Source organism: Cherax quadricarinatus, chromosome 100, assembly GCF_038502225.1.
Source record: "Cherax quadricarinatus isolate ZL_2023a chromosome 100, ASM3850222v1, whole genome shotgun sequence".
NCBI classification, from domain to species: domain Eukaryota; kingdom Metazoa; phylum Arthropoda; class Malacostraca; order Decapoda; family Parastacidae; genus Cherax; species Cherax quadricarinatus.
In genome coordinates this window covers 7085420-7205108 of record NC_091391.1, presented here as the reverse complement: position 1 = coordinate 7205108, position 119689 = coordinate 7085420, and the positions used below count along the sequence as shown (strand labels likewise).

The window sequence follows — 119689 nt, the reverse complement described above, 5'->3', positions numbered from 1 at the left end:
TGCGTTGAGGTATATGTGGAGTCAAAAAACGTTATCTATGGAGGCAAAGAAGGGAATGTATGAAAGTATAGTAGTACCAACACTCTTATATGGGTGTGAAGCTTGGGTGGTAAATGCAGCAGCGAGGAGACGGTTGGAGGCAGTGGAGATGTCCTGTTTAAGGGCAATGTGTGGTGTAAATATTATGCAGAAAATTCGGAGTGTGGAAATTAGGAGAAGGTGTGGAGTTAATAAAAGTATTAGTCAGAGGGCAGAAGAGGGGTTGTTGAGGTGGTTTGGTCATTTAGAGAGAATGGATCAAAGTAGAATGACATGGAAAGCATATAAATCTATAGGGGAAGGAAGGCGGGGTAGGGGTCGTCCTCGAAAGGGTTGGAGAGAGGGGGTAAAGGAGGTTTTGTGGGTAAGGGGCTTGGACTTCCAGCAAGCGTGCGTGAGCGTGTTAGATAGGAGTGAATGGAGACGAATGGTACTTGGGACCTGACGATCTGTTGGAGTGTGAGCAGGGTAATATTTAGTGAAGGGATTCAGGGAAACCGGTTATTTTCATATAGTCGGACTTGAGTCCTGGAAATGGGAAGTACAATGCCTGCACTTTAAAGGAGGGGTTTGGGATATTGGCAGTTTGGAGGGATATGTTGTGTATCTTTATATGTTTACGCTTCTAGACTGTTGTATTCTGAGCACCTCTGCAAAAACAGTGATAATGTGCGAGTGTGGTGAAAGTGTTGAATGATGATGAAAGTATTTTCTTTTTGGGGATTTTCTTTCTTTTTTGGGTCACCCTGCCTCGGTGGGAGACGGCCGACTTGTTGAAAAAAAAAAAAAAAAAAAAAAAAATTCAGGGAAACCGGTTATTTTCATATAGTCGGACTTGAGTCCTGGAAATGGGAAATACAATGCCTGCACTTTAAAGGAGGGGTTTGGGATATTGGCAGTTTGGAGGGATATGTTGTGTATCTTAATACGTATATGCTTCTAGACTGTTGTATTCTGAGCACCTCTGCAAAAACAGTGATAATGTGCGAGTGTGGTGAAAGTGTTGAATGATGATGAAAGTATTTTCTTTTTGGGGATTTTCTTTCTTTTTTAGGTCACTCTGCCTCGGTGGGAGACGGCCGACTTGTTGAAAAAAAAAAAAAAAAAAAAAAAAACCTACATTTTCTCCCACTTTAGCATTTAGGCCCCCCACAGCAATTTTCTCACTTGGTTCAAAACTCCCTAACACCTTCCAAAACCACACACTCTTTCCTGGGTGAATAAACACTTACTATTACCTATTTCTCACATCACACCCTTACTTTAATCCCCATTTTTCTTGAATTAATGTCCTTATTTGCCATCTTTTCTTTCCATAACTGGTCATTTAATATCACCACTGCCTCTTCTTAGCTCTAATTTTCTCAGATATACCTGACCTAATCCCATTTACACCTCCATTGAAACTTTTTACCGTCTTTACCTTCATTTCATTTAAGACATGTGTGAATGATGGTGAAATTTTCTTTATTGAGTCACCCTGCCTTGGTGGGAGACTGCCAGTGTGGTGAAAAAACTATCCAGCATCCTTTCAATCATGTCTTCCCTCACATCCGTACTACACCCATGTAAATTCAAACAATCCACTTTTCAAGACCTGGTCATCAACTGGGCCACAAAGGCACCGACCCCCAGAACACCCTCCAAGCATACACCAAGAATTTAAAATTTTCTTTGTCCTCTTATTAATTTATACAGAAGGAGATATTAGCTACTCATACCTGGCATTTTAGTTGCCTGTACAACACACGACTTACATAGGAAGGATTCTCGCCCACTTCCCCATGGAAAGGAAACAATAAGATATATCTAACCGTTATAATCATAACCATAATTTTTCAAGGTGGAGTGTTAAGCCAGTGGAAGGCCTCCATCAGATTACCAAAAGCTCCTGCTGAAGATCATATGACTAAGACCAACATCAGGAAACACTTGCCCAATAACACTAAGAACAAGAACTATTAAGAGACTTAAAAGCTCAAATGGGTATATACACAACGGCAACTGTAGTACACAATAATGAAAAATTAATTAATGTTTAATTGGTTTATTTTATTTCATCAGTATATAAAATATATAATACTGTATATGGCATATATTGAATACAAGTGTTAGGTATAAATTTAATAGGAGTATCACCTGGAATAATCTCTACAGATAAAAGAAATTTGCGAAAAAAGAGCCAAGTGCTGAAATCTGCTGTATCTGTAGTAAACTGAATACAAATTCTCCATTGCTAGGAACTATACGCCACTATGTTTTCAAAGACTTGTGAGTGACTTGATAGAAGCACCATTTCTCCTTGAAACTAGGCACATAGTGACTAGTTTGAGTGAAGGTCACAGGTATCTCAAGACTACTAAGTTGTTCCTCAAACATTGTCAGAGCTTTCTTGCACTGGATTCCAGTTGCCTGAAAAACAAATGATTTGGTATAAATATGCATATTCCAATTTAATAACTTAATAATATACATAAACGAAACAACCACTCTGAAAAAATTGTGAGCTTCGAAGCACTTGTGTGATTTCTCACATTACCAAGCTTATTGATATTGTGAGGCATTACAAAAACCTTTGGAATCCCACTATTTTTTTTCACAGTGGTTGTTTTGTATATTGTGATATCACCTCTTTATTTTGATCTTGCTGTGAGGCTTGGTCACAGACCAGGCTGTGGGGGCACTGACCTTCAGGTATACTTTTTTTTTTTTTCAACAAGTCGGCCGTCTCCCACCAAGGCAGGGTGACCCAAAAAGAAAGAAAATCCCCAAAAAGAAAATTCTTTCATCATTCAACACTTTCACTCATACATAATCACTGTACATGTACATATATTTATCTCCATGGGGAAGTGGAGAAGAATAGTTCCTCCATAAGTCATGCATGTCCTAAGAGGTGACTAAAATGCCAGGAACAATGGGCTAGTAACCACTTCTGTTTACGTTACTAAAGTTAGAAAGTGAAACTTTTTTCTTTATGGGTCGCTCGCCTTGGTAGGATACAGCAGGTTCAATGAGAAAGATAAATACATATATTTATGCTGTACCTACTATTTACCTAGAGTCTCAAGGAAACCCAAGGTAAGTTTGTAGAAATTAACAGTAATTCAAACTCCTATATCATAAATATTTTGTACATTTACCTCTACTTACTTACCCTCACACTTCCATTAACATCTTGTCATATAAACTGGTTACAGAACAACATTTACACTACATATTGTAAAGGCATTTCTTATTGTTCAAGGAAAGAGAGAGATCAGCTGGAAAATGTAGAGATGCTGTATTGTCAGCACAAAGCCAATAAAGTATTTAAGTTACCGAGAACACCGCAAAGAACTTGGAATGTACTCTCTGGAGCAAAGAAGAGAGTCGTCTGATGATATATATAGCACATAAAAGTGAGAGGTGTGGAAATAAGGGTAAAACAGACAGAGCAATAAGCAAGGGGAGGCAACTAAAATCCTGGGAGTAAGGAACTAGTAACCTCTTTTCCTGCATAAATTATTACGTACGTATACGTAAAAAGAAAAGCTTTTTTCAATTTTATTAAGGTAACCTTGCCTTGGTGGGAGACGGCCAGTGTGTAAATAAAAAATAAAAAAGCAGGAGTACCATGGGTACAATAAGAGAACACTCAGCATCTGTGGTTGAAGACAATTCAACATGATACCTGCAGGTCTTCCTGAGGAAGTGGAACATAATTCTTCCTCCATAAGCCATGTGTGTTGTAAGAGGCGACTAAAATGCCAGGAGTAAGGGTATAGTAACCCCTTCTCCTGTATACATTACTAAATTTAAAGAAAGAAACTTTTGTTTTCTTTTTGAGCCACCCTGCCTCGGTGGGATATGGTCAGTTTGTTGAAAGAAGACCTACAGATGTCAAAAATATTTCCCAAAAATGTGTAGAAGCTTCAATAAAAACTTGACAAAAGTAACTTACATGAGTCATGTATTTCCCAGTGTCAGGTTTCACAAGTTCAGTTCCAAGGTTCATAATTGCACGCATAAAATCCCACAGTTCCCCACGTGGCGATGGGGATATTGGCACATCAGTTAGGTCAGCAAATACATAATCAAAGGTTCGTTTCTCCTTGATCATATCTTTCATGTGAGATATAGCATCACCTACAATTATCTGAAATATTACATAACATTAACCAATCTGGTGTTGCAATTATGAGATTAATGGTTAGGCCTTATCTTACAGGTACATGTAATATATAGTACACACATACATGGTGCTCAATAATAACTCGCATGGAGACAAACTCTCCAAATTAATTGATCTGTATATTTTGACCCCCTGTTGGGGTCCTCTTCGGCTGAAGATGACCAGCAGGAGCGTTTTGGTATTTTTTTTTTTTAACACAACATTTGTTTCCCACCGAGGCAAGGTGACCCAAAAAGAAACACTTTCAGCATCATTCAACACTTTCACCATCATTCACACTATCACTGTCTTTGCAGAGGCACTCAGATTCGACAGTTTAGATGTCACTCCAAACAGCCAGTATCCCAAACTCCTCCTCTTAAGTGCAGGCACTGTACTTCCCATCTCCAGAACTCAAGTCTGGCTAACTGGTTTCCCTGAATCCCTTCAGAAAATATTACCCTGCTGTAAAAGAAGTAAATGTTATGGTGTTGGGGAGAAGGGTGGGAATAAATTACAGGGAATTAAATACAAAATGAGAGTTGACACAGTTACTCTTTGCTGATGATACTGTGCTTATGGGAGATTCTAAAGAAAAGTTCCGAAGGTTGGTGGATAAGTCTGGGAGGGTGTGTAAAGGAAGAAAGTTGAAAGTGAACATAGATAAAAGTAAGGTGGTGAGGGTATCAAATGAGTTTGGTAAAGAAAAATTGGATATCACATTGGAGGGAGGGAGTATGGAAGAAATGAATGTTTTTGGATATTTGGGAGTTGACTTGTCAGTGGATGAGTTTATGAAGGATGAGGTTAACCATAGAACTGATGAAGGAAAAAGAGGTGAATGGTGCATTGAGGTATATGCAGGAATAAAAAAATGTTATCCATGGAGGCAAAGGCGGCAATGTACGAGAGTATAGTGGTACGTACCAACAATCTTATGTGGGTGTGAAACATGGGTTGTAAATGTTGCAGCACAGAGCAGGCTGGAGGCAGTGGAGATGTCGTGTCTAAGGGCAAAGTGTGGTGTAAATATTATGCAGTGAATTTATAGTGTGGAAATTAGGAGGTGTGGAGTAACTAAAAGTATTAGTCAGAGGTTGAAGAGGAGTTACTGAGATGGTTTGGTCATTTAGAGAGAATGTAGCAATATAGGATGACTTGGAAGATATATAAATTTCTGAACATCAAAATGGTATACAATACCGACAGGTTGGTAGGTAAAACACACAGGCAACAGTTAGGCAACTTTATTCTGAAATGTTTCGCCTACACGGTAGGCTTCTTCAGTCAAATACAGAAAGTAGACAGGAACAGTAGAGATGTGAAGACGATGTAATCAGTCCATCACCCATGAAGTCGGAGAATTTGAGGTTGTCAGTCCCTCAGCCTGGAGAAGTTCAGTTCCATAGTGGAGGGGAGGAAGGGTAAGGGTCATCCTAGGGAAGGATGGAGGGAGGGGGTAAAAGAGGTTTTGTGTGCAAAGAGGCTTGGACATGCAGAAGAAATGTGTGTGTATGTCAGGAGCGAATGGAGACTAATGGTTTTTGGGACCTGACAAGCTGTTGGAATGTAAACAGGGTAATATTTTGTCAAGGGATTCAGGGAAACCAGTTACCCAGACTTGAGTCCTGGAAATGGGAAGTACAGTGCCTGCACTTCAGACGAGGGGTTTGGGATATTGCCTGTTCGGAGTGACATCTAAACTGTCGTATCTGAGTATCTCTGCCAAGATAAAGATTATGTGTGAATGATGGCGAAAGCATTGAATGATGGTGAAAGTGTTTCTTTTTTGGGTCACCCTGCCTCAGTGGGAGATGGCCGAAGTGTTGAAAAAAAATATTTACCATAATTATTATTTTTTTTTATTATTATCACACTGGCCGATTCCCACCAAGGCAGGGTGGCCCGAAAAAGAAAAACTTTCACCATCATTCACTCCATCACTGTCTTGCCAGAAGGGTGCTTTACACTACAGTTTTTAAACTGCAATATTAACACCCCTCCTTCAGAGTGCAGGCACTGTACTTCCCATCTCCAGGACTCAAGTCCGGCCTGCCGGTTTCCCTGAACCCCTTCACAAGTGTTACTTTGCTCACACTCCAACAGCACGTCAAGTATTAAAATCCATTTATCTCCATTCACTCCTATCAAACACGCTCACACATGCCTGCTGGAAGTCCAAGCCCCTTGCACACAAAACCTCCTTTACCCCCTCCCTCCAACCTTTCCTAGGCCGACCCCTACCCCGCCTTCCTTCCACTACAGACTGATACACTCTTGAAGTCATTCTGTTTCGCTCCATTCTCTCTACATGTCCGAACCACCTCACCAACCCTTCGTCAGCCATCTGGACAACAGTTTTGGTAATCCCGCACCTCCTCCTAACTTCCAAACTACGAATTCTCTGCATTATATTCACACCACACATTGCCCTCAGACATGACATTTCCACTGCCTCCAGCCTTCTCTTCGCTGCAACATTCATCACCCATGCTTCACACCCATATAAGAGCATTGGAAAAACTATACTCTCATACATTCCCCTCTTTGCCTCCAAGGACAAAGTTCTTTGTCTCCACAGACTCCTAAGTGCACCACTCACCCTTTTCCCCTCATCAATTCTATGATTCACCTCATCTTTCATAGACCCATCCGCTGACACGTCCACTCCCAAATATCTGAATACATTCACCTCCTCCATACTCTCTCCCTCCAATTTGATATCCAATCTTTCATCACCTAATCTTTTTGTTATCCTCATAACCTTACTCTTTCCTGTATTCACTTTTAATTTTCTTCTTTTGCATACCCTACCAAATTCATCCACCAATCTCTGCAACTTCTCTTCAGAATCTCCCAAGAGCACAGTGTCATCAGCAAAGAGCAACTGTGACAACTCCCACTTTATGTGTGATTCTTTATCTTTTAACTCCACGCCTCTTGCCAAGACCCTCGCATTTACTTCTCTTACAACCCCATCTATAAATATATTAAACAACCACGGTGACATCACACATCCTTGTCTAAGGCCTACTTTTACTGGGAAATAATTTCCCTCTTTCCTACATACTCTAACTTGAGCCTCACTATCCTCGTAAAAACTCTTCACTGCTTTCAGTAACCTACCTCCTACACCATACACCTGCAACATCTGCCACATTGCCCCCCTATCCACCCTGTCATACGCCTTTTCCAAATCCATAAATGCCACAAAGACCTCTTTAGCCTTATCTAAATACTGTTCACTTATATGTTTCACTGTAAACACCTGGTCCACACACCCCCTACCTTTCCTAAAGCCTCCTTGTTCATCTGCTATCCTATTTTCCATCTTACTCTTAATTCTTTCAATAATAACTCTACCATACACTTTACCAGGTATACTCAACAGACTTATCCCCCTATAATTTTTGCACTCTCTTTTGTCCCCTTTGCCTTTATACAAAGGAACTATGCATGCTCTCTGCCAATCCCTAGGTACCTTACCCTCTTCCATACATTTATTAAATAATTGCACCAACCACTCCAAAACTATATCCCCACCTGCTTTTAACATTTCTATCTTTATCCCATCAATCCCGGCTGCCTTACCCCCTTTCATTTTACCTACTGCCTCACGAACTTCTCCCACACTCACAACTGGCTCTTCCTCACTCCTACAAGATGTTATTCCTCCTTGCCCCATACACGAAATCACAGCTTCCCTAACTTCATCAACATTTAACAATTCCTCAAAATATTCCCTCCATCTTCCCAATACCTCTAACTCTCCATTTAATAACTCTCCTCTCCTATTTTTAACTGACAAATCCATTTGTTCTCTAGGCTTCCTTAACTTGTTAATCTCACTCCAAAACTTTTTCTTATTTTCAACAAAATTTGTTGATAACATCTCACCCACTCTCTCATTTGCTCTCTTTTTACATTGCTTCACCACTCTCTTAACCTCTCTCTTTTTCTCCATATACTCTTCCCTCCTTGCATCACTTCTACTTTGTAAAAACTTCTCATATGCTAACTTTTTCTCCCTTACTACTCTCTTTACATTATCATTCCACCAATCGCTCTTCTTCCCTCCCGCACCCACTTTCCTGTAACCACAAACTTCTGCTGAACACACTAACACTACATTTTTAAACCTACCCCATACCTCTTATACCCCATTGCTTATGCTCTCATTAGCCCATCTATCCTCCAATAGCTGTTTATATCTTACCCTAAGTGCCTCCTCTTTCAGTTTATAAACCTTCACCTCTCTCTTCCCTGATGCTTCCATTCTCCTTGTATCCCATCTACCTTTTACTCTCAGTGTAGCTACAACTAGAAAGTGATCTGATATATCTGTGGCCCCTCTATAAACATGTACATCCTGAAGTCTACTCAACAGTCTTTTATCTACCAATACATAATCCAACAAACTACTGTCATTTCGCCCTACATCATATCTTGTATACTTATTTATCCTCTTTTTCTTGAAATATGTATTACCTATAACTAAGCCCCTTTCTATACAAAGTTCAATCAAAGGGCTCCCATTATCATTTACACCTGGCACCCCAAACTTACCTACCACACCCTCTCTAAAAGTTTCTCCTACTTTAGCATTCAGGTCCCCTACCACAATTACTCTCTCACTTGGTTCAAAGGCTCCTATACATTCACTTAACATCTCCCAAAATCTCTCTCTCTCCTCTGCATTCCTCTCTTCTCCAGGTGCATACACGCTTATTATGACCCACTTCTCGCATCCAACCTTTACTTTAATCCACATAATTCTTGAATTTACACATTCATATTCTCTTTTCTCCTTCCATAACTGATCATTCAACATTACTGCTACCCCTTCCTTTGCTCTAACTCTCTCAGATACTCCAGATTTAATCCCATTTATTTCCCCTACCCCCTTCAGCTTTGTTTTGCTTAGGGCCAGGACATCCAACTTCTTTTCATTCATAACATCAGCAATCATCTGTTTCTTGTCATCCGCACTACATCCACGCACATTTAAGCATCCCAGTTTTATAAAGTTTTTCTTCTTCTCTTTTTTAGTAAATGTCTACAGGAGAAGGGGTTACTAGCCCATTGCTCCCGGCATTTTAGTCGCCTCATACGACACGCATGGCTTACGGAGGAAAGATTCTTTTCCACTTCCCCATGGACAATAGAAGAAATAAAGAAGAACAAGAGCTATTTAGAAAAAGGAGAAAAACCTAGATGTATGTGTATATTTACCATAATATTTACCATAATATTTCCCATAATTATAGGTAGTAGGTTGGTAGACAGCAACCGCCCAGGGAGGTACTACCGTCCTGCCAAGTGAGTGTAAAACGAAAGCCTGTAATTGTTTTACATGATGGTAGGATTGCTGGTGTCCTTTTTTCTGTCTCATGAACATGCAAGATTTCAGGTACGTCTTGCTACTTCTACTTACACTTAGGTCACACTACACATACATGTACAAGCACATATATACACACCCCTCTGGGTTTTCTTCTATTTTCTTTCTAGTTCTTATTCTTGTTTATTTCCTCTTATCTCCATGGGGAAGTGGAACAGAATTCTTCCTCCGTAAGCCATGCGTGTTGTAAGAGGCGACTAAAATGCCGGGAGCAAGGGGCTAGTAACCTCTTCTCCTGTATATATTACTAAATGTAAAAGGAGAAACTTTCGTTTTTCCTTTTGGGCCACCCCGCCTCGGTGGGATACGGCTGGTGTGTTGAAAGAAAGAAGAAAGATTTCCCATAATGGGAAGACTGTAGAGTTGGTGATGAACACCGTTCATTTTGTCAGTACGGCCTCTCCTCACTTAACAACGGAGTTATGTTCCTAAGACCACATTGGTAAACGAATTCGTGGCTAAGTGAGGAGCATGCTATAATGGTAGTAGGTTTTTGTCAACCATCTTTGATATTGTTTTAATGTTGCCTTTGCACCATTTATAACATTTCTGGTATATTTTTAAATGTTTATACAGTAGCGTACTGTATATTGAAATAAACAGAATAGAGGAAATCATTTCTAATATACATTATTTAGGTATGAATACTGGTCAGAGCCCGTCTTAAGTCCGAGGCATCAGTAAACGAGTACGTCACTAAGTCAGGAGAGGCTGTATTAGGTATCCGCTCTAGGAATGCCACAACTAATTTTAGTTATCCTCTGCACACACTGCTAACTCCTGCCCTTCACATCCTCATCACTTTCACACAATCCTCCTTTCACACATCCCTCCTTACAGTGCTGTATGACCCTTTGTGTTTAAAGCTTAATTTGACTATATTAATATTCTGCAGATCATAAAGGACCAAACAAGTGTTATTGTACCAGAGTCTGAAATAAAAGAAGCCAGGTTACTAGGATCCCATGGTAGAAAAAGTGTTATGCTTAGATTCCACTCACATGACAGGAAAAAAGACTTAATTATTGCATCTATTAAAGTAAAGAAAGAGGTATACATAAACGAGTGTCTTATCAAAAAACGTCAGAACCTCCTGTATAGAGTCAGAAAACTTAAGCGGGAGAATAACGACACAATACACCAATGCTTCACACGGGATGGGAAAATTCTTGTTAGGAAAACAAATGTAGGTCAACTGTACACAATCACGAACGAGAATGATCTATCACAATTTCTCAGGGATACTAATCTTACAGAGAATAACTAAACAATGTCCAACTTAAAAGCCTACGTAGTGTAGTGTATGTTTTGCTCCATTATTGTTCAAATTTCATTGTACAATCTCTTAGTAATTAAATAATCAACTACCTCATTTTGTGATTTTACTAGTAAGCATAAGTCACCTTATGTAATTTTCTTATTTACTATTGTTTGCTTAAACATTAGCTGAATTGATACTTTCTCTGTCCATATTACTACCTCATATTTTTTTAAATACTATCAATTGTTATTACTTACTAAAATTAATAATTATCATTCTTACTATAATTTCAATTTATTCTTAACATTTTTGACATTTAATAACCTTTACTTGTCTAATTACCTTTACCTGTTTTAATACCACATTTACTATCTTAGAGTACTCTTAATTACCTTGTACTGCCATATAACCTCTAGTATAACTACCAGTGCAATATTGAATGAAATAAACATTACTTTTTCACTTTTTTGTAATCATTATTACTTACTAAAATTTTATTAAACACCATATTTACTACCAGTCAATTTTACTTTTGTACATTAAACATTATTTTATACTTCCCATAACATTTTGTTGCCAAATTTTCAAGTTTGTATATTCAACTCCAACCTTTATATTATCCTTTGTACCTGTGTACCTGTGTACTTGTGTGCCTCTGTACCTGTGTACCTGTGTACCTGTCTACCATCTTACTATCATATTATAACCAAGACATTACCATTGTTATTTTTTACTATTATTCTTTTGGTACTTTAATTGTGAATTTTATTTTGTCAATTTAAATCTAGTTATACTCTTGATCTTGTCAACAACCTATACCAGACTCTAGTGCAATTGCAAGTACCATTTCAATTTGTATTTTTATATAAGTTTATATTATAATTCCTACTCTAAGATTGTTTTCATATCTTAGTGACTATATTGTGTATGCAATTAGTGTATATTTCAATTATATTATTGTTCAAGGCCCTTAACTATCTTTTGCTAACTAGTACCAACTACCTCATATATCTTTTTTTTTCTACTTTTTTTTATTCTTTTGCTACCTTAACTTGTATATTTTATCTTGTCAATTTAAATCTAGTTATACTCTAATTCTTGTAAACAACTTATATAACACCTTAGTGCAATTACAATTGAGAGTCTTGTGCCTTTTTTATATTATTAGATTAAACTCAGTTGTACTATAGTCAATACCAAATTCATTATATTAGACCATATTGCAATTACTAGTGAGAGACTGGTGCTATTTTTAATTTGTATTTTTATATTATTAGATTAAATCTAGTTGTACTATAGCTCATTGTAGCTCAAAACAGAGACTCCACAAAAGTCATTATATTAGACCTTAGTGCAATTACAAGTGAGAGTCTTGTTCTATTTTAAATTTGTATTTTTATATTACTAGTTTATACCTAGTTGTACTTTAGTTCATTCCAGCACAACACATAGACAACATCAACTTCATTATGTGTAGTAGTGACTATACTCTATATGACCAAAATACTCTAGCTATATACTTATCCAAGCTTCCCACCACTACAGATATCAGTACTAGAACTCAACACACAACTCAGGATATAAATAACCATAATTTAAACCTAGAAAATGAGTGATCACGTTGACCCTGATCTAAACCTACATAATCTGACACACAATCAAAACCTATTGGAAAGTAACTGCCTTTATTACACAGCATCACAAGCCACCACTATCCTAAACAATGCTAAAAGTCTATCAGTACTTAACTACAACATCAGGTCCTTAAGCAAACACTATGATGACCTCCTGGCACTCCTTGAATCACTAAAGACACCCTTCTCCTGCATTATTCTTACTGAGACCTGGCTTAAGCAGGACACAATAGATATCTACCCTCTACCAGGATACACAGCAATTCACAACTGCAGACCAAACCAAGTTGGGGGTGGTATTGCAATCTATTACTCTAACCAATTATCTTGTATTAGCACCACTTGCTTTAGTGATGAATATGGGGAATACATTTTTGCTAATTTTACTGTAAAAAACCTTAAGACACCTATAACAATCGGTGCCATTTACCGGATACCTCACACAAACATCCCAAATTTCAGTGAGAAATTAAAGTCACTAATAACAAACAGACAAATGAATAAGCGTCACCTTCTCTTAGCTGGAGACTTCAACATCAACCTTGGCTTACTAGATGATCAGCCTGTAACTGATTTCATCAACAATATGAACAACACACTTCTCATACCAACAATAACTAAACCAACCAGGCTCACTGAGACAAGTGCAACCATAATAGACCACATATGGACCAATATACTAGCCCCCCTTAAATCAGGGATAATCACAGATAGCACTACAGACCACTACCCTACCTTCCTCCTGACAAACATTAATAAACCACCACTTGAATACAACAAAGTCTCATTTAGACTCCATGACGAGGCCTCAATAAGGAAGTTCACAACTGACCTAGAGATTGTTGACTGGCCTACAGAATTCTCCAAGGCCAATGGTATTGATGACTGGACAGACATTTTTCTTAACAAATTACTTAGACTATACAACAAACATTGTCCTATAAAAACGAAACAGATCACAAACAAACGACTTGGTTGCCCACGGCTAACCAGCACCATTCTGAAATCCATTGACAAGAAACACCAATATGAAAAGCAATATAGACAGGGCTTAATACACAAAGATATTCTTAAACACTATTCATCAGTTCTCACCAAAGTAATAAAGAAAGCCAAACAACTATACTACTCCAGTAGATTCACAGACACTAGAGGAGATATAAAAATGACCTGGAAAACACTCTCTCAGATTCTAGGGACCCACAAACTGAAAAAACCCAAGAATATTGTCCTAACTAAACCTAATGAAACACCACTACATCCCACTGACACAGCTAACAAGATAAACGACTTCTTCTCAACCATAGGATCTAATCTCGCCAATAAAATCCCACATACTAATGCCCATGCCGGGGACTACCTAGATGGGAATTTCCCAAATTCCTTCTATCTTGCACCAACTGAGCCCTCGGAAGTCACCGAGATTATAAAGTCACTTAAAAACAACTCCGGGAATCTGTCTAATGTCCCACCATTACTGTACAAGCGAGCGGCCCATATCCTTTTGCATGCTATTTCATTACTTTTTAACAAGTCACTAGAAACTAGCACCTTCCTGAAACTACTCAAGATGGCAAGGGTTACACCAATACATAAAGGTGGTGACCCTACAGACTTAAACAACTATAGGCCAATATCAAACTTACCATTGCTATCCAAAATCTTTGAGAAACTCGTGCACAGGAGACTATATTCATTTATAACAGCACAAAACATACTCAACCCCTGCCAATTTGGATTTAGGAAAAATAAAAGCACTAATGATGCAATCATAAAAATGCTAGATCTGCTTTACACAGCATTGGAAAATAAGGAATATCCACTAGGAATTTTTATTGGCCTAAGAAAAGCTTTTGACACAGTAGACCACGACATCCTACTCCACAAACTTGACCATTACGGTATAAGAGGCCATGCGCTTGCTTATTTCAAATCTTACCTTACTAATAGGTATCAGTATGTTACCATTAAAGACACAGCATCAACAACATGGCCACTTGATACTGGAGTTCCACAGGGAAGTGTCCTTGGTCCCTTGCTCTTCCTCATATACATCAATGATCTTCCAAACGTATCCCAACACCTGAAACCCATTCTCTTTGCTGACGACACGACTTATGTCATCTCTCACCCTAATCTTGCCACCCTCAACACCATTGTTAACGAGGAGCTGATCAAAATATCGCCTTGGATGACAGCCAATAAACTTACGCTTAACACTGACAAAACCTACTATATTATGTTTGGTAGCAGAGCAGGAGATGCACAAATTAACATTAAGATCGACAACACTCTAATTACCAGACATAATGAGGGCAAATTCCTAGGCCTATACCTTGACAACAACCTGAATTTCAGCACCCATATCCGACACATAACCAAAAAAGTATCCAAAACAGTTGGGATCCTCTCCAAGATACGATACTACGTGCCGCAAAATGCCCTTCTCACACTATACCACTCACTTATTTATCCATACCTCACCTATGCTATTTGTGCTTGGGGATCAACTGCAGCAACACACCTAAAGCCAATAATAACCCAACAAAAAGCTGCAGTAAGAATAATCACTAAATCCCATCCCTGGCAACACACCCCCCCACTCTTCATAGATCTAAACTTACTCCCTGTTCAGTACATCCACACTTACTACTGTGCAATCTACATCTACAGGACCTTAAACTCCACTATCAACCTTGACCTAAAACGCTTTCTTGATAGTTGTGACAGAACCCACAGGCATAACACCAGACACAAACATCTCTACGACATTCCCCATGTCCGACTAAGCCTTCACAAAAATTCAATGTATGTCAAAGGCCCTAAAATCTGGAACACCCTACCTGAGAACTCTAGAACTGCAGACACATTCATCACCTTCAAAACTACCATTAGAAAACATCTTATCTCCCTGATACACCCCGTCAACTAACTACACAAATACCACCTGGTGGTTCACACTTACACTCACTCACTCATTTGACCATAAACAGAAATATTAATCTCAATCTTAAAATAATGAATCCTATGATACTCCAATACTGAAACTATGTACTGTGCCAAAACAAAAGCATTCACATTGCTAAACTCACAAACTAGTATTTAGTCACTTAGCCATAATACCAACTTACCTCATAATTTGTAATATTTTAAAATAAAGAATTAAACTAAGTCTGCCCGAAATGCCTAGCCATGCTAGGCGTTCTAGTGGTACACTCTGTAATCATTATTTAACTACATGTAAACCACACAACAACCAAATTCTGTAAATTCAACATTGTAATCTTTAAAGAGAATAAACTTTGAATTTGAATTTGAATTCTACAAATACCTAATTACTGATGAAGTTAAAATATCACTATACCTTGTAGTGTTCTCCATCATAGTTGTCCAAGCAGTCTCCACATACAGACTTCAAGTGCTTGGCACACGACCTCATTACGGCATCGTCAATCTACAAACAAACGGTTTATTTACTAGGTGACCAGAAAAAAACACTTTCACCATTATTCACACTGTCACTCACTTGCCATAGGCAATTATAATAAAGTGCTTTTGGTGATTTAAATATTACAGGTCACCAAGTTTAATGTTAATACATTAAGTTTGAATTTTTACCATTGACCCTTTTGGTTTAGCAGTTACAATGATAATAATAACTCTATAAAGAAATGTAACCAGCAAAGATCATTATAAACCTTTTAATCATTATCACTTAAAAAATAAAACTAATCATTATGATGCACAAAGAAATAAAAAATTACATGGGAAAGGCTATCAACCACAAGAAACTACAATTTATGCCTCAGTATTCACAAAAATAATACAATTTAAACAATATGATTGACAAAAAGCTACAATTTTAAATTTCCAGGAAGTTATTAACCCTTTTAGGGTCCCCAGGCTCTCTCCCAGAATTGTTCTCAGGGTCGCCCAAATTTCAAAAAAAAAAAAAATATTATTTTTCTTATGAAAAGATAATCTTTTCCCAATCATAATGACACCAAAAGTATGAAATTTGATGGAAAACTTACGGAATTATGCTCTCGCGAAGTTAGCAGTCTCGACGATGTTTACGCATCAGCAATTTTGCCCACTTTCAGCCCTATTTTCAGCCAATTCCAGTGTACTACTACGTGACAAAAATAATAACTTTCGCTAGAACTCCATTTTTTCTATCGATTGAGTACAAGAAACCACCCATTTACTGATTTCAACTATCCAATACAGTGGTCAGAATTTAGCAATTTTGCCCATTTCACACAAATTTCAAAAGATGCCAATTTCCAAACAGGGTCCAGAATAAACAAGACAGACATTCCTGACACTAAAATAACATTTCCTCTGTTCATTAGTCATGTCCCCAGGCCTCTGTTACATTCTTTTGCTTTCCACTTTGAATTTTTATTCTCACAAAAAATAGAAGATTTACTGTTATGCAGACTACTGCATTAGTGTAGAAATGGTATAAATAATATCAGCGCACTTGTGAAAGAATATTAGACTCACCAGCTGACGTGTATTGAACGCTTGGCATGATTTGCTTACTTTTGAACTTTGGTAAAAATTGAGCATTTCTGCTACTTTGAGCTCAATTTCAAGGTACTTTTCATTGTAAAACCAGTCAAAATCATCTCAATTTCTGTAATATGTCTTCCATTTTATAAAATGAGACCAGGAAAACTAGAATACAACAATACCATATGAAAATACAGTGCAAATTCGCTGTTTTAATCCAAAAACACGGGGAAAGTTTTTTTTTTCTCATTATGCACTGTGTGCTGCAGAATTTCTTTCATACTGCACACACTGCCCACATAGACCCATTCTTTCATATGTAGGCCTACCAGCTTTCTCTCACTAGATTTGAGGGCACTAGAATTTAGGCGTACTAGTACGTCAAAAACCCTGGTGCGTTAGCCGTACTAGTATGGCCGAAACCCTGAAAGGGTTAAAGAGTAAGAACTTACATCAATCATTGTGACATATTTAGGCTTCTCCTTCAGCAGTTCCCAGAGTAAAGCACCATCTCCTCCACCCAGGATAAGTATTTCTTTCTCCTTGAAGTTCTCAAGTCCTTTGTTCATCAGTCCATGAGTATATGCCAGGTCACTCTCGGCAAGATCTGTTTAAACAAACAAAAGTTTTTTTTTATTAACACATCAGCCGTTTCCCACCAAGGCAGGGGGACCCAAAAAAAGAAGAAACACTTTCGTCATCATTCACTCCATTACTATCTTGCCAGAGCTGCACCTACACCACAGTTACAAAACTGCAACATTAACACCCCTCCTTCAGAGTGCAGGCACTGTACTTCCCACCTCCAGGACTCAAGTCTGGCCAACTGGTTTCCCTGAATCCCTTCATAAATGTTACCTGGCTCACACAATTATAATCATAATCAAGCACTAAACCCATGAACAAAAGATTAATAGGCTAATTTTTTCAACTCAATGACTGCCTCCTGCCACCTTCATGTGTTAGTGTGGCTAGTTAATGGTTTAAGTTGGACCTAAATGTTGTCTTAAATTTCTTTCTCGTGAGTTAGAGAGTAACTGCTTCTTTAACACAGTTAAGGTACAAGCAGATGTCTTCTTGCAGGGGCCAGGCCGAGGTTTGGCAGACTGTAACTCAACACCGCCACCAGATGAAACGCTGCACCCAGTTCCTCAATGAACACTCACACACACTAACATTCTCCACTATTTATTTCGTCTTGTGCCCAGCTTTGTGAAGTCCTATGATTTGAGCTATAGTTTCAGATGTTAAAGATTTCCTTTTACCCATAATCAAACATGTATGGCCCCAGAACCAAAGGGAACACTGGACAAAAGATGGGGCAGATGAGAGACAAAAGTGCAACACTTCCTCTCACCACGACAGCCACATGAGCAATGAGAAGTCACTGTGAAGTGTGGCGGCAGGCCGTGACATCAAGTTAACGGCTGCTACCCAGCAGAATGCACTGATGAAAAAAGACCCCCCGTGTTGTAGGCCTTCGACTGTCATCACAGCATTATGCCGGGGCGCTCACCCGGCATAATGCCGTGACGAGCGCTGTAAGTAATGAGTGTACTGTACATACATTGTTTAGGTCTAGTTCTATTGCTCACTCAGTATCAGTCCATTAATCTTAGATTAAACACATGCTTCAGGACTGATTACCTCAAACTCTTCATCTTCTAACATTTCTCTGCACTGGACTGAAGAAGTCACTGTGTGGCAAAATGCTCCCTGAATAAAAATACCCAAATGCTGCACAGTGACTTATTTATCATCTTGTCGGTTTTTCTAAACCTTGATTAAAAATCATGCACATGTATTTAGTGACCCTTGGCCTGGTGGCAAACACTCATTTCACATGCTGAGGGTCTGGGTTCGATTCCCAGCGAGGGTGGAAACGTTGGGAGCGTTTTCTTACACCGGCTGTCCATGTTCACCTATCAGTAAAACGGGTACCTGGGTGTTAGTGGACTGGTGTGGGTCACATCCTGGGTGTTAGTGGACTGGTGTGGGTCACATCCTGGGTGTTAGTGGACTGGTATGGGTCACATCCTGGGTGTTAGTGGACTGGTGTGGGTCACATCCTGGGACAAAACTGACCTAATTTATGGGAAATGCTCAGCATAACAAGCGGCTTTCTATATAGTAGTATGTCATTGATGTCAGCTATGATCTGTATACCTTGTACATGTACTTGTAGAAATATATTATTATTATTATTATTATTATTATTATTATTATTATTATTATTATTATATAGATTTGATCCAAGAATGAGGATACCTCCAATTTCTTGGATATAGAGCGATTCATCAACAAGGCACTCCCACTGAAGAAATCAGTGGTGAACAGATACTCCCACTACATGAACAAACCACAAGAGTATTCCTGGTGTTACTCACTCTGAAGATCATCCAGAACCAACATGTTTCCAAAGCTCTTTGTGTGGTAGATCTGAACTTTCTGGAACTCTGTCTGCTCACTGAACAACAGCTCATCAACATCATATTCAAGGATCCGGTCATCTGAAAAAAATTATCATATAATTTTCCCATGACTGAACTTCTATTAATGAGCAGGAAAATACCAATAAAAATGGTGGATAAGCTTCAATTTTCTTTTTTCAATGCACCGGCCGTCTCCCAAGAAAGTTTTTCTTTTACAATACAATATAATTCTTATTATATTTTAACCCATTTTTATACTGTCACTGTAAAGCACAGGTAATACAATCAAGCCTTAATTTAATGGACTAATATAGGAGAGTGAGTGACTGGTAATGGTGGAGAGAGACTAAATTATATTGTTTTAATAGTAATGAGACAATTCTGTAACCAACAGACTTTTTCCACTGTTTCAGAATCAATCAGCCCAGCAGGTTTTGTCAGGTACAGTGGTACCTCGAGTTTCGAACAGCTCCCAACTCAAACAATTATGTAAGTGTATTTTTGTGGGTCTGAGACGACTAATCTAATTTACATTATTCCTTATGGGAACAAATTCGTTTGGTATCGGCAATTGAACAGCCTTCTGGAATGAATTAAGTTCATAACTCAAGGTACCACTGTATTTTCAAAGTTTGTTCAACTGAGTAAGATTTTTCAGGTATTGGTACAAAAATACAGTTAAATAAATGATCATACATAGCAGCATATGTGCATATTACTTTTTTTTTTTTATTATCACACTGGCCGATTCGCACCAAGGCAGGGTGGCCCGAAAAAGAAAAACTTTCACCATCATTCACTCCATCACTGTCTTGCCAGAAGGGTGCTTTACACTACAGTTTTTAAACTACAACATTAACACCCCTCCTTCAGAGTGCAGACACTGTACTTCCCATCTCCAGGACTCAAGTCTGGCCTGCCGGTTTCCCTGAACCCCTTCATAAATGTTACTTTGCTCACACTCCAACAGCACGTCAAGTATTAAAAACCATTTGTCTCCATTCACTTCTATCAAACACGCTCACGCATGCCTGCTGGAAGTCCAAGCCCCTCGTACACAAAACCTCCTTTACCCCCTCTCTCCAACCTTTCCTAGGCCGACCCCTACCCCGCCTTCCTTCCACTACAGACTGATACACTCTTGAAGTCATTCTGTTTCGCTCCATTCTCTCTACATGTCCGAGCCACCTCAACAACCCTTCCTCAGCCCTATGGACAACAGTTTTGGTAATCCCGCACCTCCTCCTAACTTCCAAACTACGAATTCTCTGCATTATATTCACACAACACATTGCCCTCAGACATGACATCTCCACTGCCTCCAGCCTTCTCTTCGCTGCAACATTCATCACCCATGCTTCACACCCATATAAGAGCGTTGGTAAAACTATACTCTCATACATTCCCCTCTTTGCCTCCAAGGACAAAGTTCTTTGTCTCCACAGACTCCTAACTGCACCACTCACCCTTTTCCCCTCATCAATTCTATGATTCACCTCATCTTTCATAGACCCATCCGCTGACACGTCCACTCCCAAATATCTGAATACATTCACCTCCTCCATACTCTCTCCCTCCAATCTGATATCCAATCTTTCATCACCTAATCTTTTTGTTATCCTCATAACCTTACTCTTTCCTGTATTCACTTTTAATTTTCTTCTTTTGCATACCCTACCAAATTCATCCACCAATCTCTGCAACTTCTCTTCAGAATCTCCCAAGAGCACAGTGTCATCAGCAAAGAGCAACTGTGACAACTCCCACTTTATGTGTGATTCTTTATCTTTTAACTCCACACCTCTTGCCAAGACCCTCGCATTTACTTCTCTTACAACCCCATCTATAAATATATTAAACAACCATGGTGACATCACACATCCTTGCCTAAGGCCTACTTTTACTGGGAAATAATTTCCCTCTTTCCTACATACTCTAACTTGAGCCTCACTATCCTCGTAAAAACTCTTCACTGCTTTCAGTAACCTACCTCCTACACCATACACCTGCAACGTCTGCCACATTGCCCCCCCTATCCACCCTGTCATACGCCTTTTCCAAATCCATAAATGCCACAAAGACCTCTTTAGCCTTATCTAAATACTGTTCACTTATATGTTTCACTGTAAACACCTGGTCCACACACCCCCTACCTTTCCTAAAGCCTCCTTGTTTATCTGCTATCCTATTTTCTGTCTTACTCTTAATTCTTTCAATAATAACTCTACCATACACTTTACCAGGTATACTCAACAGACTTATCCCCCTATAATTTTTGCACTCTCTTTTGTCCCCTTTGCCTTTATACAAAGGAACTATGCATGCTCTCTGCCAATCCCTAGGTACCTTACCCTCTTCCATACATTTATTAAATAATTGCACCAATCACTCCAAAACTGTATCCCCACCTGCTTTTAACATTTCTATCTTTATCCCATCAATCCCGGCTGCCTTACCCACTTTCATTTTACCTACTGCCTCACGAACTTCCCCCACACTCACAACCGCTTCTTCCTCACTCCTACAAGATGTTATTCCTCCTTGCCCTATACACGAAATCACAGCTTCCCTATCTTCATCAACATAATAAATAACTAAATAAATAAATAGGTTAATTTGGAGCTACAAATAATAACACACCTCTTTGATCATTTAACCGAGGTTAACACACACCTTGGGTAACTTACACCAGGCTAACACATTCTCTGATAACTTTCCCCAGGTTAATACACACACTAATAACTTATCCCAGGCTAACACACTATCTGATAGCTTACCCCAGGCTAACACACACAATGATAACTTATCCCAGGCTAACACACACAATGATAACTTATCCCAGGCTAACACACACAATGATAACTTACCCCAGGCTAACACACACAATGATAACTTACCCCAGGCTAACACACACAATGATAACTTATCCCAGGCTGACACACTATCTGATAACTTACCCCAGGCTAACACACTATCTGATAACTTACCCCAGGCTAACATACACAATGGTAATTTACCCCAGGCTAACACACACAATAACTTACCCCAGGCTAACACACACACACACACACACACATTGACAACTTACCCGAGGACGTAAAGTAAGGGTTGATGGATGGTGCCCTCTTCAATGCTGGTAACACCTTTGCTACAGAGCAATCAAACTTTTCTCGTATCTGGCGTTCCAGGCGTCTACCATCCTACATTTAAGAAAAATGGTAAAATCATTTTTTAATTACCCTCATTCAAGTTAGTAATGTTACACTGCAACTAAATTTAACACATTATTGAAATTGATGCCCTATCATTCACTAACAGGATTAGCCTACCTGTAATACACTGCATGAAAATGGCTTCTTTTATACCTAATAATACTGAATTACATGTAAACTACGTTAACTGTATACTGCAAAAAAAAAAAAAAGAAAACTTTTTAACACAATGGCTGTCTCCCATTGAGGTGGGATGATAAAAAGAAATTTCTTGTAATTTGTATTAATATGTGTGCTTTCTTCTTTAACTTGTTAAATACCGTACAGTATTAATATTATAAATGAAGAATATTATGAAATGTCTTGAATATTCAAAACAGCAACATAATGAGCGATCAGGTCATTACTCAAGAGGCCTGGTCTGAGACTGAGCTGTAGGTAGGGTCGGCCTTAAGCTGACTGGACTGATTGCTCCCAATTGGGCCCCGTGCTAGTGTAATCTACTCTCGGTTTGTCAAGTACACACAACAACACAAAGTAAAAAAAAGGGGCTTTGGATATACTGTAATATGTTGGCAAATTTTCCCGAAAGCAGTGGCAAAGTTGCCCAATGGGGTGGCAATTGTACCCGACATTTGATCATAGGCACCTAAAATGGAGGAATATAGCAAATAATATTGTTGCAGTAATAACACCAGGAGGCAGCTCTGATGAAAACTCACACTCACGCGAGCTTTTAAATCTCTGCACAAAATTCAATTTAAACCAGCAAATAATAGAGCCTACTAGACTGGAGAATACACTAGACCTCATCTTCACTAACAATGATGATCTGATAAGAAATATCACCATATCAAAAACAATATACTCAGATCACAACATAATTGAGGTTCAGTCATGTATGCGCGGAGCCCCAGACCGACATAATGAGATTAGTCACGAGGGAGCATTCACCAAATTCAACTTCAATAACAAAAACATAAAGTGGGACCAAGTAAACCAAGTCCTAACCGATATAAGCTGGGAAGATATACTAAGCAACACAGACCCCAACTTATGCCTAGAACAGATTAACTCGGTGGCACTCGATGTATGCACAAGGCTTATTCCTCTAAGAAAAAGGAGGAGTAGATGTAAAACAGAAAGAGACAGGCGCTCCCTTTACAGGCGACGGAAAAGAATAACAGAGCGGCTAAAAGAGGTCAATATATCTGAAATGCGTAGGGAGACACTGGTCAGAGAAATAGCAAGCATCGAACTTAAGCTAAAAGAATCCTTTAGGAGTCAGGAATCACGGGAAGAACTAAAAGCCATAAATGAAATCGAAAGAAACCCAAAGTATTTCTTCTCCTATGCCAAATCAAAATCGAGAACAACGTCCAGTATTGGGCCCCTACTTAAACAAGATGGGTCCTACACAGATGACAGCAAGGAAATGAGTGAGCTACTCAAGTCCCAATATGACTCAGTTTTTAGCAAGCCGCTAACCAGACTGAGAGTCGAAGATCAAAATGAATTTTTTATGAGAGAGCCACAAAATTTGATTAACACAAGCCTATCCGACGTTATCCTGACGCCAAATGACTTCGAACAGGCGATAAATGACATGCCCATGCACTCTGCCCCAGGGCCAGACTCATGGAACTCTGTGTTCATCAAGAACTGCAAGAAGCCCCTATCACGAGCCTTTTCCATCCTATGGAGAGGGAGCATGGACACGGGGGTCGTCCCACAGTTACTAAAAACAACAGACATTGCCCCACTCCACAAAGGAGGCAGTAAAGCAACAGCAAAGAACTACAGACCAATAGCACTAACATCCCATATCATAAAAATCTTTGAAAGGGTCCTAAGAAGCAAGATCACCACACATCTAGAAACCCATCAGTTACACAACCCAGGGCAACATGGGTTTAGAACAGGTCGCTCCTGTCTGTCTCAACTATTGGACCACTACGACAAGGTCCTAAATGCACTAGAAGACAAAAAGAATGCAGATGTAATATATACAGACTTTGCAAAAGCCTTCGACAAGTGTGACCATGGCGTAATAGCGCACAAAATGCGTGCTAAAGGAATAACAGGAAAAGTTGGTAGATGGATCTATAATTTCCTCACTAACAGAACACAGAGAGTAGTCGTCAACAGAGTAAAGTCCGAGGCAGCTACGGTGAAAAGTTCTGTTCCACAAGGCACAGTACTCGCTCCCATCTTGTTCCTCATCCTTATATCCGACATAGACAAGGATGTCAGCCACAGCACCGTGTCTTCCTTTGCAGATGACACCCGAATCTGCATGACAGTGTCTTCCATTGCAGACACTGCAAAGCTCCAGGCAGACATCAACCAAATCTTTCAGTGGGCTGCAGAAAACAATATGAAGTTCAACGATGAGAAATTTCAATTACTCAGATATGGTAAACATGAGGAAATTAAATCTTCATCAGAGTACAAAACAAATTCTGGCCACAAAATAGAGCGAAACACCAATGTCAAAGACCTGGGAGTGATCATGTCGGAGGATCTCACCTTCAAGGACCATAACATTGTATCAATCGCATCTGCTAGAAAAATGACAGGATGGATAATGAGAACCTTCAAAACTAGGGAGGCCAAGCCCATGATGACACTCTTCAGGTCACTTGTTCTATCTAGGCTGGAATATTGCTGCACACTAACAGCACCTTTCAAGGCAGGTGAAATTGCCGACCTAGAAAATGTACAGAGAACTTTCACGGCGCGCATAACGGAGATAAAACACCTCAATTATTGGGAGCGCTTGAGGTTCCTAAACCTGTATTCCCAGGAACGCAGGAGGGAGAGATACATGATTATATACACCTGGAAAATCCTAGAGGGACTAGTACCGAACTTGCACACGAAAATCACTCACTACGAAAGCAAAAGACTTGGCAGACGATGCACCATCCCCCCAATGAAAAGCAGGGGTGTCACTAGCACGTTAAGAGACCATACAATAAGTGTCAGGGGCCCGAGACTGTTCAACTGCCTCCCAGCACACATAAGGGGGATTACCAACAGACCCCTGGCAGTCTTCAAGCTGGCACTGGACAAGCACCTAAAGTCAGTTCCGGATCAGCCGGGCTGTGGCTCGTATGTTGGTTTGCGTGCAGCCAGCAGCAACAGCCTGGTTGATCAGGCTCTGATCCACCAGGAGGCCTGGTCTCAGACCGGGCCGCGGGGGCGTTGACCCCCGGAACTCTCTCCAGGTAAACTCCAGGTAAATAGGACAAAAGGAATTAAAACACAAACAAAACAAAATAAAACCACCCAATCACATGTTTCCTTGGCTATTTATAGATTTTTAAACCTACTTAGGCCTGACTAATAGATTGGCTGCACGTGGCCTTCTATCATGAAGGCCACAGGCTGCACTGGTGTAAAGGAAAACTTGCTAACACATTGTGATGGCTGAGATGTGGCAAAATTCCCTGACTCTACTCAGTAGGCCTGTATTCAGAATCAGTGGTATTGTGACTATGTACTTTTCAGAGGTGATATACAAATTTTATTACTTGTAGGCTTACATATATGCAGTTTTATATTAAAATGTAGTTTACATCAATCTGGTCTATTAACTCGCATGCATTTTTTAAGCACACAGTTCGATTGCTTTCCATACATGAGGCCTATCAAAACTGTTCCCAATTGGACCCTGCACGTAAGGCCAGCTCTGGCTATGGGGTACTCAACACCACAACCATCACCAGGTAGATGTTTTAGCACTGCCATACTACATTCTTCTCCACGAGAAAGTGGAATAGAATCCTCCCTCTATAAGTCATGTCGTGTGTCATAAGAGGCGGCTAACATTCCTGGAGCAAGGTGCTAGTAACCTCTCCTGTATACATTACTAAATTTAAAAAGAGAAACTTGAATTTTTCTTTTTAGGTCACCATTCCTTGGTGGAATACAGCCGGTTTGTTGAAAAAAAAAAATTCTTGCCATCTTTAACCCTTAAACGGTCCAAACGTATATATACGTTCACGCGCATAGCGCCCCAAACGTATATATACGTTTTCTTTGTCATTCATTCAACATTGCCACAATAAGCCTGAGTCAGCTAGACATGAGAGAATGGGTGTGTGCACTCACTGTGTTCCATATTAAAATAATTGGGGATGCCTGGGTACCATATGCTCTTTTTTCCTTTTAAAAGAAAAGATTTTTTTTTTCCTCAAAAAATTTGGGGCGCTACGCGAGTGAACGTATATATACGTTTGGACCGTTTAAGGGTTAAATGCCCTAGCAGCAAATTGAAAAAACTTTGACCATTCTAGTTTGTGAAGGTTTTAAATATTTTTCATGATCAAGTTTTTCTTGCATTTTAATTTTCCCATTTGCATTTCATTTTTCATAGAAAAGTCAATATGTGTCTGACTTTATTGGGTTATCCTAGATTACATCTACATTATGTAATTTGTGTGCCAATAACACACACACATGTTTAAGATCACTGTAAACAATTTATGTACCTTAAACCTAAATAAATGCAGCCTCTCCTCACCTAGCGACGTACTCGTTTACAGACGCCTCGGACTTACGATGGGCTCTCTGACCAGTATTTATACCTAAATAATGTATATTAGAGGTGATTTCCTCTATTCTGTTTATTTCAATATACAGCACACTACTGTATAAACATTTAAAAATATTCCAGAAATGATATAAATGGCACAAAGGTGACAAACTCTCTACCATTATAGTATGCTCCTAACTAAGCGATGAATTCGTTTAACGAAGTGGTCTTAGGAACAGAACTCCATCGTTAAGTGAGGAGAAGCTGTACTCTAAGTAATTTAACTAATTGGCAAGTATAGTCATGCCCCACTTTACGTCATTTTGGCCTAAGTCAAAATTGCCTTTACGCCACTTTTCAAGCATAAATTTCAGTTCAGTGAACAATATTACACCTGACTATGTCACTTGGCAACATCAAAAACTTGGGTATCTTTATTGAGGAAACATTTTGCTACACAGTGGTTTCATCAGTCCTATACAAAGAGTGGTGAAGATCAGGAGAAGCACGAGGGACTGATTACCTCAAAACACCTTCTGATCTTCACCATTCTTCTTTGTACAGAACTGATGAAGCCACTCTGTAGCGAAACATTTCCTCAATAAAGATACTTAAGTTGTTGCACACATCTAATTTATAATTATTACTCTGGTCTGAGGTGAAATCCCTGGCCAGCAAAGAAAAAAGAAACTCGTAGTCAAGTTTGTAGTACAGTATCTTCTGGCATATAAGGCGCATGAGCATACAAGATGATGTTTCTAAGCAGTTGTAACGTAATGTCAGTAAACAACTGCTGAAGCGTAACCCGAAGTTCACCTCTGATCCTCATCATACAAGGCACAGATTGATTTAACAAGACTATTAGTGGGAAAAAGAGCATGCTTTATGTGCTGGAAAATACAGTATGTATAAAGTTCATAAATGACACTAAGAGCAGAGTAAACATATATTTACAGACCATATGCCACTCTAGGTAGCAAGGGGCTAGTAACCCCTTCTCCCACATAAATTACTAAATTTAAAGAGAAACTTTCGTTTTTCTTTTTGGGCTACCCTGCCTCAGTGGGATACGGCCGGTTTGTTGAAAAAAAAAAAAAAGTCACTCTAGGTAGAGCTTTCCAGTGGAAGCTCCATCAATAAATAATAATTTTCTTAACAAAAAGCATATTTTGTTACTAAATTTATTTGTAAATTAAAACACAGGCAGGACTCAAACTCATGGCAAGCCAGTCCTAAAAATGATCTGTTTGCAATTGTATTATTACGATTTCTCGTTTCAATTGAAAATCTTGCCATCTATCACATTAGTGTTATGGAAAATATCAGTGATGTAACATCAGGAAAAATCCATTAAAACGACACAGCAAAAGGCACCTGGGTATCTGTCGAACATTGGTCAATTAAGCAAGCAGAAATACAGTGGTACCTAGAATTTCAATCATAATTTGTTCCAGAAGGCTGTTTGAGTGCCATTACTGAACGAATTTGTTCCCATAGGAAATAATGTAAATTAGATTAGTCCGTTTCAGACCGCAAAAAATACACTTACCAAAGCACTTACATAACTGTTCGAGTTGGGAGCTGTTCGAAATTTGAGGTACCACTGTGCAGTCAAGCTCTCTACGAAAACTCCTTTCTATACACAATAGGACTCCCCATATCCGCAGGGATACATTACAAGGACCTGCCACGGATACCAAAATCCATGGATAGTAGTGAACCCTATATTTAAGTCGTTTTCATTTACATACATACCTATTATAAAGTTGCATTGATAAATTACGTACAATAAGCAGAGAATTAACACTTTCACTGATGGGAAGCACTTCAGAGCTTCTCTTAGGCTTTGAAGAACTGCCACCATCACTACTTTTGCATTTTGAGGCCATTATTAAGCAAAACTAAGGCTTATTTTTGAGCCACAGTAAACCATGGATAACAAGTGAAACTGCGGATACCAGACCCGTGGATATGGGGTCTTACTGTACATAGCATAATTTTTTGTAAACACAATTATAACAACTAAACCAAAATTAAGTAATGCTACTCTGAAGACCTCTGCACATGCTATTTAATTTTTTATTTAAGTTTTCAATCACATTTACAAAAGATTGCACAATGTGTAGGAGTTTTTTTTTACAAGAACTTACCGTATGTACAAAGGTGAGTGAATATGAGAAAGGTAAAATGAACTTATAAAATGACTAATTCTTCACATTCTTGAAGACCATTAAAGGAGCCTTTTTAGGGATTTATTCAATGTCAGGGGAAGCAACGGGTAAGACAAGTAAAAACTACGATGGAACAAATGAAAGATAATAGAATACAACAAGAATTTTAAAGTGAATCAGTGATATTAGACTGACTCAGGAAAGAGAATTATAATGTATCCAAACAAACCCCATAAGACAACCTAAGAGATAATAACAACAAGAAGCAGGTGCAACACTTAGGTCTCTTTACTGCCTAAACGATTTGCTTGCATGAGAGGCCTCTTTAGTTGCATACCAGCAAATGTAACATGGGAGACAGAAGGATTTCTGTCTTTAGTGTTGTATTCACGTGTATTAAACTGAAGAAGCCAGGTGTGTGAGTAAAACATATCTATCTTTAGGGTTGTATTAATACTAATAATAATAATAATAATAATAATCTAGGTAGTAGGTTGGTAGACAGCAACCACCCAGGGAGGTACTACCGCCCTGCCAAGTGAGTGTAAAATGAAAGCCTGTAATTGTTTTACATGATGGTAGGATTGCTGGTGTCTTTTGTCTGTCTCATGAGCATGCAAGATTTCAGGTATGTCTTGCTACTTCTACTTACACTTAGGTCACACTACACATACATGTACAAGCATATATATACACACACCCCTCTGGGTTTTCTGCTATTTTCTTACTAGTTCTTGTTCTTGTTTATTTCCTCTTATCTCCATGAGGAAGTGGAACAGAATTCTTCCTCCGTAAGCCATGAGTGTTGTAAGAGGCGACTAAAATGCCGGGAGCAAGGGGCTAGTAACCCCTTCTCCTGTATAAATTACTAAATTTGAAAAGAGAAACTTTTGTTTTTCTTTTAGGGCCACCCTGCCTTGGTGGGATACAGCTAGTTTGTTGAAATAATAATAATAATAATAATAATAATAATAATAATAATAATAATATCTATTTACTACAAGTACATGTACAAGGTATACAGACCATAGCTGACATCAATGACATACTACTATATAGAAAGCTGCTTGTTATGCTGAGCATTTCTCACAAATTAGGTCAGTTTTGTTCCAGGATGTGACCCACACCAGTCCACTAACACCCAGGATGTGACCCACACCAGTCCACTAACACCCAGGATGTGACCCACACCAGTCCACTAACACCCAGGATGTGACCCACACAAGTCCACTAACACCCAGGTACCCATTTGACTGATGGGTGAACATAGACAACCGGTGTAAAGAAACATGCCCAATGTTTCTACCTTTTGATACATACCTTTGAAGAGTTTCGAGAGTTAATCTACCCTTGCTGGGAATCGAACCCAGACCCTCGCCGTGTGAAGTGAGTGCAAAACATTTCTAACTTTAGTGGGTTTTTTTTTTCTGACATGTCGGCTGTCTCCCGCCAAGGCAGGGCGACCCAAAAAAAGAGAAAAACACTTTCACCATCCTTCAGCACCCTTGGTGTACAGACAAAACATTTGTGTTTAGTGTTTATCAGTATCTGACTAAAGCAGCCTGGTGTGTGGGCAAAGTGTTTGAGCAGTAAATATACCTCAGTGTTGCATTTGTCATACATATATATATTCATAAACTTGTTTGTGTAATATATCATCAAAACTATACATGAGAAGAGTACTCTGTACCACAATATGTATATATTTTGGCCTCACACTGAGGTCCTCTTCAGCAGATTACTAGACCGCCTAGTGTAAGGCTGAAACACATAGGACATAATCATCTCTCTGTCTCTATGGGAATTCGTTTGTTACATTATTGTATACTGTATGTGTAATAATGATATTAATTTAACTAAAGTATTATTCAATATGCTAAAAACAGTACTACACAATACTGTATTTTAAAAACATACTTCCAATATTTTGAAAAAATTGCCTCAAATGAAATACAGTGGACCCCCGACTAACGATGAGCTCCCAACCGACCAATTATGTAAGAGTATTTTTGTAAGTGCTTTTGTAGGTGTATTTTTGGGGGTCTGAAACGGACTAATTTAATTCACAATATTCCTTATGGGAACAAATTCGGTCTATAACAGCACCCGGACAGACTTCTGGATTGAAATAATATCGTTAGTCGGGGGTCCACTCCACTGTACTTTAATCAATATATCATTTCAAATTTTGACTACACTACCGACGCAAATTGTGGCGCATCCATTTTGGTATTTAATGCATTTCATTTTATGTTAGTCCCATTATATACATACAATAATCTCTTTTATAAATTTCCTTAGCGTTATATTTGGTAAATGCAACTGAAAAAGTGCAGCCAAAACTCCGAACAACACACGAAAGGCCTCCACAGTACAAACTACTCAATTGTGTATGTCCCATTTCAGTTACATTTGACAAAATTACACTATACAGGATACAAGCATACGTCACTAATACAACAAGTTAGATTCCAGACTGCCATCGTAAAGCAAATAGTATTACCTTAAAAAGTGAATCGCAAATTTTTTCACTTGCCGGTGCATACAGAATCCTAAAAACATGTTTACGCTACCATTTATTAGTGCACAATAGCACTAGGCCTTAAAAAAGATGCAAAAGTAAAAATAATATACAAGTACTTTAAAACTGCCCAAAACCATCATAAGAGCATGACAAGCGCAGAAAATAAACAAATACATCAAGTCCTCGAGTTACAAAAACATTGAGAATCTTCTGTATTAAGTATAATACAGTGGTACCTCAGGATACAAATTTTTTTGTTCCAGAAGGCTGTTCGAGTGCCGATGCCAAATGAATTTGTTCCCATAAGGAATAATGTAAATCAGATTAATCCATTTCAGACCCCCAAAAATACACTTACAAAAGCACTTACATAAATGTTCGAGTTTTAAGCTGTTCGTATCCCGAGGTACCACTGTATTCAAAATACAAGAAGTCATACACTTAAGAATACACTGGGAACTTTTTGTATTGTGTATAATAATGATATTATACATAATAATGATATATTAATGATATTATACACACTACAGAAGATTCTTAATGTGTTTGTAAGAGAAGGACTTACTGTATAATTAAAAAGCGCTGTATTAATGAAGGACTGAAGTAAGCGCTGTATTAACAAGGTATGCAACTATCTTGAAAGAGAGAGTTTACTGTATTTAACAATAAATAAGATCATTCCACTAGAAACAACATGCAGAAAGACCGGCACTTACAGTCTGAAGGCAAGATGGAACAATGAGATAAACAAGTATTAGTAACAATATAATGAATCTTCATTACACAGTACTACAAAAATCACTCAAGTGACAATCTAATTAAGAAATGTCAAACATTTTTATTTCATTTCTTTCATCTTCTAATATCAATAATTACCAATAATCAGTAATGAATAATAATCATATTAAGTCCTTGACTTACCAACACATTGAGAATCTTCTTCTTTCTTTCGACAAACCGGCTGTATCGTTATATTATTATATAAGCGTGTATGCACTTGGAGAAGAGAGGAGCGTAGAGGAGAGAGATTTTGGGAGATGTTAAGCGAATGTATAGGAACCTTCGAACCAAGTGAGACAGTAATTGTGGTAGGGGACCTAAATGCTACAGTAGGAGAAACATTTAGAGAGGGTGTGGTAGGTAAGTTTGGGGTGCCAGGTGTAAATGATAATGGAGCCTTTTCATGGAACTTTGTATAGAAAGGGATTTAGTTACAGGTAATACAGTGGACCCCCGCTTAACGATCACCTCCAAATGCGACCAATTATGTAAGTGTATTTATGTAAGTGCGTTTGTACGTGTATGTTTGGGGGTCTGAAATGGACTAATCTACTTCACAATATTCCTTATGGGAAAAAATTCGGTCAGTACTGGCACCTGAACATACTACTGGAATGAAAAAAGTTCGTTAACCGGGGGTCCACTGTATATATTTTAAGAAAAAGAGGATAAATAAGTATACAAGATATGATGTAGGGCATAATGACAGTAGTTTGTTGGATTATGTATTAGTAGATAAAAGACTGTGGAAAAAGACACTTATTTACAGTTCAGGACATTTATTAAAGGAAACGTTTCGCCACTTGTGGCTTCTTCAGTCGTAATACAGAGACAACTAGTTTAGCCTCACTGAATTTAACTCATGAAATTCAGTGAGGCTAAACTAGTGATTAAAGACGATGATTTAAGACGGAGAAAATGCATAGAAGCTGCACTAATTACTGTCAGTAACACTATTAAGCAAAAGTCCGGTAGTTAAAGTATCTCAAAATTGCTAATCAGGATATTACCCCATTCTGGAAACTGCTGTTACATGATGACAACAGGTCCCTCTCTAGCCATCCATCTCGCCTCCTTAGTTCCACTACTATTACTACTACCACTACCACCTCTACCCACACTACACTTCACCTGACTCCTGCCACTATATATATGCGTTGTCTTAGTTGTCTCTGTATTACGACTGAAGAAGCCACTCGCGGCAAAATGTTTCCTTTAATAAATGTCCTAAACTGTACATAATTGTCTTTTTCCACATCTTGTCAGTATCACCATACCATTGCCCGAGATGAAAGACTGTTGGGTAGACTCCAGGATGTACATGTTTATACAGGAGCCACTGATATATCAGATAACTTTTAGTTGTAGCTACAGTGAAAGTGAAAGGTAGATGGAATACAAGGAAAATAGAAGCAGCAAGTAAGAGAGAGGTGAAGGTTTATAAACTAAAGGAGGAGGCAGTTAGGGTAAGATAACTAGAGTGGTTGGTGCAATTATTTAATAAATGTATGGAAGAGGGTAAGCTACCTAGGGATTGGCAGAGAGCATGCATAGTTCCTTTGTATAAAGGCAAAGGGGATAAAAGAGAGTGCAAAAATTATAGGGGGATAAGTCTGCTGAGTATACCTGGTAAAGTGTATGGTAGAGTTATTATTGAAAGAATTAAGAGTAAGACGGAGAATAGGATAGCAGATGAACAAGGAGGCTTTAGGAAAGGTAGGGGGTGTGTGGACCAGGTGTTTACAGTGAAACATATAAGTGAACAGTATTTAGATGAGGCTAAAGAGGTCTTTGTGGCATTTATGGATTTGGAAAAGGCGTATGACAGGGTGGATAGGGGGGCAATGTGGCAGATGTTGCAAGTGTATGGTGTAGGAGGTAGGTTACTGAAAGCAGTGAAGAGTTTTTACAAGGATAGTGAGGCTCAAGTTAGAGTATGTAGGAAAGAGGGAAATTATTACCCAGTAAAAGTAGGCCTTAGACAAGGATGTGTGATGTCACCGTGGTTGTTTAATATATTTATAGATGGGGTTGTAAGAGAAGTAAATGCGAGGGTCTTGGCAAGAGGCGTGGAGTTAAAAGATAAAGAATCACACACAAAGTGGGAGTTGTCACAGCTGCTCTTTGCTGATGACACTGTGCTCTTGGGAGATTCTGAAGAGAAGTTGCAGAGATTGGTGGATGAATTTGGTAGGGTGTGCAAAAGAAGAAAATTAAAGGTGAATACAAGAAAGAGTAAGGTTATGAGGATAACAAAAACATTAGGTGATGAAAGATTGAATATCAGATTGGAGGGAGAGAGTATGGAGGAGGTGAACGTATTCGAATAGATATTTGAGTGGACATGTCAGCAGATGGGTCTATGAAAGATGAGGTGAATCATAGACATGATGAGGAGAAAAAGGTGAGTGGTGCACTGAGAAGTCTATGGAGACAAGGAATTTAGTCCATGAAAGCAAAGAGGGAAATGTGTGAGAGTATAGTTATACAGTGGACCCCCGCATAACGATCACCTCCGAATGCGACCAATTATGTAAGTGTATTTATGTAAGTGTGTTTGTACGTGTATGTTTGGGGGTCTGAAATGGACTAATCTACTTCACGATATTCCTTATGGGAACAAATTCGGTCAGTACTGGCACCTGAACATACTTCTGGAGTGAAAAAATATCGTTAACCGGGGGTCCACTGTACCAACATTCTTATATGGGTGTAAAACATGGGTAGTGAATGTTGCAACAAGGAGAAGGCTGGAGGCAGTGGAGATGTCATGTCTGAGGGCAATGTGTGGTGTGAATATAATGCAGAGATTTCGTTGTTTGGAAATCAGGAGGAGGTGCAGGATTACTAAAACTATTATCCAGAGAGCCGAGGGGTTGTTGAGGTGGTTCGGACATGTAGAGAGGAAGGAACAAAACAGAATGACTGAGAGTGTACAAATCTGTAATGGAGGGAAGGCGGAGTAGAGGTCAGCCTAGGAAAGGTTGAAGGGAGGGGGTAAAGGAGGTTTTGTGTGAGAGGGGCTTGGACTTCCAGGAAGCATGTGTGAGCGTGTTAGATAGGTACGAATGGAGGCAAAGGATTTTTAGGACTTGACGTGCTGTTGGAGTGTGAGCAAGGTAATACTATTTATGAAGGGATTCAGGGAAACCACCACGCCAGACTTGAGTCCTGGAGATGGGAAGTACAGTGTCTGCACTCTGAAGGAGGGGTGTTAATGTTGCAGTTTTATAACTGGAGTGTAAGCATGCCTGTATTATGAATATATACACAATTCAGAAGGTCCATTATGTTTGTAAGTCAAGGACTTACTGTAATAATAACTACAATAATAATAACCACAATAATAATCACAATAATCACAAAAACAATAATCACAATATCTTCTACAATACAGTAAGTCAATAACAGCAATAGATAACTGCTATCTAATATGATATATGTACAAATCCAATTTACCAGCACCGTTGGTTCCTAGGCCTTTCTGGTATTGTATATCAATTTTGCCAAACTAACCAAGGTCACATAATTCAACAATACAATAAGCTGGTAAACAGCATTCACCCACGGAGGTAATACCCTCTTGCTAAATGAATGTGAAACAAACCTGTAATTGTTTTACACAAAAGTACAATTGCTGGTGTCTTTTCTTTATCTTAAACATACAAGATAACAGGTAAGTTTATGTAGGTATACACAAATGTCAGCCTGACGACACTGGAGGACAGGAGGGTCAGGGGAGACATGATAACGACATATAAAATACTGCGTGGAATAGACAAGGTGGACAAGGACAGGATGTTCCAGGGAGGGGACACAGAAACAAGAGGCCACAATTGGAAGTTGAAGACACAAATGAGTCAGAGAGATAGTAGGAAGTATTTCTTCAGTCATAGAGTTGTAAGGCAGTGGAATAGCCTAGAAAATGACGTAGTGGAGGCAGGAACCATACACAGTTTTAAGACGAGGTTTGATAAAGCTCATGGAGCGGGGAGAGAGAGGGCCTAGTAGCAACCGGTGAAGAGGCGGGGCCAGGAGCTAGGACTCGACCCCTGCAACCACAAATATGTGAGTACAAATAGGTGAGTACAAGGAATCTTTCAAGACACTGTACATTGTGTACGTCAAGCCCATACTAGAGTATGCAGCACCAGTTTGGAACCCGCACAGGGTCAAGCACATCAAGAAATTAGAGAAAGTGCAAAGGTTTGCGACAAGGTTAGTTCCAAAGCTAAGGGGAATGTCTTACGAAGAAAGGTTAAGGGAAATCGGCCTGACGACACTAGAGGACAGAAGGGTTAGGGGAGACTTGTTAACATACAAAATACTGCATGGAATAGACAAGGTGGACAGTGACAGGATGTTCCAGAGAGGGAACACAGAAACAAGGGATCACGCTTGGAAGTTGAAGACTCAGATGAGTTAAAGGGATGTTAGGGAGTTTTTCTTCAGCCATAGAGCAGTCAGGAAGTGGAACAGTCTGGCGAGTGATGTAGTGGAGGCAGGAACCATACACAGCTTTAAGATGAGGTATGATAAAGCTCGTGGAGCAGGGAGAGAGAGAACCTAGTAGCATTTGGTGAAGAGGCAGGGCCAGGAGCTGAGTATCGACCCCTGCAACCACAATTAGGCGAGTACAATTAGGTGAATACAAATTATCATATATAGCAGCATATGTGTAAAGAACCCAGGATAACCAAAAAAAAAGGTCAAACAAATTACTTATTTCCACTGGGGTCCTTTATATCCTGCTACTTCTACTTACACTTAGGTCTCGTTACACATGTAAGCATATGTAGACATACCCACCTGAGTTTTCTTCTATTTCTTAATAGTTCTTGTTCTTGCTTATTTCCTTTCATCTCCATGGGAAGTGGAGAAGAATTCCTCCTCTGTAAGCCATGCGTATCTTAAGAGGGGGCTAAAATGCCAGGAGCAAGGGGCTAGTAACTTCTTCTAATGTATAAACTACTAAATGTGAAAAGAAAATCTTTTTAAGGTCTTCTTTTTCGAATTGTCCTGCCATGGTGGGAGATGAATATGTAAAAATAAAAAACTGTCCCAATAAAAGCTTGTTCTATGCCTATTTTTCACTATTGTTAGCAGTACAGTGGAACCTCTACTTATGAGTTTAATCCGTTCCATAACCTCGCTCGCATATGGATTTGCTCATTTGCAGAGTCAATTTTCCTCCTTTAAATTAACTGAAATGGAATTACTTCATTCCAGTGGAATTCCAGGCATGAGAAAATGGTTCAATAATTTCCCTATTAATATGTTGTCTGCCACTGCTTCCTCATGTTGTCTGCCACTCCTGCTTCATGTTGTCTGCTACTGCTACCTCGTATTGTCTGCTCCCACTTTTGCTAGTGTGCTGAAGAGCTTTCCAATATGTGAAGGTTGAGGGGCAGTGCCAATCGGACAGGTATTGGACGGTGACATCATTTATTTGCATTGAATATTGCCAAAGAATCGAACATTTCTGCTACTTTGAGCTCAATTTCAAGGTACTTTTCATCATGAAACCAATCAAAATCATATCTATTTCTGTAGTATATCTTCCATTCTATTGAAAGAGATAAAAAAAACGAGAATACAAACATAAAAACCATACGAAAATATACCGCTAAGGGGAGGCTAATGACCGAGAAGTGTACTCCGCTATTTATGGTCCGATTTCTTTCATTTTTGGTGTATGCTAAGAAGCATCTTTCCATCATACATTGCCCAAGTTTCAATAAGATAGTCTAACAAACAATTCAAATTCAATTCCCTAGACCAAGAGCAAGAGCCCCTCACCAGCGTCAAGGAACCTCCCCTGAGGCCCGCTTGCATCTGGAAGCAAAAAATTGACCGAGCAACTGCTTGTACAGTGGAACCTCAAAAATCGAACGTATCACGTATCGAACGTTTCGAAAATAGGACCATTTTTTCGGACAAACTGTGTCCCTATTATCGAACGCGCCCCTATTTTCGGACCACCGGGTACAGGACCTGTCTCCCGGCCCGCTCTGCCCGTGTCCCCGCGCAGGCGCTGTGAGCAGTCTAGCTTTGTTTATGCTTGAGTGAACACTAACCTGCGCTCTCATTCACACATTTTATGATTATTTCATTGTGTTTAGTGCTTGTGGGACTGTGAAATAAGCTGCCATGGGCCCAAAGAAACTTGCTAGTGGTACCCCTGTGGTAAAGAAAGTGAGAAACACCATAGATGTGAAGAAGGAAATAATACAGAAGTATGAGAGTGGTGTGAGACTTGTTGAGCTTGCCAGGATGTATGGGAAAAACAAGTCGAGCATCGGTTCTATCCTGTCAAAGAAAGAACAAATCAAGGAAGCTGATGTTGTGCTAACCAAAAAAAGACCACAAATAGTTGAAGAGGTTGAGAAGTTGTTGCTGGTGTGGATCAAGGATAAAGAGATTGCAGGTGATAGTGTTTCAGAGACGATTATTTGCGAAAAGGCAAGGAAGTTGCATGCTGATCTGGTACAGAAAACTCCTGGAACCAGTGCTGATAGTGAATTTAAGGCCAGCAGAGGCTGGTTTGACAGATTTAAGAAGCATAGTGGCATACACAATGTTGTAAGACATGGTGAGGCAGCCAGTTCAGACAAACGGGCAGCTGAGAAGTTTATACAGGAGTTTAAGGGGTACATAGACAGTGAAGAATTCAAACCTGAACAAGTGTTTAATTGTGACGAAACAGGCCTGTTCTGGAAGAAAATGCCAAAAAAGACCTTCATCACATAGGAGGAAAAGGCACTGCCAGGATACAAACCTATGAAAGACAGGCTTACTCTTTTGTTCTGTGCTAATGCTAGTGGTGATTTTAAAGTGAAGCCTTTACTTGTGTATCATTCAGAAAATCCCAGTGTTTAAGAAAAACAATGTCTTTAAGAACAAGTTATGTGTCTTGTGGAAAGCTAATCATAAGGCATGGGTCACAAGGGGGGATTCTCCTTCCAAACACTAACCCCAACTCCCTCTCTCCTCCTCCCTATCTTCCAGATGCCATCACCAATTTTCAATAAAGGTAAGTAAAAATGTTATTTTATATGTATTACTATACATAATTAAAAACTATAGTATTTGTTGTATGTAAAACTGTAATTAATCTCTATAAAATGTATTTTTTGTGTGAATATTTCTGGGTTTCTGGAATGGATTAATTGTATTTCCAATATTTCTTATGGGAAATATTGCTTCGAATTTCAGACTTTTCGAATTTAGAACTAGCTCCTGGAACGGATTAAGTTCGATTTTTGAGGCTCCACTGTACCTGGAAAAACTTGCATGTGGATGCACTCGTAAGTAGAGGTTTCATTGTATAAGAATGAATGAAGAACAGAGCAAATAAATCCTTAAGTACCTTTGATATGTAGAAAAAGGTCAATAAAAAAAAGACCAAGCAATAATCAAACAAAAAAAAAAATTTGCAGTTGTAGGTGAAAAAGGCAAAAGGAAGAAGGTTGTGAAAACATTTAGAGAGCCTATTATTATAATTATAGTGCACTTTGCACTAAAATATATGCAAATTAGGGAGCTTATAATGAGGGAGAAAGCAAAGCTAACCACAATATAAAATTTAATTTGTTTAACTCATCAGCCATTTCTCACAATGGATGGAAGACACCCCCCTGCCCCCCACAAAAAATTATTTATTCAATCACCATCTTACCAGATATAACAATTCAAATGACCCTCTGCACTGCAACATCCTTCAGAGTGTAGGCACTGTACTCCCTACCTCCAGGATTCAAGTCCTGCTATCCAGTTTCCTTGAATCCATGCATAAATGCTACCTTGCTTACACTCCAACAGTATCTCAAATCAAAAAAATCTCTCATCTCCATTCACTCTAATATAACATGTTCACACATTGCATGGAAATAACATATTGCAATTAAGTCACAGTGATTATCATTACCCAGATTAAATAAAGATTTATAAAGGAAAGCTACGAACCGGAGGGCCCGGCTTTACAGCATCTCGCTAATACAGCAGCTTTCAATTATACCCATTCTACATTTATTCAGACTTCTTACAATAAATATATTCACCTCAGTAAGATGACCTAAAGCACCAGTGAGCGGGACATCACATGACTCAGACCCACATCAGGAAATACTTGCCCTGTTTCCTAACCAATCATACCTAACCTAACCAATCTTACCTAATCAAACCTAATCCCAATGGAAATAAGCCATTTGTCTGACTGAGTTATCCTAGGTAATTTACACAATGGATGATACTAGCCAAACTAACTGATGAGATTGAAAAACAAGAACATAAAGACAAAATTAAATATTGCCTCAGCAAATCTGGAAAACTGATTAAGCTGAACGTAGGAAAAATAAAGGCACGAGTAATGAAGACAAAAAAAAATATTAAGAAAAGAATAAAAACAGAAAATAGCAGAGATAATGAAGGGGAATTAACATGAAAATAAATGAATATAAGAATCCTCAATAAGGAAAATGTTATCTTCACTTTCCCATGGTAATACTACCATGGACAATAAATCTGTTCTGCTTATAAAATATGAAGTACAATGGTACCCCAAGTTTCGTACAGCTCCCAACTCAAACAATTATGTAAGTGTATTATTGTAAGTGCTTAAGTGTATTTTTAGGGGTCTGAAACACTCATCTAATTTATATTACTCATTATGGGAGCAAATTCCTTCAGTAACGGCACTCAAACAGCCTCTGGAATGAATTTTGTACGAAACTTGAGGTTCCAGTGCATTTTATTACTCTAATCTTACTATACAGGCTTCTACACAACAGTAAATATGTCATGTGCAAAAATAAAAAATAAATATTAGGTAAACGGACACAAATGCAATTAATGTGACATTTTATGAGGCAATGTTTTGCTTTCCAGAGCTTTGACAAGCAAAACAATGACACAAAAATGTCACACTGGTTGCATCTGTCATGGGCCACCATTAATACCTTCCACCTTGTGTTGGAGAATTTCCCCTCCTATCTCTTGCTGTCTTGCAACATGCATAGCTCCTGATGATGCAAAAGTGCGAGAGGTCTAAAGTGCAAGAGGTCTAAAGCTGAAGAATTCCATCCCCATGTGGCTTGTTCTCCATTACGTAACATTCTGCCAGTAATTTTACCATTATTACGAAAAACTAAAATACTTACATCATTAGATATCTTGTGTTCATTAACTTCATCTGTGTAATACTCCACAGTAGCAGAGATCAGTCCATTGAAATAGAGCTTAACTGCTAGTGTCATAGTGTCAGAGCAGTAGAGTGCCACATGAGAGCCGCCTGGCACCTCACACAATGATGTCTGCAATGTAGAGTTATAAATGTTATTTGTAAAGTTTTTCATTAAAACATCAGCCATTTCTCACCGAGGATGGGTGACCAGAAAAAGAAGAAACACTTTCATCATCATTCACTCCATCACTGTCTTGCCTGAGGCATGGTAACACTACCATTAAAAAAACAGCAATGTATCTACATCCCTCCTTCAGGGTGCAGGCACTGTACTTTCCACCTCCAGGACAAGTCCGGCTAACCGATTTTCCTGAATCCCTTTATAAACATTACTTTGCTCACACTCAAACACGTCAAATGTTATTATACATACAGTGGTACCCCAAGTTTCGAACAGCTCCCAACTCGAACAATTATGTAAGTGTATTATTGTAAGTGCTTTTGTAAGTATATTTTTGGGGTTCTGAAACGGACTAATCTGATTTACATTATTCCTTGTGGGAACAAATTTGTTCGGTAACATCACTCGAACAGCCTTCTGGAACGAATTATGGCTGAAACTCTGGGCACCACTGTATAAGTCACAATAATGACATTTCCTGTACATCACTTTCTTACAGGAAACAAAACCATCAAGATCAGTTTTGAATCTTGCTGTGAACTGATATAAATCTATAGATACATATATGCACTGATAAAAAAAAAATCGCTTGAGGCTTGTTGATATGCCCGGGCTGGGAAGAACCCAAAGAAAAATACTGTAAAACAATATTAAAATAAAAAAATGATTGTCTTTATCAGTAAACATGGAGGAAAAAAATCAATTTATGTAGTTACTAATAATCTATATACGTACAGTAGTTAATTTATATAGGTACTTGGGTTATTCATGTATGTATAGTTTATACACCCATTACTGTACTGTGTGTGCGTGAGTTTACATGTATGCATGTGCGTGCGTGACCACACTTCCGGAAAGACTGACTGAATGAAGGAGTTTTTTTCTTGGGTCATCCTGCCATTACAGGACGTGACTGATGAATTAAAAAAAAATATAAAATTATAACAACAGACTAAAAAATAAGATTATAGCAACAGGCTAAAAAATAAGATTATAGTAATGGGTTAAAAAATAAGATGATAATAAGTAGCTGTGAGACAACAGTCACTCAGGATGGTAGCACTAACAGTAGAGATAAAACAGAAGACTGTTTAACAGTTAAGAAATCTGCCTCTAAGTGTGAATATAGTAATCTCTGTGAAAGAATTCAGTGAAAACTGGTTAAGCAGACCTGAGTTTTGAAAGTGGCAAGTGCAGTGACTTTCTTTGTGCTTAACCCTTTCAGGGTCCAAGGCCAAAATCTGAAGTCACGCACCAGTGTCCAAGAAATTTTGAAAAAAAAAAAAATTATTTTTTCTTACAGAATTAAAGAGCATATTTTTGTGAAGGTAATAAAACAAAAAAAATTAGAATCTGATCAGTACTTACCGAGATACAGTGCCAAGAAGTTTGTAGAAAATGATGTGGTGGCGGCAACATCGACGAATTCCACATACGCGTATTATATTATTTTGTTGTTTTAGTTGTTTTTTCTTTTCTTTTCCAATTTTTTTCTATTCCTACTAACATTTGGGGCCTGAGAGACCAATACTGTATATAATTTATATATATAAACTCACTGTATTGAACACAATAACCGCACTAAAGTTATTATCATATTATTGTTTACCACTGTTGTTTATTACAATAAACATGCACAAATATTGTATAATACTAATGTTCTATCATATATTTACATATTTACAATCACTGGACATGGTTTTAGAACTGCTGGAGCTTGTGGAACTCCTTGAAACAAGGCACCATGCACAGAGGCACCTTACATTCCTCACACATAAACCGAGTGTCTTTGCGTCTTTGTTGCCGTCGTTTTGTTTGTGCACAGACAATGCATCTCTTCTGAGCAAATTTCTTTTGAGTTGAAGGAAGCTGTATTATGAAATGATCACCTTCTCTTCTCAAACGCTTGGGTATATTGTGATGAATTCGAGGACCATGTTGTATTGCAGGTGTTGTTACCTGGTACTTCATTATGAGTTGTCTGACAACAGACAAACAAAATTCACCATACGGTGGTCTGTTACCAGTCTTTATTTGGTACATATTATATGCATTCAGCATTGAAATGTCCATGAGATGGAAGAAAAGTTTCATGTACCACTTGTAACTCTTACGAACACAGTCAACAAAACCAATCTGCATGTCACACTTGTCAACCAAGCGCATGTTTTGTGTATAATCAATCACTGTCACTGGTTTTCGAATACGTTCATTAGTCACTCGATCAACTTTGCCACTGTCTTGCATTTCATTACGGTGAATGGTTGTCAACAATGTGACATCTCGTTTGTCATGCCACCGTAATGCCATGATGTCATTGGCAGTAAACACCTGCACGTCATCACCACGAACACCTGCGTTGAGCCTGGGCATATGTTTACGATTAGAACGCACTGTGCCACACACATCTGTCTTGTTCACTCGCATGAAATCACTGAGTAATGGGCTTGTGTACCAGTTATCGGTATATAATGTATGGCCCTTACCAAGATAAGGTGCCATCATGTTTCTCACTACGTCACCTGATATACCCAATAACATCTTGGTATCTTTCAATGTTTTACTACCCGTGTATACAACAATATCCAACACCAGGCCACTGTCACAATCACAGAGTACAAACAATTTTATACAAAAGCGGTTCCTCTTGCTCGGTATATACTGCTTGAATGACAGTCTACCTTTGAACAAAATCAAAGACTCGTCAATTACAAGATTCTTGAATGGATAAAAGTATATCCTGAACTTTTGTTTGAGATACATGAAAACATTTCTAATCTTGTATAACCTGTCACTTCTGTCAGGCCTGGTTTTGTCAGAGAAGTGCAACATACGTAAGAGTAAGATAAACCTGTTCACTGGTATTATTTCACTGAAGGATGGGGTACAAATTAGCCGATCTGTGGACCAGTATGCTTTTATATTATGCTTATAGACGTGAGGCATAAGCATTATTGTTGCAAAAAGCAAATACATTTCTGCAACAGTCGTCTCTTTCCACCTGTGTAGTCTTGACTGTGGTGATAAGATCGTATTTGCCATGGTGTACTGAAAATACTTATTACTTTCCCTGACAATAGTTTCCATCAATGGCTGGTCAAAGAATAATTCAAAGAATTCCAGTTCATTGGCCGTGGTTCCAAGGGGACAGGTAGGTAGAATTCCACTTTGCGAGTCATCAAAGTGGTGAGGGCTGGGAACAAAATTGGGATTTTGCTGCCAATCCCAGATACGGTTTGCTGGTGGATACTGGACATCATAGGCTGGTTGTACGGGTGGTTGTGGCGGGCTGGTGGGTGACGCTCCGCTTTGTCCTTGAACTGACGAGTCAGCAGCGTGGGTTCCCGCGTGGCACAGCGAGTCACGCATGGCGGTGCCACTACCACCACCAGCCCCACTAACACCATCCACTGATGTCTGTGGCCCATCCATGCCAAGTGTAGCCACATCATCCTCACTATCACTACCTAAAACGGGTGTAGGGCCACGGGATGTACTCCGGGATGTACTACGGGATGTACTCCGTCCCCTGGGCATAGCATAGGGTACACTACCCGAGCGCATGCGGCGGCGCACATACCGACGCTTCACTGGTGAATATGTTTCCTCACTATCACTACTCGAATGATCGTCGAGCGCAATAAAATCACAATCCACGTCAGAATCATCGTCATTACTGAAGTCAGAGGCCAGGCCACGGGAAAATATTAGTTTTCTCTTACGTTTAGGAACAACCGACCGTGAGTCACGAGTGCCCACACCAGAGGTAGAAGGTCGAGGATCGTCGGGGTTTTCTGCACTATTATCGATATCCTGGTCATTATTTTCGGTCACTAACTCATCAAAGCCGTAGAATTCGTCTTCATTTCCACTTCCATCAGTGTCAGAACTATCAGACAGGAAGAGGAGAGTCCCAATTTTCCGGGGAGTCAGAGCTGACTTGCGACGAGACATGGTGAACAAGGGTGACTGAGCCGGCGTTCCCACAATGCTATGCAGGCGCCTAGATTTTTTGTTTATGGCGCACACCCACCGCGCAGACCCATTCTCTCATATGTAGGCCTATGAGCGCTTTCGCGCTAAATTTGACGGCGCTAGAATTTTGGCGTAGATCTACGGTTTGGACACTCACCGACCAGCCGTAGATCTACGGGACGGACCCTGAAAGGGTTAACAATACAGGGTGACTCCAAAAAAAGAAGTCACGCTTTCACCATCACTCACTCCGTCACTGTTTGTACTCTATAACAGCAATAAGATCACAGTTAACAGGTGATATCACAGTATGCATATTTAAACAAAGAAGTATAACAACTGGGTGTACGTGCGAAAAGTTCCTTTATATGCACAGCATTTTGAGCAAACTTAAGATTAACTTAAGATTAATAAGGCAATAACAGTGTAGAAATTTTTCTATTCTTAAGTTAATCTTTAAGTTTGCCCAAAATGCTCAGCATACAGAGGGGCTTTTGGCATGTACACCCAACTATTATATTCCTCTGTACAACCATGTAATTTGTCAAAATAAAAAATGTAATTAATCTAACATGGTCATTAGACGAGTTACAACAAATACGTATAAGAAAACTGACTAATCTATCTGTTCATGCTACATAGCTTTAATAAGTTCGGTAGAGAAGAATTCCAGTTTTGATTATTAGTGAAATTCCATTATTTTTTTATAGTTGTTGTTCTGCACTTCATAATATGTAAATCACACACTGTATACTATGAAAAAAAAAAAACTGTATCTGTAATAAAAAGGCACAATACCACATCGGGAGCAATATACAAATAACGAGAATATAGAAGACAAACTTGTAACATTATCGCCCAATTTGTATCAAATTAAATTTTCCTTTCTTTGCAAAATATACAATGTGTGATATTTTTTATTTTATTAACACATTGGTCATTTTCCACCAAGGCAGGGTGGCCCGGAAAAGAAAAACTTTCACCATCATTCACTCCATCACTGTCTTGTCAGAGGCACGCTTACACTACAGTTATAAAACTGGAACATTAACACTTCCCACCTCCAGGACTCAAGTCCGGCCTGCTGGTTTCCCTGAATCCCTTCGTAAATATTACCCTAATTTACATATAAAGATAAAGCTAAAAATTTATTTCTCTGCAAAGGTTACAATGTATAATTACAATTTTGGTTTGCTAAGTACAAAGAAAGTCACTATCATGCCGGGGCATTTCGGGCAGACTAATCCTAGTACATAACTACTTAAATCTAGACAAGATAATAGTGGTTACTGTTATTAAAATCTTATTTAATGTTAATACTAATACGAGGTAGTCAAGGTGGAGGTTTATAAGAATAAAATAAAATATTATTAAAATACAAAGAAAGCCACTGAAATACTTAAGCATTTCAGACAGACTAATATTAATGCTTACACACTACTGAAAACTAGACATGGCATATTAACATAATGTGAACACATTCAATGTGATAATAGTTGTAACTAGTTATGTATATTAACACGTTACACAGACTAGCTAATGGTTCAAGTTGGACCAAAACATCATTATAAGTTTTGATCTCCTACATGTGGGTACTTCGTGCATAAATTTTTGTCGTCTGGGGATGTTGAAGTTCAGTGGGGGCACCACAGGCCTATAATTAGTTTATTTTCTTCATTATGCACCGAATACCCTTTCTGTCGGCAGTAGTCAAAAGATTACACAGGTACATAATGGATCCAGGGACTGGGCCCCAAAGGTTTGATAGCTGAACAAATTACAAAAGCAATAAACTTTCAAATGGCATATAATGCATTTGCATTTCTGCAAAGGCAGCTAGAGTGAAAGAGACTACTCATGTATTTTCTTTGGGTTATCCTACCTTGATAGGACACAGCTAGTAGGTGACTAAATAAGTTTATTCAGGTACAGTGGTACATCGAGTTTCGAACAGATCCCAACTCGAACAATTATTTAAGTGTATTTTTGTAAGTGCTTTTGGAAGTGTATTTTTGGTGGTCTGAAAAGGACTAATCAAATTTACATTATTCCCCATGGGAACGAATTTGTTCGGTATCAGCACTCAAACAGCCTTCTGGAACTAAGTTCGTAACTCGAGGTACCACTGTATACACAAATACAGTTACATAGATTATCATACATAGCAGCATATGTGTAGAGAACCTGGGATAACCCAAAAAAAGTCAGACTAAGTGACTTATTTCCATTGGGGTCCTGTATAAATAAGCAAAATAAATAATGGAAATAGTAAAATAGTGAAATATTGTAGTAAAATAAAAGTAAGTAGACACGAAGTACAGTGGACCCCGGTTAACGATATTTTTTCATTCCAGAAGTATGTTCAGGTGCCAGTACTGACCGAATTTGTTCCCATAAGGAATATTGTGAAGTAGATTAGTCCATTTCAGACCCCCAAACATACACGTACAAACGCACTCACAAATACACTTACATAATTGGTCGCATTGGGAGGTGATCGTTAAGCGGGGGTCCACTGTATACTGAACACAGAACTTACCTCAATTAAGGGTCCTGTGAAAGGTTCAATGAGCGGTAACAGATCCTGCAACAAAGTTTTCCTCTCCACTGAAAAAGAAAATATGGTATAGATATATAATGTGCTGCTGGCATACATGTAAGGTATATAACATTTATGGAGGAATTTACAGAAGCTGGTTAGGTAAACTTGTGTACTAGAGGTGGATAGTAGAGTGCCTGTACTCTGAAGGATAGGCGATGACGCAGCAGACTGAAGCACTGTCTGAACTGTAATGTCTGTGCACTGAAGTTTATTTAGGCAAACGTACACACAAGTACAATTATCATACATAATGTAAATTACCTAGGACAAACCCTCCCCCCCCCAAAAAAAAAAAAAAAAAAAACCCAAGATTTATTTCCATTGGGGTTCTTGTAATATCTTATTATTTAAACCTTAGAAGCTACAACAGCTAAGTAATGCAACTGTTCGAAAATCACTTACAATAAAGGGGATATACTTGGAATAAAGTAAACTGGCAAGATACCTATTGAATAATACAAGTGCTTTATTTTTTTCCCCCGGTCACCCTACCTTGGTAGAAGACAGCCAGGTTTGCCAATTTGATAATGTCCACCAATATAGGAGAGCACTACATCACAGTGCTTCACTTTACAGCATTCTGGTTGTATATACATTTTTTAGGCCTAGATATATTGCTTATTGAATATATGATAGTATAAACATGTTACCAGGCCTATTTACCTTTGAAAGAGGAAAAAGGCTACAACTCACTTTACAGCAATTTTTGCTTCACAGCAGCAGCCCTGCTGTATAAGTGGGGCCCGCCTGTACGTATTACTAAACTCCATATTATATATTAGCATTACATTCATGGGGGAATGATAAACCTGTATGGGTCATATAATGCCTGGAGGATGGGAGGCATTAAGTTCAATCCAAGGACATGGTGCACATGTCCAATTTCTTTGACCAAGATCCTGTGGCCAGCATCAAGGAACCTTTACTGAGGAGACTATTGTCCCTAAACGTTTCTTCTTCTCAGGATAGAAAAATACAGACACACATCTACCACCCGTATCCATGGATTCGGTATCCACCATTTCAGTTATCCATTGTTTACCGTGGCCCAAAAATAACTCTTAATTTTGCTTAATAATGACCCCAAAGTGCAAAAGCAGTGATGGTGGCAGTTCTTCAAAGCCTAAGAGAAGCTGTGAAGTGCTTCCCATCAGTGAAACAGTGATAATTCTAGACTTATTTTGCATAATTTAAATGAAAAATGACTTGTATACAGCCTCTCCTCACTTAGCGATATATACAGTGGTACCTTGAGTTTCGAACAGCTTCCAACTCGAACAATTATGTAAGTGTATTTTTGTTAATGCATTTGTATGTGTATTTCTGGGGGTCTGAAATGGACTAATCTAATTTACATTATTCCTTATGGGAACAGCTTTCTGGAACGAATTAAGTTCGTAACTCGAGGTACCACTGTACTTGTTTACTGACGACTCAGGCTTATGACGGGCTCTCTGACCAGTATGCTTACCTAAATAATATATATTAAAGATGATTTCCTCTATTCTGTTTAATGCATTATACTCATGTATAAACATTTAAAAATGTACCAGAAATGTTATAAATGGTGCAAAGGCAACATTAAAACAATATCAAAGATGGCTGCCACAAACCCACTACCATTATAGTATGCCCCTCACATAGTGACGAATTTGTTTACCAATGTGCTCTTAGGAACGGAACTCCATCATTAAGTTAGGAGAGGCTGTATAGGGTTCCCCACTATCCCCGGTTTCAGGTATCCACGGTAGGTCTTGGAAGGTATCCCCATGGAAATGGGGGGGACTACTGTATATCTTAAAAACCATGTACGTGTTCTTTTTCTCAATTGCAATCGTAATTTAGTTTTAATACTGCTCAAAATGTTATGCATATCTATGGACTTTCTGTAAGATGTTTGGATTTTTAACCTAGAGGAGGGTTAGCCCTCTAGTACAACCCAGGGAGGATTAGCCACCCAGGATAACCCAAGTAAGTCAGGATGCCACCCACACCAATCAACTAACACCCAAATACCTACTTACTGCTAGGTGAACAGCGACAGCACATGTAAGGAAACAGGCCCAATGTTTCCACCGGGCTTGGGATAGAACCACGAACACTCAGTGTGTGATCTTCAATCCCCGGCTGAATAGTAGTATACAGCATCTCCTCAGTTAACGATGGAGTTACGTTCCTAAGACCATGTTGGTAAACGAATTCATCGTTAAGTGAGGAGCATACTAGAATGGTGGAGAGTTTGTGTCAACTATCTTTGATATTGTTTTAATGTTACGTTTGCACCATTTATAACATTTCTGGTGTATTCTTAAGTACATGTATATACTGTATACTGAAATAAACAGAATAGACGAAATCAGCTCTATTATACATTATTTAGGTATGCATACTGGTCAGAGAGCCCGTCCTAAGTCCGAGTCATCAGTAAACGAGTACGTCGCTAAGTGAGGAGAGGCTGTATATCAATCACTCAAATTGTATAATAAACCGTATTCCACTTTAGAGCAATAAAGTTTGCATTTGCACGTGTTGATTAACATTAAAAATGATTATAAAAACAAAAGCCTTTCGTTATTACCTACCTGGGTTGGAAACTTTTGCAGGATTAACCCTGAAGTCAATCGGAACAGAATGCCCAGCCATGTTTAATCACTCTTGGATAGCTTTCTGAAAATAATATTTATTTCTACATGCTACAATTTATACAGACAATAAATGACATCAATGACAGACTACATAGAAACGTGGCCCGTGGCCTGGTAGGCAACGCTCTCGCCTCACACAATGAGTGTCCGTGGTTCGATCCCATGTAAGGTTGTTAACATTGCGCATGTTTCCTAACATCTGTTGTCCCATTCACCTAGCAAGTAGGTACCTGGGTGTAAGTTGACTGGTGTGGGTGGCATCCTGGGGTACAAAATCAAAGGACCACAATGGAAATAAGACAGACAGTCCCTCGATGACGCACTGCCTTTCTTGGGTTATCCTGGGTGGCTAACCCACCGGGGTTAAAAATCCAACAAAATCTTATCTTCAAGTCCCTGGTTATGCAGAGCATTTCCCACAACATAGGTTAATTTTGTCCTCAGGATGCAACCCACACCAGTCACCTAACACCCAAGTATGTGCCTACTTACTGCTAGCTGAATACTGACAGCAGGTGTAAGGTGACTATCATTCAGGTACCTAATTACTGCTAGGTGAAACACGCTCCAATATTTCCACCCGTACCGGGTATCGAACTACGGACCTCAATGTGTTAGCCAAGTATGTATGTATGTATGTATGCATGTATATAAATATGTATATCAGTATGTATGTCAGTAGGTTCAGGCACAGGTACACATAATAACAATCACAGCACATATTACCCACCAAAATAACCCCCCCACCACCAACCAAAAAAAAAAAGTCCCAAGACATTTCTGGTCAGAATTGAAAACCCACAATAAAATACTACAATAAAACCCAAAATAAAACCCACAATAAAAACAACAATAAAACCTAAAATAAAACCCACAATAAAACCCAAAATAAAACCCACAAAAAACAATAAAACCCACAAAAAAACCCACAATAAAGCAAAAACCACAATAAAAAGGGCCACAGTAAGGGACCCACAGTATGAGCCAGATAGAGTACAGTAGCCACATGATAGGACCCAAGTAGATGATAAGGCCACAGTAAGGACATAAGACAGATACCAGTAAGGCCACAGTAAAGGCCTGATAAGGCCACAGATAAGGCCGATGGACCGTGATAGGGGATAGTCCACAGTAAGCACAAACCAGTAAAGACCCACAGTAAAGGGCCCACAGTAGTAGGCCACCATAGCAGTAGCCCTGATAAGGCCACAGTGAGGCCCAGATAAGACCACAGTAAGCCACAGTAAGACCACAGAATAGAGGGCACAGTAAGGCCAGTAACCACAGTAAGACCACAGTAAGACCACAGTAAAGACCACCCTGAGTAAGAAAGCCACAGTAGAGCCACAGTAAGGCCAGATAAGGCCACAGTGGAGCCACGATAGGCCCATAAGAGCCTACAGTAAGGCCACCCAGAGCCACAGTAAGGCCGGGCAGTAAAGCCCACAATAAAACCCACAATAAAAACCCACAATAAAAACCCACAATAAAACCCACAATAAAAACCCACAATAAAAACCCACAATAAAACCCACAATAAAAACCAAATTGTTTTCCAGACCCACTCAACATTAAAAACCTGGTGCAAACCACCACTGTCAGCCAGAGTACTGACACTGCTGATTCTCTGCCACTGTCAGCCAGAGTACTGACACTGCTGATTCTCTGCCACTGTCAGCCAGAGTACTCACACTGCTGATTCTCTGCCACTGTCAGCCAGAGTACTCACACTGCTGATTCTCCACCACTGTCAGCCAGAGTACTCACACTGCTGATTCTCTGCCACTGTCAGCCAGAGTACTCACACTGCTGATTCTCTGCCACTGTCAGCCAGAGTACTGACACTGCTGATTCTCCACCACTGTCAGCCAGAGTACTCACACTGCTGATTCTCTGCCACTGTCAGCCAGAGTACTCACACTGCTGATTCTCTGCCACTGTCAGCCTGAGTACTCACACTGCTGATTCTCTGCCACTGTCAGCCAGAGTACTCACACTGCTGATTCTCCACCACTGTCAGCCAGAGTACTCACACTGCTGATTCTCTGCCACTGTCAGCCAGAGTACTCACACTGCTGATTCTCTGCCACTGTCAGCCAGAGTACTCACACTGCTGATTCTCCACCACTGTCAGCCAGATTACTGACACTGCTGATTCTCTGCCACTGTCAGCCAGAGTACTCACACTGCTGATTCTCCACCACTGTCAGCCAGAGTACTCACACTGCTGATTCTCCACCACTGTCAGCCAGAGTACTCACACTGCTGATTCTCTGCCACTGTCAGCCAGAGTACTCACACTGCTGATTCTCTGCCACTGTCAGCCAGAGTACTCACACTGCTGATTCTCTGCCACTGTCAGCCAGAGTACTCACACTGCTGATTCTCCACCACTGTCAGCCAGAGTACTCACACTGCTGATTCTCTGCCACTGTCAGCCAGAGTACTCACACTGCTGATTCTCTGCCACTGTCAGCCAGAGTACTGACACTGCTGATTCTCCACCACTGTCAGCCAGAGTACTCACACTGCTGATTCTCCACCACTGTCAGCCAGAGTACTCACACTGCTGATTCTCTGCCACTGTCAGCCAGAGTACTCACACTGCTGATTCTCTGCCACTGTCAGCCAGAGTACTCACACTGCTGATTCTCTGCCACTGTCAGCCAGAGTACTCACACTGCTGATTCTCTGCCACTGTCAGCCAGAGTACTCACACTGCTGATTCTCTGCCACTGTCAGCCAGAGTACTCACACTGCTGATTCTCTGCCACTGTCAGCCAGAGTACTCACACTGCTGATTCTCTGCCACTGTCAGCCAGAGTACTCACACTGCTGATTCTCTGCCACTGTCAGCCAGAGTACTGACACTGCTGATTCTCTGCCACTGTCAGCCAGAGTACTCACACTGCTGATTCTCTGCCACTGTCAGCCAGAGTACTCACACTGCTGATTCTCTGCCACTGTCAGCCAGAGTACTCACACTGCTGATTCTCTGCCACTGTCAGCCAGAGTACTCACACTGCTGATTCTCTGCCACTGTCAGCCAGAGTACTCACACTGCTGATTCTCTGCCACTGTCAGCCAGAGTACTCACACTGCTGATTCTCTGCCACTGTCAGCCAGAGTACTGACACTGCTGATTCTCTGCCACTGTCAGCCAGAGTACTCACACTGCTGATTCTCTGCCACTGTCAGCCAGAGTACTCACACTGCTGATTCTCTGCCACTGTCAGCCAGAGTACTGACACTGCTGATTCTCTGCCACTGTCAGCCAGAGTACTCACACTGCTGATTCTCTGCCACTGTCAGCCAGAGTACTCACACTGCTGATTCTCTGCCACTGTCAGCCAGAGTACTCACACTGCTGATTCTCTGTCACTGTCAGCCAGAGTACTGACACTGCTGATTCTCTGCCACTGTCAGCCAGAGTACTGACACTGCTGATTCTCTGCCACTGTCAGCCAGAGTACTGACACTTTTGATTCTCCGCCACTGTCAGCCAGAGTACTGACACTGCTGATTCTCCACCACTGTCAGCCAGAGTACTGACACTGCTGATTCTCTGCCACTGTCAGCCAGAGTACTCACACTGCTGATTCTCTGCCACTGTCAGCCAGAGTACTGACACTGCTGATTCAGAGTACTGACACTGCTGATTCTCTGCCACTGACAGCCAGAGTACTGACACTGCTGATTCTCTGCCACTGTCAGCCAGAGTACTGACTGCTGATTCTCTGCCACTGTCAGCCAGAGTACTGACACTGCTGATTCTCCACCACTGTCAGCCAGAGTACTGACACTGCTGATTCTCTGCCACTGTCAGCCAGAGTACTGACACTGCTGATTCTCTGCCACTGTCAGCCAGAGTACTGACACTGCTGATTCTCTGCCACTGTCAGCCAGAGTACTGACTGCTGATTCTCTGCCACTGTCAGCCAGAGTACTGACACTGCTGATTCTCTGCCACTGTCAGCCAGAGTACTCACACTGCTGATTCTCTGCCACTGTCAGCCAGAGTACTGACACTGCTGATTCTCTGCCACTGTCAGCCAGAGTACTGACACTGCTGATTCTCTGCCACTGTCAGCCAGAGTACTGACACTGCTGATTCTCTGCCACTGTCAGCCAGAGTACTGACACTGCTGATTCTCTGCCACTGACAGCCAGAGTACTCACACTGCTGATTCTCTGCCACTGTCAGCCAGAGTACTGACACTGCTGATTCTCTGCCACTGTCGGCCAGAGTACTCACACTGCTGATTCTCCACCACTGTCAGCCAGAGTACTCACACTGCTGATTCTCTGCCACTGTCAGCCAGAGTACTGACACTGCTGATTCTCTGCCACTGTCAGCCAGAGTACTGACACTGCTGATTCTCTGCCACTGTCAGCCAGAGTACTGACACTGCTGATTCTCTGCCACTGTCAGCCAGAGTACTGACACTGCTGATTCTCTGCCACTGTCAGCCAGAGTACTCACACTGCTGATTCTCTGCCACTGTCAGCCAGAGTACTCACACTGCTGATTCTCTGCCACTGTCAGCCAGAGTACTCACACTGCTGATTCTCTGCCACTGTCAGCCAGAGTACTGACACTGCTGATTCTCTGCCACTGTCAGCCAGAGTACTGACACTGCTGATTCTCTGCCACTGTCAGCCAGAGTACTCACACTGCTGATTCTCTGCCACTGTCAGCCAGAGTACTCACACTGCTGATTCTCTGCCACTGTCAGCCAGAGTACTCACACTGCTGATTCTCTGCCACTGTCAGCCAGAGTACTCACACTGCTGATTCTCTGCCACTGTCAGCCAGAGTACTGACACTGCTGATTCTCTGCCACTGTCAGCCAGAGTACTCACACTGCTGATTCTCTGCCACTGTCAGCCAGAGTACTCACACTGCTGATTCTCTGCCACTGTCAGCCAGAGTACTCACACTGCTGATTCTCTGCCACTGTCAGCCAGAGTACTCACACTGCTGATTCTCTGCCACTGTCAGCCAGAGTACTCACACTGCTGATTCTCCACCACTGTCAGCCAGAGTACTCACACTGCTGATTCTCTGCCACTGTCAGCCAGAGTACTCACACTGCTGATTCTCTGCCACTGTCAGCCAGAGTACTCACACTGCTGATTCTCTGCCACTGTCAGCCAGAGTACTCACACTGCTGATTCTCTGCCACTGTCAGCCAGAGTACTCACACTGCTGATTCTCTGCCACTGACAGCCAGAGTACTCACACTGCTGATTCTCTGCCACTGTCAGCCAGAGTACTGACACTGCTGATTCTCTGCCACTGTCAGCCACAGTACTGACACTGCTGATTCTCTGCCACTGTCAGCCAGAGTACTCACACTGCTGATTCTCTGCCACTGTCAGCCAGAGTACTGACACTGCTGATTCTCTGCCACTGTCAGCCAGAGTACTCACACTGCTGATTCTCTGCCACTGTCAGCCAGAGTACTCACACTGCTGATTCTCTGCCACTGTCAGCCAGAGTACTCACACTGCTGATTCTCTGCCACTGTCAGCCAGAGTACTCACACTGCTGATTCTCTGCCACTGTCAGCCAGAGTACTCACACTGCTGATTCTCCACCACTGTCAGCCAGAGTACTCACACTGCTGATTCTCTGCCACTGTCAGCCAGAGTACTCACACTGCTGATTCTCTGCCACTGTCAGCCAGAGTACTGACACTGCTGATTCTCTGCCACTGTCAGCCAGAGTACTCACACTGCTGATTCTCTGCCACTGTCAGCCAGAGTACTGACACTGCTGATTCTCTGCCACTGTCAGCCAGAGTACTCACACTGCTGATTCTCTGCCACTGTCAGCCAGAGTACTCACACTGCTGATTCTCTGCCACTGTCAGCCAGAGTACTGACACTGCTGATTCTCTGCCACTGTCAGCCAGAGTACTCACACTGCTGATTCTCTGCCACTGTCAGCCAGAGTACTGACACTGCTGATTCTCTGCCACTGTCAGCCAGAGTACTCACACTGCTGATTCTCTGCCACTGTCAGCCAGAGTACTCACACTGCTGATTCTCTGCCACTGTCAGCCAGAGTACTCACACTGCTGATTCTCTGCCACTGTCAGCCAGAGTACTCACACTGCTGATTCTCTGCCACTGTCAGCCAGAGTACTGACACTGCTGATTCTCCACCACTGTCAGCCAGAGTACTCACACTGCTGATTCTCTGCCACTGTCAGCCAGAGTACTCACACTGCTGATTCTCTGCCACTGTCAGCCAGAGTACTCACACTGCTGATTCTCTGCCACTGTCAGCCAGAGTACTCACACTGCTGATTCTCTGCCACTGTGATACTGACACTCTGTTTCTCCACCACTGTCAGCCAGAGTACTCACACTGCTGATTCTCTGCCACTGTCAGCCAGAATACTCACACTGCTGATTCTCTGCCACTGTCAGCCAGAGTACTCACACTGCTGATTCTCTGCCACTGTCAGCCAGAGTACTCACACTGCTGATTCTCTGCCACTGTCAGCCAGAGTACTCACACTGCTGATTCTCTGCCACAGTCAGCCAGAGTACTCACACTGCTGATTCTCTGCCACAGTCAGCCAGAGTACTCACACTGCTGATTCTCCACCACTGTCAGCCAGAGTACTCACACTGCTGATTCTCTGCCACTGTCAGCCAGAGTACTCACACTGCTGATTCTCTGCCACTGTCAGCCAGAGTACTCACACTGCTGATTCTCTGCCACTGTCAGCCAGAGTACTCACACTGCTGATTCTCTGCCACTGTCAGCCAGAGTACTGACACTGCTGATTCTCTGCCACTGTCAGCCAGAGTACTCACACTGCTGATTCTCTGCCACTGTCAGCCAGAGTACTCACACTGCTGATTCTCTGCCACTGTCAGCCAGAGTACTGACACTGCTGATTCTCTGCCACTGTCAGCCAGAGTACTCACACTGCTGATTCTCTGCCACTGTCAGCCAGAGTACTGACACTGCTGATTCTCTGCCACTGTCAGCCAGAGTACTCACACTGCTGATTCTCTGCCACTGTCAGCCAGAGTACTCACACTGCTGATTCTCTGCCACAGTCAGCCAGAGTACTGACACTGCTGATTCTCCACCACTGTCAGCCAGAGTACTCACACTGCTGATTCTCTGCCACTGTCAGCCAGAGTACTCACACTGCTGATTCTCTGCCACTGTCAGCCAGAGTACTCACACTGCTGATTCTCTGCCACTGTCAGCCAGAGTACTCACACTGCTGATTCTCTGCCACAGTCAGCCAGAGTACTGACACTGCTGATTCTCCACCACTGTCAGCCAGAGTACTCACACTGCTGATTCTCTGCCACTGTCAGCCAGAGTACTCACACTGCTGATTCTCTGCCACTGTCAGCCAGAGTACTCACACTGCTGATTCTCCACCACTGTCAGCCAGAGTACTCACACTGCTGATTCTCTGCCACTGTCAGCCAGAGTACTCACACTGCTGATTCTCTGCCACTGTCAGCCAGAGTACTGACACTGCTGATTCTCCACCACTGTCAGCCAGAGTACTCACACTGCTGATTCTCTGCCACTGTCAGCCAGAGTACTTACACTGCTGATTCTCTGCCACTGTCAGCCAGAGTACTCACACTGCTGATTCTCTGCCACTGTCAGCCAGAGTACTCACACTGCTGATTCTCTGCCACTGTCAGCCAGAGTACTCACACTGCTGATTCTCTGCCACTGTCCGCCAGAGTACTCACACTGCTGATTCTCTGCCACTGTCAGCCAGAGTACTTACACTGCTGATTCTCTGCCACTGTCAGCCAGAGTACTCACACTGCTGATTCTCTGCCACTGTCAGCCAGAGTACTCACACTGCTGATTCTCTGCCACTGTCAGCCAGAGTACTCACACTGCTGATTCTCTGCCACTGTCCGCCAGAGTACTGACACTGAGGGAGTGTTACTGCTGGGTTGAAGGGTTGTGGTGGCTTGAGGTACCTCATAACCTAGTACCAAGTTAGTTGTCTAGTTAGTTGTCTAGTTAGTTGTCTAGTTAGTTGGCTAGTTAGTTGTCTAGTTAGTTGTCTAGTTAGTTGTCTAGTTAGTTGTCTAGTTAGTTGGCTAGTTAGTTGTCTAGTTAGTTGTCTAGTTAGTTGTCTAGTTAGTTGGCTAGTTAGTTGTCTAGTTAGTTGACTAGTTGTATAGATAGTTGTCTAGTTAGTTGGCTAGTTAGTTGTCTAGTTAGTTGGCTAGTTAGTTGTCTAGTTAGTTGGCTAGTTAGTTGTCTAGTTAGTTGTCTAGTCGTATAGTTAGTTATCTAGTTAGTTGTCTAGTTAGTTGACTAGTTGTATAGTTAGTTATCTAGTTAGTTGTCTAGTTAGTTGACTAGTTGTATAGTTAGTTATCTGGTTAGTTGTAAGTTAGTTGACTAGTTGTATAGTTAGTTATCTAGTTAGTTGTCTAGTTAGTTGTCGAGTTAGTTGTCTAGTTAGTTGTCTAGTTAGTTGTCTAGTTAGTTGTATAGTTAGTTGGCTAGTTAGTTGTCTAGTTAGTTGTCCAGTTAGTTGTCTAGTTAGTTGGCTAGTTAGTTGTCTAGGTAGTTGTCTAGTTAGTTGACTAGTTGTATAGTTAGTTGGCTAGTTAGTTGGCTAGTTAGTTGTCTAGTTAGTTGTCTAGTTAGTTGACTAGTTGTATAGTTAGTTGGCTAGTTAGTTGGCTAGTTAGTTGTCTAGTTAGTTGTCTAGTTAGTTGACTAGTTGTATAGTTAGTTGGCTAATTAGTTGTCTAGTTAGTTGACTAGTTGTATAGTTAGTTGGCTAGTTAGTTGGCTAGTTAGTTGGCTAGTTAGTTGTCTAGTTAGTTGACTAGTTGTATAGTTAGTTGGCTAGTTAGTTGTCTAGTTAGTTGGCTAGTTAGTTGTCTAGTTAATTGACAAGTTGTATAGTTAGTTGTCTAGTTAGTTGACTAGTTGTATAGTTAGTTGTCTAGTTAGTTGTATAGTTAGTTGTATAGTTAGTTGTCTAGTTATTTGTCTAGTTAGTTGTCTAGTTAGTTGGCTAGTTAGTTGTCTAGTTAGTTGTCTAGTTAGTTGACTAGTTGTATAGTTAGTTGTCTAGTTAGTTGACTAGTTGTCTAGTTAGTTGTCTAGTTAGTTGTATAGTTAGTTGTCTAGTTAGTTGTCTAGTTAGTTGTCTAGTTAGTTGTCTAGTTAGTTGGCTAGTTAGTTGTCTAGTTAGTTGTCTAGTTAGTTGACTAGTTGTATAGTTAGTTGGCTAGTTAGTTGTCTAGTTAGTTGTCTAGTTAGTTGTCTAGTTAGTTGACTAGTTGTATAGTTAGTTGTCTAGTTAGTTGTCTAGTTAGTTGGCTAGTTAGTTGTCTAGTTAGTTGTCTAGTTAGTTGACTAGTTGTATAGTTAGTTGGCTAGTTAGTTGTCTAGTTAGTTGTCTAGTTAGTTGGCTAGTTAGTTGTCTAGTTAGTTGTCTAGTTAGTTGACTAGTTGTATAGTTAGTTGGCTAGTTAGTTGTCTAGTTAGTTGACTAGTTGTATAGTTAGTTGGCTAGTTAGTTGGCTAGTTAGTTGGCTAGTTAGTTGTCTAGTTAGTTGACTAGTTGTATAGTTAGTTGGCTAGTTAGTTGTCTAGTTAGTTGTCTAGTTAGTTGGCTAGTTAGTTGTCTAGTTAATTGACAAGTTGTATAGTTAGTTGTCTAGTTAGTTGTCTAGTTAGTTGACTAGTTGTATAGTTAGTTGTCTAGTTAGTTGTATAGTTAGTTGTATAGTTAGTTGTCTAGTTAGTTGTCTAGTTAGTTGTCTAGTTAGTTGGCTAGTTAGTTGTCTAGTTAGTTGTCTAGTTAGTTGACTAGTTGTATAGTTAGTTGTCTAGTTAGTTGACTAGTTGTCTAGTTAGTTGACTAGTTGTCTAGTTAGTTGTCTAGTTAGTTGTATAGTTAGTTGTCTAGTTAGTTGTCTAGTTAGTTGTCTAGTTAGTTGTCTAGTTAGTTGGCTAGTTAGTTGTGGCTAGTTAGTTGTCTAGTTAGTTGTCTAGTTAGTTGTCTAGTTAGTTGACTAGTTGTATAGTTAGTTGTCTAGTTAGTTGTCTAGTTAGTTGTCTAGTTAGTTGGCTAGTTAGTTGGCTAGTTAGTTGTCTAGTTAGTTGTCTAGTTAGTTGACTAGTTGTATAGTTAGTTGGCTAGTTAGTTGTCTAGTTAGTTGACTAGTTGTATAGTTAGTTGGCTAGTTAGTTGTCTAGTTAGTTGTCTAGTTAGTTGTCTAGTTAGTTGACTAGTTGTATAGTTAGTTGGCTAGTTAGTTGTCTAGTTAGTTGTCTAGTTAGTTGGCTAGTTAGTTAGTTAGTTGTCTAGTTAGTTGTCTAGTTAGTTGACTAGTTGTATAGTTAGTTGTCTAGTTAGTTGTATAGTTAGTTGTATAGTTAGTTGTCTAGTTAGTTGTCTAGTTAGTTGTCTAGTTAGTTGGCTAGTTAGTTGTCTAGTTAGTTGTCTAGTTAGTTGACTAGTTGTATAGTTAGTTGTCTAGTTAGTTGACTAGTTGTCTAGTTAGTTGACTAGTTGTCTAGTTAGTTGTCTAGTTAGTTGTATAGTTAGTTGTCTAGTTAGTTGTCTAGTTAGTTGTCTAGTTAGTTGTCTAGTTAGTTGGCTAGTTAGTTGTCTAGTTAGTTGTCTAGTTAGTTGACTAGTTGTATAGTTAGTTGGCTAGTTAGTTGTCTAGTTAGTTGTCTAGTTAGTTGTCTAGTTAGTTGACTAGTTGTATAGTTAGTTGGCTAGTTAGTTGTCTAGTTAGTTGTCTAGTTAGTTGGCTAGTTAGTTGTCTAGTTAGTTGTCTAGTTAGTTGACTAGTTGTATAGTTAGTTGGCTAGTGAGTTGTCTAGTTAGTTGTATAGTTAGTTGTCTAGTTAGTTGTCTAGTTAGTTGACTAGTTGTATATTTAGTTGGCTAGTTAGTTGTCTAGTTAATTGTCTAGTTAGTTGACTAGTTGTATAGTTAGTTGTCTAGTTAGTTGTCTAGTTAGTTGTCTAGTTAGTTGTCTAGTTAGATGTCTAGTTAGTTGGCTAGTTAGTAGTCTAGTTAGTTGTCTAGTTAGTTGACTAGTTGTATAGTTAGTCGGCTAGTTAGTTGTTTAATTAGTTGTCTAGTTAGTTGTCTAGTTAGTTGTCTAGTAAGTTGACTAGTTGTATAGTTAGTTGGCTAGTAGTTGTCTAGTTAGTTGTCTAGTTAGTTGGCTAGTTAGTTGTCTAGTTAGTTGTCTAGCTAGTTGACTAGTTGTATAGTTAGTTGGCTAGTTAGTTGTCTAGTTAGTTGTCTGCTTAGTTGTCTAGTTAGTTGTATAGTTAGTTGGCTAGTTAGTTGTCTAGTTAGTTGTCTAGTTAGTTGGCTAGTTAGTTGTCTAGTTAGTTGTCAAGTTAGTTGACTAGTTGTATAGTTAGTCGGCTAGTTAGTTGTCTAGTTAGTTGTCTAGTTAGTTGTCTAGTAAGTTGACTAGTTGTATAGTTAGTTGGCTAGTTAGTTGTCTAGTTAGTTGTCTAGTTAATTGGCTAGTTAGTTGTCTAGTTAGTTGTCTAGTTAGTTGACTAGTTGTATAGTTAGTTGGCTAGTTAGTTGTCTAGTTAGTTGTCTAGTTAGTTGTCTAGTTAGTTGACTAGTTGTATAGTTAGTTGGCTAGTTAGTTGTGTAGTTAGTTGTCTAGTTACTTGCCTAGTTTACCTGGAGTTTACCTGGAGTTAGTTGACTAGTTGTATAGTTAGTTGGTTAGTTGTCTAGTTAGTTGTATAGTTAGTTGTATAGTTAGTTGGCTAGTTAGTTGGCTAGTTAGTTGTCTTGTCAGTTGACTGGTTAGTTGTCTAGTTAGTTGGCTAGTTAGTTGTCTAGTTAGTTGGCTAGTTAGTTGTCTATTTAGTTGGCTAGTTAGATGGCTAGATAGTTGGCTATTTAGTTGTCTAGTTAGTTGTCTAGTTAGTTGGCTAGTTAGTTGTCTATTTAGTTGTCTAGTTAGTTGTCTAGTTAGTTGGTTAGTTGGCTAGTTAGTTGTCTAGTTAGTTGTCTAGTTAATTGTCTAGTTAGTTGGCTAGTTAGTTGTCTAGTTAGTTAGCTAGTTAGTTGTCTAGTTAGTTGGCTAGTCAGTTGGCTAGTTGTCTAGTTAGTTGTCTAGTTAGTTGGCTAGTTAGTTGGCTAGTTAGTTAATTGGCTAGTTTGTTAGTTGGCTGGTTAGTTAGCTGGTTAGTTAGTTGGCTAGTTAGTTAGCTGCTTAGTTAGTTGGCTAGTTAGTCGGTTATTTGGCTAGTTGGTTAGTTAGTTGCCTAGTTAGTTGGCTAGTTGGTTAGTTGGCTAGTTAGTTGGCCAGTTAGTTGCTTAGTTAGTTGGCTAGTAAGTTGGCTACTTAGTTGGCTAGTTAGTTGGTTAGTTGGTTAGTTGGCTAGTTAGTTGGTTAGTTAGTTGGCTAGTTAGTTGGTTAGTTAATTCGTTAGTTAGTTGGCTAGTTAGTTATTTAGTTAGTTGGCTAGTTAGTTGGCTAGTTGGTTAGTTATTTGGTTAGTTAGTTGGTTAGTTATTTGGTTAGATAGTTGGTTATTTATTTGGTTGGCTAGTTAGTTGGTTAGTTAGTTGGCTAGTTAGTTGGTTAGTTAGTTGGCTAGTTAGTTGGTTAGTTAGTTGGCTAGTTAGTTTCTTCGTTAGTTGGTTAGTTACTTGGCTAGTTAGTTGGCTAGTTAGTTGGTTAGTTGGCTAGTTAGTTAGTTGGCTAGCTAGTTTGTTAGTTGGTTAGTTACTTGGTTGGTTACTGCTAGGTGAACAGTGGCAGCAGGTGTAAGGTGACTAACATCCAGGTACCTACTTGCTTGCTACGTGAACGGGACATGTATGAAGAAACACGTCCAATGTTTTACACTCTTACCGGGGATCGAACTACAGACACTCAATGTGAGGCGAGAGCGTTACCAACCAGGCCACGGGACTCTGATCTGTACATACGTGTCTCTCTCCGCATCCTATTGGTGTTTTATCTTATCTTTATACTATTTTTAACTCTCTTCCTAACCGCTGTCTTCTTGTTGGGTTGATGGGTTGAAGTGGCCAGAGTCTCGTATGACCCTTATATTTCTTGTTGGGTTGATGGGTTGAAGTGGCCAGAGTTTCGTATGACCCTTATATTTCTTGTTGGGTTGATGGGTTGAAGTGGCCAGAGTCTCGTATGACCCTTATATTTCTTGTTGGGTTGATGGGTTGAAGTGGCCCTTATTTTCCTTGTTCGGTTAGTAAGTTTATTCACGTAGTATACACAAACAAGTAAGTTTATTCAGGTAGTATACACAAACAAGTAAGTTTATTCAGGTAGTATACACAAACAAGTAAGTTTATTCAGGTAGTATACACAAACAAGTAAGTTTATTCAGGTAGTATACACAAACAAGTAAGTTTATTCAGGTAGTATACACAAACAAGTAAGTTTATTCAGGTAGTATACACAAACAAGTAAGTTTATTCAGGTAGTATACACAAACAAGTAAGTTTATTCAGGTAGTATACACAAACAAGTAAGTTTATTCAGGTAGTATACACAAACAAGTAAGTTTATTCAGGTAGTATACACAAATAAGTAAGTTTATTCAGGTAGTATACACAAACAAGTAAGTTCATTCAGGTAGTATACACAAATAAGTAAGTTTATTCAGGTATACAAATACAGTTACATATATTATCATACATAGCAACATGTGTAGACAACCTGGGATAACACAAAGTGACTTATTTCCATTGGGGTCCTTTTAATGCTTTATTATTATACTATAAATGATATAATATCCTATTATTATACTGTAAAGTAAATTTACATGTGTTAGCTTAAAAAATATAAAAACATTCTGCTGTGTTTCTGTTGCTACATTCATTAGGTTCCTTCTGGTTGTCTTCTTGAACTGGTTCATGCTATGACTGACTTTGACATGTACAGGTAGACTGTTCCAGTCCATTATTGTTGTACAATAAAAGGTGTTTGAAGCCTGGCCACTGACTGTGGCTACATTCATTAGGTACCTTCTGGTTGTCTTCTTGAACTGGTTCATGCTATGACTGACTTTGACATGTACAGGTAGACTGTTCCAGTCCATTATTGTTGTACAATAAAAGGTGTTTGAAGCCTGACCACTGACTGTGGCTACTACAATGTTGTGCTCTGCCCCTCCTACTATAAATCTCTGGTTCCCAGACTTGACAATATTAACAACAAGATATTCTGGACACTGTTTGTGAGAAATTTAATAAACCTGATTTAACTTCAGTGGTTTTACTCAGCCATCAACATTCAGCATATCCAGTTGTTGTAATTCATCCTGGCTTACATGTTCTCTTGGACCCAGGCCTACATGTTCTCTTGGACCCAGGCCTACATGTTCTCTTGGACCCAGGCCTACATGTTGTCTTGGACCCAGGCCTACATGTTGTCTTGTACCCAGGCCTACATGTTGTCTTGAACCCAGGCCTACATGTTGTTTTGGACCCAGGCCTACATGTTGTCTTGGACCCAGGTCTACATGTTGTCTTGGACCCAGGCCTACATGTTGTCTTGGACCCAGGCCTACATGTTGTCTTGGACCCAGGCCTACATGTTGTCTTGGACCCAGGCCTACATGTTGTCTTGGACCCAGGCCTACATGTTGTCTTGAACCCAGGCCTACATGTTGTCTTGGACCCAGGCCTACATGTTGTCTTGGACCCAGGCCTACATGTTGTCTTGGACCCAGGCCTACATGTTGTCTTGGACCCAGGCCTACATGTTGTCTTGAACCCAGGCCTACATGTTCTCTTGGACCCAGGCCTACATGTTGTCTTGAACCCAGGCCTACATGTTCTCTTGGACCCAGGCCTACATGTTGTCTTGGACCCAGGCCTACATGTTGTCTTGGACCCAGGCCTACATGTTCTCTTGGACTCAGGTCTACATGTTCTCTTGAACCCAGGCCTACATGTTCTCTTGGACCCAGGCCTACATGTTCTCTTGGACCCAGGCCTACATGTTCTCTTGGACCCAGGCCTACATGTTGTCTTGGACCCAGGCCTACATGTTGTCTTGTACCCAGGCCTACATGTTGTCTTGAACCCAGGCCTACATGTTGTTTTGGACCCAGGCCTACATGTTGTCTTGGACCCAGGTCTACATGTTGTCTTGGACCCAGGCCTACATGTTGTCTTGAGTCCAGGCCTACATGTTGTCTTGGACCCAGGCCTACATGTTGTCTTGAACCCAGGCCTACATGTTCTCTTGGACCCAGGCCTACATGTTGTCTTGAACCCAGGCCTACATGTTCTCTTGGACCCAGGCCTACATGTTGTCTTGGACCCAGGCCTACATGTTGTCTTGGACCCAGGCCTACATGTTCTCTTGGACTCAGGTCTACATGTTCTCTTGAACCCAGGCCTACATGTTCTCTTGGACCCAGGCCTACATGTTCTCTTGGACCCAGGCCTACATGTTCTCTTGGACCCAGGCCTACATGTTGTCTTGGACCCAGGCCTACATGTTGTCTTGTACCCAGGCCTACATGTTGTCTTGAACCCAGGCCTACATGTTGTTTTGGACCCAGGCCTACATGTTGTCTTGGACCCAGGTCTACATGTTGTCTTGGACCCAGGCCTACATGTTGTCTTGAGTCCAGGCCTACATGTTGTCTTGGACCCAGGCCTACATGTTGTCTTGGACCCAGGCCTACATGTTGTCATGGACCCAGGCCTACATGTTCTCTTGGACCCAGGTCTACATGTTGTCTTGGACCCAGGTCTACATGTTGTCTTGGACCCAGGTCTACATGTTGTCTTGAGCCCAGGCCTACATGTTGTCTTGGACCCAGGTCTACATGTTGTCTTGGACCCAGGCCTACATGTTGTCTTGGACCCAAGCCTACATGTTGTCTTGGACCCAGGTCTACATGTTGTCTTGGACCCAGGCCTACATGTTGTCTTGGACCCAGGCCTACATGTTGTCTTGGACCCAGGCCTACATGTTGTCTTGGACCCAGGTCTACATGTTGTCTTGGACCCAGGCCTACATGTTGTCTTGGACCCAGGCCTACATGTTGTCTTGGACCCAGGTCTACATGTTGTCTTGGACCCAGGCCTACATGTTGTCTTGGACCCAGGCCTACATGTTGTCTTGGACCCAGGCCTACATGTTGTCTTGGACCCAGGCCTACATGTTGTCTTGGACCCAGGCCTACATGTTGTCTTGGACTCAGGCCTACATGTTGTCTTGAACCCAGGCATACATGTTTTCTTGAACCCAGGCCTACATGTTGTCTTGGACCCAGGCCTACATGTTATCTAGGACCCAGGCCTACATGTTGTCTTGGACCCAGGCCTACATGTTGCCTTGGACCCAAGCCTACATGTTGTCTTGAACCCAGGCCTACATGTTGTCTTGAACCCAGGCCTACATGCTGTCTTGGACTCAGGCCTACATGTTGTCTTGAACCCAGGTCTACATGTTGTCTTGGACCCCAGGCCTACATGTTGTCTTGGACCCAGGCCTACATGTTGTCTTGGACCCAGGCCTACATGTTGTCTTGGACCCAGGCCTACATGTTGTCTTGGACTCAGGCCTACATGTTGTCTTGAACCCAGGCATACATGTTTTCTTGAACCCAGGCCTACATGTTGTCTTGGACCCAGGCCTACATGTTATCTAGGACCCAGGCCTACATGTTGTCTTGGACCCAGGCCTACATGTTGCCTTGGACCCAAGCCTACATGTTGTCTTGAACCCAGGCCTACATGTTGTCTTGAACCCAGGCCTACATGCTGTCTTGGACTCAGGCCTACATGTTGTCTTGAACCCAGGTCTACATGTTGTCTTGGACCCAGGCCTACATGTTGTCTTGAACCCAGGCCTACATGTTGTCTTGGACCCAGGCCTACATATTGTCTTGGACCCAGGCCTACATGTTGTCTTGGACCCAGGTCTACATGTTGTCTTGGACCCAGACCTACATGTTGTCTTGGACCCAGGCCTACATGTTGTCTTGGACCCAGGCCTACATGTTGTCTTGAACCCAGGCCTACATGTTGTCTTGGACCCAGGCCTACATGTTGTCTTGGACCCAGGCCTACATGTTGTCTTGGACCCAGACCCAGACCTACATGTTGTCTTGGACTCAGGCCTACATGTTGTCTTGGACTCAGGTCTACATGTCGTCTTGGACCCAGGCCTACATGTTGTCTTGGACCCAGGCCTACATGTTGTCTTGGACTCAGGCCTACATGTTGTCTTGGACCCAGGCCTACATGTTGTCTTGGACCCAGACCCAGGCCTACATGTTGTCTTGGACTCAGGCCTACATGTTGTCTTGGACCCAGGCCTACATGTTGTCTTGGACCCAGGCCTACATGTTGTCTTGGACTCAGGCCTACATGTTGTCTTGGACTCAGGTCTACATGTTGTCTTGGACCCAGACCTACATGTTGTCTTGGACCCAGGCCTACATGTTGTCTTGGACTCAGGCCTACATGTTGTCTTGGACTCAGGTCTACATGTTGTCTTGGACCGAGGCCTACATGTTGTCTTGGACTCAGGCCTACATGTTGTCTTGGACTCAGGCCTACATGTTGTCTTGGACTCAGGTCTACATGTTGTCTTGGACTCAGGTCTACATGTTGTCTTGGACCCAGGCCTACATGTTGTCTTGGACTCAGGTCTACATGTTGTCTTGGACTCAGGTCCAGGATGAATCTTACCATGTTGTTCTGGCTGATTTGCAGTTTATCTTTCAGTATTTTTGTCAAGGCAGAGTACCAGGAAGAGCATTGTAGTCCGTGTGACATTGTATAAGGGCTAGATATAGGGTCCTGCGAGCCTCAGTAGGTAGATACTGTGTCTCAGTAGGTAGATACTGTGTCTCAGTAGGTAGACACTGTGCCTCAGTAGGTAGACACTGTGCCTCAGTAGGTAGACACTGTATCTCAGTAGGTAGACACTGTGCTAGTCTGTAGAGGAACTTCAGTCCGGCATTCGCTTTCTTTACTACACTGTTCCCTATTAGTTCTCCTGACATGCATATGTCAAAGAGAATCCCAGATATTTTACTGAGGAAACTGAGGTGATGGTTCCCCATTACAATGGACATTTAAAATTATTTAACCTTCTCAGTTTATGTTTCGTAAATAAGAGTAAGGCTTCAGTTTTCCTGAGGTGTAACGATAGTTTGTTGTCTACTATTTGCTGCAGTACTCCAGTTCCAGTGTTATTACATTAGCTATATCTTGTGTGTCTTTACCTGACACTAACAGAGCACTGTCATCTGCATACAGTAGCAGTTTGCACTTGACACTGATAGGCATGTCGTTTACATAACACAAGAATAATAAGGGACCCAGAATGCTACCTTGGGGAACTCCACATGCTATGGGCAGGGGTTTGAAGGAAACATTCCCCAATGTTTTCACTCGTGCCGGTGATCGAACCATGGACACTCAATGTGTGAGCTGAGTGCTCTACCAACGTCTTTCAAAAGAATGAAGGTTCATGGTTCTCAATCTATCTTCGCATGAAGGATTCCTTATGCAGTGGATCAACTTTGTTACCCTTCTCTGTATGTTTTTCAATGTATTATATCCATTCTGTAGTATGGAGACGAGAACTGAGGTCTTACTAGTGATGTATAGAGCTGTATAATCTAAGTGAGGCCTTACTAATGATGTATAGAGCTGTAGAATAACCTGGGGACTCCTATTGCCTGGTCATGGACCGGGCCACGGGGGCGTTGACTCCCGGAACACCGTCCAGGTATACCCCAGTTATACTCGGTATACTCCAGGTATACTCCCTCCTCCAGGTACTCCATTATCCTCGCTTAGGCACTGTTGTCTTGGCCTCAGAGTTCTACTCACCACGACTCCCAAGTCTTTTTCACTTGTTATACGGTCCAGCTCTATATTATTTAGTTTATAAGGGCCATTTACATTCTGATTTATAATGTTAAATAAGATTAGTTTTGGCTCAGACATTCACTTGGTTATGGACTTTCTCCATTCTTAAACTTACGATCCTGTATAGATTCGTAACGTAATGAAGACCTGGATCTTAGTCAACACACAGATCAAGTTGTGTCACCTCATTTGTTGCTTAAATTGGACAAAAGGTGCATTGTACATGGCGGCCATTGATATGCAACAGGGCGTTGTTGCAAGCGTGTTGTCTCCGAGAGGTAGAATAAAAAAATTCACTTTCCCTCCTTTCTAGTCTGGTATAGCCAAAGTATTTGTAGATGAATGGTTCAGAGAACCGACATGTTGATAAATTAGACACATGTGCAACTCTTGGGTATCTTTATTGAGTTGCACATGTGTCTAATTTATTATCATAGCCAAAGTAATGTTAATGGATTACATTTTGGTAAGGAAATATATGTATAATAGGCGCAGGAATGTTAAGGGTCACCCTGAACCACCGTGGGGCACAGACCGGGCCGAGGCGTTGACCCGAAACCTTCTCCAGGTATTGATATCTAGGAGAGGACAGATGTTGTCAGCAATGTTATAAATACCGGAAAGTTAATGAGTAAAACATATACTGAATAATCAGAAATATGTGCAATATCTGGGTATCTTTATAGATGTTTCGCCAATCAGTGGCTTTATTAGTTTGTTTTGATAGTCACTGGATGGCGAAACGTCTACAATAAAGATACCCAGATGTTGTACATGTGTATAATTCTTTATCATCTTGGTATTGTATACCACATATGAACAAGACACGTGTGCAACAGTTAGGTATCTTTATTATTGAAACGTATCGCCTGCGTGGCAGGCTGTATCAGTATATAAGTCTCCATACTCTTGCTTCATCTTCCCATTGTTCCAGACCATGGAACAAAACTCTTCTCCAGGCTGAGGGACTGACCACCTCAGAACTACGTCTTCAAGGCTGATGGACTAATCACAACGTCTTTACATCTCTACTGCTGCTGCCTCCTCTGTACTGAAGAAACCTACGGTGTGCGCGAAACGTTTCAGCAATAGAGATATCTAACTGCTGCATATGTCTAAGTTATCAAGCTGTCGGTATTGTATACCAATTTAATAATCACAGGGGAGAATGTACTGTAGAAAGCAGAAGTAGAAGGCTCTGGACAGGCACCTGAAGTCAGTACCTGATCAGCCGGGCTGTGGTCAGTTTGCCTGGTTGATCAGACCCTAATCCTCCATGAGCCCTGGTTACAGACCAGGCCGCGGGGGCGTTGACCCCCACAATCCTCTCCAGGTATACTCCAGGAAAAGACGATTCCAGAGATGGTGTATATATTTACTGACCACCCCAATGGAAACAAGTCACTTTGACTCTTATTTGTAGCTGTATCTATATACTTACAGTGAGTGGAAGAATTATTTAAAAAGCTCTGTAGTCTCTTACACAGAATACAGCTTCCAATAGGATTGAAGTGTCTTACACACGGGTGTATTACCCAGGGATAAGACTTCTGTTAGGCAGAAGCGATACTGGGATTTGATTAGCAGTATAACTGTGGCTCAGTGTTATCTTATCAATTCTTGGATGTACAATTTATCTCTGACCTTTCCACTACTGCCCACAGGATGTACTGTGCCACGTAAAAAAAGGACATCACAATAAAATCATTACCGGGGTTTGGGTTGATTGCCATGGAAGGAAGGTGGGAGTGAATGAACAATGACTCAGTAGATGACTTAGCATGAGTGAGGTTGATATATAAGAGATGTGGACCTCGCGCGCCTCACTCAACCCACACACTAACTGGCCACTGGACGACCCCATACTGATCATCATATCCAAATACATCTCTCTTCCACACTCACTCCAGCCGTCCATTCCTATAGAAGGTGGAGGAAGGGAGACCCAGAGGACGGTGGAGAATGGGAGTGGAACGCAGGAGACGAGGAACGAGGAACTGGATGTGGTGTTGGGTTGTGATCTGCCTTATCCTAGGTACTGTTGACTGACACCTGGACACTGCTTTAATCCTGCCTCCACTGACAAGTACGAACTATTAAACGCGTAGAGTTAGATAAACAAACACAGCTGCAACTAGTGTGTTCACACAAAATGTCACACTAGTTGCATCCGTGTGTACATACCTAAGATATTTACCCTCCTAGACGAGGGGCAAAGGAATGACATTGTTTCTCTATAGGCTGATAAACTTCAGACTTTGTGACTTGTGTATATGTTAGTTTACAACAGTGTTTATACTTATTTGTGGCAGCAGGGGTCGATTCACAGCTCCTGTATGGCTGTAGCAGCAACACAGGGAGAGTGACAGTTTCTCTTACCAGCAGGAGGGGTGACTGCTTCCCCCGTGGGTGACATACTGGAAACACCCACTACCACCCCAGCTATTGTCCCCAGCACCACCGACCCCAGCACCAACAGCCCTAGCACCACCGACCCCAGCGCCACCACCACCTCCTCAATACAGCCCAAGAGGGTAAGTTGCATCACTATTTTTAATTCCATCTGTCGACCTATACCCGTGTCTCTACATAAACACCACAACAGTAAATATCTTCAAAGCTTCAGACAACGTTTCGCTCCTTCCAGAGCCATTATCAACTTGTGACTGGTTATTTTATACTCATTTGATGAGCTGAAACAGAATACGTTTTGAAATTCTTTTGGCCTTTGACATATCGAATCACAAGTGATAAATATTCGGTGGCCTGGTGGCCCGGTGGCCCGGTGGCCTGGTGGCCTAAGTTCCCGCTTCACACACGGAGGGCCCGGGTTCGATTCCCGGCGGGTGGAAACATTTCGACACGTTTCCTTACACCTGTTGTCCTGTTCACCTAGCAGCAAATAGGTACCTGGGTGTTAGTCGACTGGTGTGGGTGGCATCCTGGGGAACAAGATTGAGGACCCCAATGGAAATAAGTTAGACAGTCCTCGATGACGCACTGACTTTCTTGGGTTATACTGGGTGGCTAACCCTCCAGGGTTAAAAATCCGAACGAAATCTTGTCTTATCTTGGGCAGCATATATACAGTCACCACGTATTATATTCTTGACTCATACACCTAGATAATACACGATAGTTCTTAACCTAGACAGAAGTAGAGAGTTCTCAGAAGCAGAGCGGTATCGAACCCACAATAGAGGGCTCGAAACCTCTCTGTTATCAGTGTTTATCGTGTACTCTCAAGTCTAATCTCAGGATGGTTATCAACGAAAAAGAATTATTAATTCCACAAGTATTATTAACCCAGTAGAGTTATATACCCAAGAGAATTATTTACCTTTAAGAATTATTAACTCTGGAGAAGCCAAGAGAGTAAAGCAGTACGGCTTGCTTACCTTAGTCTTTCCTAAAGACGGATTTACTAACCTACAGTACCTAACTGACAGATGAACCTGAACACCAGGTTTAAGGAGACTTGACAATATATTTAGACTGGGATATTGCTGCACACTAACAGCGCCTTTCAAGGCAGGCGAAATTGCTGACCTGGAGAATGTACAGAGAACTTTCACGGCATGTATAAGTACACTTAACCACCTAACTTACTGGGAATGGTTGCAGTCCATTGATTTGTATTCCCTGGAACGCAGGCGAGAAAGATAGATGATAATATACACTTGGAAAATCCTAGACGGGCTATTCTCAAATTTGCACACGAAAATCACTCCCTAAGAAAGCAAAAGACTCGGCAGGAAATGCAACATTCCCCCAGTGAAAAGCAGAGGTGCCACGAGTACACTGAGAGACAACACAGTAAGTGTCAGGGGTCCAAGACTCACAGGCCACTTGCAGAGGTCACCGGACCAAGACTCGCAGGCCACTTGCAGAGGTCACCTGACCAAGACTCACAGGCCACTTGCAGAGGTCACCGGACCAAGACTCACAGGCCACTTGCAGAGGTCACCGGACCAAGACTCACAGGCCACTTGCAGAAGTCACCTGACCAAGACTCGCAGGTCACTTGCAGAGGTCACCGGACCTAACTGCTTGTGACTTCTTTCTTTGGGGATACGTAAAGAGCACAATTAACGTACTAATCTCTCAACCTGCATCCCTAGAGGAGCTGAAAATTGCTACCACTGAAGCAGTTCGCATAACACCAGATATACTGCAGGGCGTCTGGACCCAACTGTTTATATTTTAGCTAGTAAGTAAGTAAGTAAGTAAATAAGTAAGTTACTAGGCTATTGTACTTACATCTCTTCCAAAATGCTTTAAAAACCCACAAAAATATAAAACAGAAGACGAAATAGTTTTTTTTGGGATGTGTTGTGGTTCTCGTTTTAGTGTTTCTGGTTTATTTATTCATGTGGGTTTATGTATGTCGGTTTTTATTGTATTGTGTTTTAATTCGATTAATTTCTGCCACAGGACAAGCGAGGCTACGGCTTTTCTGGAGGAATTGGTCACTCGTTGTTGCAGCAGTTGGCCTCACAGTCTGGAGGTGTGGGTGGCCTCCAGTTCTTGTTGGGTGGCCACCAGGGTGGCCACCATGGCCACTCAGCTGCTGACCTGGCCAGCCGAGCCGCTGGTAAGGCCACAGCTGCGGCAGAGTCGCAAGCGGAGGCAGCTTACAAGGCGGCACAAGAGGCTTCACGGAAGGTAGCGGCTAAGGCTTCCTCTGCGGCCCAGGAAGCTCAAGCTGCGGCTGCGGCCAAGTACGCAGAAGCCGCACAGCTGACGCAGGCTGCTCAACTAGCGCAGGCCATTGTCTTCAAGGAAGCAGCTCAGACAGCGCAGACAAAGCGGACTGTGCAGGCAGCAGACAACATCCAGCTCCTAGCACTCTCCCAGGTAGCCATCCTCCAGCAGGCGCTGGGAGCAGCAGAAGCCCAGGCAGCAGTAGCTCAGCAGGTGCTGGCCTCAGCCACAGATGCCTACTACCAGCAGAGCAATATGCTGAGCCAGGCACAAGCAGTAGCCAACAAAATCATACAGAAACAAACGCTAGCGGTGTCAGACTTGGCCAGAACTCAGGGAGCTGCCGAACAAGCTCAGGCAGCGGCCACTAAAGCTCTATACACAGCTCATCCAGCACGAGGCACATCCTCAGTCTATGGTAAACACTGACCTATATACACTATACACATTGGTGCCATACCTCACCCTTCAATGACGACATACACACAGATATGTAGATAAACAGCTCAGAGAACCGACAGGCTGATAAATTAGACACAGGTACAACACTTGGGTATGTTTACTGTGGCTTCAACAGTCCTATACAAAGAATGGTGAAGATCAGAAGGAGTCTGAGGTAATCAGTCCCTCAGCCTGGAGTCGATGTGATCAGTCCATCAGTCTTAATAAAAACGCAACATCTGGGCGAAGACTGATTGCATCTACTCCAGACTGAGGGAATGATCACCTCAAACACCTTCTGATCTACACCATTCTTCTCTGCACTGGACTGATGAAGCCACAGTGGTGAAACGTGTCCACAACAAAGATACCCAAGTGCTACACATGTACTCACGTAGTTGAGGTTGCAGGGGTCGAGTCCCAGCTCCTGGCCCCGCCTCTTCACTGGTCGCTACCACACAAATAATACAGTTAAAGCCTCATCCACTCACCTGGTGCTGACAATCGTACACAACACAAACAAGGAATTAACATCATGCAAGAAATATTTGATTTAGAAAGAGACGTGAGCCAACACTATGACGTTTTTATTACAAAACGTTTCGGTTAGAAGTGATTAAGGTCCCAGGACCGAAACGTTTTCTAATGAATATGTCCTAGATTACGTGTCTTGTTAAACCAATGTGTGTGTATCTGTCGCCAGGTACACACACAAGGTATGTCTTACTGCAAGGTTAATAATGTCCATAGTGACCAGTCTCTCAACCAGACAATCTCTCAACCAGACAATCTCTCAACCAGACAATCTCTCAACCAGACAATCTCTCAACCAGACAGTCTCTCAACCAGACAATCTCTCAACCAGACAATCTCTCAACCAGACAGTCTCTCAACCAATCTCTCAACCAGTCTCTCAACCAGTCTCTCAACCAGACTCTCAACCAGATTCTCAACCAGACTCTCAACCAGTCTCTCAACCAGACTCTCAACCAGACTCTCAACCAGACTCTCAACCAGTCTCTCAACCAGACTCTCAACCAGACTCAACCAGACTCTCAACCAGTCTCTCAACCAGACTCAACCAGACTCAACCAGACTCAACCAGACTCTCAACCAGTCTCTCAACCAGACTCTCAACCAGTCTCTTAACCAGATTCTCAACCAGTCTCTCAACCAGATTCTCAACCAGTCTCTCAACCAGACTCTCAACCAGTCTCTCAACCAGACTCTCAACCAGTCTCTCAACCAGACTCTCAACCAGACAGTCTCTCAACCAGACAATCTCTCAACCAGACAGCCTCTCAACCAATCTCTCAACCAGTCTCTCAACCAGTCTCTCAACCAGTCTCTCAACCAGACTCTCAACCAGACAGTCTCTCAACCAGACAATCTCTCAACCAGACAATCTCTCAACCAGACAGTCTCTCAACCAGTCTCTCAACCAGACTCTCAACCAGTCTCTCAACCAGACTCTCAACCAGACAGTCTCTCAACCAGACAATCTCTCAACCAGACAACATCTCAACCAGACAGTCTCTCAACCAGACAATCTCTCAACCAGTCTCTCAACCAGTCTCTCAACCAGACTCTCAACCAGAGTCTCTCAACCAGACAATCTCTCAACCAGACAGTCTCTCAACCAGACAATCTCTCAACCAGACAGTCTCTCAACCAATCTCTCAACCAGTCTCTCAACCAGACAATCTCTCAACCAGACAATCCATCAACCAGACAGCCTCTCAACCAGACAATCTCTCAACCAGAAAATCTCTCAACCAATCTCTCAACCAGACAATCTCTCAACCAGACAATCCATCAACCAGATAATCTCTCAACCAGACAATGCATCAATCAGACAGTCTCTCAACCAGACAATCTCTCAACCAGACAGTCTCTCAACCAGACAATCTCTCAACCAGTCTCTCAACCAGACAATACATCAACCAGGCAGTCTCTCACCCAGACAATCTCTCAACCAGACAGTCTCTCAACCAGACAATCCCTCAACCAGACAGTCTCTCAACCAGACAATCTCTCAACCAGACAGTCTCTCAACCAGACAATACATCAACCAGACAGTCTCTCAACCAGACAATCCATCAACCAGACAGTACATCAACCAGACAGTACATCAACCAGACAGTACATCAACCAGACAATACATCAACCAGACAATCTCTCAACCAGACAGTCTCTCAACCAATCTCTCAACCAGACAATCTCTCAACCAGACAGTCTCTCAGCCAGACAATCTCTCAATCAATCTCTCAACCAGACAATCCATCAACCAGACAATCTCTCAACCAGACAGTCTCTCAACCAGACAATCTCTCAACCAGACAATCTCTTAACCAGACAATCTATCAACCAGACAGTCTCTCAACCAGATAATCTGTCAACCAGTCTCTCAACCAGATAATCTGTCAACCAGACAGCCTCTCAACCAGACAATCTCTCAACCAGACAATCTCTTAACCAGACAATCTATCAACCAGTCTCTCAACCAGATAATCTGTCAACCAGTCTCTCAACCAGACAGCCTCTCAACCAGATAATCTGTCAACCAGACAGCCTCTCAACCAGACAATCCATCAACCAGACAATTTCTCAACCAATCTCTCAACCAGACAGTCTCTCAACCAGACAATCTCTCAACCAATCTCTCAACCAGACAGTCTCTCAACCAGACAATCTCTCAACCAGACAATCTCTCAACCAGACAGTCTCTCAACCAGGCAATCTCTCAACCAGACAACCTCTCAACCAGACAATCCATCAACCAGACAATCTCTCAACCAATCTCTCAACCAGACAGTCTCTCAACCAGACAGTCTCTCAACCAGACAATCTCTCAACCAGACAATCTCTCAACCAGCCTCTCAACCAGACAATCCATCAACCAGACAGTCTCTCAACCAGACAATCCATCAACCAGTCTCTCAACCAGACAATCCATCAACCAGTCTCTCAACCAGACAGTCTCTCAACCAGACAATCCATCAACCAGTCTCTCAACCAGACAATACATCAACCAGACAATACATCAACCAGAGTCTCTCAACCAGACAATACATCAACCAGTCTCTCAACCAGACAATCCATCAACCAGTCTCTCAACCAGACAATACATCAACCAGTCTCTCAACCAGACAATCCATCAACCAGTCTCTCAACCAGACAATACATCAACCAGACAATCCATCAACCAGACAATACATCAGCCAGACAATACATCAACCAGACAATCCATCAACCAGACAATACATCAACTAGACAATCCATCAACCAGACAATCCATCAACCAGACAATACATCAACCAGACAATACATCAACCAGACAATCCATCATCCAGACAGTACATCACCAGACAATCCATCAACCAGACAATCCATCAACCAGACAATTCATCAACTATACAATCCATCAACCAGACAATCCTTCAGCCAGACAGTACATCAACCAGACAGTACATCAACCAGACAATCCATCAACCAGACAATCCATCAACCAGACAATTCATCAACCATACAATCCATCAACCAGACAATCCTTCAGCCAGACAGTACATCAACCAGACAGTACATCAACCAGACAATCCATCAACCAGACAATCCATCAACCAGACAATTCATCAACCATACAATCCATCAACCAGACAATCCATCAACCAGACAGTACATCAACCAGACAGTACATCAACCAGACAGTACATCAACCAGACAGTACATCAACCAGACAATCCATCAACCAGACAGTACATCAACCAGACAGTACATCAACCAGACAGTACATCAACCAGACAGTACATCAACCAGACAGTACATCAACCAGACAGTACATCAACCAGACAGTACATCAACCAGACAGTACATCAACCAGACAGTACATCAACCAGACAGTACATCAACCAGACAGTACATCAACCAGACAGTACATCAACCAGACAGTACATCAACCAGACAGTACATCAACCAGACAGTACATCAACCAGACAGTACATCAACCAGACAATCCATCAACCAGACAGTACATCAACCAGACAATACATCAACCAGACAGTACATCAACCAGACAGTACATCAACCAGACAGTACATCAACCAGACAGTACATCAACCAGACAGTACATCAACCAGACAATCCATCAACCAGACAGTACATCAACCAGACAGTACATCAACCAGACAGTACATCAACCAGACAGTACATCAACCAGACAGTACATCAACCAGACAGTACATCAACCAGACAATCCATCAACCAGACAGTACATCAACCAGACAGTACATCAACCAGACAGTACATCAACCAGACAGTACATCAACCAGACAGTACATCAACCAGACAGTACATCAACCAGACAATCCATCAACCAGACAGTACATCAACCAGACAGTACATCAACCAGACAGTACATCAACCAGACAGTACATCAACCAGACAGTACATCAACCAGACAGTACATCAACCAGACAATCCATCAACCAGACAGTACATCAACCAGACAGTACATCAACCAGACAGTACATCAACCAGACAGTACATCAACCAGACAGTACATCAACCAGACAGTACACAGGCTACCAATACCTCACCTAACACACGTAACATACAGAACGAGACACAATATTGTGACAGGAGCAATACACAGTAACCTGCACATAGAAGGGCCAAACATACAACGATTCGCTCTAATTTGGCCCATTAACTAGTCACACACTGTGATACAATACATTTATCAACACAATATTAATCTAGCAACACAATAACAATCTAGAAACACAATAGTCACCAGAAATTTTCAAGGATTCTCAGACTGACTCAGAAAAAATCAAATTATTTAATGTTATTTATAAATAAAAAAATCGTGGAAGTTCGTGGGGCCATTTGTGAAGAGTCAAGAGTCACCTGACTCACTACACTGACTCTCTACACTGACTCTCTACACTGTGTGAGAGCAAGAGTCAGTGACTTTTGGGGGACAAGCTGGTTTGTGTCTTAATTCACTTTTGTCTTAGGATACTAGTGTCCGTGGTTCAGTCTCCGGCACGGTTGGAAAAATTGGTCGTGTTTCCTAACACCTACTGTCCCTGTTCACATAGCAGTAAGTAGGTACCTAGCACCCAGGTACTTACTGCTAGGTGAACAGGGATAGCAGGTGTAAAGTGACTAACACCAAGGTACCTACTTACTGCTAGGTGAACAGTGACAGCAGGTATAAGGTGAATAACACCCAGGTACCTACTTACTACTAGGTGAACACTGACAACAGGTGTCTTAAAGAAACACACCCCCAACATATACACTCGTACCGGGTCAAGACTTACCCAGGAAGGCGCTGGCAGGGGTCGTACCAATTATTCAGTAAGTCACAAAAGTCGTCACAACTTCCACATGCTATTTATGTATATAATTAAATTATTTAATAATAATTTATGTTGCTTGAAGACTAGTTTTATTTATCCCACAATAGTTTTATTTATCCCACAATATTGTTATTCAGTTTGACACAAGGTCCTAGCCTCAGTCACCCTACTTGGATGATTGTTCCAGCATACCTGGAAGGAGTTTTCGGGGGTTAACGCCCCCGCGGCACGGTCCAGGACCAGGCCTGGTGGTGGATCAGAGACTGATCAACCAGGTTGCAGCTGCTGGATGCACGTAAACCAAGGCAGGAGCCACAGTCCGGCTGGTCAGGTACTGACTTTGTGTGTTTGTCCAGCGACTTCTTGAAGATAACCAGGGGTTTTGAAGACAACCAGGGGTTTTGAAGACAACCAGGGGTTTTGAAGACAACCAGGGGTTTTGAAGACAACCAGGGGTTTTGAAGACAACCAGGGGTTTTGAAGACAACCTTATGTATGCTGGGAGGCAGCTCAACAGTCTTGGGCCCCTGACACTTATTCTGTTGTATCATCGACATCTCTGAATACCAGTACCTACCTTCTTTCTAAATCGAAACTTATCTAATTTACACTTTCCTAAAATTATCTAAATTTATCATAAATTTATAAAATTTACACTTTTCTAAATATTTTCTAAATCTAAACTTATCTAATTTAAATCCATTACTGCGGGTTCTCTCTTGGAGAGACATCCTCAAGTCCTTATTAATATCCTCTTTATTAATACCTATCTTCCATTTATACACTTCGATCCTGTCTCCACTCATTCTTCGTCTAACAAGTGAATGTAATTTATCACTAGTAATTCCTTCATCAAGATCATTGATATATATTATAAACAACAACGGGCCCAAGACTGATCCCTGTGGAACGCCACTTGTTACAGATCCCCACTCGGATTTAACCCCATTTATGGACACTCTCTGCTTCCTGTCTGTGAGCCATGACTCGATCCATGAGAGCACTTTTCCCCCAATGCCATGAGCTGCTACTTTCTTTAACAGTCTATGGTGCGGAACTCTATCAAAAGCCTTACTAAAATCTAAGTAAATAATATCAAATTCTTTATTGTGGTCAACAGCCTCAAAAGCTTTACTGAAGAAAGTTAATAAACTAGTTAGACAAGACCGGCCTCTTGTGAATCCATGCTGAGTATCATTAATCAAGCTATGCTTATCGAGATGGCTTCTTATAATCTCAGCTATAATTGACTCTAGTAATTTGCCTACAATTGAGGTCAGGCTTATTGGGCGGTAATTTGACGGTAACGACTTGTCCCCTGTTTTAAAAATAGGAATTACATTAGCCATCTTCCACATATCAGACACTACACCTGTTTGAAGAGATAAATTAAAAATATTAGTTAATGGTTCACAGACTTCCATTTTGCATTCCTTAAGAACCCTTGAAAAAAGTTCATCAGGGCCCGGGGATTTATTTTGCTTTAACCCTACTTAAACAAGATGGGTCCTACACAGATGACAGCAAGGAAATGAGTGAGCTACTCAAGTCCCAATATGACTCAGTTTTTAGCAAGCCGCTAACCAGACTGAGAGTCGAAGATCAAAATGAATTTTTTATGAGAGAGCCACAAAATTTGATTAACACAAGCCTATCCGATGTTATCCTGACGCCAAATGACTTCGAACAGGCGATAAATGACATGCCCATGCCCTCTGCCCCAGGGCCAGACTCATGGAACTCTGTGTTCATCAAGAACTGCAAGAAGCCCCTATCACGAGCCTTTTCCATCCTATGGAGAGGGAGCATGGACACGGGGGTCGTCCCTCAGTTACTAAAAACAACAGACATAGCCCCACTCCACAAAGGGGGCAGTAAAGCAACAGCAAAGAACTACAGACCAATAGCACTAACATCCCATATCATAAAAATCTTTGAAAGGGTCCTAAGAAGCAAGATCACCACCCATCTAGAAACCCATCAGTTACACAACCCAGGGCAACATGGGTTTAGAACAGGTCACTCCTGTCTGTCTCAACTACTGGATCACTACGACAAGGTCCTAAATGCACTAGAAGACAAAAAGAATGCAGATGTAATATATACAGACTTTGCAAAAGCCTTCGACAAGTGTGACCATGGCGTAATAGCGCACAAAATGCGCGCTAAAGGATTAACAGGAAAAGTCGGTCGATGGATCTATAATTTCCTCACTAACAGAACACAGAGAGTAGTCGTCAACAGAGTAAAGTCCGAGGCAGCTACGGTGAAAAGCTCTGTTCCACAAGGCACAGTACTAGCTCCCATCTTGTTCCTCATCCTCATATCCGACATAGACAAGGATGTCAGCCACAGCACCGTGTCTTCCTTTGCAGATGACACCCGAATCTGCATGACAGTGTCTTCCATTGCAGACACTGCAAGGCTCCAGGCGGACATCAACCAAATCTTTCAGTGGGCTGCAGAAAACAATATGAAGTTCAACGATGAGAAATTTCAATTACTCAGATATGGTAAACATGAGGAAATTAAATCTTCATCAGAGTACAAAACAAATTCTGGCCACAAAATAGAGCGAAACACCAACGTCAAAGACCTGGGAGTGATTATGTCGGAGGATCTCACCTTCAAGGACCATAACATTGTATCAATCGCATCTGCTAGAAAAATGACAGGATGGATAATGAGAACCTTCAAAACTAGGGATGCCAAGCCCATGACACTCTTCAGGTCACTTGTTCTATCTAGGCTGGAATATTGCTGCACACTAACAGCACCTTTCAAGGCAGGTGAAATTGCTGACCTAGAAAATGTACAGAGAACTTTCCCGGCGCGCATAACGGAGATAAAACACCTCAATTACTGGGAGCGCTTGAGGTTTCTAAACCTGTATTCCCTGGAACGCAGGAGGGAGAGATACATGATTATATACACCTGGAAAATCCTAGAGGGACTAGTACCGAACTTGCACACGAAAATCACTCACTACGAAAGCAAAAGACTTGGCAGACGACGCAACATCCCCCCAATGAAAAGCAGGGGTGTCACTAGCACGTTAAGAGACCATACAATAAGTGTCAGGGGCCCGAGACTGTTCAACTGCCTCCCAGCACACATAAGGGGGATTACCAACAGACCCCTGGCAGTCTTCAAGCTGGCACTGGACAAGCACCTAAAGTCGGTTCCTGACCAGCCGGGCTGTGGCTCGTACGTTGGTTTGCGTGCAGCCAGCAGCAACAGCCTGTTTGATCAGGCTCTGATCCACCAGGAGGCCTGGTCACAGACCGGGCCGCGGGGGCGTTGACCCCCGAAACTCTCTCCAGGTAAACTCCAGGTAAGCTGTTTGATAACCATAACACTAGTGACTACAATATTACATAATTTATCGTCTTCACGGCCACTATAAAAGTTAATTATTTGGATATTGTTAGTGTCTTCCTGTGTGAAAACCGAGAGAAAATCGAGCACATTTCATTCTCCTTGTCAGTGAGATGCCCAGAGTTATTTTTAAGGGGACCTGTCTTATCTCTAACTTTTGTTCTATAAACCTGGAAAAAACCTTTCGGGTTAGTTTTCGAATCCCTGCAACTTTAATTTCATAGTCCCGTTTAGCCTTTCTTATCCTTTTTTAAAGCTCCTTCTTAAAGTGTGTATATTGATTTACAAGATGGTCAAGAAGAAATTTCTCACCTAGCTGGTAGTAATAAGTCAGACAAGTTATATACACTGATGGATCTAAACAGGAGTCTTCTGGCAGGGCTGCATCTGCTCTTGTTGCCACCTCCCTAGTTAAGAACCATAATAAATTTGCTGAGTTAGGCATAAGAATTAACAACTGGGCGTCTACACTGCAAACTGAATTGTTTGCAATCCTAATGGCGCTAAAGCTAACCTATGACACTGAGCTTGACTCTATCATCATTACTGATTCTATGTCATCATTGAAGGCTCTTGACTCATATAATGACTCCAACAACATGCTCATTGGAGAAGCCAGGTATAGATACTCAAAAATTAGGGAAAAAGGAATTAATGTACAATTGCTATGGATCCCATCACACATTGGATTACTCCTTCATGATAAAGTTGATATGTTAGCCAAGAAGAGTATCCAGAAGGAGAATGTAGAATATAACTTTGGTATAACTGTGTCTAGCATTAGGAATAATATTAGGAGAGAAGTAAATAATGAAAATGATTGTTATAGGAATGCAGTTAGAAGTCTGAGTAGATCTATAACCCGCTATGATAACATGAACGTAGATAAGTATGTTTATGGAGCAACTTGCAATGTGAACAGACTGACTGATGTTGTAGTGGCCAGGCTTAGGCTTGGTTACAAGTACTGACTGATGTTGTAGTGGCCAGGCTTAGGCTTGGTTACAAGTACTGACTGATGTTCTAGTGGCCAGGCTTAGGCTTGGTTACAAGTACTGACTGATGTTGTAGTGGCCAGGCTTAGGCTTGGTTACAAGTACTGACTGATGTTGTAGTGGCCAGGCTTAGGCTTGGTTACAAGTACTGACTGATGTTGTAGTGGCCAGGCTTAGGCTTGGTTACAAGTACTGACTGATGTTGTAGTGGCCAGGCTTAGGCTTGGTTACAAGTACTGACTGATGTTGTAGTGGCCAGGCTTAGGCTTGGTTACAAGTACTGACTGATGTTGTAGTGGCCAGGCTTAGGCTTGGTTACAAGTACTGACTGATGTTGTAGTGGCCAGGCTTAGTCTTGGTTACAAGTACTGACTGATGTTGTAGTGGCCAGGCTTAGGCTTGGTTACAAGTACTGACTGATGTTGTAGTGGCCAGGCTTAGTCCTAGTTACAAGTACTGACTGATGTTGTAGTGGCCAGGCTTAGGCTTGGTTACAAGTACTGACTGATATTGTAGTGGCCAGGCTTAGGCTTGGTTACAAGTACTGACTGATGTTGTAGTAGCCAGGCTTAGGCTTGGTTACAAGTACTGACTGATGTTGTAGTGGCCAGGCTTAGTCTTGGTTACAAGTACTGACTGATGTTGTAGTGGCCAGGCTTAGTCTTGGTTACAAGTACTGACTGATGTTGTAGTGGCCAGGCTTAGGCTTGGTTACAAGTACTGACTGATGTTGTAGTGGCCAGGCTTAGTCCTAGTTACAAGTACTGACTGATGTTGTAGTGGCCAGGCTTAGTCTTGGTTACAAGTACTGACTGATGTTGTAGTGGCCAGACTTAGGCTTGGTTACAAGTACTGACTGATGTTGTAGTGGCCAGGCTTAGGCTTGGTTACAAGTACTGACTGATGTTGTAGTGGCCAGACTTAGGCTTGGTTACAAGTACTGACTGATGTTGTAGTGGCCAGACTTAGGCTTGGTTACAAGTACTGACTGATGTTGTAGTGGCCAGAGTTAGGCTTGGTTACAAGTACTGACTGATGTTGTAGTGGCCAGACTTAGGCTTGGTTACAAGTACTGACTGATGTTGTAGTGGCCAGACTTAGGCTTGGTTACAAGTACTGACTGATGTTGTAGTGGCCAGACTTAGGCTTGGTTACAAGTACTGACTGATGTTGTAGTGGCCAGACTTAGGCTTGGTTACAAGTACTGACTGATGTTGTAGTGGCCAGACTTAGGCTTGGTTACAAGTACTGACTGATGTTGTAGTGGCCAGACTTAGGCTTGGTTACAAGTACTGACTGATGTTGTAGTGGCCAGACTTAGGCTTGGTTACAAGTACTGACTGATGTTGTAGTGGCCAGACTTAGGCTTGGTTACAAGTACTGACTGATGTTGTAGTGGCCAGACTTAGGCTTGGTTACAAGTACTGACTGATGTTGTAGTGGCCAGAGTTAGGCTTGGTTACAAGTACTGACTGATGTTGTAGTGGCCAGACTTAGGCTTGGTTACAAGTACTGACTGATGTTGTAGTGGCCAGACTTAGGCTTGGTTACAAGTACTGACTGATGTTGTAGTGGCCAGACTTAGGCTTGGTTACAAGTACTGACTGATGTTGTAGTGGCCAGACTTAGGCTTGGTTACAAGTACTGACTGATGTTGTAGTGGCCAGACTTAGGCTTGGTTACAAGTACTGACTGATGTTGTAGTGGCCAGGCTTAGGCTTGGTTACAAGTACTGACTGATGTTGTAGTGGCCAGACTTAGGCTTGGTTACAAGTACTGACTGATGTTGTAGTGGCCAGACTTAGGCTTGGTTACAAGTACTGACTGATGTTGTAGTGGCTAGACTTAGGCTTGGTTACAAGTACTGACTGATGTTGTAGTGGCCAGACTTAGGCTTACCTGGAGTTTACCTGGAGAGAGTTCCGGGGGTCAACGCCCCCGCGGCCCGGTCTGTGACCAGGCCTCCTGGTGGATCAGAGCCTGATCAACCAGGCTGTTACTGCTGGCTGCACGAAAACCAACGTACGAGCCACAGCCCAGCTGGTCAGGAACCGACTTTAGGTGCTTGTCCAGTGCCAGCTTGAAGACTGCCAGGGGTCTGTTGGTAATCCCCCTTATGTATGCTGGGAGGCAGTTGAATGCCGTACATCATATCTTGCACACTTATTTATCCTCTTTTTCTTAAAATACGTATTACTTATAACTAAACCCCTTTCTATACAAAGTTCAATCAAAGGGGCTCCCATTATCATTTACACCTGGCACCCCAAACTTACCTACCACATCCTCTCTAAATGTTTCTCCTACTTTAGCATTTAGGTCCCCTACCACAATTACCTTCTCACTTGGTTCAAAGGTTCCTATACATTTGCTTAATATCTCCCAAAATCTCTCTCTCTCTCTCTCTCCTCTACACTCCTCTCTAAGTGCATACACGCTTATTATGACCCACTTTTCACATCCGACCCTTATTTTAATCCACATAATCCTTGAATTTACACATTTATATTACCTCTTCTCCTTCCATAACTGGTCCTTCAACATTATTGCTACCCCTTCCTTAGCTCTAACTCTCTCAGCTACTTCTGACTTAATCCCATCATCCAATCATCTCTATCATCCGCACTACATCCACGCACATTTAAGCATCCCAATTACTCTAGGCTTGGTTACAAGTACTGACTGATGTTGTAGTGGCCAGACTTAGGCTTGGTTACAAGTACTGACTGATGTTGTAGTGGCCAGACTTAGGCTTGGTTACAAGTACTGACTGATGTTGTAGTGGGCAGACTTAGGCTTGGTTACAAGTACTGACTGATGTTGTAGTGGGCAGACTTAGGCTTGGTTACAAGTACTTCTGGCAGTTTGGGAGACACACAGATGATGATCAAACTAAATGTAAATTATGTGATCAGGCATATGGTCACTCTCTTGAACACTATGTGCTTAATTGTCCACTTATTGAGGAATACAGAGACAGACAGTATAATAACCTATGTGACATGTCAAGATATCTTATTAATGAAAATAAGATACCAGATATACTAAGCAAATTTCCTAAATTTGCTTGTAACAGATAAGTGAACTATAGATATGTAGATGTAAATCCATATGTATTCCTGTTAACCCTTTGGGGCCTAGTTCCTAGGCCTTTTGTGTATCCATATGCTCTCGCGCTACCGTCCACAGGATGGATATGGGGTGCACAATAAACTAGCCACTTCAGTGGCAAAATCTAAAAAAAAATCTTCTATTCGATCTCATTCCTCTAAACTGAATAAATGTTCTTTGAGCAGCATGTATAGTGTTCAGAAAACTGTCATATTGACAGCTCTCTTCGTTACCCCAGTCAACAGATGATAAGTGTTCTCTAAGCCCATCGTAATCTGCTTAGCGAAAATCTGGGACTGTTACTGAGTTATCCCTACTATTATACTTTCAGTCGATATTAAACTTACTAAAGGCAGTTGATTTGTGGCCGCTCGTGCCAGGTTCGTCTGTAACCTCTAGATTATTAATAAGGGATATCCCTGTTAGACAGAACAAAATCAAGCAGGTTATTTTTCCCTTGTTGATTCTGTCACAAACTGTTCTAAAATCATTCTTGACTATCATCAGAAAGTCGTTTGACTCAAGATTCTCAGTTAATGAATTCCAATTTGACTAAAATTAAAGCCTCCTAGAATTACTACGTTACGGTGCCTTGTGGCCTTAACAATTTCTTCCTACAGTAGTCTCGCTTGGTCCCTATTCAGGTTTGGAGGAGGGGAAATCACGCCTAAAATTAAATTTTCTTGCCCTTCCTAAATTTCTACCCAGACTGTGTGTGTTTTTGCAGTCTTAATACCCACTTTTATTTAGCAATTTAAGTGTTCTCTAACATATAGTGCCACCCTGCCCCCGCCTTCCTGTTCCTTCTATCAACGTGGAACAATTTAAAACCCTGAATGTGACATTCAGGAAACATGTCCCGACTCTTCATATTAAACCAAGTCTCAGTTATGGCAAATACATCAATGTTACCCGCACTTGCAACTAATCTCAACTCATCCATCTTATTTCTAGCACTACGACTGTTTGTATACTATATTTTTAGAAATTCTATTTTCTCTTTTCCCTTCCTGCTCATTCTTGCCCCTCCACTATTTCTACTACTGTCCTTATCACCTAGTGCCACTAGCTTTCCAATATTCACTAATAAGTCTACCTCATTCTGCCTATAGGTAATTTCTCTAACACTTACAGTATCCTGCCCAATTCTGTTTTTTTTTTCAATTCTATTGTATTTCATAGCATTTCTCCCAAAATCCATACCACTATTTCTAGTTTAAAGCTCTAAGATCTCCCTTCAGTGCACTGGCCAGTGCCCCCACTCGAGACCTAGATAAATGAACTCCCATCCCTGGTATACATGTTATTTCTGCCACAGAATAGGTCCTAGTTGTCTATAAATGGTTCTTCAATGTCCTAACAGTGTTTGTCCAGCCAGTAATTGACACCAGTTGCCGTGGACTATTTCCAACTCCTCTCATTGGCAAAATGCCACATATCATAGGGTTCCCACCCTTCTTCCTAATTATGTCTACTGGTGACCTATACCTGCTAATCAGGTCCCCACTAATACGTCCGCTAACATCATTGCTTCCAGCACTCAGATAATAGGATTGCTTCCATTACCTTTGATGATGTCGTCTAGACGGCTAACAATATCCTCCACACCGGCCCCAGGATAACATACCCTCTGCCTCTTCTTACTATTTCTAAGACAAATAACCCTATCTATAAACTTTATCTGACCATCCTAACTAAAACAATGTTTCTACCTCGACTAGTGGAGTTTGTTGTGACGTTCTGGATGGTCTTTGTTGGGATGGTCTTTGTTGGGATGATCTTTGTTGGGATGGTCTTTGTTGGGATGGTCTTTGTTGGGATGGTCTTTGTTGGGATGGTCTTTGTTGGGATGGTCTTTGTTGGGATGGTCTTTGTTGGGATGGTCTTTGTTGGGATGGTCTTTGTTGGGATGGTCTTTGTTTAATGGTCTTTGTTGGGATGGTCTTTGTTTAATGGTCTTTGTTGGGATGGTCTTTGTTGGGATGGTCTTTGTTGGGATGGTCTTTGTTGGGATGGTCTTTGTTGGGATGGTCTTTGTTGGGATGGTCTTTGTTGGGATAGTCTTTGTTGGGATGGTCTTTGTTGGGATGGTCTTTGTTGGGATGGTCTTTGTTGGGATGGTCTTTGTTTAATGGTCTTTGTTGGGATGGTCTTTGTTTAATGGTCTTTGTTGGGATGGTCTTTGTTGGGATGATCTTTGTTGGGATGGTCTTTGTTGGGATGGTCTTTGTTGGGATGGTCTTTGTTGGGATAGTCTTTGTTGGGATGGTCTTTGTTGGGATGGTCTTTGTTGGGATGGTCTTTGTTGGGATGGTCTTTGTTGGGATGGTCTTTGTTGGGATGGTCTTTGTTGGGATGGTCTTTGTTTAATGGTCTTTGTTGGGATGGTCTTTGTTTAATGGTCTTTGTTGGGATGGTCTTTGTTGGGATGGTCTTTGTTGGGATGGTCTTTGGTGGGATGGTCTTCGGTGGGATGGTCTTTGTATGGTCTTTGTTGGGATGGTCTTTGTTTAATGGTCTTTGTTGGGATGGTCTTTGTTGGGATGGTCTTTGTTGGGATGGTCTTTGTTGGGATGGTCTTTGTTGGGATGGTCTTTGTTGGGATGGTCTTTGTTGGGATGGTCTTTGGTGGGATGGTCTTCGGTGGGATGGTCTTTGTATGGTCTTTGTTGGGATGGTCTTCAATGGGATGGCCTTCGTTGGGTTGGTCTTCGTTGGGATGGTCTTTGTTGGGATGGTCTTTGTTGGGATGGTCTTTGGTGGGATGGTCTTTGTTTAATGGTCTTTGTTGGGATGGTCTTTGTTGGGATGGTCTTTGTTGGGATGGTCTTTGGTGGGATGGTCTTTGTTGGGATGGTCTTTGTTATGATGGTCTTTGTTTAATGGTCTTTGTTGGGATGGTCTTTGTTGGGATGGTCTTTGTTGGGATGGTCTTTGTTGGGATGGTCTTTGTTGGGATGGCCTTTGTTGGGATGGTCTTTGTTGGGATGGTCTTTGTTGGGATGGTCTTTGTTGGGATGGTCTTTGTTGGGATGGTCTTTGTTGGGATGGTCTTTGTTGGGATGGTCTTTGTTGGGATGGTCTTTGTATGGTCTTTGGTGGGATGGTCTTTGGTGGGATGGTCTTTGTTGGGATGGTCTTTGTATGGTCTTTGTTGGGATGGTCTTCAATGGGATGGCCTTCGTTGGGATGGCCATCGTTGGGATGGCCTTCGTTGGGATGGTCTTTGTTGGGAAGGCCTTCGTTGGGATGGTCTTCGTTGGGATGGCCTTCGTTGGGATGGCCTTCGTTGGAATGGTCTTCGTTGGGATGGCCTTTGTTGGGATGGCCTTCGTTGGGATGGTCTTTATTGGGATAGTCTTTGTTGGGATGGCCTTTGTTGGGATGGCCTTCGTTGGGATGGCCTTCGTTGGGATGGCCTTCGTTGGAATGGTCTTCGTTGGGATGGCCTTTGTTGGGATGGCCTTCGTTGGGATGGTCTTTGTTGGGATGGTCTTTGTTGGGATGGTCTTTGTTGGGATGGCCTTCGTTGGGATGGCCTTCGTTGGAATGGTCTTTGTTGGGATGGTCTTTGTTGGGATGGCCTTTGTTGGGATGGCCTTCGTTGGGATGGCCTTCGTTGGAATGGTCTTCGTTGGGATGGCCTTCGTTGGGATGGCCTTCGTTGGGATGGCCTTCGTTGGGATGGCCATCGTTGGGATGGCCATCGTTGGGATGGCCATCGTTGGGATGGCCTTCGTTGGGATGGTCTTGGCTGGTCATCAACACACTCGTCTGCCAACGCTGAGAGAGAAGAGACGCAGTGCGCTGCGCCTCACCTTCGACAGTACATAAGTCTGCACACTGTTGCTCCAGTTTCACAACATTCCAGACTGTGTAGCAAAACTCTTCTCCAGGCTGAGGGACTGACCACCTCAAGACTACATCTTCAAGGGTGATGGACTGATTACATCGTCTCTAGAGTTAACTTCCCTGTACTCGACTGAAGGAGCCTACTGTGTAGGTCGAACTTTTCAGAATAAAGATACCTAACTGTCGAATATGTGTCGAAGTTGTGGGAAATGCTCTACATAACCAGGGACTTTCTATATAGTATGTCACTGGTGTCAGCTATGGTCTGTATAAGTTGTATCATGTACTTGTAGAAATAAACAGCCCCTGGCTGTCTTCAAGAAGGCCTTAGACCCCGACGTACGAACCTCAGGCCATGATCCACCATGAGACCTGGTCACAGACCGGGCCACGGGGGTGTTGACTCCTGAAACCCTCTTCAGGTATACTCCAGGTATGACGACATTTTGGTCCGACTTCGACCATTAAACTGCTCAATTCATTTTTTTATCCTAGAGTCGTGTATTTATATATAACTCTCATGTTATCCTAGGGGTGATAATACTATGAAAGCTATCCAGGAAGCTGAAATTATCTGGTTGATGGAGGGAGGCACTGCAGGCACTGGAGGCACTGGAGGCGCTGGAGGAACTGCAGGCACTGGAGGAGAGACAATAACTTAAGAGGTTTTTGTAGAGTAACTAACATTACAATGCCAGGTTCAATACACTCACTGTGGAAGCTATTGTGTACTGTATCACTCTCACCGAAACTCTTGCCTCATGCATTAAACACCAGTCCTGTTATTTCCATTCGTGTAAATTCACAAATCTGTACATATATAGTATACAATACCGACAAGACGAAAAACTGATATTAATAATAATAATAATAATAATAATAATAATAATAATAATAATAATAATAATAATAATAATAATAATAATAATAATAATAATAATGACGATGATAATCATAATAATAATAATAATAATGAATATTTCTACCAGTACATGATACAACTTATACAGACCATAGCTGATATCAATGACATATTACATAGAAAGTCCCTGGTTATGTACAGCATTTCCCACAACTTAGGTTAATTTTGTTCCCAGTAGTCACTCATTTGCTAGGAACAACTAAGCACAAACGATGTAGTTGAGGTTTTAGCAGTATAGATTGAAAACCAAAACCTAGTGGGAGGGGCTGGGTTTGATTGGTGTCGTGGGTATGGAAGTAAATTCTTGGGTAACTTTGGGTACCTGGAGTAGTGTTGGCTTTGAAAAGGACCTGCTTTGTATGGACCAGTAGACCTTCTGCAGTGTCCCTCCATTCTATGTTCTCATTGTGGTTGTATACAAGCCTCCAGATGCAACTTCCCAGCAATTCCAGGAACAACTTTCGAAAACTGACCACTGTCTAGAAAATCTCCCAACTCCTGCCCCAAACATCTTGCTACTGGGAGAAATCAACTTGAGAAACCTAAAATAGAGGAGTATAGCATATAATATTTTAGCAGAGATCACCTCAGGAGGCTGCAGCTCAGATGAAAATTCACACACACACGAACTATTAAATCTGTGCACCAACTTCACCTTAAACCAGCAAATATTAGAGCCAACAAGATAAGAAAATACACTGGACCTCATCTTCACTAACAATGATCTGGAGTTTATCTGGAGAGAGTTCCGGGGGTCAACGCCCCCGCGGCCCGGTCTGTGACCAGGCCTTCTTAGGTCAGTGTCCCAGGATGCGACCCACACCAGTCGACTAACACCCAGGTACCCATTTTACTGATGGGGAACATAGACAACAGGTGGAAAGAAACACGTCCAATGTTTCTACTCTGGCTGGGAATCGAACCCAGGCCCTCACCGTGTGAAGCCAGAGCGTTAACCACCAGGCCACCAGAGCCATGATGATCTGATACGAAATACAACAGCATCAAATTGAAATTGAAGAAAAAATGATTTTCTTATGCCAGATGCAGAGGAAAAAACACATGCATTATTGGGTCTGCTTATACGAGATGGGTCTTACACAGATTGCAACAACGAAATGAGTGGGATATTAAAGTCCCAATATGACTCAGCGTTTACTGAGCCATTAACAGGACTAAGAGTCGAAAATCAAAATGAATTTATGACCAAGGCTCAAAATTTGGCCAAATCAAGAATTTCTGGTATATTCCTAATGCCACAGGACTTTGAAAAGGCAATAAATGGCATGCCCATGCACTCTGCCCCATGCCCAGACTCGTGAAACTCCGTGCCTTCAGCATTTTATGGAGAGGGAGCATGGACACGGGGGTCGTCCCACACTCACTAAAAACAACAGACAGCCCCACTCCACAAAGGTGGCAGACAGCCCCACTCCACAAAGGTGACAGTAAAGCAATTGCAGAGAACTACAGACTGATAGCACTAACATCCCATATCATAAAAATCTTTGAGAGGGTTCTAAGAAGCAAGATCGCCAACCACCTAGATACCCATCACTTACACAACCCAGGGCAACACGGGTTTAGAGCAGGTCGCTCCTGCCTGTCCCAGCTACTGGACCACCATGACAAGGTCCTGGATGCTGTAGAGGATAAACAAAATACAGATGTAGTATACACAGTCTTTGCGAAAGCCTTCGACAAGTGTGACCATGGTGTAATAACACACAAAATGCGTGATAAAGGAATAACGGGAAAAGTTGGTAGATGGATAATAACTTCCTGACAGATATAACACAAAGAGTAATAGTAAACAGAGCAAAGTCTGAGGCGGCTACGGTGAAAAGCTGTGTTCCACAAGGTACAGTACTGGCTCCCAGTGTTCCACAAGGTACAGTACTGGCTCCCAGTGTTCCACAAGGTACAGTACTGGCTCCCAGTGTTCCACAAGGTACAGTACTGGCTCCCAGTGTTCCACAAGGTACAGTACTGTCTCCCAGTGTTCCACAAGGTACAGTACTGTCTCCCAGTGTTCCACAAGGTACTGTCTCCCAGTGTTCCACAAGGTGGCTCCCAGTGTTCCACAAGGTACAGTACTGGCTCCCAGTGTTCCACAAGGTACAGTACTGGCTTCCAGTGTTCCACAAGGTACAGTACTGTCTCCCAGTGTTCCACAAGGTACAGTACTGGCTCCCAGTGTTCCACAAGGTACAGTACTGGCTCCCAGTTTTCTACAAGGTACAGTACTGGCTCCCAGTGTTCCACAAGGTGCAGTACTGGCTCCCAGTGTTCCACAAGGTGCAGTACTGGCTCCCAGTGTTCCACAAGGTACAGTACTGGCTTCCAGTGTTCCACAAGGTACAGTACTGGCTCCCAGTGTTCCACAAGGTACAGTACTGGCTCCCAGTGTTCCACAAGGTACAGTACTGGCTCCCAGTGTTCCACAAGGTACAGTACTGGCTTCCAGTGTTCCACAAGGTACAGTACTGGCTCCCAGTGTTCCACAAGGTGCAGTACTGGCTCCCAGTGTTCCACAAGGTACAGTACTGGCTCCCAGTGTTCCACAAGGTACAGTACTGGCTCCCAGTGTTCCACTAAACACAGTACTCGCTCCCATCTTGTTCCTCATCCTCACATCTGACATAGATAGAGATGTCAGCCACAGCACTGTGTCTTTCTTTGTGGATGACACCCGACCTGCCACGACAGTGTCATCCATTGAAGACACTGCAAGACTCCAGGCAGACACTGAAGACACTGCAAGACTCCAGGCAGACACTGAAGACACTGCAAGACTCCAGGCAGACACTGAAGACACTGCAAGACTCCAGGCAGACACTGAAGACACTGCAAGACTCCAGGCAGACATTGCAGACACTGCAAGGCTCCAGGCAGACATTGCAGACACTGCAAGACTCCAGGCAGACACTGCAGACACTACAAGACTCCAGGCAGACATTGCAGACACTACAAGACTCCAGGCAGACACTGCAGACACTACAAGACTCCAGGCAGACATTGCAGACACTACAAGACTCCAGGCAGACACTGCAGACACTACAAGACTCCAGGCAGACACTGCAGACACTACAAGGCTCCAGGCAGACACTGCAGACACTACAAGGCTCCAGGCAGACACTGCAGACACTACAAGACTCCAGGCAGACATTGCAGACACTACAAGACTCCAGGCAGACACTGCAGACACTACAAGACTCCAGGCAGACACTGCAGACACTACAAGGCTCCAGGCAGACACTGCAGACACTACAAGGCTCCAGGCAGACACTGCAGACACTACAAGACTCCAGGCAGACACTGCAGACACTACAAGACTCCAGGCAGACACTGCAGACACTACAAGACTCCAGGCAGACATTGCAGACACTACAAGACTCCAGGCAGACATTGCAGACACTACAAGGCTCCAGGCAGACACTGCAGACACTACAAGACTCCAGGCAGACATTGCAGACACTACAAGACTCCAGGCAGACACTGCAGACACTACAAGACTCCAGGCAGACATTGCAGACACTACAAGACTCCAGGCAGACACTGCAGACACTACAAGACTCCAGGCAGACACTGCAGACACTACAAGACTCCAGGCAGACACTGCAGACACTACAAGACTCCAGGCAGACACTGCAGACACTACAAGACTCCAGGCAGACATTGCAGACACTACAAGACTCCAGGCAGACACTGCAGACACTACAAGACTCCAGGCAGACATTGCAGACACTACAAGACTCCAGGCAGACACTGCAGACACTACAAGACTCCAGGCAGACATTGCAGACACTACAAGACTCCAGGCAGACATTGCAGACACTACAAGACTCCAGGCAGACATTGCAGACACTACAAGACTCCAGGCAGACACTGCAGACACTACAAGACTCCAGGCAGACATTGCAGACACTACAAGACTCCAGGCAGACATTGCAGACACTACAAGACTCCAGGCAGACACTGCAGACACTACAAGACTCCAGGCAGACATCAACCAAATCTTTAAATGGGCCGCAGAAAATAATATGAAGTTCAATGATGAGAAATTTCAGTTACTTCGATATGGAAAACTCGAGGAAATTCTAACTGTATCGGAGTATTAAACAAATTTCAACCACACAGTAGAGCGAAAAACTAAAATGAAGGACCTGGGAGTGATAATGTCAATGGATTTCGCCTTCAAAGACTACAACAATGTATCTACCGCATCTGCTGGAAAAGGATAGGCTGGATAATGAGAACCTTCAAAACTAGGGATGCCAAGCCCATGATGATACTCTTAAAATCGCTTGTTCTCTCTAGGCTGCAATATTGCTGTACACTAACTGCCCTCTTCAAGGCAGGTGAAATTGCAGACCTAGAGAATGTACATAGAACCTTCATGGGACACATAAACACAATAAAATACCTAAATTACTGGGAATGGGTGAAGTCCCTTGACCTGTACTCCTTGTAACGGAGGCGAGAAAGATACATTACAATATACACTTGCAAAATCCTAGAGGGATTAGTACCAAACTTGCACACGAAAATCACTCCATATGAAAGCAAATGACTGGACAGGAGATGTAACATTCCCCCAGTGAAAAGCAAAGGTGTCACGAGTACACTGAGAGACAACACAGTAAGTGTCAGGGGCCCAAGACTGTTCAACTGCCTCCCAGCATATATAAGGGGGATTACTAATAGACCCCTGGCGGTCTTCAAGGCCCCTGTCTGTCTTCAAGACCCCTGGCTGTCTTCAAGGCCCCTGTCTGTCTTCAAGACCCCTGGCTGTCTTCAAGACCCCTGGCAGTCTTCAAGACCCCTGGCTGTCTTCAAGACCCCTGGCTGTCTTCAAGACCCCTGGCTGTCTTCAAGACCCCAGGCAGTCTTCAAGACCCCTGGCTGTCTTCAAGACCCCTGGCTGTCTTCAAGACCCCTGGCTGTCTTCAAGACCCCTGGCTGTCTTCAAGACCCCTGGCTGTCTTCAAAACCCCTGGCTGTCTTCAAGACCCCTAGCTGTCTTCAAGACCCCTGGCTGTCTTCAAGACCCCTGGCTGTCTTCAAGACCCCTGGATGTCTTCAAGACCACTGGCTGTCTTCAAGACCCCTGGCTGTCTTCAAGACCCCTAGCTGTCTTCAAGACCCCTGGCTGTCTTCAAGACCCCTAGCTGTCTTCAAGACCCCTGGCTGTCTTCAAGACCCCTGGTTGTCTTCAAGACCCCTGGCTGTCTTCAAGACCCCTGGTTGTCTTCAAGACCACTGGCTGTCTTCAAGACCCCTGGTTGTCTTCAAGACCCCTGGCTGTCTTCAAGACCCCTAGCTGTCTTCAAGACCCCTGGCTGTCTTCAAGACCCCTAGCTGTCTTCAAGACCCCTGGCTGTCTTCAAGACCCCTGGTTGTCTTCAAGACCCCTGGCTGTCTTCAAGACCCCTGGTTGTCTTCAAGACCCCTGGCTGTCTTCAAGACCCCTGGTTGTCTTCAAGACCCCTGGCTGTCTTCAAGACCCCTGGTTGTCTTCAAGACCACTGGCTGTCTTCAAGACCCCTGGCTGTCTTCAAGACCCCTAGCTGTCTTCAAGACCCCTGGCTGTCTTCAAGACCCCTAGCTGTCTTCAAGACCCCTGGCTGTCTTCAAGATCCCTGGCTGTCTTCAAGACCACTGGCTGTCTTCAAGACCCCTGGCTGTCTTCAAGACCCCTGGCTGTCTTCAAGACCCCTGGTTGTCTTCAAGACCCCTGGCTGTCTTCAAGACCACTGGCTGTCTTCAAGACCCCTGGCTGTCTTCAAGACCCCTGGCTGTCTTCAAGACCCCTGGTTGTCTTCAAGACCCCTGGCTGTCTTCAAGACCACTGGCTGTCTTCAAGACCCCTGGCTGTCTTTAAGATGGAGCTGGACAGGCACCTAAAGTCAGTACCTGACCAGCCGGGCTGTGGTTCCTACGGTGGTTTGCATGCAGCCAGCAATAACAGCCTGGCTGACCAGGACTTAATTCACCTTGAGGCCTGGTCATGGCCCGGGTCGCGGGGGCGTTGACCCCAAAACACCCTCCAGTTACTCCAGATAGGGTACGACCCACACCCAGGTACCTACTTACTGCTAGGTGAACACTGACAGCAGGTGTAAGGTGACTAGAACCAAGGTACCTACTTACTTCTAGGTGAACACTGACAGCAGGTGTAAGAAAACACGCCTAACGATTCCACCCGTGCCGGGGATTGAACCACGAAAACTCAATGTGTGTGTGTGAGGCAAGTGCGCTACCAACCAAGCCACGGGTCTTAAGATAAGATAAGATAAGATAAGATTTCGTTCGGATTTTTAACCCCGGAGGGTTAGCCACCCAGGATAACCCAAGAAAGTCAGTGCGTCATCGAGGACTGTCTAACTTATTTCCATTGGGGTCCTTAATCTTGTCCCCCAGGATGCGACCCACACCAGTCCACTAACACCCAGGTACCTATTTGCTGCTAGGTGAACAGGACAATAGGTGTAAGGAAACGTGTCGGAATTTCCACCCGCCGGGAATCGAACCCGGGCCCTCCGTGTGTGAAGCGGGAGTTTTAGCCACCAGGCCACCGGGCCTGTAAACTTGCAAAAATAAACGTGTAGTGGCGGGGAAGTAAATGGAAACCAGGGAAAAAATAAGAGGAGAAAATTCCGTGTCATCGTGCTCACCAATCTTCATTGATGGTGTTGTGCAACATTCTGCACGCCCCATTGTTGCAGGTGCATTAAAACCTGGAGTGTGGGTAGCCAGACGTTAGTTGAAGAGCGGCCACAGCCTCACATCAGCCATGAGATCAACTCTGTTCCTGGGTGAGCCTTCCTCTGTATGTGTATACCAGTGCTGCTCTGTGTATACCAGTGCTGCTCTGTGTATACCAGTGCTGCTCTGTGTATACCAGTGCTGCTCTGTGTATACCAGTGCTGCTCTGTGTATACCAGTGCTGCTATACCTAGCGCCTGCCTGCCAGTGCATACCAGCGCCGCTGCCTGTGCATACCAGTGCCTGTATGTGCATAGCTCCAGTGCCGCTCTGTGTATTACCAGTGCCTTGCCCAGGCATACCAGCGCCTGGGCTCCTGGTGCATACCCAGCGCCACCTGTGCATAGCCAGCAGCCGCTGCCTGCGCATACCTAGCGCCACCCTGCGTATACCAGCGGGGGCTTGCTCCGAGCATACCCGTGAGCCGCCTGCGTATACCCAGCGCCGCTCCGTGCACACCAGCGCCGCTCCGCCTGTGCATACCAGTACGCCTGCCTGTGCATACCAGTGCCTGCCTGCCGTACATGCCAGCGCCACCGTTCCAGGCACCAGCCCGAAAGGCCTGTGCATACCACCAGCGCCTGCCTCCGTGCATACCAGCAGCCGCTCCAGGCATACCAGCGCCGCCTCCGTGCATACCAGTGCCGCCTTCATGCACACCAGCGCTGCTCCCTGTGTATACCAGTGCATTCTCTATGTATACCAGTGTTTTCTCTATGTATACCAGTGTTTTCTCTACGTATACCAGTGTTTTCTCTATGTATACCAGTGTTTTCTCTATGTATACCAGTGTTTTCTCTATGTATACCAGTGTTTTCTCTATGTATACCAGTGTTTTCTCTATGTATACCAGTGTTTTCTCTATGTATACCAGTGTTTTCTCTATGTATACCAGTGTTTTCTGTATGTGTGTGACCTTCATATATCTGTACGTCAGTCTTATCTGTATGTATACCAGTCGTCTATGTATCCAGTTTAGCTGGTCGTATAAGTATCCTCATACCCGTATTCGCATTTAGGCCTCTGTGCTTATAAGTATTGAATTAGGTCGTCACGGGACAGATACCCTGAAAGTTGAGAATCTCTCAGTCGTCAATGTATATACACAGTGTATATACACAGTGTATACACAGTGTATATACACAGTGGGAGGTGACGGGAAGAAATTACTGAGGTAAACGTCTCACTCGCTAGTACTTTATTTACCACAAGTACATGTACAAGGTATACAAGTACATGTACAAGGTATACAAGTACATGTACAAGGTATACAAGTACATGTACAAGGTATACAAGTACATGTACAAGGTATACAAGTACATGTACAAGGTATACAAGTACATGTACAAGGTATACAAGTACATGTACAAGGTATACAAGTACATGTACAAGGCATACAAGTACATGTACAAGGCATACAAGTACATGTACAAGGTATACAAGTACATGTACAAGGCATACAAGTACATGTACAAGGTATACAAGTACATGTACAAGGCATACAAGTACATGTACAAGGTATACAAGTACATGTACAAGGCATACAAGTACATGTACAAGGTATACAAGTACATGTACAAGGCATACAAGTACATGTACAAGGTATACAAGTACATGTACAAGGTATACAAGTACATGTACAAGGTATACAAGTACATGTACAAGGTATACAAGTACATGTACAAGGTATACAAGTACATGTACAAGGTATACAAGTACATGTACAAGGTATACAAGTACATGTACAAGGCATACAAGTACATGTACAAGGTATACAAGTACATGTACAAGGCATACAAGTACATGTACAAGGTATACAAGTACATGTACAAGGTATACAAGTACATGTACAAGGTATACAAGTACATGTACAAGGCATACAAGTACATGTACAAGGTATACAAGTACATGTACAAGGTATACAAGTACATGTACAAGGTATACAAGTACATGTACAAGGTATACAAGTACATGTACAAGGCATACAAGTACATGTACAAGGTATACAAGTACATGTACAAGGCATACAAGTACATGTACAAGGTATACAAGTACATGTACAAGGTATACAAGTACATGTACAAGGTATACAAGTACATGTACAAGGTATACAAGTACATGTACAAGGCATACAAGTACATGTACAAGGTATACAAGTACATGTACAAGGTATACAAGTACATGTACAAGGCATACAAGTACATGTACAAGGTATACAAGTACATGTACAAGGTATACAAGTACATGTACAAGGTATACAAGTACATGTACAAGGTATAACTTTTCATGTCAGAGGAAAGAAAGTCTCCCTGATAACATTGAGTATACATAGTGTATAGTGTATACTACAGTGGCTCCCTAGTATATTGTTGATAAAGGCTAAAGTGTCATTTGAAAACAGGTGAATTTGTAAATGAAGTGATAAGCCTATAGAGGCAGGTGCCAGAAGTCGCCAGAAACTTACCACAGGTCAGCTGTTTTTAATAATCTTCCTGGCCTGCTAGTGTACTCGCATATAATCTAGTGATACCAGTGAATAGCAGAATACAGTGTTGTAGTAGCAACTAACCAGTATTATAATGGTACTTAGTGGAGTGGAGTGACTTTCATTAGTTTCTTTTTCTTGAAATACCAGACGTATACTGTGAATTTCATATAACCTGTAGTTACCAGCGGTCGCAATATACACAACGAGAAGCAATTATTACTACAGAAAAAGCGTCCTTCCTCCGAAATTTGCACCAGTCAACTATAGTGATAATATAGCATTTATTGCGGTGGAGACGCAAAAAAAAAAAAAAAAAAAAAAAAAAATAGAAAAGCCAGATACAGCGATTGATAAACAAGGAGGTGACCGTTCGTCATTGTAGGAGCTGCCAGATATCACCGGCTCTTCAACACGCAAGTTATACTTTTGTATCAGTCAAATCACATATTACTCGGGTAGATAATTTCCAGTAGATCCTTCATGTGTTAGCTCAAATCACCGACCAGTATGTTTTAAATAAGTGACCCACTGATCAGAGCAGATCGACTGGTCCGAACCCTTGACTGGTCCGAACCCTTGACTGGTCCGAACCCTTGACTGGTCCGAACCCGGGACTGGTTTCAAACAGTTTCGTTGGACAATAAAGCAGACTGTAAACGGATGGGGTTGTAGGCGCCCTTATAAACACAAACATTAAAAATCAGGAACGTGACGGTAAGCTGTCCAATATACAAAAAGAGTTAGAAACAGAAATACAAATAGCTAGAGCTTCATTTAAGGTTATTAATATAATATTCAAGAGGTTGCTAGTAGAATTGCAGTAAATCAACCATTCAAATCATTATGAAGCTGTGTGTAGTCTGTGGTCAGTCAAACAAACGGGCCTCCACATGGATAAATTGTCATTTTTGTGGAAATTGGTGTCACGCCCCTTGTGCAGATATCCCAGAACTAGCTACAAGCAGTATTAAAACAGAGAAGTGTTTCTGGGTATGCCCAAATGAGGAAAATCTGTGGACTAAAATCACAAGGGTATTAAAAGAGGACAACATCAAAGCTGCTTTCATAGAAAACCTGGAAGCTTTCTACAACAGATGGGAACATAAAAAGTCTGGGCTGAATGGTACTGCCCTTGATACTGGCCATGTAGTCACAAACTGTAAGGCTGGAGGTGATGTCCTGGGAGACAGTAATAGTAAAGCTGGAGGTGCTGTCCTGGGAGACAGTAATGGTGAAGCTGGAGGTGCTGTCCTGGGAGACAGTAATGGTGAAGCTGGAGGTGCTGTCCTAATGGTGAAGCTGGAGGTGCTGTCCTGGGAGACAGTAATGGTGAAGCTGGAGGTGCTGTCCTGGGAGACAGTAATGGTGAAGCTGGAGGTGCTGTCCTGGGAGACAGAAATGGTGAAGCTGGAGATACTGTCCTGGGAGACAGTAATGATGAAGCTGGAGATTTTGTCCAGGTAGTCGGGAATTATACGCAGGAAGGAATACATATAAATGACCTCATAGGGGATAGGAGCCATAGTAGGGAAACAAGTGTAGTCAAAGATAAGATAAAACCAATATTGCAAACTAGAAATACCGCAGGAAATAGCAAACAAGAGGACTCCAATAGCAATAGTGAGGATAAATTACCAAAAACAACTGGTGGGAGCTCCATTGTTGGTGCTAGGGAGGATAGAAGTAAGACAGGGAAACATGCACCAACAGGGAATACAGTCACAGAAACCCAAGGCAAGCGGAAACCAAGCCTGTGCACATACTATGCACTTGGTATCTGCTGGCATGGGAAATCTGGAAAAACAGATGGGACGTGCAACTATGACCACCCTAGAAAATGCCATGCCCATATGACAACAGGAAAATGCAAACTCCCTTCCTGTAAGCTTTTTCACCCTGAAATGTGTACCTCTTCAGTACAGGAAAGACTGTGCTATAACTTAAATTGCCAGGCATACCATCTAAAGGGGACAAAAAGATACAAAACATCCAGGCCATGGGAAAACCTGGGTAGCCACAGCCACTCAAGAGGGAGAGGTTTTTTAGTGCCAGGAAGGAAAAAAAACTGGCAGGAAATGGCAGAAATCGTACACCAAATCCAGTCATTCCTGGAGTGGAACCACAGTCGATGGCCTCCACTCCAAACCAACAGATACAGATACTAATGCCGGAAAAAAAATCCCCCCCCAGTACCAACAATACCACCAGTCCGATAACATTCTTCTTTGCAAATATACAGGGTCTAAAGCCAGCAACAAACAACAAAATACCTTTCATCCGTGGACTGCTTGCAGAGGCAAAGGCAATGTTCGCGGCTTTCACTGAGACCCACATAAAGGATCACTTGGACAATGAAATATGGATCCCAGGTTACAACCTATACAGATGTGACAGAGTGAACAGGCAAAAGGGGGGGGTTGGCCTGTACATTGCAGAGTCACTTGTTTGCACAGAACTGCTTAATGCCTCAAATGACGTAGTGGAAGTTTTAGCAGTAAAGGTCGAGAACCAAAACCTAGTCATTGTGGTAGTCTACAAGCCTCCGGATGCAACATCCCAGCAATTCCAGGAACAGCTGTTAAAAATTGACCACTGTCTGGAAAATCTTCCAGCTCCTGCACCCAACATCTTGCTCCTGGGGGATTTCAACTTAAGGCACCTAAAATGGAGGAATATAGCAAATAATATTGTTGCAGTAATAACACCAGGAGGCAGCTCTGATGAAAACTCACACTCACACGAGCTTTTAAATCTCTGCACAAAATTCAATTTAAACCAGCAAATAATAGAGCCTACTAGACTGGAGAATACACTAGACCTCATATTCACTAACAATGATGATCTGATAAGAAATGTCACCATATCAAAAACAATATACTCAGATCACAACATAATTGAGGTTCAGACATGTATGCGAGGAGCCCCAGACCGACAAAATGAGACTAGTCACGAGGGAGCATTCACCAAATTCAACTTCAATAACAAAAACATAAAGTGGGACCAAGTAAACCAAGTCCTAACCGATATAAGCTGGGAAGATATACTAAGCAACACAGACCCAAACTTATGCCTAGAACAGATTAACTCGGTGGCACTCGATGTATGCACAAGGCTTATTCCTCTAAGAAAAAGGAGGAGTAGATGTAAAATAGAAAGAGACAGGCGCTCCCTTTACAGGCGACGGAAAAGAATAACAGAGCGGCTAAAAGAGGTCAATATATCTGAAATGCGCAGGGAGACACTGGTCAGAGAAATAGCAAGCATCGAACTTAAGCTAAAAGAATCCTTTAGGAGTCAGGAATCGCGGGAAGAACTAAAAGCTATAAATGAAATCGAAAGAAACCCAAAGTATTTCTTCTCCTATGCCAAATCAAAATCGAGAACAACGCCCAGTATTGGGCCCCTACTTAAACAAGATGGGTCCTACACAGATGACAGCAAGGAAATGAGTGAGCTACTCAAGTCCCAATATGACTCAGTTTTTAGCAAGCCGCTAACCAGACTGAGAGTCGAAGATCAAAATGAATTTTTTATGAGAGAGCCACAAAATTTGATTAACACAAGCCTATCCGATGTTATCCTGACGCCAAATGACTTCGAACAGGCGATAAATGACATGCCCATGCACTCTGCCCCAGGGCCAGACTCATGGAACTCTGTGTTCATCAAGAACTGCAAGAAGCCCCTATCACGAGCCTTTTCCATCCTATGGAGAGGGAGCATGGACACGGGGGTCGTCCCTCAGTTACTAAAAACAACAGACATAGCCCCACTCCACAAAGGGGGCAGTAAAGCAACAGCAAAGAACTACAGACCAATAGCACTAACATCCCATATCATAAAAATCTTTGAAAGGGTCCTAAGAAGCAAGATCACCACCCATCTAGAAACCCATCAGTTACACAACCCAGGGCAACATGGGTTTAGAACAGGTCGCTCCTGTCTGTCTCAGCTACTGGATCACTACGACAAGGTCCTAAATGCACTAGAAGACAAAAAGAATGCAGATGTAATATATACAGACTTTGCAAAAGCCTTCGACAAGTGTGACCATGGCGTAATAGCGCACAAAATGCGCGCTAAAGGAATAACAGGAAAAGTCGGTCGATGGATCTATAATTTCCTCACTAACAGAACACAGAGAGTAGTCGTCAACAGAGTAAAGTCCGAGGCAGCTACGGTGAAAAGCTCTGTTCCACAAGGCACAGTACTAGCTCCCATCTTGTTTCTCATCCTCATATCCGACATAGACAAGGATGTCAGCCACAGCACCGTGTCTTCCTTTGCAGATGACACCCGAATCTGCATGACAGTGTCTTCCATTGCAGACACTGCAAGGCTCCAGGCGGACATCAACCAAATCTTTCAGTGGGCTGCAGAAAACAATATGAAGTTCAACGATGAGAAATTTCAATTACTCAGATATGGTAAACATGAGGAAATTAAATCTTCATCAGAGTACAAAACAAATTCTGGCCACGAAATAGAGCGAAACACCAACGTCAAAGACCTGGGAGTGATTATGTCGGAGGATCTCACCTTCAAGGACCATAACATTGTATCAATCGCATCTGCTAGAAAAATGACAGGATGGATAATGAGAACCTTCAAAACTAGGGAGGCCAAGCCCATGATGACACTCTTCAGGTCACTTGTTCTATCTAGGCTGGAATATTGCTGCACTCTAACAGCACCTTTCAAGGCAGGTGAAATTGCCGACCTAGAAAATGTACAGAGAACTTTCACGGCGCGCATAACGGAGATAAAACACCTCAATTACTGGGAGCGCTTGAGGTTTCTAAACCTGTATTCCCTGGAACGCAGGAGGGAGAGATACATGATTATATACACCTGGAAAATCCTAGAGGGACTAGTACCGAACTTGCACACGAAAATCACTCACTACGAAAGCAAAAGACTTGGCAGACGATGCACCATCCCCCCAATGAAAAGCAGGGGTGTCACTAGCACGTTAAGAGACCATACAATAAGTGTCAGGGGCCCGAGACTGTTCAACTGCCTCCCAGCACACATAAGGGGGATTACCAACAGACCCCTGGCAGTCTTCAAGCAGGCACTGGACAAGCACCTAAAGTCAGTTCCTGATCAGCCGGGCTGTGGCTCGTACGTTGGTTTGCGTGCAGCCAGCAGCAACAGCCTGGTTGATCAGGCGCTGATCCACCAGGAGGCCTGGTCACAGACCGGGCCGCGGGGGCGTTGACCCCCGAAACTCTCTCCAGGTAAACCCAGTCCACAAACACCCAAGTACCCATTTTACTGATGGGTGAACATAGACAACGGGTGTAAAGGATACAATGGGACCAGACATCTGTGCTCTGAGAGAAGTAACAGAGAAACTGTGTGAACAACCAGCAAAAATCTTCAACAAACCAGAACCAGGACAGCACCATGATGTCTGGAAAACAGTAAAGACAGGAAGTATATTGTAAATAAGGGACAGATACCTGGCATTAAACTGCAGACCAGTATTACTGACACCCACAGTAAAGTTATGGAGAAGATAAGATAAGATAAGATTTCGTTCGGATTTTTAACCCCGGAGGGTTAGCCACCCAGGATAACCCAAGAAAGTCAGTGCGTCATCGAGGACTGTCTAACTTATTTTCATTGGGGTCCTTAATCTTGTCCCCCAGGATGCGACCCACACCAGTCGACTAACACCCAGGTACCTATTTGCTGCTAGGTGAACAGGACAACAGGTGTAAGGAAACGTGTCGAAATGTTTCCACCCGCCGGGAATCGAACCCGGGCCCTCCGTGTGTGAAGCGGGAGCTTTAGCCACCAGGCCACCGGGCCACCGGGAGAAGATAAACAGGAGAAGAATGGTGGAGCAACTGGAAGGGAGAGTTAGTTTAATATCTTTATTATGCACCACATACCCATCCTGTGGGCGGTAGTCACCACATACCCATCCTGTGGGCGGTAGTCACCACATACCCATCCTGTGGGCGGTAGTCACCACATACCCATCCTGTGGGCGGTAGTCACCACATACCCATCCTGTGGGCGGTAGTCACCACATACCCATCCTGTGGGCGGTAGTCAAAAGATTACAAAGGTACATAATGGGTCCAGGGACTGGGCCCCAAAGTTCTGACAGCTGAACTAGTTACAAAGGTAATGAACTCCAGGTAGATCTGGTCACAATCAACAAGTTACAAAGGTAATGAACTCCAGGTAGATCTGGTCACAATCAACAAGTTACAAAGGTAATAAACTCCAGGTAGATCTGGTCACAATCAACAAGTTACAGAGGTAATGAACTCCAGGTAGATCTGGTCACAATCAACAAGTTACAAAGGTAATGAACTCCAGGTAGATCTGGTCACAATCAACAAGTTACAAAGGTAATAAACTCCAGGTAGATCTGGTCACAATCAACAAGTTACAGAGGTAATGAACTCCAGGTAGATCTGGTCACAATCAACAAGTTACAAAGGTAATGAACTCCAGGTAGATCTGGTCACAATCAACAAGTTACAAAGGTAATAAACTCCAGGTAGATCTGGTCACAATCAACAAGTTACAGAGGTAATGAACTCCAGGTAGATCTGGTCACAATCAACAAGTTACAAAGGTAATGAACTCCAGGTAGATCTGGTCACAATCAACAAGTTACAAAGGTAATAAACTCCAGGTAGATCTGGTCACAATCAACAAGTTACAGAGGTAATGAACTCCAGGTAGATCTGGTCACAATCAACAAGTTACAAAGGTAATAAACTCCAGGTAGATCTGGTCACAATCAACAAGTTACAGAGGTAATGAACTCCAGGTAGATCTGGTCACAATCAACAAGTTACAAAGGTAATGAACTCCAGGTAGATCTGGTCACAATCAACAAGTTATAAAGGTAATGAACTCCAGGTAGATCTGGTCACAATCAACAAGTTACAAAGGTAATGAACTCCAGGTAGATCTGGTCACAATCAACAAGTTATAAAGGTAATGAACTCCAGGTAGATCTGGTCACAATCAACAAGTTACAGAGGTAATGAACTCCAGGTAGATCTGGTCACAATCAACAAGTTACAAAGGTAATGAACTCCAGGTAGATCTGGTCACAATCAACAAGTTACAAAGGTAACAAACTCCAGGTAGATCTGGTCACAATCAACTAGTTACAAAGGTAACAAACTCCAGGTAGATCTGGTCACAATCATGGCAAGTTACAGAGGTAATGAATCAGCTTCACTCCTATACATGGTTACAGTCATGAACAAATTACAGAGTAATGAACCACTGATACGTCCACACCTGGTCACAGTTGTAATATGACCCACTTAATATTTGTATTTATAACTGGGAGAGAATCCATAAACAACAGCACTGTTTTAGGAATGGGAAATCCTGTTTCACGTGGATGGACTGCATAGTTTTGGACTATTAAACGGTGCTGGATACAGCACCTCGCAAGAAACTGGTACAAGAGCTAGAGCAGCTGACAGGAATAACACAACAACAGATCAGGAATAAAACTAGTTGATGTGAATGAGGTGTATGAGGGTGACGAGTGGGGTCCCACAAGGGTCAGTACTTGGACCAGTACTGCTAATTGTGTATATAAATCACGTGACAGAGGGACCTTGTTCACTGCTGATATGAATCTAATGAGAATACAAGCATAGGCATACAACGATATGTATACAAGGATGTGGAACAAAGATGTGGCTACGGGGGTATGTATACTATGATATGGAACAAGGATAGATAGAAGGATAATGGTTTATTACGTGTGTGTATATGTATATATATATATATATATATATATATATATATATATATATATATATATATATATATATATATATATATATATAATATATATATAAAGAGAATGTGTGTTTCTCCCACAGTTGTGGTGGTGCTGGGAGCAGCGACGTCTGCTGACAGGGTGAGTAACGTGTGGGTACCACGACTCTTCACAGGCATGTCTTGAGGCTGGTGGTGATCCGTACAAGTTAAGCGCTTACCAGTGAACACTGAATTTGTTGAAAAAACAGGTCTTGTTCAGTCAATATACTTCTACTAATAATAATATTCCTACCAGTACATTATGCAACTTATACATACCATAGCTGACACCTATGACATATAGAAAGTTCCTGGTTATGTAGAGCATTTCCCACAACTTGGGTTAATTTTGTCCCCAGGATGCCACCCACACCAGTCACCTAACACCCAGGTACCTACTTACTGCTAGGTGAACATGGACAGCAGGTGTCTTCGGAAAAACATCCTAATGTTTTCACCCGTACCGGGGATCGAACCACGGGCCTCAGTGTGTGAGGCAAGTGCGCTACCAACCCAGCTACGGGACATAAGTTATTATCCCTCAATAATAAAATTTTAGACAATAGGAGCCTAACATACAAGAATAATTAATTTTTATAACAACAGAGTCAAACTGACCTTCTTTTCCAGTACAGCTTCTGAGACTCGACCTTGCCATGGTCCGCAGGTCAAAGATAAACTGACCTTCCACTAAGACTTCTGATACTCGACCTTGCCATGGTCCGCAGGTCAAAGATAAACTGACCTTCCACTAAGACTTCTGATACTCGACCTTGCCATGGTCTGCAGGTCAAAGATAAACTGACCTTCCACTAAGACTTCTGAGACTCGACCTTGCCATGGTCCGCAGGTCAAAGACAAACTGACCTTCCACTAAGGTTTCTGAGACTCGACCTTGCCAAGGTCCGCAGGTCAAAGATAAACTGACCTTCCACTAAGACTTCTGAGACTCGACCTGGCCATGGTCCGCAGGTCAAAGATAAACTGACCTTCCACTAAGACTTCTGAGACTCGACCTTGCCATGGTCCGCAGGTCAAAGACAAACTGACCTTCCACTAAGACTTCTGAGACTCGACCTTGCCATGGTCCGCAGGTCAAAGACAAACTGACCTTCCACTAAGACTTCTGAGACTCGACCTTGCCATGGTCCGCAGGTCAAAGACAAACTGACCTTCCACTAAGACTTCTGAGACTGGACCTTGCCATGGTCCGCAGGTCAAAGATAAAGGTTTGTGTCCACAGGGTACAATGTCTGTACAGAGATGGGTGACATCCGGGTGTACTAACAGAAAGTTCGTGGTTTTGCGAAGCATTTCAGACAAAGGGTTTAACATATAAATAGCAGTTTAACTTATAAACCAAACTAATGCACAACATTCCTTTTCCACAGTTAAAACTGCTGTTTTAACTATTAGTTTACCTTCGTACAGACAGGTCATTTTTATTCAGTCAGGTGAGTGATAGAAGTCAGTCAGGTTATTATTTTTGAACTGTGAGGCACTACAAGGAACACTTGTACACAGGTGTAATTTTGTTTAGGCACAAGTACACATAATTACTATTATCATACATAGTAATGAATGTCAAAGTGACTTATTTCTATTGGGATTCTTGTATTTCCACCGAAGCCCTTATATTTCCACTGGGATCCTTATTTCCATTTGGATCCTTGTATTTCCATTGGGGTTCTTGCTTCCACTGGGATCCTGGTATTTCCATTGGGGTCCTTGCTTCCACTGGGATCCTGGTATTTCCGCTGGGATCCTTGTATTTCCATTGGACTCCTTACATTTCCATTGGAGTCCTTGTATTTCCACTGGAGTTCTTAAATTTCCATTCGGTCCTTACTTCCATTGGGGTCCTTGTTATTTCCTCTGGTGCACTGTCAGCCACAGCACCGTGTCTTCCTTTGCAGATGACATCCGAATCTGCATGACAGTGTCCTCCATTGCAGACACTGCAAGGCTCCAGGCGGACATCAACCAAATCTTTCAGTGGGCTGCAGAAAACAATATGAAGTTCAACGATGAGAAATTTCAATTACTCAGATATGGTAAACACGAGGAAATTAAATCTTCATCAGAGTACAAAACAAATTCTGGCCACAAAATAGAGCGAAACACCAACGTCAAAGACCTGGGAGTGATCATGTCGGAGGATCTCACCTTCAAGGACCATAACATTGTATCAATCGCATCTGCTAGAAAAATGACAGGATGGATAATGAGAACCTTCAAAACTAGGGAGGCCAAGCCCATGATAACACTCTTCAGGTCACTTGTTCTATCTAGGCTGGAATATTGCTGCACACTAACAGCACCTTTCAAGGCAGGTGAAATTGCCGACCTAGAAAATGTACAGAGAACCTTCCTGGCGCGCATAACGGAGATAAAACACCTCAATTACTGGGAGCGCTTGAGGTTCCTGAACCTGTATTCCCTGGAACGCAGGAGGGAGAGATACATGATTATATACACCTGGAAAATCCTAGAGGGACTAGTACCGAACTTGCACACGAAAATCGCTCACTACGAAAGCAAAAGACTTGGCAGACGATGCAACATCCCCCCAATGAAAAGCAGGGGTGTCACTAGCACGTTAAGAGACCATACAATAAGTGTCAGGGGGCCCGAGACTGTTCAACTGCCTCCCAGCATACATAAGGGGGATTACCAACAGACCCCTGGCAGTCTTCAAGTTGGCACTGGACAAGCACCTAAAGTCGGTTCCTGACCAGCCGGGCTGTGGCTCGTACGTTGGTTTGCGTGCAGCCAGCAGTAACAGCCTGGTTGATCAGGCTCTGATCCACCAGGAGGCCTGGCCACAGACCGGGCCGCGGGGACGTTGAGACCCCCGGAACTCTCTCCAGGTGACTCCAGGTGAACTGTCCATAACCTGGTTCGGTAAAAAGAAACTGGACTGACAGCTACTGGATTCTGTAAGATAATGTTCTGAGTACATATGAAGGGAACTTCCAGACACTGGCGTTGTGTTTTCTCTCTTTGATAACCACCCTTGGAGTTATTCCAGGACCTCCAGTGTTCATTATAATCACAAAGAAGCGTTAAACTCACTAGGGTCATACAACACTGCCCTCCGTTGTTCATTCTTGTCTCTTTGTGTAGTCCAGGAGTGATTCCAGGATGGTCATCCAGAGAGAACACAACACAGATGATTGGCTACTGCTCTGGTGCATATATAGAATGCTATCCAACAGAATCAGCAAGGATATGACAATGGCGTACAATCCTACAGTTAGGTATGTTTATCCCGAAAGGTTTCGCCTACATAGTAGGTTTCCTCTGTACTCGACTGAAGAACTGTAAGCCCCAGTTTGTATTCACCCTCTCAGAGAGGGTGAATACACCGAACACTTGCAATTTTCTTCCCATCAACCAGGAATTTCCAGCAAATCGACTAAAGCAGCCTACTGTGCAGGCGAAACATTTCGGAATAGAGATGCCTAACTGTTGCACCTGTGTCTTATTTATCAGAATCACCAAGCTCGCAGTTTAGCCAAAACTTGATGTGGTTGATCAGGTCCTGATCCACCGCGAGGCCTGGTCAAAGACCGAGCCGCGGGGGTGTTGACCCCCTGAACACTCTTCAAGCAGTTTCGTGTACACAAACAGGTCATCGCCAGTGCACCAGACTGGTCATCCTGCAGTGCCTCACAGTCCAACAGTGACCTCAGTGACCCGGTCACTCGCCTGACTGACCTTGTATAAAGACATAGGTTAAGGGAACTCAACCTAACAACATTGGAGGACAGGAGGAATGGGGAGGACATGATAACGACATATAAAATACTGAGAGGAATTGACAAGGTGGAGAGGGACAGAATGCTTCAGAGATGTGACACAGCAACAAGGGGACACAGCAACAAGGGGTCACAGTACCAATGGGACACAGCAACAAGGGACATAGCAACAGGGGGTCACAGCAACAAGGGACATAGCAACAAGGGGTCACAGCAACAAGGAGACATTGCAAAATGGGTCACAGCAACAAGGGGACACAGCAACAAGGGGACACAGCAACAAGGGGTCACAGCAACAAGGGGACACAGCAACAAGGGGACACAGCAACAAGGGGACACAACAACAAGGGGACACAGCAACAAGGGGACACAGCAACAAGGGGACACAGCAACAAGGGGACACAGCAACAAGGGGACACAGCAACAAGGGGACACAGCAACAAGGGGACACAGCAAGAAGGGGACACAAGCAACAAGGGGACACAGCAACAAGGGGACACAGCAACAAGGGGACACAGCAAGAAGGGGACACAAGCAACAAGGGGACACAGCAACAAGGGGACACAGCAACAAGGGGACACAGCAACAAGGGGACACAGCAACAAGGGGACACAGCAACAAGGGGACACAGCAAGAAGGGGACACAGCAAGAAGGGGACACAAGCAACAAGGGGACACAGCAACAAGGGGACACAGCAACAAGGGGACACAGCAAGAAGGGGACAAAAGCAACAAGGGGACACAGCAACAAGGGGACACAGCAAGAAGGGGACACAAGCAACAAGGGGACACAGCAACAAGGGGACACAGCAAGAAGGGGACACAAGCAACAAGGGGACACAGCAACAAGGGGACACAGCAACAAGGGGACACAGCAACAAGGGGACACAGCAACAAGGGGACACAGCAACAAGGGGACACAAGCAACAAGGGGACACAGCAACAAGGGGACACAGCAACAAGGGGACACAGCAACAAGGGGACACAGCAACAAGGGGACACAGCAACAAGGGGACACAGCAACAAGGGGACACAGCAACAAGGGGACACAGCAACAAGGGGACACAGCAAGAAGGGGACACAAGCAAGAAGGGGACACAGCAACAAGGGGTCACAGTACCAATGGGACACAGCAACAAGGGGACACAGCAACAAGGGACATAGCAACAAGGGGTCACAGTACCAATGGGACACAGCAACAAGGGGACACAGCAAGAAGGGGACACAAGCAACAAGGGGACACAGCAACAAGGGGACACAGCAACAAGGGGACACAGCAACAAGGGGACACAGCAACAAGGGGACACAGCAACAAGGGGACACAAGCAACAAGGGGACACAGCAACAAGGGGACACAGCAACAAGGGGTCACAGTACCAATGGGACACAGCAACAAGGGGACACAGCAAGAAGGGGACACAAGCAACAAGGGGACACAGCAACAAGGGGACACAGCAACAAGGGGACACAGCAACAAGGGGACACAGCAACAAGGGGACACAGCAACAAGGGGACACAACAAACAAGGGGACACAGAAAGAAGGGGACACAAGCAAGACGGGGACACAGCAACAAGGGGACACAGCAACAAGGGGTACCAATCACAGCAGCAACAAGGGAACACAGACATAAACAAGGGGTCACAGCAACAAGGGACATAGCAACAAGGGGTCACAGCAACAAGGAGACATTGCAAAATGGGTCACAGCAACAAGGGGACATAGCAACAAGGGGTCACAGCACCAAGGGAACACAGAAACAAGGGGTCACAGCAACAAGGTGACACAGCAACAAGGAGACATAGCAGCAAGGGGTCACAGCACCAAGGGGACACAGAAACAAGGGGTCATAACTAGAAGTTGAAGACATAGATGAGTCACAGGGATGTTAGGAAGTATTTCTTCAGTCACAGAGTCGTCAGGAAGTGGAACAATCTCGAGAGTGAAGTAGTGGAGGCAGGATCCATACATAGATTTAAGAAGAGGCATGATAAAGCTAATTGAGCAGGGAGAGAGTGGACCTAGTAGCGACCAGTGAAGAGGCGGGGCCAGGAGCTGTGAATCGACCCCTGCAACCACAATTAGGTGAAACATTTGAGTACACATACATATTATTACGTAAGCACATGAAGGCGTACAAAAATTACGATTTTGTGAATTAATAATAGTAGCGCACTCAGCTCACACACTGAGGGTCCATAGTTCGATTCCCGGTACGGGTGGAAACATTGGACGTGTTTTAAGACACCTGGTGTTACTGTTCATTAGCAGTAAGTAGGTACCTGGGTGTTAGGTGACTGGTGTGGGTGGCATCCTGCGGACAAAATTAACCTAAGTTGTGAGAAATGCTCTGCAAAACAAAGGACTTTCTATATAGTATGTCATAGGTGTCAGCTATGGTATGTATAAGTTGTATCATGTAGAAATAAGCATTATTATTCTTATCTTCCCTCAGGTTCGTCGTGGAGGAAATCATGGTGGTGGTTATGGGGGCAGCTATGGTACAGGGTTCAGTGGCGGCTATGGTGGTGGTTCTGGCGGTGTGAACGTCCTCCTGGCGGGTAATGGCGGGTATGGATACTTAAACCCGGGTGGCAGATCCCATGTGCTCAATGCAGCAGGCTTCCCGTTCGAGCCCTCCACGTATGGTGCCCAGCAACAATGGTATTACCATGCTGCTTTGGCCGCAGGGGATCCCTATGCTGCGAAGTCCGTCGGCGGGGGGAACTACGCTATCCAGACGGCGGATGCGTCTGCCGCGAGCGCCGCTCACGGCGTTATAGCGCAAGCTAACGATCCCAACATCGCTAACACAGTCAACTACCTCACAGATCATGCCGACTCAGCCTCTCTCAATGCCGCAGCTCATCATGGTGCCGCATATGTTGCACAGAAAGCTGGCTTGTACCACTAACACCTTCGAATTGTACCACTAACACCAACGCCCCGATCTGCTCTGCAACCACCTCCCCAGGAAAGAAAACACAGGGTGTTCTGTGTGGAACAAGCCACGTCGGGATGGAAATCTTCAACATCTTGCACTCTCGTGCGTCGTCAGGGGCTACGCAATGTTGCAAAACTAGCAACAGAGAGAAAACTCTCTCTGAGGCAAGGCAGAAGTGTTAATCGTCCGGCCAAGTCGAAGTGGAGTCTTCTGTATATTTGGAACCATAGTGTATAGCAGCATTTAAGACCTCTATAATTCTCTTCACAGTGTACGTGTTGTCTGGATTACTTTGCATTTGTGTGTCGACAATAATGGGCAATAAAAGTCTTTATTATAGCCGCCTCTTTATTTACCCTGTGGTTTCTGAGTTAGGATTTTCTTCGGGTTTTTTACCCCGGAGGGTCAGCCACCCAGGATAGAACAGGGGAGGGTTAGCCACCCAGGATAACCCAGGGAAGGGTTAGGCACCCAGGATAACCCAGGGGGGGTCAGTCACCCAGGATAACCCAGGGGAGTGTTAGGCACCCAGGATAACCCAGGGGAGGGTCAGCAACCCAGGATAACCCAGGGGAGTGTTAGCCACCCAGGATAACCCAGGGAAGTCAGTGGGTCATCTAGGACTGTCTTATTTCCATTGTGATCCTTCAATCTTGTCCCCCAGGATGCCACCCACACCAGTCACCTAACATCCAGTTACCTACTTGCTTGCTAGGTGAACAGAGATAGCAGGTGTAATGAGTTAGTTTAATATCTTTATTATGCACCCCATACCCATCCTGTGGGCGGTAGTCACCCCATAACCATCCTGTGGGCGGTAGTCAAAAGATTACAAAGGTACATAATGGTTCCAGAGACTGAACCCCAAAGTTATGATAGCTGAACTAGTTAGAAAGGTAATGAACTCCAGGTGTAATGATAATGTGCAAATTGTAGGTGACCTTGAACCCCCACATATCTATGGAGGCGTCGTTGATCTGTATCTTGGCTTCAACATTACTTCTGCCAGCTGTGAGTCTTCCATTGTAACAGATATATCATCAGATCATTTCCCTAGGCTAACCTCACTAGATATTGGTAATACTATCCTTCCTGGTGGGATTTTCAAATGGAAACGTTTTAATGTTCCCACTGATCAGCATGATGACTTTGTTGCACATGTGACTGACTGGTATAATTCCTATGAGTGTTCCTCTGTAGAGACCTTTAACAATGATCTTGTGAGCAGTATTCAGAACTACTTAGAGCCGCCACTGAAACCTCTTGGTGCTCTAAACCCAACAAACTTCCATAATAATCGTACCTCCTTCAAAAACCATACTTATTACAATGATTCTAAACTTCGTACACTGAAACGTACTGCTCGCAGACTAGGCCTAGCCTATAGAAAACATCATACCCCTGGAATGCTGAGGCTCTTCCAAACTGCCCTTGCTGCTGCCAGAGAGCGTATGACAGAGCTGCGGCAGACTGGGAATAACTTGTGAGTTCATTACCTTGTACCTAGTTCAGCCATCAAAACTTTGGAGCCCGGTCCCTGGACCCATTGTGTACCTCTGTAATCTGTAAATACCTTTGTAACTTGTCATGATTGTGACTAGACCTACCTGGAGTTCATTACCTTTGTAAATTGTGAGTTCATTACCTTTGTAAATTGTGAATTCATTACCTCTGTAACTTGCTCAGCTATCAAAACTCTGAGGCCCAGTCCCTGGACCAATTATGTACCTCTGTAATCCTTTGACTACCGCCCACAGGATGGGTATGGGGTGCATAATAAACATATTAAACTAAAGACTGGGAAAAATTTGTCAACGGTCTCAATGCTCACACCCCACTTAGCTGGGCATGGAGGGACATAAATAGAATTAAGGGTAACAGAACTGGGCAGATCGGGCACCCTCATCCCTTACATAGGGCGAATGAGTTAGTCAGTGCTTGGGCTGCTACATCTAGCTATGACAATCTTCCCAGTACCACACAGGCACAATTAATGGACAAATATGATGCAAGGGAGAGACTTGTTTGCTTTATGCTCAGCAAGGCAGATGACTGCAACATTCCTTTCACTAATTATGAACTTGATGCAGCACTAACTAAGGGCAACTCCACATCGCCTGGTGAGGATGGTATTACAACATACTCAGATTGCTGTGTCGAGTACCAGGTAATCCATTACTTGAATTATATAACATGAGTTATGTCACTGGGGAGCTCCCTAAATCATGGACCAATAGCCTCGTTATTCCCATTCCGAAGCCCAGTCAACAAAACTCATTTCGCCCAATATCCCTTACTAGCTGCTTGTGTAAAACATTCAAAAGGATGATTCTTAATCGTCTTATGCACAGAATTAAGGAATTCTTGTCTCCCCGGTTACATGGTTTCATGCATGGAAGGAGCGTGCATCATTGCATTACCACCTTTCTCACCCTGCACACTGACAGCTCATACACTACCTTCCTTGACCTTAAATCCGCTTTTAATGTAGCCAACAGACATGTAATCATTAGTGAACTTGTCAGAATGGATGTTGGAGGATGGCTTCTCCGCTGGATTAAAGGTTACCTGTCCAACAAAAAGTCGTCTGTGTTGTTCCAGGGACATAGAAGTGTAACTAAAGATTTTGAATTAGGAACCCCACAGGGAGGTGTGCTTAGTCCCACCCTTTTCAACATTTTGATTAATGCCTTACTTAATGCCATGCCTAGCCAGCCTCATCACTATATGGTTAGTTTTGCTGATGACATAATGATTCACACCACCGGATTCTCCAACACCCAAAACATTCTTAATCATGTACTAGCCTCGTGTCAGGACCTGGGGTTGATAATCTCTACTGATAAAACAAAGATACTCAACAGGCGTCCTCCTCGACAGAGAGGCACAGTTCGTCAGATCCAGTTGCATGATGGGTCTCTTCTAGAATATGTAAGCAGATACAGGTATCTAGGCTTTGAGGTTCCACTACTTGGACCTGTTGTAACAATA

General features: G+C 42.5%; 3 protein-coding genes across 10 annotated transcripts; 2 read left to right on the top strand and 1 right to left on the bottom strand.

Annotated features, from left to right (window-relative positions):
• Positions 1–2070: 2070 nt before the first annotated feature.
• Sms (spermine synthase) lies at positions 2071–71730 on the bottom strand. 8 transcript variants are annotated; one of them, XM_070079634.1, is made up of 10 exons: positions 71596–71730; positions 51187–51271; positions 48542–48609; positions 41824–41976; positions 22527–22638; positions 19394–19516; positions 17459–17613; positions 15853–15942; positions 3983–4177; positions 2071–2451 (listed from the first exon to the last, which is right to left on the bottom strand). In XM_070079634.1, the coding sequence occupies exons 2-10, from the start codon at positions 51245–51247 to the stop codon at positions 2293–2295; spliced, it is 1116 nt and encodes a 371-aa protein (XP_069935735.1). In that variant the 5' UTR covers positions 51248–51271; positions 71596–71730; the 3' UTR covers positions 2071–2292. The 8 variants fall into 8 exon arrangements, with proteins under 8 accessions (XP_069935735.1, XP_069935739.1, XP_069935734.1 ...); XM_070079638.1 differs by having other exon boundaries at positions 71638–71656; XM_070079633.1 differs by lacking the exon at positions 71596–71730 and adding an exon at positions 59145–59229.
• A 91-nt stretch (positions 71731–71821) lies between these two features.
• Positions 71822–76201, top strand: LOC128704709 (antifreeze protein Maxi-like). Its single transcript, XM_053799854.2, has 3 exons — positions 71822–72189; positions 72540–72688; positions 74589–76201. Exons 1-3 carry the CDS (start codon positions 72117–72119, stop codon positions 75285–75287), a joined length of 921 nt encoding a protein of 306 aa, XP_053655829.2. The 5' UTR covers positions 71822–72116; the 3' UTR covers positions 75288–76201.
• Positions 76202–99663: 23462 nt separating this feature from the next.
• On the top strand, positions 99664–117008 carry LOC128704625 (uncharacterized). Its single transcript, XM_053799727.2, has 3 exons — positions 99664–99741; positions 110057–110094; positions 116210–117008. The coding sequence occupies exons 1-3, from the start codon at positions 99720–99722 to the stop codon at positions 116666–116668; spliced, it is 519 nt and encodes a 172-aa protein (XP_053655702.2). The 5' UTR covers positions 99664–99719; the 3' UTR covers positions 116669–117008.
• The last annotated feature ends 2681 nt before the right edge of the window (positions 117009–119689 follow it).

What these genes read in the sequence shown, in the direction of transcription:
- Sms (XM_070079634.1), bottom strand. Translation starts at nt 51,247, where the DNA reads ATGGCTGGGCATTCTGTTCCGATTGACTTCAGGGTTAATCCTGCAAAA. An exon ending in TCACAGGACCCTTAATTGAG is followed by an intron (nt 41,977 to 48,541) that starts GTAAGTTCTGTG and finishes TCTACATTGCAG; the next exon opens with ACATCATTGTGTGAGGTGCC. An exon ending in AATATGTCACAATGATTGAT is followed by an intron (nt 15,943 to 17,458) that starts GTAAGTTCTTAC and finishes GTTTGTTTGTAG; the next exon opens with ATTGACGATGCCGTAATGAG.
- LOC128704709 (XM_053799854.2), top strand. Translation starts at nt 72,117, where the DNA reads ATGGGAGTGGAACGCAGGAGACGAGGAACGAGGAACTGGATGTGGTGT. An exon ending in TGTGATCTGCCTTATCCTAG is followed by an intron (nt 72,190 to 72,539) that starts GTACTGTTGACT and finishes TCTTACCAGCAG; the next exon opens with GAGGGGTGACTGCTTCCCCC. An exon ending in CCTCAATACAGCCCAAGAGG is followed by an intron (nt 72,689 to 74,588) that starts GTAAGTTGCATC and finishes TTTCTGCCACAG; the next exon opens with GACAAGCGAGGCTACGGCTT.
- LOC128704625 (XM_053799727.2), top strand. Translation starts at nt 99,720, where the DNA reads ATGAGATCAACTCTGTTCCTGG. An exon ending in GAGATCAACTCTGTTCCTGG is followed by an intron (nt 99,742 to 110,056) that starts GTGAGCCTTCCT and finishes TTTCTCCCACAG; the next exon opens with TTGTGGTGGTGCTGGGAGCA. An exon ending in CAGCGACGTCTGCTGACAGG is followed by an intron (nt 110,095 to 116,209) that starts GTGAGTAACGTG and finishes ATCTTCCCTCAG; the next exon opens with GTTCGTCGTGGAGGAAATCA.